Source organism: Cryptomeria japonica, chromosome 11, assembly GCF_030272615.1.
Source record: "Cryptomeria japonica chromosome 11, Sugi_1.0, whole genome shotgun sequence".
NCBI lineage: Eukaryota > Viridiplantae > Streptophyta > Pinopsida > Cupressales > Cupressaceae > Cryptomeria > Cryptomeria japonica.
In genome coordinates this window covers 714767474-714909473 of record NC_081415.1, presented here as the reverse complement: position 1 = coordinate 714909473, position 142000 = coordinate 714767474, and the positions used below count along the sequence as shown (strand labels likewise).

At 38.3% G+C, this 142000-nt stretch overlaps 1 protein-coding gene across 7 annotated transcripts; it reads right to left on the bottom strand.

Moving 5' to 3' along the window:
* Nucleotides 1-39865: 39865 nt before the first annotated feature.
* On the bottom strand, nt 39866-114783 carry LOC131061314 (glutamate receptor 3.3). Of its 7 annotated transcripts, none has more exons than XM_057994933.2 (8): nt 113999-114783; nt 113595-113769; nt 112906-113260; nt 42397-43739; nt 41936-42237; nt 41500-41531; nt 40842-41248; nt 39866-40745 (listed from the first exon to the last, which is right to left on the bottom strand). In XM_057994933.2, the coding sequence occupies exons 3-8, from the start codon at nt 113204-113206 to the stop codon at nt 40236-40238; spliced, it is 2895 nt and encodes a 964-aa protein (XP_057850916.2). In that variant the 5' UTR covers nt 113207-113260; nt 113595-113769; nt 113999-114783; the 3' UTR covers nt 39866-40235. The 7 variants fall into 7 exon arrangements, with proteins under 7 accessions (XP_057850916.2, XP_057850915.2, XP_057850920.2 ...); XM_057994932.2 differs by having other exon boundaries at nt 114015-114783; XM_057994937.2 differs by having other exon boundaries at nt 41936-42213; nt 114015-114783.
* Nucleotides 114784-142000: the final 27217 nt, after the last annotated feature.

Below are 142000 nucleotides of genomic sequence, written 5' to 3'. Positions count from 1 at the left end.
CCTGTGAGGGGATTTCAAATTGTTGTAATGGTTAGAGAACAACAGATTTTTTGACCGATCTAGAAATAACACTTCCTTGCTGAATCAGATGCTTTATCGCTCCCATCTGCCCTCACATCATTCTACTAACACACCTCCTGGTTGGACAACAATCTCTTTCACACTTTATCAAACTTTCCAACCACTCATTCAATCAATTCATCGACCTTATAAACAAATACATTAGGTCGGTAACACAACACAAACCCTAAAATTCTCATAGAGATTACAAACACATCGGTTCAATCTTGATCGTTAGATTACATGCAATCAACTTTACATTCTTCTAGGCATCTACAACCACTCCTGGATCATTGCACTTTGAATCTTGTAACACATCACACGTTTGTCACTTCATACTATGCATTTGATCATTCCCAAGATAAACGGTTATCTTTACACGTCAAAACCTTCTAGAAACTCATCATGAGCAACATGCTTTTGCGACATCTTCATCACCAATCATCGTTTGGTCATAAATCATCACAACCTATCTCCAAGCTTCATCGTTTAGGGTTCTTCTTCTCAACTAGATAGGGTTATCGGTTTATCTTCACTTCTTCATTATCGGTTGCTTTACAGCTTCATTACCAGTTGCTTTACTACTTCATTACCGGTTTATATTGAAATCAATGACAACACTTCCTAATAAACTTCTTCAATGCAATCTTCATGCAATGCCAACAGTCTCCTCTTCTCATCTATTTTCTCCTTATACTTTTTGTTCATGTCCTCCAAATGTTGTTTAACTTGAATATGTAATTCCTTTATGTGATCTACAAATTCTTTTGCTTTCTGAACTTTTCTGGTCTTCACTGCTGATATCTCTCAATTTTGATATACCTCTAGGGTGTGCTCCAGTAACAATCTCAAAAGGTATCATTCTAGTACTCCTATTTATTGAATTATTGTAGGCAAAGTCTGCTTGTGAAAGAATCAAATCCCAACTTTTGGTTTTATCTCCAACTAAACAACTTAACAAATTTCCCAAGCTTTAGTTAACTACTTGTGTATGTCCATCAATCTGTGGGTGAAAAGAAGAACTGAACTTCAAATTTGTCTTCATCTTCTTCCAAAGTGTTCTCCAAAAATAACCAACAAACTTAATATCTCTGTCTGAAACTATGCTCTTAGGCAATCCATGCAATCTGATCACTTCCTTGAAAAATAGGTCAGCCATATGCACTGCATCTGATGTCTTCTTACAAGGTATGAAATGAGACATATTTGAGAATCTATCCACCACCACAAATATATAATCATTTCATCTCTGTGTCTTAGGCAATCCAAGTATGAAATCCATGCTTATATCCTCCCAAGGTCTCTCTGGTACTATCAAAGGCTTATACAATCCCACATTCTAACTACTACCTTTTGCAACTTGATAAACTCTACAACTTTGGACATATTTCCTAACACCCTTATAAATCTAAGGCCAAAAGTAATGCTCAATCACCAATGCTACTGTTTTGTCAACACCAAAGTGTCCAACTAATCCTCCACTATGCTTCTCCTTTATCAGATTCTCCCTCATAGAACTCTTAGGTATGTACAAATGAACTTCTCTGAATAACATCCCATCCTGAATGAAGTAATTGAACCACTTGCTTCTGTCTACTGTAATCAGTTCTCTGCATGCTCTCCAAGGTTCTACAAAATCCGGGACATCATCATACAAGGTCTTGAACCCCTCAAATCCTAATAATGTCGCTCTTGTCTCTATCAGCAAATTCCTTCTTCTACTCAATGCATCAACAAATTTGTTAGATTTACCAATTCTATGCTTCAACACAAAGGTGTAACTCTACAAAAATTCTAACCATCTCATATGTCTCTGATTCAATTATATTTGGCTAGTCAAATACTACAAATCTTGATGATCCGTATACAACACAAACTCCTTAGGCGACAAGTAATGTCTCCACTTCTTCAAGGCTTGAACTATGGCATAAAATTCTTGATCATACACTAAACATCTTCTCTAGACATCATTCAACTTCTCACTAAAATAATCTATTGTTCTCCCTTCCTAACTCAATAAGGCTCCAATTGCAGTTCCACTTGCTTCACAATCTACTTGAAATACTTTGTAGAGATCTGGTAAAGCTAACACAGGATGCTCAGTCACTTTTTGCTTCAGTAATTCAAAACTTTTGTTTCTTCGGTGGTCCACTTGAACTCCTTCCTATCTCCCTTCATTGTCTCAGTCATAGGACTACAAACAAAACTAAAATTTATGATGAACTTCTGGTAGAAACTAGCTAATCCATGAAATGATCTTACCTCTCCAATTTTTTCCGATGTAGGCCATTCAACAATTGCTTTTACTTTCTCAGGGTCCATCATCAAACCATCTTCATATATCACAAATCCCAAAGACTAACTCTTCCTTCATGAAAGTACACTTCTTAAGATTTATCAGCAACTTTTCTTCTCTCAACCTTTGTAAAACTTGTCTTAAATGCAACAAATGCTCCTCTTTTGTCTTACTAAAAATTAGAATGTCCTCCAAATATACAATAACAAACTTACCCAATAATTTCTTCAATACCTCATTCATCAGCCTCATGAAAGTACTTGATGCATTGGTCAATCCAAAAGGCATCACCAACCACTCATACAGTCCTTCATTTGTCTTGAATGTTGTCTTCCACTCATCTCCTTCTCTGGTCTTGATCTGATGATATCCACTCTTCAAGTCTATCTTTGTAAATTATTTGGCTCCACTCAAATAGTCCATTGTGTCATCCATCCTAGGCAAAGGAAATCGGTATTTCACTGTGATCTTGTTTATTTCTCTGGAATCGATACAAATCCTCCATTCTCCATTCTTCTTAGGTGTTAATACTTCTAGTACTACACAGGGACTCAAACTTTCTCTGATCAAACCTTTCTTCAATAGCTCCTGCAGTTGTCTATTCAACTCTTCATTTTATGTCGGTGTCATCTAATGTGCAACTTAGTTAGGCAAACTAGCTCTAGGAACCAGGTCCATGCAATGACTGATACTTCTCACAGGTGGTAATCCATCAGGAACATTATCTGAAATGATGTCTTCATACTCTAATAGTAACTCTTTTATCTCTTTCAATTGTTCTTCTTCATGCTCCGGATTCTTAGTCTTCTTAGGAACTAAGGCAAAACACACATTCTCATGTCTCATCCCATCTAGGAATTTCCTTCCATCCACCAAACAAATTCTACCATTCATACAGACTTCACTCTTCATAGGCTCCTCCAAGGGCAACAAGGTTTTCTTCATCTGATTGGCTACAATAGTGTATGTATTCTTTCTCCCATCATGTATTGTTTGTCTATCAAACTGCCAAGGTCTACCCAACAAAAGGTGACAAATATCTATAGGCATAATATCACACAAGACTTCATCATGATAATTCCCAATTTTCAATTTCACCAAACATTGCTCACTTACCAAAAACCTATGTTAATCATGAATCCATGCTATCCTATAAGGCTTAGGGTGTTTCAATCTTTCTAAATTCAACTAGTCACCATCTCTTTTGAAACAAGGTTATTTGAACTACCACTATCAATAACAACTTTACAGCACTTATCAGATACCTTACATCTTGTCTTGAAAAAATTCCTCCTCTGCAATGGCTCTTCATCTCCTCTGGTATGCCACAAATATCTCCTCATCATCAACAGTTCTCCATCTTCTGGTTTGTTAGCTGATCTAGTGGGGCTTTCTTCCACCAATGTTGTTCTCTCGATATTTTATGCCTTCTTACACTTGAAAGCATGATGTCCTTCTCCTCCACACTTAAAGAAAGTTCCTCTAAACACTCTCTTGTCTTGTCTTCTATCATCTTTTCCAAAATTCTCATTTTGATAACCATCAAGTTCTCTTCTTTGGTAGAAATTTCTATCATCCTTCCAATATTAACCACCATCTTTGGTTACTTCCTTGTCCTTGTTCTAATCTATAAGGTTCCTTTACCCTGCTATATCCTCTTCCTCCTTGAAATCTTCCTCTAGAAAATATTCCACGTCTACCTCTTTGTTTCTACTCATGTATTTTTTTCATCTTCTCTTCTGCTTTCAAGGCATATCGATAAGCCTCTTCAACACTTTGCAACTTGATCGAACTGAGTTCATCTTGTATAGATATCTACAAAACTTTCAAATATCTTGCAAAGTGTTCAACTTCATCATCGACATGTCTAGATTTGATATTCAACTTGTAAAATGCTTCAGTGTACTCCTTCACACTAGATTCCTTTTGCTTCAAATTTTGCAACTTCCAGAATAGATTCACTTGGTAGTCAGTTGGCATAAATTTTGATTTCAACTTAGCAACCATCTGATCTCATGTCTTGATCTTATCTTTACCTTTTCTCTATCTATCAACCTGCAAATGCTCCCACCAAAGAGATGCATGACCTTTCAACCGGGTACAAACACACTTCACTTTTCTTTCTTCTGCAATGTTCTCAAAATCAAAATATTTCTCCATCTCTGAGATCCAATCCATCAATTCATTTGAATCCAACTTTTCCATCATATTTTGGTGGGGTAAAATGTGGCTTAGTATTCTCCCTACTCAAAACCCTTAAGAACCTTTCTTCATCTGGATCAATCGTCGGTAGGTTTACTTGTTCTATCGAGGCTTCTTCTCCTTCATCTTCACTCACATCTTCAATATATCATCCTCTTCTTTGGGTTGTCTCAATGGCTTCCAACCGAGTTGCAATTCCTCACAACATTTTCATCATAGTAGGGTCTACAATCCCACACGCTCCACTATTTCTATTTCCTCTTCACGTCATCTTCACGCCAGTCCTCTGCAGCTATAGGTCAAATCCATAGTCTGCCACCCTACAACAAAATTTCTCAGGACAAATCAATATCTAGAACAAATTCTTCTCTCATACCACCTGGTGCAGTCATTGGTTAGGAGGGACCTCAAAGAGATCAATCTGGACCGGTCAGCAAGAGTAAAAACAATAGAAACACAAGGATATGATGGAGGCAATGTAGAACATAATGAATTATATCATGAAAATTGATTACAATCGACCGGTAACATCCAGGTTATAGAAACTGGCTCACTAGCCTACTAAAACATGCTTAATTACAGAACAGGTCACAACCGGGACCTCAAATCTTAGATCTATCTTCTATGTTCTGTCTACCACCTTCGATTTGAATTCTAATGCTTAATTACAATGATTTATACGATCCAAGGGATCAGGTCGAACCAAAAAGGGATCAAATGCCGAAGAACAAGACCTAACGTGTAAAACCAACAAGGTCAGCCTCCGCCAAAGAGATTCCTCTAGAAAATACAAAGGATGAAGTATAGATCAAATGGAAGGTCAGCCACACACCAAGGAACATCGGAATCAACTCTCAAGGCTCTGCAAGCTACGGCAGGGATCCGATAGATCTCGAATGCAAATAGGTCAAGGCAATCAGTACTAGAAAACTGTCTCAAAAATCGATAGCGATAACTTGCCAGAAAATGATCCAAATGATCCATGGTTTGGGAATAAGGTGGATGATCAAGTCCTCAAGAAAAATCCAACTCCTCAAGATCCGGTGAGCCAATGCCTAAAACTGCAGAATGAAATGTTGAAACTGCGAAACAGAAAGTAAAACAAACAAAAAATATTTTTTGGTTGATTTAAGATGGCCAAGAACTGGGGATGCTCCTGCATCATTGAAGATTATCTCATTTTAGGTGAAAAACAAGATATCATCTCACAATTGAACACTCTTTCTTGGAGAAATCAAAGAAGTCACGTTGAATTCTAACGAATGAGAGCTATAATTGATAAAGAAAAAGAACTAGGAAATTTGCCCCCACTAATCATCATTCCTAGAGCAAGAAATACCAAGAATCCACCGGCTACCAATCTGTAGCGTCGTAAATTGTACGCACTTGCTAGGGTGGTACAATTTCACACCTAGTTTAGCACCCACCTTGGCGCATTTTGCATTTTGCATTGCATTTCCCCTTTAGCACTTAATTAATTAAATTAATTAGGTCTAAGGTTCTATTTTATCATCTCCCATATCATAAAGTTGGGCCCTTTTCATTAAAGTGTGCCCCTTTCATTTTATTCTTCCAACACATCATTTAATCAAAAACCCTAATTAGGTCCTATTTTGAACTTGGGGGCTTGATTTCGGAGGTCAAAACATCTCAAAATCACCTGTAACTTCGGGATTCTCTCTAAAATCATCATATCCGACGACCCTGAAAATTTGGTGAAAAGTTGTCGGGATCATGGCGCCCGGAGTGCACATTGTCCCGGACATTTTTCCCGAAATTTTAGGAGCACAATCCAATCATAAAATAAAGCTTAACCCCAAGAAATTGGCGGGATATTCAATCTCTAGGTCGGCCAAAAGTTGAAATTAAGACCTAGGGTTTCATACATAAGAGCTCTCTTTCTTCATGGGAAAGGATCCAGATTTTTGGTTGGAAGGACCTTCTATGCAGCGAAAGAGCAGATCTTTGAAGACTTCAACAACATTCAACATCCATCCATCAAGCATTCATCAATTTCATTCATCCATTTAGGGCTTTGAAGACATTGAAGAGCAATAAGGGATCACCGACTGAAGATTGGCTTGTACCCCTCCCTTGGGGTTGGGTATGATTTCATGTTGTTTTCATGTCTTTGCATAAGCCCCATTATATCATTTGTATTCATGCTTTAGATCACTTTGCATCTTGATTTGGAGCATTTACATTATCATTTACAAGCAATTAGGGTTTACTTTCTAGGTTGCTCTAGCTTGCTTACTTTCATTTTAGGATCTTGCACACACACAAGGTCTGCACACACATTACTTTTACAATACAACTTGGCTATTCGTGGAGGTGGAAATAACCAAAGCGGGGGTTTGACTAAGGCAAAACCCTATATAGCCGCCCACCACACCTTTTCAGATATAAGTGCAGGTTTCGGAATTCGGACGACGCCACAAGTTGCAGATCCGGAAGAAGCAGACCGAGACAGAACTACACGCCAAATTTCAGAGCAAAAGACCAGGACAGGGGCGTGGGGCGCCCTGGTCCTGCCAGGACAGGGGCACTGGGCACCTTGGTCCCTGGGACAGGGGCGCTGGGCACCCTGGTCCTTCTATCAGACAACAAGTTTCAGCATTTTGACAGCTTTTCAAGTTGCAAAACAGCAGTTTTCAGAGCGGTTTCAGGGGCAGAATCAGGACAGTGGCCCCCGCACCCCCGTCCCGAACATTTTCACTCAAATTTTAACTCCGGGTATGCATCTGCATTCTTGTCTTGCCCTTGTGTTTACAGCTTTCCATTGTTTAATCTTAATTCTGCAATCTTGTTACTAGTTCATACTTACACTTTAGGGTTAATAGTTGAACTTGCATCATTCTATCTATCATTTGCAACAAAGGAATAGAAATCCTAATAGGTAGCTCGTGGCTCTCTCTTCCACAAAAAGAAGTAGCCAATTGTGTGATACCTCTAGGCTCTTTCATATTCCACAAATGTGTGATTGAAAGTGAGATTAGGGCATGTTTGCTTAGTGTCACTTTTTCCCCCACACACAATCAACAAAGGAGAAACTGATATTTGTTCAAAGTTGGTGTTTGTAACATGAATCACTATGGTTCTACTTGCTCCTGTTAGAAGAGGTGAACCAACTAGAAAGGGCAAATTCAAGCAACCAGGCTTAGGAGACGAAAAAGATATCATAGCCAGTTTAAACAACCTTGCTTTGGAAGTGAAAACAAGTGCACCACAATACATTGGAGTTACTTTTGTGTTGGATGAAGAAGAAGAGAAAGCGGACAGAATTGAAGCTCAAGTCGAAAGAGATTTGCTCGCCCAAAGATTACAAGATCGATTTGCTCCCAGATAAGAAGTAAAACTCTATTCGAGAGGTTGTCATTTTCAATGGTATTGCCACATAGAGGATTGGATGAAGTAGTGCAACCAGACTTGGAATTAGGGAATGTGCAAGAAGACATCCTCTCAAGATTGAACGACCTAGCTTGGAGAGTGAGGAGAAGTGAAGACGAGTACACGAGAGTTTGAATCTTGTTAGACCGATAAAAAGAAAAGGCTGAAAGAATTTGAAGGGTTGTTGCAAGTGCACTTTTTAATTAAAAAAATCCACAATAAGTTTAAAAGGATAATGAATTCACACTGGAGTGTATAGGCTCTTTCTCATCTAAGAAGCACCAAAGGATATTGAGAGAGAAGGAGCTAACTGAATTGCAGTTCACTTCAAGATCAAAACGCACGAAGAAAGGATAAGCATCAAGAGAACCTGTATTGAGAATACAAGATCAAATTACTTCATCTGATCAAACTGATTCATCTCAAACTCCATCACTTCAAGAGAAAGTTCAAGTTCCAATTCAAACAAGCATTCAAGCAATCACACAATCAGTTAGTCAAGCAAGTTCTACTTCGACAAGCTCCTATTCTACTTCATCAAGTTCTTGATCAACATTGCAAGCAAGCTCTCATTCAGCCACCCAATCAATTTCACAAGGAACTGGAAGTAAAATGTCTCAATAAGCACCTCCCCCTCCTCCTCTTCTTCATGTGCTTAATGGAGCTACATGGCTGGTCAATAATCCATCCCCACTGGAATTTGAAGTATATCATGAGATGCTGAAAATTTTGGAGAATTTATGCCCTAAGTTCAATGCAAATGATTTCAATCGGACAACAGAAGATCACATCAAGATGTTTGAAGATCTCCTATGCAACAGGAAAATTGAATATGGAGATGTGGCTTGTAGACTTTTTCCATATTCGCTAGGAGAGGAAGCATACTCCCAGTTCATTCATCCACCTACATGATCAATTCAAACATGGGATGCGATGAAAGACACATTCATTGCAAATTTGGCATTTCAACTACTCCTATGGAGCTGTATAGATAATTCATGGAGATCAAAAGAAGATAACATGAGCCTATCCCCTCTTTTAATAACTGGTTTCATAGAGCTTACACGATGTTGTGAACTTTGTATCTCATCGTGGATATAAGAGATATACTACGGTGCATTAGATCATTTGACTTCCATGTTCGTAAGAGCCTTCCGCACACCAAACAATTTGAATGCAACATATACAAAGGCTATTGGAGTGCGAAATAATATGAGGAAAAACATCATTGGACCACTGCTTCACATGGGACCTATTGCAGCACCTAAACAAATGCAAGATATAAATCAATCCTTGATGCATCAAGCTATAGTCCTGAATGCAATTTTTGCAAGCAGCTTATCCTAGCATGCAACCATCCAACCAATTGATGCTTCACCTAGGAGTCACACTCTCTCAAGCTCCACCAGTGCCTCCAACATACCTACAAAATGCATCAACATCCACAAGAACACAGGAAGAAAAGGATGAAATGAAAAAATTGATTGAACAAGTCAAGAAGTTGTCAACCGAAGTAACATACTTGAGAAATCAAAATAATCAGTTGCGGAGCATGCAAAGGAGTAATCAGAATTATCAAGGAAACAATCAAAATTATCAAGTAGGTAACAACCAAGGATTTAGGAGAAAGAATCAAGGATTTCAAAGAAGAACGTGGAATACAACTCCCAAAAATGGAAATTTAGTTTCACCACTAGATAATCCATTGAGCTAACAAAATCAAGAAAAATGTCCAGCTGACAAAGTGTTATTAGCAAAAGCTGCATTATCTAGTTGGCATCGATTACAAAATACAAATCAACATTTAGAGCTCCAATGCCTTGAATTCAAGATTGTTGCTGACATATTTCAACAAGAAATGTACAACACAAATGTGCCTGAAAATCCTCCAACAATAGGCTATGAAACGGTTCCTACAACGTGATATGATCAAGCACTAGTCGTTGAAAGCTACAAGCCTACTTCAACATGCTCGGATGATCAATATCCCAAGGCTCCTATGGTGCCACCAAGTTCCCCATTTCTACCTTCTTTTACAAATGGTTGAAGACCCAAAACATGTCTTTCCACCTTTAAACAACAACGTCCTAGTTGAAGGCATAAAATAAGTACATACACTAGACCAATCATCAGGAAATCAAGGAACAAAAGTATATCAGAGGAGTTATTGAAATCAAGTTCCATTAGCAACATCGATTTATCCAAACAATTTCTCTACCCCGCCAGATCCAGATGCTAGCAATGTCCCAAGCTATCTACAAGATGCATAAAAATATAGACAAAGGAACATTCCTTCTCTTCCCAAGGATGAATTGAAGAAATTTAGCTTGTATGTGCTCGAAGAGTTCAAGAAGGTCAAAGTCATCTTGTCACTATTTGAGTTAATGAAGGTACCCAGGGTCAAAGAAACATTGATTAACAACTTGAGTGATGCTACAACAATAAGGCCGAATGGTCATAACACTTCCAATGCTTCAAGAGGAACAACCAACGCTCCTCAAGCTAACATAAATGTTATTCAAGAGGAAGTAAATGAAGAACAACAATCAAAAAGCAATGAATGTATGGTCCACATTTCATCCTTCTTTCCAAAGAAAGAAGATATGTTAGAAGGAAAGACGGTGCTTAAAAGAGATAACAAAAGGACCTCAGAGACCCTGAAAGTGCAATAAAATCCTACTTCAAGTGAGATTATTCCAAAGAAAGAGATTACCACCAAAAGAGATCCAACCAAAGGAAAAACAACAAAACAAGAAAATAATGTTGAAGGCGAGAGTTCAAAAGGAAACAACAATGATGACACAAATGAAACAAGTCAACAAATCCAAAAAGATAAATCCACAGTTCTATATCAAGGGAAAGATGAGCCAGCATCATTTCTACTTTCAATAATATTTTTTGGGAAACTCCTACATAATTGTTTGTATGACTTAGGAGCCTCAAGCAATGTAATGCCCTTAGCCATCTACCAAAGGTTGGGTATAACTCCTACACCTATTACAAAGAAGGTGACTCAACCAGACAAGACAAAAGTTCCAGTAGTAGGAGAACTCAACAATATCCACATGCAATTAGCAACAGATCCAAGAATTCGGCACTTCATTGATATTTCAGTCATAGAGATCCTCGATACCTACGGCATGTTGTTGAGTAGGGATTGGTCGCGCTACTTAAATGGTTATGTTTCAATAAAAATTTCTCACATGTGGCTACCATGGAGAGCAATTCCCAACCAAATCAAGATTGACAGTACTCCCAAGATAAAGTTGATGATAACAAAATATGATGAGAACAATGAAATTATATTCCTTGAGATAGACTTGGGAACCTACAACCCAAGGTTGAAGAAGTCCTAATGCTACAAGGTCCTAATGAAGAAAGTAATTCACAAGAGATCATAAAGTCAACTGAGGCTATTGTTGAAAGTGACCATGACTCAGATAGTGAAGGAATGTTTGAGACTTTTAGAAGATTTGTCCACAAGAACATCCTACAAGGAATTGAGTTTAGAAGTTCAACATGTATCCAAGATCTCCTATTGCCAAATCAGTGTAGGATACATAACGTCTTCCATTCTGAACTCTCGTGTGCTATGTGAAAAATTTATTTGGAGAAAGTTTACATGAAGATTCTAGACGCTAAAACATTAGAAGAGATTGAAATTACAAAGATCGATAGCTCATTCGAAGAAGATACATCATCCATCTCACTAGAAAAAGAAACAAGGAAAATCAAACCTTACCAGAAGGAGAAAAGGAAGACAAAGATCAAGCATGGAATCTAAGATTTGACGGTTCAAAATCAAAACAAGGATCAAGAGTCAGCTTTGAACTAATCAGTCCCTCGAGAGAAACATATTTAGCTACCCACATATTGCAATTTCCTTGTACAAATAATGTTGTTGAATATGAATCATTGATTCATGGGTTATTGTTAGCTATTAGGAAGAAAGAAAAGATCCTACATGTGTTTGGAGACTCAGAAATTGTCATAAGGCAGATAAAAAAGCAATATGTGTGTCATGATAAGAGGCTAACAAGATACCACAATCGAGTACAGGATCTCATTGAGAGCTTCGATGCTTTCAACATTAAATCAATATACAGGCATTAGAATCAAGTAGCTAATTCCCTTGCTCAAGCTGCCAGCTCATTAGGTCTGCTCGCCATGGAAGAATTGAAGAAATTCATAGTGGAGTTGATGCTAGTCCCTTCAGTTCCAGATAATGTTACAATTTTTTAAGTATTTGAAGACGAAAAACATATATTGGAATTCTTGACCAACACAGATGTCTTCTTAACTCAAATCATTGACGAAGAAAAAATAGCATGTGTTGAGTTTGATCCATAAGGTATCCTAAATTTGAAAAAAAACACTATTCCAAAAGGTATGATAGAATTGGAAAGAATTTTCGACCCAAATAAGTTGTAGGCAATCAAGAGTCATAATGTGGACAAAAATGCATGTGAGACCATCAACTTGGCCAATGAAGAACAAATCAATAATGTATTCATAGGTAAAGCTTGCAATCCACAAGAAAAGGAGGGTATTTTGAAAAATATGAGAGACTTCCATTTATATAACGGTAAGGACCCATCAACCCACTTTTGAAACCACTAACATATCAAGAAGTGAAGAAGTTACTATCAGCAAAAATCATTTTTCCAGTAAGACATTTGACATGGGTCACCAACTTGGTTCCTGTACGAAAGAAGAATGGAGAAATCAGATTATGCATCACAAAGTTTTACAAATAGTCAAAGGGTCACAAATGATGTCCTTCCTAGATAGATATTCAGGATACAATAAAGTGATGGTTGAACCAGAAGATAGATTGAAGACAAATTTCACCACCAAGTGGGGAACATTTTCCTACAGAAGAATGACTTTTGGGCTCATCAATGTTGGAGCCACTTTTCAAAGAGCCATGGATATTGGATTCAGAGACTTGATAGGAAAATGTATTGTCATTTACATGGATGACATCACAGTATTTTCAAGAAAAAGAGAAGAGCATATGGAAGATCTCATAAAGGTTTTTCAAAGATGCGGGAGATATGGAATCTCTTTAAACCCTAAAAAATGCATGTTTGGAGTCACATGATGGAAATTGTTAGGACACATTATTTCAGAGAAAGGTATCTCTATTGATCTTGATAGAGTTAAAGAAATCTCAACAATTAATCTTCCTGCAAGCAAGAAAGATCTCAAGTCATTCTTTGGTAAAATCAATTTTGAGAAAATTCATCACTAGTTTTGTAGAAATAATCAGGCCAATAAATGAAATATTGAAGAAGGATGCTAAGATGGAATGGATGACACTAGTCAAAAGGGTGTTCAAAGAAATTAAGCAAGCAATTGTCAAAGCTCCAGTACTAGTGAGCCCAGACTACATAAAGCCCTTCTATCTATATTCTTTCGCCTCAGAACATACATGTGCAGTTATTCTCACTCAAAGAAGCGAAGAAAAGAATGAGAATCATATATCATTCACAAGTGCTCCACTCAAAGATGCAAAATTAGGGTATCCCAACATTGAAAAGCAAGATTATGCGCTCGTGAAAGAAATAAAGAAGTTTAGACATTACATTTTAAGAAGCAAGGTCTACACAATAGTGCTTGATGCACTAGTAAAAACCCTTCTCATGCAGAACGAGTTAGGAGAAAGAAGAGAAAAGTGGGTCGCCACTATCCAAGAATATTATATTGATATTCAGCCAATGAAGCTAGTTTGAGGAAGGGCTCTTGCGCAAACTCTAGTAGAAGAAGGACCGAGATTGATTCAACAAGTGTATGAATTGGATGACCTTACACCAGATGAATGGTATAAAAATAGTGTGACTTATTTTCTCAACCATAAATGTCTCGCACACATGACTCCTACACAGAAGAGAGCACTCAAATTAAAGAGCCAACACTATATGCTCCAAGGCTCGGTTTTATACAAAAAGAATCATGAAGGACTCTATTTAAGGTGTGTTGGTAAAGATGAAGAAAAACAAATCATGGAACACTTCCACAACAAATCTGGAACAAGACATGGAGCAATCTTAGCCACAACACATCAAATATTAAGGGTAGGATATTATTGGCCTACACTGTTCAAAGATACTCATGACCACGTGAAGACATGTCACACCTGCCAAGTAGTAGCCTTTCTCAAAAAGAATCCAACAATGTCGTTGCAGCCGATAATAGAGGCCCAACCTTTCACTAAATCGGGACTAAATTTCATCGGTATGATCAATTTGCCTTCCTCGGGACAACACATGTATAATCTGATTGCTACCGACTAGTGTAGTCGGTGGACAGAAGCTCAAGATTTGAAATTTTGCAATACTGATGTTGTAATTAAGTTTGTGGAAGAAAATATCATAACTAGGTTCGGATGCCCTCATGCTTTAGTATGTGATGTTGGTCATGCTTTCACATCTTTAAGATTTTTCGATTAGGCCTTTGAATATGAAATAACGTTCAAATTTTCATCAAATTATTACCCATAGGGCAACGGTTTTTAGAAGAATCCACAAACAAGAACCTCCTAAGCATAATCAAGAAGCTGTTAGAAAGGAACCCAAAGGATTGGCACACCCAGCTAAGATTTTCTCTTTGGGTGGATCGAACTCAAACTAAGAATTCCTTAGGGACTTCCCCTTACTTTCTAGTTTATGGACAAGAACCTATCTTTCCAATACAACTGAAAATCCCAACATTGTGATTCATGCAAGAATATATGGAAGGTGAAGATAGAGTACAAGCTCACTTAACACATCTTATGAATCTAGAAGAAAAGAGAGACACAACATTGGAGAACTTTGCTAAACACCAAGGAGTGGTGAAAAGGTGGTTTGATAGACAAGCAAAAATCAAAGCCTTTCTATTTTTTGATCTCGTGCTATATTGGGATAAATCCCATGAGAAGAAGGGAGAACATGACAAGTTTGATAAACTTTGGAAAGGTCCTTATCAAATTTCAGAGATTTTGGGGGGAAATGCCTTCAAACTTAAGACCTTAACAGGAGAGAATGTCCCATTGCTTGTCAATAGACAATTCCTTAAACACTATTTTCAATCATGAATACCCTAGAGGTATACCTTGTAAATAGTTAGTTTAGGTTTCCTGCTTGGTTTGCCTTAGTTTAGTTGTTTGCGTTCTTTCACGCATCTTCATGTGTGTGTGAGTTTTGTTTTCGTCGGTTTGTCTTAGTTCTTGTTTATTTTTGGTTTGGTTTGGGTTTGAGTTTTGTTTTAGTTAGTTGTTTTGGTTTTCTTTTTTGGGGGTATCCATTGTGAAAAAGGAGAATGTGTTATGATTCTCTTTGGCATTCCACTGTTTATTGTTCAATCTTATTTCTCAAATAATAATTCAAGAAGATTGTTTGAATCTTAAGTCATTTCATCTCGATGATATCGTTTGTTCAGGATTTGTATACAACCTGGAGAAAATCCCTTATTGTATCTTCATACTGACATCTTAATGATTATTATATCTTTACACATTAATTAAACTCTAAGGTGTTATGGTTTTTAGGTGAAGCTGTGGTTAGTGAAAAATCTAAAATCTTACTTTAGCGCCACCGCAATCATCAAACCCTAGTAAGTTTTATTTCTTACAAGCCAAAGGAATTGACATAATGTGAAAGAAAAGGAAAGTTATATTCAAAAGTTATACTCAAAAAGAAGAAAAAAGATGAACGAAAAGAGAAAATCAAAAGAAAGAGAAAATGAAATGAAATTTTAAAATTGGCTAATGGGAACATGTGAGTAACTCCATTGGGGCTATGGACTATTGGCTGGAAATGGAGCAATACTCGTGAGATTGGGGCGATAACCTCATTGGGGCTATGGATGTCCAACTGGCAGCAAGGCTCTATCCAGGATACTTATGAAGTTAAGATAAACTGTGTAGCTAATCACGAGGGAACCCGGAGGTCATAACTGTCTTGTTGAGTGGAATGAACTCGAGTGCACAGACATAGATAATCAAGGATTAAGTATTTTGATACAATTTTATATTTTCCTTCTTGTTTGTGTGTGTCCTCTAACTTTTCATTCATTGGATGGAATTCTCTACAGGTTCAAAGGTATGGATTGAGTTTTATTCTTGAAATGTTTAGGAAAATTTTCTCAGTGGAGTCGCCAGATGTTGTGGCCATTTCACACATCGCCCCATCAAAATGGGGACCCCCCTTTTTTTTGAGTCCTAGCCTCTTAGTCTAGTCTCTCTCTCCTTTTCCAAGGTGAAATGAGTGAGTTTATAGGGTTTAGACATCATATCCGTTAATTCCAACTAAAGGGTCTAAGAAAGTTGCTAACACTCCAAAAGTTCAAGGTTAAAGAGTAAACTCCAATCACTTTAGATACGTTTTTTCTAGGTTGTTTCGAAGAGGCCTCATCTAACAAGCTTGAAGGGAGAAAATGAATCAAGTCGATATGTGAATAGACAATTTGGATTTTGATTCACTTCATGTTTGAGTCTAAGTAAATTGTGCTTCATGTTGAGAGGTAAATGAGTGAATTTCACTTGAGTGCCTTGTTTGAGAATAGGTATAAGTATGAATTTGAGCATTTGACTAGGTTGTTCCAAGGATTGAATTCATGAGAAATGAAATGATTGACAAGCTTATTTATCCACTTCATCTCTAGCCTTTTGAAATTAACTTCATGCTTGAGAGATTTGGAGCGAACTTCTTCATGTTGAAAGTGGAAGAATGAAGGAAATTTCGGAGCACTTACTTCACGTTCAAATGTTGAAGGGCAATAACTTCATGAGTTGATGATTTCAAGAAAACTTCATGAGTTGCACTCTTGGAGCGAACTTCATTAATGAGCACACATGAGCAAGCCTACATGAGAAAAATTGAAAGAGAAATGAAGAATGATTGATAGAATTTAGCCTTGAATGGATTAAATTCGAAATTAACTTCATGAGTTGACAAATTGGAGCAACTTCATGAGTTGACAAACTGCAGAAACTTTATGAGTTGGCAAATTGGAACGAATTGTTGGCATATGTGCAGAGTATGTTGACATGATGATATTGTATGTTGTCATTGATGTCAATATGATGAAGAGTGAACCGGTATATTGAAGCAAGCACTTGCAAGAGAATTGGTATATGTGAAAAACTAAAGCGATATGTTTGTCCAAGTGAACCGGTATGTTGAAATGTGAACCGATATATTGCCAAAATGTGAACTGATATATGGAATGTTTTGTATCAAGGTTTCATATGGTATGACTACCAGTTGATAATCTTAGCTTCAGGGTTTTCAGTTGAAGTTTCCTATGCCTATATGATTCAACCGATGACATTGTGTGATGAGTTAGCATTGTAATGAAGAATAGATTGTGTTGCCACGTCAGCCTTGTGCGCGTGAAGGATCTTGCATGAAGAAAATTGATCCTATCTACCTCGGGAATGTGCAAAGTCTCTATAAATGGTGGAGAACGTGTGATGAGTTATCGCCTCCAAGAAGTGGTGAAAAACGAAGGATGGAGAATGCCTTGAGATCTGTTCAAAACCGTTGTATTCAAAGCAAAGTGTTCAATGGTCAGGATTGAATTGACTGAATTGCTCAACCTAAATGTTTAGGGTTTAAGGTCTATGCTATCGACCTATCTATTTCCTATAAGGTCGATGTTGTGTTTCATGTTGAGATTTGATGGCAAATGTTGTGTGTGTATCTAAGTGCAGAGATACGTGATTCTTGCTAGACTAGATAAGAGAATTGATACATGCAAAGTGTGTGTGCAGAAGGAAGGAACTAAAGAAGATCTGCATTGGCATTGAGTGTTGTTTTTTATTAAGTAAAAACAAGTTTTAAGGGACCCGAAACCCGATTACAATCAAAAGATATTCAAGAAGGAAACAAAACAAAACAGCTGCAAAAGACCAGCAAAAAAACCAGCAGCAGAGAAAAGGATAGCAAGAGGCCAGCAAGAAATTGACCCCAAGCCCAGCAATACAAGAAAATTAAAAACTCTTCATAGTTTCCTCAGCATTCTATACCACGAGCATCATCGCCTTCGCCGCTTCCCTCGAGTCGTTGTTTTCCTATCCAATCTGACTCTCTTTCATTTTGGTGTCCTTCTCAATAGTGGTCTGCCTAGTTCTGCGCCTAAGGTTCTGGAAGTTGGGCTAGCATTGAGTGTTGTTACCAGATCATTGTAATACTTGTTGATCTCTAACCACTTCAATAGTTGGAAAATCCCCTAACAGGGTAGCCTTAACCGACTTGTTGTAAATCCTTTAACAAGGTGACTCAAAACCATTGAGTTCATAAAATCCTCTAACAAGGTAACCTTTAACAGGGTTTAACCCTTAACTGGATATTCTAGCCATCCCTTAACCAGGTGATCCCTAGCAGGATTGGTTCCTAACAGAACCTGTTGTAATAGTATTTAACCGGACTAGGCTCCTAACAGAGCAAACTTCTAAAGAGTTCAAGAACAACTTGTGGGTATTCATCCCCACCGCGGTTTTTCCCAGTTGGGTTTCCACATGAAAAATATGTCATGTGTGATGCCTTTTTCATGTGATTCTTTGTTATTTTCTGTTAAGTGGTGAATCATGTTGAACTAGCAAGTTATTATATTTTTTATGGTATATTATCTATTTATGCATAGGGATAAAATGGAAATGAAGGAGTAGGTTGTATGGAAAGCTAAGTGTTGCCGGTTTATGTCTCTCATAGTCTCATTGTGTTTAACCGGTAATAATCAGTTTAGACCGATGTTAGTAATTGCCAGTCAAGTTCACTGTTTGCAGTCAAACCGGTTTAGGAAAAGATTTTGTGTCTATACTGATTCACCCCCCCCCCTCTCAGTACCGGTTTGGTACTCACTGTTCATCATTGAGTTATCACGAACTTCATAAGCTAGCAAATTGGAGCGGATTTCATGTTGGAGACATTTGGAGTGAACTTCAAAAGTCAAGAAAATAGAGCGAAGGTCATACGAGTATACTTCATGAGTTGATGATTAGGGGCGAATTACATTCAAGTGAACTTTATGAGTCAAGGAGATAGAGAAAATTTCTACAATGGTGAACTTCAGGAGTTGAGGATTTGGAGTGTACTTCATGACTTCACATTTTGGAGTGAACTTCATGACTTGGAAGATCAGAGTAAATTTCATGAGTTGAGAAAGACAAGAGAACTTAATAAGCAATATTATTAAAACAAGCTTCACGTGCACACCATCTAGAGCAATCTTCATCTTCAAACCTACATGAGCAAATCTCAAATTCATGAATTAACATGCGTGAATGAATTTCATATTGAACTTCATAAACTGAATAGCATGAGAAAACTTCATGAATTCAAGGAGGGGAGAAAACTTCACCCTCTAGCATACATGAGTGAACTTCATGAATGGACAGAGAGGAGTGAACTTAATGTTTTGAGCTTCAAGAGCGAATTTCAAGTGTAAAATTTATGGAGTGAATTCTACTTCATGTGTTCCTAATTGAGGGTGAATTTGCAAGATTGACTACAAGACTACATTGGAAGAGAATTGATGATTGGAAAGAGTTATTTTGAGTTGAAAAGATGAAAGGTGAGAATTCAAATATCACTTCATGAGAAGCAAGGTCAAGGCAAACTTCATGAGTAGGGTTTTAGGAGTAAAGTTCAAGAGCTCCTCTCCACAAGAAAAAAAAACAACTTCAAGTGTCTCTTCATGAAGGCGAATTCTCTGTATATACTCTTATTAAACCTATATATCAAGTCTATTTGATACTTGTTTTTTTGTTTTGTTGGAGTTGGAGAAAGAAGTCAAGGAGTTCACAGTGGAGAAAGAATGGAACAAGTTGCTCGAGGATCAAATTTAAACATCAAGATGAAGATGCAAGGAAGATATCTAAAGGGACCTTCATAGACAAATACAAGAAGGTGATCACACAAGAAGCATTCAACTATACAAATACATGATCTACAACATCAACGACTTGAAGGGAGTCACAAGAGAAGGAATTCTGAAGGAGAGAGACAATGATGACATCAAAAGATCATCAATAATTCAAAACTAAGATCTATACCTTGCACTTCCACGATCAAGGCATTCGAGAAGATAGTTTTAGAAGAGTTAATCAAACTTAGAATATCATCACCATCATCGTTGAAGTTGGATAATGTTGAGTATCAAGAAATATTCCTTCGTGATGATCTGTCAAGCCTACAAGCACAATGATAAAGGTGGAAACCTACTCACCACTCGCCAATCAAATGATTTCTACATCAACACGTCTTGATTCAATGTACTCGAATCACCAGTGATAGCATACACTTCGAGGCACCTACCCTTGTCATCTATTGGTCATGACAAAGTGTTGTAATCATTTCATTGACCAAATTGAATTTGTTGTAACAAACCCTAATTAGGGTTTTCATTGTAAAATCTCTACCATTGATCTCAAATTGATATGAGCCATTGAATTGTATTGAGAGCACTATAAAAGGCTCAAGTCTCTCATTTGTAAAGGTTAATAGATAATAGTGAATAGCTAATGATTAGTGAATAAGAATAGAATAGAGGATATAATAGAAATAGATTAGGAGAAGGAAGAATTGTTGATATGACTTGTAAATGAGATACTCTTTTCATTGAAGTTATGGTGAAATTTGTTATTTCAACAAGCCTCGTTGTTCTACTTCTCATTTTGTTTTCATGTTGATTAGATTGGATGGAGGAGCTTGTTGAATGGATTTATGTGGAAGTCGTTTAGTCCATACCACCACTTGTTGCTTGTAAGTGTGCCTTGTGTGGTCAACTGGAGTGATATGAGCTTAACTTCAAATCGTTCTACACTCATTTCTTATGCATTAACTTGAATGGGGATCAATTTTTGATGGTATTGATACGAACATATTTGAAATGTCCTCAAAAGATTGCACTGAGCTTGTGTCAAATTGTTCAAGTTGGTGGTGAGACCTTGCCTAGTAGGATTCCATGTAGTCATTCACTCATCTTCTTACATTCTAGGCTTTAGGAGTAGTGTAGACTTCTCAAACCCCATCTCTTTTGCCTTTTTTTAATCTTCCAAGTGAGTAGATAGGACCTAAGTTCCAGCAAATCAAGCATTCATGCTTTCAAATGTAAGTCCCATTGTGATTCCAGCATAATCACATCAACCAACGAGCTTATCCACACATAGTGACCCTACATTCATGAACCTTGGAGTCTTGTCAAGTGATACTTAAGCTAATCTTCAACATTTGAGAGATTTTGTTCAAGAGAGGATAAGATACTTTTGCGTATTTTATTTTGTGTTCCCATGTGCATAAAAAACACATCAACAACTTCCCAACTCGAAATAATTTTTGGCTTCTTACCCTCTTAAATATATTTTGACCGGAGGCCCTTCTCCACCTGGTTCCCAATACAACTCTCAAAGAAACTGTCTTATGTATTCCTCTCCACCTTCCCCTCTTGTCGTCGATCATGATTATGATGTCAGTATTGATTTTGAACAAATTAACATGCTAGAGTATAATCTGAGAGACTTTGAGGGTTTCTTAAACCCGGAGAATGTCCTCCCCTGGGCTGGAAATGTTGCAAGCACTTTGAGAGATATGTTGATCTCGGATAGAAGAGGTCTGAAGATGTTGAGGGCATTATCTATGATTGTTAAGAGCCATGTGCCTTTAGTTAGTGCCTCTCCTCGGGATGGCCAGTCCGACATTTGTGGTTCTTAGCCTGGTGTGGCCATGCCTTGTTTCGTAGTACACATGGTTGACCCTAGACCCACTATCCCTAGTATTCATGCTTCATCTACTCTCTTGGGTTACAAGGGTATGTCTGGTAGCTTGACCTCTACCTCTGCTACAACTCATAGCTCTACTGTCAACACTAGCACTACATCTATTGGTATCTTTGTTTCTCTTGGAGGTGCTAGTGGAGGTGGTGGTGCATCTGACCCACCTCTGCTTCCTCCACCTGCTAATCCTATTCTAAACACCATCTTGTAGAACATGGGCCAGTTGTAGTTATAGCTAACCAACCTAGCCTCTTCTTCTGGTCAGTCATCTATGCCTGCATATTATAGGAAGAGTCCCCTCGATATCACCATCCTGAACAATATCCTTCCTACCATCGTTGAATCATTAAAGTTCAATAGGTTCAATGGTGATGGGGAGCCTTATGTGCACATCAATTCTTTCATGACCATGTGTAGCGATTACCATAACCTGGACTTCAGTCTGCTTAAGTTGTTCTTGTGATCCCTTAAGGGAGCCATGTTAGAATGGTATAGCTCCTTACCAGATCACTCTATTCATACCTTTGATCAGCTCATGGATATATTTCTTAGACGGTTTCAAGTTAACATTGGCAGTAGGGTCACTATTGCTGACCTTGTTCACTATAAATAGAAACCCAACGAAAATATCACAGATTTCATCTCAAGGTATCAATCCATCTCTACTAAGATCCCCTTTGCCCTGCCAGATAGTGATCTGTAGAGAATTTTCATCGGTAATTTGCAGTTGGCATTGAGGGAAAAACTATCTCTTAACTGTTATAATAGCTTCACCAATATGTGTTTCACACTCACAGACTATCAGCCCACCATGTCGCAATTCGAAGATTCCACTTCAAACCCTTGTGGTGGGTCCTTCACGGGCACATCCACGGAAGGGTCTCGAAAGAATAAAGTCATAGGTAATGTTGTGACTATTCCTCTAGCATCGCAGCGAAATAGTCTTCATTAAATTGAATGACTCTTACTTAACTATAATGCAATGATTGTTGAAAGACAAACTTATCACCCTTCCCGAGATTAAACTATTGTTCGATAGCAGTCCCTATCCACGCTAGTACAATGGATCCAAATTTCGTCATTACCATTGTGTTTGGTCATGACACTGAGCGATGTTATTGTCTTAGACACATTGTCCAAGACCACATCGATAATGGTGCAGTCAAATTTGATGTGCATAAACACAATTTAAACAAGTTCATTGACAAAACCAACAGTGACTTGCAAATCTATACTGATCCCTTTCCCCCGCATTTAGCAAATTTCATCTTTGCATCAAATCCTTCTTCGGATGATGCTCCATTTGTGACCATGGTTACCATAGATAATATCTACACTTTTGGGGGTTTATGATCAAGGCATTGATGGAAACATGTCAAAATTAGCCTGAAGGAGATCTAGACCGATCAGAGGTGAGAAAAATCAAAAATCCAATTTTCAGTATTTCTCCTATGTTTCAGTATTTTGCATTTTTGGAGGCCTTCAGAGCGAAATTTGGGGTCAAAACTATTCCCGGTCATTGAACTTGATAACCAGAGGCATGGTTTTAAAGGACTGAAATTAGAGCTTTTGAAGATCTTTCCAATGGTGTAAGCAACTTAAGATTTTGAGCACCGAGCGAAAAGTTATGATCCCGCCAAGTCAAGTCCAATTTTTTGTTGTTTGCAAAGAGTAGGCACGAGTGCACCACGTGTCAACATGGCGTAGTTTCTATTAGGTCCACAAATTCTTACTCTTTCGAAGGAGCATGGAACTGCCACATGTCAGCGCCGCAAGGTTTTCAAAGGCAAGAGTAAATGAAGTCTCTAAAAGCCCCACCAACATGCCATGAGTCAATAAAGCACAGGCTCATGGATGTTTTGAGCTCAGGGAGATTTTTAAATTGCACATTTGTTTCTTTCAAGGGAGGAAGTCCATAGAGGCGCCACGTGGTGAAACTAGAAAGCGTGAATTCAAAAGAAGCCCGCATGATCTAGCAGTTGCAACAGAAAAGGGAAATTTCCAGGTGGCAACCATGTCACATGCATTGAAGAAAATAGTGATGCAAAGATCAAGCTCACGACAGCTGCAATAGCCTCCGTGATGATGGTGGACACGCAATGAGTATGCAAAAAGTGGTTTAGTTACGATCACTATTTTGGATCAAGGAGGTTTTCTCCATATAAGCCTGCAGGCGTATTGTAAAAGGGATTCCCAATTGTTTTACCATTTTAGAGAAGAACGCTTAGAAAATAGCTATGATTTCAGTTCAAACCTTAGCATTGTAATTAGTCAATTGATAGAAAAAAAACATATCAGATTGTGCCCAGTTTGCCTCTGGTAAATATTTATTTATGTTTTATGGTTGAATTTACAGCTTCGTGTCATCTCAAATGAATGTGGCTATTAATTGTTATGGTTTTCGGATTTTATAATTTCATCATAGGTGCACAGGTCATTGAATCAAGTTTTTACTCTTTCAATCATCTATAATAATTTGTGATTTGAGGTTATACTATGCCATTTTGGCAAGCAAAATTCGTAGGGAATCACTGTTTTAGCAGGATAATAGGAACGCCCCCTGCAAGCCTTAGTGGGTGCATCTCCTAGAAGGATATGAATGTTTTTCCCTATGTTTGTGTCACTTTGTGCATTTTGTTCTCTTTCCAATAATTAAGAGTCATTGGCATTTTGTGCACATCCTTGGGCTCACCTATTCCTGTTATCTCTAAAGGGGATTTAAAGTGTTGTAAAATATTTGGTGTTTCTCCTTAGATTAGGTTTTCTTATGTTTATTTCCTCCTTCCCTTTTCATCCCCTTATGAAATTTGAAGAGTCAGCTTCTAAAATCCCAAAGGTCGTTTCACAGGTCGCATCTGGTCCCACGCCTGTGAACTTCTTGAACTGCCCTTGAAAGTTGGCAAACCCCAATTTTGGGGATCAACGGTTACCATCACTCCTATTTGCTCACCTCCTAGCCATAAGGGCAAGGTGTCTGACGTATCTTTATCTTTCACCCTTCTAGATGCCCTGTATTATGGAGAGCATGCTCCTCTATACATCCTTGCTAAATTGAATGGTCAAACTATCACGGGTGTGATGGCTGACCCATCATGTAGAGTCGATGTCATTACACAGGAGACTATTTGTGAACGATTGGCATAGGCCTACATATGATGAATTTCAAGCGGCCCTGAGGACGTATGATGGGTTCTCTATCCCACCTTTGGGTAGTATCACCTTGATGGTCCTCGTGGGACCTACGGTTGTATCTTCCACATTTGTGATCATTCCCGAGTTAGACCTATTCTGAGCTAAGCTAGGCATTCCCTGGCTGATTGCCATGGTGGTGATCCCTTCAGTAATTCATGTAAGGAAGTTAAGTAGCGGAAACAACTTCCTACACTAACCTTGAGAGGAGGGTAATGCAAAACTTTTTCAGATCATTACAACAGTTACAGAAAATAGAAATAGATATAATAGCAATCATACCACAACACAATGATTTACGTGGGGAAAACCCTTTCGGGAGAAAAAACCCCACCCTCCAAAAGCAGCTCAACATTTTATTCAGCAATCAAAAACAGATTACAACATACTTGCAGAGCAAGCTCTTCGCAGGAGTACCACTAATCAGAGATTCAGAGGCAACTCAATAGCCATAAGACTCTTACACACAACCTCTATCTCACACACCTCATAAATAGGAGATACAATACAAGAAACCATCAAACGGTATTACAAAACCATGGGCTAAAACCACCCAATAAGGTGTAGCCGACCTTATCTCCCTTCTAAATGCCCTAGCACACATCAACACGTGTCGCTCCCTTTTACAGCTCATTTATGTATCCGATACAAATTATTTTTCCTATTTCAGGAGTACAAACTTCCGGAGGCCATAACTTGAGAACCGGGTGTCCGATTGACGAACCGTTTGAAGCGCCGGAAAGCTCGCGAAGTTCTCTATCACCTCGTAACCCGCTTCGCCGGTTACAGCCACTTTTCAGGGCGTTTCGGAGCCTCTAAAGTCCCCAAAATTAAGTTTAAACATTTTATTGCACCCCTCCAAGACGAAAACTTTAATATCTTCAAAACTAGCTGTGACCTTGCGACGCAACTTTACCGGAATGCTTATCTAGCCAACCAGAAGCTTTAGGGAGAGTTTCGCACCATTTCGTGCTCAAATGAAAACTTACTATAAATAGTAACCTCACATAAATGCAAGGTTGAGACACCATTTTTCCCAGCAAATCTCCCACTTGTCGAACACCTTGCAAGAGCGGAAGGGAATGTCAACACAATGAATCAATTGCTAGGGGCCATAAGGCCCATAGACTCTGAACACCATCTGAACTTCTCTGTGCTCACAGCCTTAGTTAAAGCATCTACAACATTCATCAAAGTTTCCACCTTAACCAGCTTCACCCTACCATCTTCGACCATATCTCTAACAAAATGATACTGAACATCAATATGTTTGGTCCGGGCATGAAATGTCGGGTTCTTAGCTAGGCTAATTGCACTCTGACTGTCACAGTAAACTGTCACTGTACCTTGTTTTATTCCAATATCCGAACACAGTCTCTTAAGCCAAATGGCCTCTTTACAAGCATGAGTAGCTGCCATATACTCTGCTTCAGTAGTGGATAAAGCAACCACAGCCTGTCGCTTACTCATCCAACTAATTGCACCACCAAACAAAGTAAACACATAAGCACTGGTGGATCTTCTGCTATCAATATCACCTGCCCAATCTGAATCCACATAACCATGGATATCAAGGGAAGTCATGTCTCCAACTGAATTACCATGATAACACAAAGAATACTCTGAAGTACCCTTCAAATATCTGAAGACTCTTTTGACTGCATCCCAATGAACTCTACCAGGATTAGACATATATCTAGAAAGTACTCCCACTGCTTGGGCAATATCTGGTCTAGTACAGACCATAGCATACATCAAGCTTCCAACCGCACTCTGGTAAGGCACTCTGCTCATGTCTTCCATCTCCAATGGGGATGTTGGACAATCTGAAACAGATAGTTTCATTCCAACTGTAAAAGGAACACTCAATGGTCTACAATTCTGCATGTTGAACCTCTGTAACACTAAATTTACATACTTACTCTGGCCTAGCCATAGCTTTCTGTTCGCCCTATCTCTTCTAATTTTCATCCCAAGAATGTGCTTTGCTGCACCAAGATCTTTCATTTCAAATTTAGCAGCGAGCTGAGACTTCAGTTCTGAAATCATACCTTTCCCTTTGCCAATGAATAACATATCATCAACATACAATGCAATAAATAAGAAATGATCACCATAAGATTTATAATAAACACAGTGATCTGATTTAGATCGTTCAAATCCCAAACTCAACACATATGTATCAAATTTCTGGTACCACATCCTAGGACTTTGTTTGAGGCCATACAAAGATTTCTTCAATTTACAGACCAAATTACTTTTGCCTTTCACCACATAGTGCTCCGGCTGTGTCATATAAATATCTTCCTCCAAATCACCATGAAGGAAAGCAGTTTTCACATCCATTTGCTCAACCTCTAAATCATAAGCAGTAGCAATAGAAAGCAAAAATCTAATAGACGTCATTTTTGCAACAGGAGAAAATATCTCACCGTAATCAACACCCTCAACCTGAGAGTAGCCTTTTGCAACCAACCTTGCTTTATACTTCTCAATGCTTCCATCTGAACCAATCTTTTTCTTGAACACCCATTTACAACCAATAGGTTTTCGTCCTTCAGGCAATGGTACAAGATCCCATGTATCATTCTTTTTCAAAGCTGCCATTTCTTCCTCCATAGCAATCTTCCAGGATTCTGCATCATTCATACCTAATGCCTCTTCTACAGATTTCGGTTCATCCACACTAGTATTCAGAGCAAAAATACATCTCCAATCATCAGGTGAATACCTTTCAGGTGGTTGTCTATGTCTTGTAGACCTTCAAACAAGCTGAGTTGGAGGTTCTTCCTCCTCTTCTGAAGATTCAGAGCTAGACGAGCTCTCCTCAAATTCTTGCCTATCTAGGGGTCTCGATTCAACTCTTTCAGGTGTAGAAGGAAGTTGAATCACATCTTCTTTTTTAGTCTGTTCTGGCTGCAATGTAACAGAAGGAGACTTAATTTCTCTAAAAATAACACTTCTACTATGAATTACCTTTTGTGCAACAGGGTCCCAAAGCTTGTATCCTTTCACACCATAACTATATCCGATGAAGATACATTTCACAGCCTTGTTCTCCAACTTTGTTCGTTTCTCCTTTGGCACATGTGCATATGCCTCGCAACCAAAAACTCTAAGATGTCTCAATGAAGGCTTGTGACCTGACCATGCTTCCATAGGCGTTTTATCAACAAGAGCTGATGTAGGAGACCTGTTAATCAGGTAGCAAGCAGTGGCAACAGCTTCAGCCCAAAACTTTTGTTCGAGACCAGCACCACTCAACATACTCCTAGCCTTCTCCATCAGTGTCCTGTTCATTCTTTCTGCAACTCCATTCTGCTGTGGAGAATACGGAGTTGTCTTCTGCCTGTTAATTCCACAGTCTTTACAGAATCTATCAAAATCATTAGAGCAAAACTCACCGCCATTATCAGTTCTCAAACATTTTATTTTCTTTCCAGTCTGCAACTCAACCATTGCTTTAAATTCTTTAAAACGACTAAAAACTTCAGATTTACTCTTTAGAAAATATACCCATGTCCTTCTACTAAAATCATTAATAAATGAAACATAATATGTGGATTTTCCAATCGAAGAGACATCTACTAGACCAAACACATCAGAATGGATAAGATCCAAAACACCACAAGTTTTATGAGAACTCGATTAAAACTGAACGCGGTTTTGTTTTCCATAAATGCAATGCTCACAGAAATCAAAGTCAAGATTACAGTCATTCAAACCTTCAACAAGGTTTTTATTTTTCAAGGTCCTTAGACCCTTTTCTCCAATGTGGCCAAGTCTCTGGTGCCATAACATAGTCTTCTCTGCAGGTAACTTTGCTTCAGATGAAAGAGCACCCTTAGGTACCCAAAAACCATTTCCATCTGCTGAAGGTGAAACCTTCAAATCTTCCAGTGAAGTATCCGCAGATTTGCTTTTTACAGAAGTGCTATTACATTCAACAGTGTATGCTTCAAGCTTATACAAAGTGCCAAACTTGACACCTCTAGCAACTACCATAGCACCCTTAATCATCTTACATCCTGCTTCAGAAAAGACTACCTGCACACCTGCATCTATCAGTTTTCTCACAGATAACAGGTTTCGTTTTAATCCAGGGATATGCAGTACACCATTAATCTTTTTTATTCTACCATCAGAAAACCTGATTCTAACTTTACCTCGACCAACAATGTCTAGATGTGAATCATCACCCAAGTACACCATACCTTCATTAAATCCTTCATATTCAGAAAACCAATATCTATTGGAAGTCATATGAAAAGATGCACCTGAGTCAATTAGCCAGGCATCATTACCTGTATGAGTCGCCAAAGCCGCAATAAATGCATCGCCATCTTCCTTGTCGGACTCAGAATCAGAATCAAACCTTTTCTTTTTCTTCTTCTTCTTTTCTTCTTTGCAGTCCTTATGGATGTGACCCGGTTTACCGCAATTCCAGCAAATGACTTTGGACTTTCCAGGAGATTTCGATCTCCCTTTGGATTTGGACTTGTCGCGCTTCTCATTCTTCTTGCCTTTCTCCTTAGGTCTTCCACGAACGGTTAGGGCTTCCTTTGAACTGATGGATACCTTGCCTTTCTCCTTAGGTCTTCCACCAAAGGTGATCAGGCTCTGATACCACTTGTAAGGAAGTTAAGTAGCGGAAACAACTTCCTACACTAACCTTGAGAGGAGGGTAATGCAAAACTTTTTCAGATCATTACAACAGTTACAGAAAATAGAAATAGATATAATAGCAATCATACCACAACACAATGATTTACGTGGGGAAAACCCTTTCAGGAGAAAAACCCCACCCTCCAAAAGCAGCTCAATATTTTATTCAGCAATCAAAAACAGATTACAACATACTTGCAGAGCAAGCTCTTCGTAGGAGTACCACTAATCAGAGATTCAGAGGCAACTCAATAGCCATAAGACTCTTACACACAACCTCTATCTCACACACCTCATAAATAGGAGATACAATACAAGAAACCATCAAACGGTATTACAAAACCATGGGCTAAAACCACCCAATAAGGTGTAGCCGACCTTATCTCCCTTCTAAATGCCCTAGCACACATCAACACGTGTCGCTCCCTTTTACAGCTCATTTATGTATCCGATACAAATTATTTTTCCTATTTCAGGAGTACAAACTTCCGGAGGCCATAACTTGAGAACCGGGTGTCCGATTGACGAACCGTTTGAAGCGCCGGAAAGCTCGTGAAGTTCTCTATCACCTCGTAACCCGCTTTGCCAGTTACGGCCACTTTTCAGGGCGTTTCGCAGCCTCTAAAGTCCCCAAAATTAAGTTTAAACATTTTATTGCACCCCTCCAAGACGAAAACTTTAATATCTTCAAAACTAGCTGTGACCTTGCGACGCAACTTTACCGGAATGCTTATCTAGCCAACCAGAAGCTTTAGGGAGAGTTTCGCACCATTTCGTGCTCAAATGAAAACTTACTATAAATAGTAACCTCACATAAATGCAAGGTTGAGACACCATTTTTCGCAACAATTCATAAATGTCTCAAGTTTCCCCATGAGGGTTTGGTGCATGTCATCTAGGATACTGGATATTGATCGACAATTTTTGGTTTTCTCTGGTGGGGCCTATGCTTCTTTGTGGTGACTTGATATACTACACATACTATCAGTATAAGATGGGGGATTTGGCTCCTTAATCAGCGTAGCCTATCTTTCCATTGCCTCTTCCTGCAATGACCTCTACTCCATCTATTCTAGTCTTGGAGCGGGTGGTGCCTCATGTCCCTTCATCATCAGGGGTCGAGGCTAAGCTTGCTCCTTCGAATAGAACTCTGCATTCTCCTAACACTGCACAGCCTCCAGTGGTGTCCTCTACTCCCACGATTGTATATAAGGAAAAGGCACCTATGCTGTCAAAGTTTGCGGCCCACCCTCCCTTTGAGCTCCCAATCATGGTTGATATCCCTCGACCCTTTAGATATGAGAGAGGAAGGCGTTATTCACATGTTCATTTATCACTGCTTGCTCCTGCTTCAAAGCTCGCATTGGCACCCTCAGTTCCTCTCGTTGTTCCTCGAGCGAAACGAGATAAGGCACCTATTGTTGTAAATGTAGTTCCTATCTCGAATGCACCTCTTGTTCCATCAATTGTAGCAATTAGTTCTCCTTTGTTTCCTAAAATCTTGCACACTCCACTCTTAAACTCAAGATGATAACCTTTATCATTTAGTTGACCAACACTCAACAAGTTATGCTTCAATCCTTCAACCTAATAAACATCATCAGCATTACTTTTTCCATTTAAAGAAATTGAACCTTTACCTTTTACCATACATGGTGTATTGTTGCCAAATCTCACTACTCCACCATCAAATTCTTCAGGTGAGATGAACTTGTTCTTGTCACCAATCATGTGATGTGAGCAACCACTATCAATTACCCACTCATCACTAATGTCAATATGAGACACTAAAGCTTTCTTGTCAGAGAGATCTTCCTTAACTACTACAAAAACAATTCCCTCATTATCTTCATCCTTAGATTCTTGATCAATAACACCTTAATCTACTACAACATAGCATTGTTTCTTTCCTTTTCCTTTATACTTTCTGAACTTTTCCTTTTGATCACTGTTAGGACAGTTTGCAGCAATATGTCCTATTTTGTTACAAGATAAACATTTAAGAGGAAGCTTGCCTTTTTACTTACCAGTGCCTTTAGGAAGTTTCTTTGCCAATAAAGCTTCATATTCCATCAGGTTGCTTTCATCATCCATTCCTTCATTACCACCGCCATGTTGACTTGACCTATAGACATCCTTTCCTTTTCTTACCGGTGTATTAAATAATGATACTTTGAAATCAGATTCTACTTTAGCTATACACTATTGTAAAAGCTATTCAACTCAAAAGTAGTTTGCTAGCCTATCAAAGAATCAATAGTAACTATCTTTGTTGACTGACCTCAATTCTTGAATAGCAGATACTCTAATAGTTTTAGACACCTAAAACTTGCACAACTAATTAAATTAATTTATATTTGTTTAATTACCCTAATCCACCTATTGACTAAACTAAGGTTTAATCAATATCCCTTTTCTTCTAATCAACCATTAATCAAATTAAAGATTTAATTAATTCCCTCTTTCTTCTATCTAAGCCATTTTAATTAAATTCAACATTTAATTAAATATCCCCTTCTAGCCATTTTAATTAAATTCAACAGTTAATTAAAATCTCGTTTCCATTTTAATTAAATTCAACATTTAATTAAAATCCCCTTTCCCATTTAATTAAAAAACCCTATTTCCCTCACCCCACTTGCATTTTACAACATATGCAAGTTGCATCTCCTTTTAGCTAAAATAAATCTTTTATTTTATCTAAAAAATCCTATTTTCCTCCACCCACTTGCATTTTCCTACAAATACAAGTTGCACCACAATTTTAAATAAATTAATTATTTATTTTAAATCCTATTTATCCCCACCCACTTGAAACCTTTAATGGTTTCCCTTAAAGTTTTCAAGCCTCTAATGGCTTCCTTCTAGAGTCTTCTCAAACCTTTAATTGTTTCCGTTAAAGTCTTCTTAAGCCTTAAATGGGTTCCCTCAAAGTCTTCAAGCATTTAATGTTTTATCCCATTTAATCTCATTTAAATAAATTAAGATTTATTTAAATAAAATCTAAAATTCACATTCACATTTAAATAAATTAATATTTATTTAAATATCTATCCAAATGCAAGTTGCATTCATTTCTCCCACTTACATTCTCCTACATTTTCCATTAACTTTCTAAGCATTCTTCTATAACCTCTCAAAACCCACTTAATTAGTCTAATTCTTCTATCATGGTCACATCCCTAAATTTTGGGGAAGTCACTTCTAATTTTGGAAGAAAGTCTTCTAAATGCATTTAAAGTTTTATCTTTTCAACAAGCTAACTTTGTTGAGTTCCCCAAATTTGTAGGACTCTCACAAAAGTCTTGAAGGTTATCTAACTTCCAACAAGATAACCTACAAGGTCTCCAAAGAGCTTTTAATGCTCTTACAAAACTTCACATTTTTAACACATTGAGCTTTGCATGAGATTTTGTCCATTGGACAATATCTTTATTCATTGGATAAAAGCTTTATTCCATGAATTTGCCCACATGGGATTAACCATTAAGTCTTCTAAAGCATTTAATGCCGCCTCCCTCTCCTCTCAAGCAATCTCATGGTGACACTTTTCAACATGGGATTGGGTCAAAAATATCACATGGATTGATAACTTTCAATCTTGATCCTCAAGCCAATTCAATATTAGCCATCCAATTCTCCAAATCTTCTATAAATAGAGTCTATTTCTCCTTCAATTCATATATCAATCTTTTGCATCTAAATTATAGTCATTTTGCAAGTTAAGGAGCTCATCTTGTCATCTTCAAGCATTCAAGCCATCTTCAAGCATCCAAGCCATTTAGCATTAGCATTAGCGTTTTAGCTTCATTTTAGCACATCATCTAGTTAATTGCATATCATCTCATAGTATGTTATACTCATCTAGTTTAATTAACTCATCTAGCATCATCTAATCTTCAATTTGGAATATATTTAACATCTTAATCATCTAGTCTTGCATCTTGCATCCTATCTTCATCCATCATCTCATCTTAGCTAAGATCTTAGTTGCATCAATTTTGATCTTAGCACATCACTAAAATCTCGTTCTCTATGTTGTCATCTAAGAGATCAAGTGCTCTTCCAAGTGAGGGCCGCCTTGAATCTTGAAGATCTTTAGAGATAGAGGACAATGAGGCGATTTTAGGAGTTTTAAATCCACTAACTTGATTATGATTTCTAAATCTAATGCAATGCTTCATTGGTATGTTTGAAGTTTTTTTCTTCTTGCAAGTTGAAGACCACATTTTTGCCATACAATAGCATAAGCAGGCAATAAATTTCTTAGCATTTTACTTTCCACTATGTCTTTTGTTATGGTTCCACTAGCACTTTTGATTCCTCCAACTACTTTTATTCTTTGTCCATACGAGGTGATGTTCTCACCTTCCACCATCTTCATGTCATTAAACTTACCTCTTAAGCTTTCTTCCTTAGCTTTTTGCACATGCTCATCTCCACCATAAATCAACTTCAACTTTTCCCAAACTTCATAAGTTGTTTCAAGACCATGAACATCAATATACTCAAAATCAGAAAGTATACTTACAATGGCTTCCAATGTTTGAATATTCTCTTGTTGTTCATTAAGCTGATCTGCAGCTAGAGTGCCGGTAGGAGGTGTGTATTGATTAACAGCATGCTCCTAGAACTATTGCCCCATTCCTCTGGTGTAGATCTTCATTCTGTCGCTCCAGATTTTGTAATTATCCTTTGTGAGCTTAGGATCCTCCTTCTTCATCATCTCGGATCTTTACCTCGAGTGGTTAAGCTTCTGCACAAACACGACCTTGTGCTCTGATACAAATTGTTATTATGAGGATCTGGTATCTACTGAGGGGGGGGTGAATCAACAATTAAACAACTCTGATATACTTCAAAAACAGTACTAGTAACTACTCAAAAATACCAGTTAGCATATTTACCAAACCATTTACTCAAGTGTTCATCAACATGCAAACATAGTAAAGATAACAAATGCTCAAATCAATAATGCAACCAACATATGAACATATAGATTTTTCATGTGGAAACCCAAATAGGAAAAACTATGGTGGGAATTAGCACCCACAAAATATTTGCACTCTTTCGGAATGCGCCCGATTAAAGGCCTAACCCGATTAAGAGCAAACCCTATTAGGAGTCACCCAGTCAAGCGATTTCACCTTAGCCCTATTAGGAGCTCTACCCTATTAGGAGTAACCTTGTTAGAGGATTTTAAACTCAAGCTAATGAGTTACCCAGTCAAGGGATTTACAAATAAGACCTATTAAAGTCTACCCGATTAAGGGGTTTCAAACTGTTAGGGAACAACGGGGAAACTGATCTGATTACAACACTTCCTTGCTTGCTAGTACAGATCCTTTTCAGCTCAATTTTGCTTCTCACATGTAGACTCTTCAATCTAGTTTAGCACACTCTTCTTCTCAAACCACTGACACAAAATCTCTTCTCAAACTTGACCTAAATACACTTTTCAACTAGGTCAGTTACAAAACCCTAGCCACATTCAAAATACAATGAATTTGTATTTACAAGTCATTACAAATCATTTACAGATCATTACAACAAATTTCTAGACAATTTCTACCGTTGAATGATCACAGCTCATCACCGCACATCGATTTGATAAGCAATCAAACCCTTGTCACATTCTACTAAGCACTTTGTTGTTTCCCAAGAAATTTGATCCTTGTACGCGCTTAAACACCATCTTATCATTACACACAGTTTCTGACACGTCATTACTAAGTTATGAACATGATAAGATTCACTGCCAAACCATAAATCATTACCGATTAAAGATTTGTTACCGGTATACATTCTTCTTCATAGAGTTCATGAAAATAAATCACAACTCACTCAATATATTGAATTTGTTGATGCGGTGTGGAACATGGATGCATGTTCCTATCTTCAACACCCCTATAAAACCGCAACGCCTAACTCCTCACCAATCGTCTATACTGGTGTATTGATCATCGCACTATTCCTGCTTACCGATTTACAGCAACTTAGTAGTTTTGTTGTCTAACACATTCCTCTACCAGTCAAGCTTTACCAATAGGCCTAGATGACTTAGATGACTCAAAAAAACATGGTTTCCATCAATGACAACACAAATAAAGTCATCAAACAACTTACAACTATATCATCATTATCTAGCCAACAATCTCCATCAGCTTTACAAGTTATGCCAACAATAACTTCACCGGTTATCTTCATCTAATCAACATCTCCATTGGCCAACAATCTCCTCATTATTGTCTTCATTAGATATGTCAACAATATGTCAATAGTGTCCAGTGCAGTTTTATCTGTTCCCCCTGTTTCGCAGCTATTCCAACATCATAGCTTTCCTGGAATCCTTCGGCTTGCTATGATTGATAGGAGACTCGCTTCTCCTGTTCGGCCTAAACACAAGCTTGAGCAAGGCATCGTTCCAAAGTTTCGATAGCGGAAACCCTCGCAGGTATGTTCCTCCTCCTTTTCTATGTTTGTTTTAGTGCATGTTGCTTTGCTTGTCTCTATGTGTGTGATTGAGAAGGCTCCCCCTTCTCTTGAGTTTGTCACTGCCCCTCTCCCTAAGGCTGACACTCTTGTTGTTGTTTCATCATCTCCAAGTGAGTCACTTGTTTCCTCTACGAAGGCTTGCTTGTTCAACTCCTTGGACGATATCCCGACCTTGTCTACGATCTTCACGCGATGAAGCTCTTGCGGTGGTCCCTCTCCGAGCTTGTTCTCCTTCTCCCTATGATCTAGATTGGGAGGATGATGATCTCCTACGAGATGACCTTTATGATGTTTATCTCTTACCTCCATCTTTTTGTGTGTGTGCGCTTGACTGTGTTCCCCCGTGCTTGCTTTATATGTTTCTTCCGTCCTAAAGTACCCAAGTTACTCCATAGGTACTTGGATACCAGAGGTTGACTATCTTTGTCTGTTGTGCTCTCCCGAAGGACCCGAGTTACTCTGTAGGTGTTCAGATACGGGGGAATTTTTGTCGTATATCTTCTTCTATTTGTCTCCCTATTTCTTCTATCTCTCGTATCTTGCTTTTTCAATATTTGAGGATGATGCAAAGCATTGGGGGCATTTTGGGCCTTCTCCCATGTTGACCTGAATTTTTATTTTATCTTTGTCTTCATGTGCTCTTCTTCAGATCCAAGAACTTTGGCGCTATGACAATATACCCATCTCGCAATTGTATTGCATATCTCTTCTCACTGCTAAGGGTTCTGATGCCAAACTATCGGATCCCCCTGTCCTCTTGCCTTTCATTTTTTATGTTGTGGACATTTATGTGCCACCTGCTATTGGTGGCATTCCACAAAAACATCTTGCTATTTTGACATGCCACAACTACTCCTCTTTGGAATGGCATACCACAACTGCTCTTCTCCTTGGAATGACATGCCTTTCATGCATATCATTCTAAGGGGGGGCATCATATCTACATTTTGTCTTTTAGCTTCTTGTGTTTATGTTTCTTGTCAATCGCTTTTTCATGTTTTGCCTAAGTGGGGGCTAAACCACTTGATCTTTTTCTTTATCACATTTGCCTAGATGGAGGCCAAACCATTCAATCTATCTCTTTCGTTCGTCTTCGTAGGGGGCAATCTACTGCTTATCAAATCTATCTTTAATCGCACCCAATTGCATGGCTATCTAGCGTATCGCTACCCATGCAGGCAAAATCTATCTATCTTATCACCCTATCGTATGGTTATCCATACCGACATATCTCATCGCCCTATCGTATGGTTATCCATACTGGCATATCCCATCGCCCTATCATATGGCTATCTAGCATAATGCATTTTACTATCCATACTGGCATATCTCATATCACGACGGCCACTTATCTTGTATCTTTTTCGTAATAAGAGGCTTTCCTCCAAAGCAAGGTTCGTTTTTGTTACGCTATCTTATCTATCATCCATCTAAATCTATCATTTATCTTACCATCCGACATGTTAGTCTGCAGCTAGCATGTTTGTGATGTATCAGTTAACAATATCTATTTCAAAATCTCAGCTTCGTTTCGCTAGGGGCAACCTCGTCTGATCAACGAAATTTTGCCTTCACGTCATAACTCTTTATTTTCCTCTACTTTAGCTTTGCATCTCTCAACAAAGACATGCTCATTAAAGTGGAGGCAAAATGTAATCTTACTTAATTCATCGCGACAAATGGTGTCTTCCTCCACGTCATCAGAGGTCATACGGCCATCTTTGTCCTTTTGTCCACTCGAGATTGTTTTGTCAACTTCAAGCTAGTATTCCACCAACTTTATTGACTTGTCACCTTTGGGACCAAGGTGTGATGCACTAACATCCCGTGAATCTGACAATCCACAAGTGGTCGTTTGAGCATTACACCTGTGCCCAAAAGGAATCGTAGTGCTCCTGCATGCAGCCACCAACGTTAATTATCCTTCTAGGACCTATATCTCATTCATTTGAACTCATTTTTTGGATCTTTGATCACTCTCTTGAAGCAAGAGCTCTTGGCAATCTATCTGAGCATTATTTATAGGTGTTTACAAGGCATCCATTGTTGCAACCTTGGAGCATTTTACAACATTTACATATCATTTGGAGGATAATCTTGGAGTCCATAGGGGAGTCTTTCTCTTCCTTCACTCTTTTGATTTCTCTTCCCATTCGTATTTTCCTTGAATTCATTGCACTTGTTATTTCTTAAGCTTCATTTTCTCTATCTCTTATTTCCTCGTGGCTTCTATCTGGGTTATCCGTGGAGGTGGAAACACCGAAATGAGGGTCTAACTTAGGTAGGCTCCAAAACACAACACCCAATATTTTCTCTTTTGCATGTGTGCAGGTTGTTGATCGTGAGGAGCTCAATTAGCTGGAGGCTTCATATTTTGGACCTTTCATATGTTATATCTCACCTTTTATCTTGTTGATTCTTCTTATTTTGTTGGTGGTATTCACGTAATAATTGTTCGTTAGTTAGTTTTAACTTCTAGATAATTGCACAAACATCAAAGTCTTTCTATACGGTTCTCAACTTTCTGTCTGGACACAATGTTAGCGTGACACGTTAAAGCCCCTTCCGCACGCGTTCATCATGTTCACAGAGACTTGTCTAGCCCGTCTAGAAACTCGGTCGGTCTGTAATTTGATTAGTTTGGTGTCTGGTATCCCCTGCCTCACCCTTTACACCAATTCGAGTGATGTATTGGAGGATCGATTTGTTCTCTAAGAACCATCATCCTTGAGGTAGCAAATTTCCTCCGCTACACTATCTTGAGACATACACCCTACCTTATAAAAGGTGATGTGTTAAGTCTTCAAATTTCATTTTAATATATTATGAAAAAAATATAACACGTTATGTAGACTTACAATAATGTGTCTTGTGAGATATTAGAAATTTGTATAGATGGGAAGAAGAAATTTAACAAATGCCTTTATTTAAAGTTTTTTTTTAAATGAAGGCACCTTCGTTTAAAGATGACTTGAAAATAATTTTTTAATGAAAATATTAAATATATATATGTAGAGAGCCTTCTAATGAAGGTCCTTGGATTGGCCTTTGCACCTTGATTCTGAAGATTTTCTTCATTCTTTTTGTTTCAAATCTTTGATTGAACAAACAAATGCATCAACACCATAACATAGTTTTCAAGATTGTAACATTTAGAATAAACTTTTCAAAAAGTATAAGTTTAAAATAATTAATTTGATTATTTTGAAAAAAAATTAAAAGTAAATCAATTCTTAAACAAACATGTCGTACAACTCCTTATAGTCTTATTCTACTTGTAATCCGTCTCTTCGTAACTAGTCAGTCTACGCACTGGGGTATTAACTCTTCTCAATATTATGAATCACTACGCATGCTGGCCAATTGTGTATGTTGCCTCAGGTTGTTACAGTTCCTAAACAAAACTTCCCACTTCAACAAACCACTATACAGGGCATTAGAATCGTTATCTTTTTCAATATGATAAGCAATGCCCAAATTTAGAAAGAAGATGACACATTTGACTTGCGTATTAAAAAAAAATGGTATATATAAGCAGCTCCCCTACCTCTGCTAATAAGCATACACTGTCCTGTAAGCTTCCTTCTTTGGAAAGTGCTCCATATAAAGGAAATGTATATGAAGGAGCTCTTCAAAAATGAAGCATAGCTGAAAATGACAATCTGTTTCTTTCCAATAATTGGAATGTAGTAAAAAAAAGCCCGATGAATTTGTATACCAGCAGTACATACAGAATCTGAAATAATGATAGAACGAAACAAAAAACAAACACACAGTACACAATATTATACCAGGGAAAACCCTTACAGTGAAAAAACCTAGCATAGTAACCCTGTTTATTATTGCAAAAAAATCAACACAATACAATAATAAAACTCTTTTTCAACTCTTGCTCATGTGGAAATATTAAATGGCACTTCAAAAAGAAGTTTTACAATTTACATGAATCCTTTAAAACCATGTGCAAAAATAGCAAACCTAATAAAGCACCCCACCCCATCCCTGCCCACTTCCCCCCTTCCCCTCAACAATTTTCCCATCACTGTTCCCCCATTCAACTATAGAACACAAAAAGTACACAACACATTTCCATGACAATCTGCTTCCTTCCAATAACTGTGAGCTACCATTGCATTGACAAAACTTCAGCACCAAGATAGTTGTTTTGCTATTATCAAACTAAACAGGGGAAATACCATTGGAACAATCAATAGAGAAGCCCATACCAAGGGATGCCAATTGGCTTGGAGAGCTCTGAGGCTGCCTCGATTCCAATTCTGGATCCATTTTCTTGTCTGTGTGCTTTCTTTTCAGCCTATTTTTTTTGGCAGTATCCTCCCTCTCATCAACAAAAGAGGCAAATGATCTTAGAACCTTTGCACTTCTTAGGCTCAAGGAATTTGACACATCAGGAGAATCCTCAATACATGTATTGACATGACGAGTGAATTCGCAAATCATGCGAACAAAAAATACAAACAGTGCTAAAAGACACACAATTCCCATTACTAGGAAAAGGCCCCAGAAACTTTGTAGGCCAAACTGATTTGCATGGACTGCACTTCCCTCTAGACTGCATATATCATTTTTCAACCATTTATCATGAATCCTCTGAAGTTCACCATTTTCAGAAAGGGCCAGGATTGCTGTGGACATGTCAACTGCAAGATGAGAATCCTTTGGAAAAGCCTGTTCAATATCAACACAGATCCTAGTATGTTAAATCTCATAATTCTAAAACAAATAACAAAAAAGCTTTGAATAGATCATTGTAAAGCTACTTACAAATCCCCATCCGCTTTTTGTAAATTCACGGCCCACAATTGTATATCCACAATGTGTGGATAGAAATGATTGAATATAAGGAAGTTCATCTACAACTGCAGCCACACCGCCTTTGTTTGGCCCAAGAGACAATGCTTTAGCATAATTATCCTGAGTATTTAAAGGCACTAATCTGGATTTTGCTATATTATACTCTCCTGATAGATAATCTGCAACAAAGGATCCTGTTTGATATCCTATTGGTAAATTGCTTGATGCCAAGCTCTCAATTCCTTGAATTGTTGGTGAAAGCTTCTGCACTGTGAGGATTGATGTTAAGCTTGCAGTGTAACTTGAATTAATGATTAAAACAACAAATAGCCAAATGAGCAGTACTGCACGTCCAAGGCTGCTCACGGTATTTTCCCCTGCATAAACCCCATAGGTCAAAATTTTCTACACAAAACATTTTGGATATTTGAAAGGAGTGCGGTATCCTGAAAGTGCTGTGACAGAAACCTTTACATTACTGCATATCAGATGAGTCTTTGCTGCTTATTTAAAACTTGGTAATGTTTAAATAGTTTAAGATCAATAACATGAAAGCATGAACCAAACAACTGTGTTTCCAACAGAAGTTAGAAGTCATAAAATAGATCATAGAAGGCAGAGTACTTACTATGGGAAAAGAACATCGTAGAAAATGTGAACCTGCCAAAAAAGATGTTTGTTAAGACATTTTATCTTTGCACGTCTTAAAACACAGTTCTCAAAGGCAACTATAGAATTATCATGTATTCTGTTGTTAAAACAAATCATGATATAAAATTTGAATTTGTAGATTTTCTTGATATTCTCAGATATGTCTATTCTCAAGGATTTTTCTCTCCTTGGTTAATCCTTGAGAGGCTTAAAAAGTCTAATATTTCAAAGACATATTTCTTGAATCAATTCAATAGCCACAAAATTAATTGCGTATTTAAAATGATACAAACACACCAAATTGTAATCAACCACCTGAGGATTCTAACTTTACTTAAAGTTCAAACTGAAATGAGTAATATGTGAGTACTTCACATAAAAATCAATTGCACACTAAAAGGAAAGGAAATTACCAAAGAACATTCATGACTTGCTGCTTCGGATGCCCTCGAAACTCTGGGTTTAATCTATGCTCCAGAATCCACACAACAGCTCCAATAATAACAAAAAAAGCAACAGTTGTACACCACATTTCTACTGTAAATGGACGCAGGAAAGCCCATGCATTGGAATCAATACCTTTCGCAGCTACCACCACAACTAAGCCAGATTCTATATAAGGCTGTGTGAAGTCCACAATCTTCGATCGTTTTGTCACAATTGAAATATCTCCAACAGCTGCATCAAAGTTCTGCAAGGGTCCAGCTATGAATAGCTGAACTGAAGTAGTATACATATGCTACTTTCAGATTACATGACTAATTCTCCAACGCTATACAAGAATACTGGTGGGATCATCACAACGGAAATAACATTTGATAACAAAATACAGGAACAACTGTAAGAAATCATTAAATTTATAGTAGATACCAACCTTTAATGCAACCTGCTCCACGAGCTTGTCATAGCTGGGTGTAGAATTTCCTGTTCCATAAGATATAAATGTGTACGGAAGAGCATAAGAAAGCAAGTTCACTGCAGCAAGAAACACATCAATGCAAAATCCTTTTGGCGTGTGGCTATCATTTACTGTTGAAACAAACTCTTTAAAACCTATTTTTCTGGGGACACCAATCACAAGTTCCTTGCCATTGTTTGGAAATACCCAGCCCCGTGGCACAACTTTGCTTTCACCAGGCCATATGATATCATATAGTTTTGGTTTGGCATGAGATTGGTTATGGTTGACGGTAGCTAAATATTCTGGTGGGGTAACTGAGAAGCCAGTGTGATTTGACCAATAACCAATGCTGCGAAATCCCGTACCAGCTATATTAATAATCTCAAAAGTGGAGCCTATCAGATTCCTACTTTTATCTAGTTGCACGGGACCTGCAACACCATTGAAATTAGTTCCTAGTATTATCTTCCGCAACTGTGCTCCTTCTTTGAAGACCTTCAAAGCAGCTAGTTCTGACTTACTTCCACTCTTATTTGATACTGTATTCTGTTTTACAAAAGAGTAATTTCCTCCCTGATTTAGGAAGGTGTTGATAGAGTGAGCAATCATCAATATGCTATCATAAGCATACAGTCCAAACACATTCAAAGAGGTATCCGCTATGTGAGTTGTTTGTAACCTTTTCCACTTTCTTGTAAACTCATTGTGTTGTTCTGAATTTGGATTATGTCGCCGCAGACCAATCACCCCTTGAAGTGAGTTCATGTCATCTGGTGCAAGTATATTTGAATCTAAAACAGAGGATAGCCAATCTGTGACTATCCAAACATAGTCACTGCTCAACATTCCAATTTCTTTAGCTTTAGAGAAAAGATTAAGACCAGCATCTGAATTCATATGGACTACAAAAACCCGGGCCTCTACTAAAGCCAATTTTGCTAATATATTACCCATCTCACTTTGGCTGATTTCAGGAGGCATGGCTGCCTTGTTAGAAATTTTAGCTCCCAAATTTCCCAGAGCGTCTCCTAATACAGAAACTCCATTTCTGCCATAGTCATCATCTATGTACACTGCTACAACTTCTCTCCAGCCATAATAACCCACTAAAGCAGCAATTGCAGACATCTGAGAAAAATCACTGTGAGTCATCCTGATAAAATATGGGTACTCAGACGATGTAAGAGTGGGATCAGTAGCTGCAAAGGACAAAAGTGGTATTTGGAGTTCCTTTGCCAAATGTGAAACAATGTGAGCAAGCACAGATGACTGTGGACCTATTATTGCCACAACATCTTTCTTCAACAATTCCAAAGCTGCACAAAGACAGACAATTGCAACGAAAACATTAGAAAATACACTGTTCAAGTATACAAGTGCTCCAGAATACATTATCTGATGATATATCAGTGTTAAAATGAGCATCAAACTTCTATTCTGTGTTGGAAACATAAATTCTATTTCATCACAATCTCAAAGCATATGTTATGTAGACACATCTATCACATAGTGACACATATGTCTATATATATGACCTATCAAAGGATTTTTTAATCCCTAAATATAACCCAGAGAAATCTATTCAATGCTCTCCAATGTGAACAATTACAATCAGAGCCAATATCAAGAATGCTGGAATGAGGAGGAATTTTGCAGGAAGGAAGATGTTCAGGAAATTGCAGACTTGTTCTCAGAATGGTTCACTGTTCATTGGTTGTTTGAAGTGTTTGTCCATTAGCATTGCTGTTTTTTAATCTGTCTATATTTCTATTTTATGAGAGAAAGAATAATAAGGTGTTGAACTATTGTCTACACGGTTGTGTCATTCTCAATAAATTAGCTGACAACTGCTACCTGGCAAATCTGATCGATCTTACAATCTACCAGCTTTGCACTAGATGCCCAAACTATGCAATAATCTACCTCATCATCTGTGACACTTCATCTATCTCTCACAGAACTACCTAGACCCTTCTGAAGAAATATCAGTGAAACGCATTTTAATTATACAATCTTTGGGAACAATACCATACCATTTGAACAAAGCAGAATTCACAGTTTGAAAACTCCAAATAGGTATCCAATCACTTTGCAAGGAAAATTTGCAACATGCAAAAGCATATGATGTGATATTTGCAGGATCGCAATACAAGTAATGAGACACAGTTGTTGGGTCACAAAATGGCATGCAATCCAACATTCAAGAATCAAGGGTATGATTCCTCTTTTGAAAGTAGATTGGTGATGTCCCAAAGGTCTCTGTGTTTCTGGTTCTTAGCTTTGCAGGATAATTCAGGGAAGATGATGTTTTTTTGCAAGGGGCCTTGTAGGAACCTCTTCAATTTTGATTGCAGATCAAGTTAAGTTCAGTTTTAAAGGGATATTGCAAAGTCGCATGTTAGATGTACAATGAATAGCAACATATGCATAAATATTTTGCAGCAAATTACACTGTACTCTATTGTAAACCATGGATCAAAGAAATAAAGACTGAGCTTCTAAGATGGGACACTATGCTGCTAGAAGATCAAAGAATTAGTTAGCCAAGCTCCTCCTCAATCTGCAGTTGCACAATCAAGGCAAGAAATAGTGCTATCTTCGAAGTAGCATTCAATAATAGGAGCTTATAAAATAACATTCAATAATACCATCATACACCATTCACATGAAAAATATATGGGTTTAAACAACACGGACAAGATTCAACAAAAAAAATTATTGTATTAATGAAAAATAAAAGCTTGCTATATCTATAGCATAGGGAAAACCCTTGAAACAGGAGGGCTCCAATAAAATCTAGCCTACGAAGGTATAAGATTAGAGAACTAATTCTCTCTAATCTATCTGTTGTATTCCCCTATTCTAACTTCTATCCTGCTACAGAATATACACTTTTTATACCTTGAATCCCTTGTAGGAGTTGCCCTTGTTAATTGCATCACATACCAACGGAAACCTAGAGAAATAATTTTAAATCTGTGGGTCATTCTTAGCTCTTTAGTCATGAACAAGGTTCATGAGTACATCTCCTAAGCTGGCACTTTGAATCTAGCAAAGGTGAACTTGGAGAATGTAGATCCATCCTTCGAAAGTACAAACTTGGATCCCATATGTAAGAAAATTGGAACTTGATTTTTTGACTTAATATTTTGCCTACCAATCATCCATCCATGGGTTCAAGGGAATAATGTAGTGGATGATTCTCATAACTGATAGGGGGTTCTCATAACTGATAGGGGGATTCTCGAGCACCATGTCGGTTTCTCAAATGAATCATATTTCTACTATTTTAAATTTTTAAGTCTTTTGTGGACAGTTTTGGTTTTGCCATTTATTGGCTATGTCTGTTTCTGTTTTTAGTGGTGTTATTGGTGTCATGAGAAGTGTTGCAGCTTTTATTTTATGGGGGAAAAAATAAAGTTCTGTTGGGTAGGGTTGAGAAGGGGAGAATTGTAAAATTCCTTAACTAGGAACTGATTGCAAATAGAAGTATATATCCAGATTACACAGAGACGTATTATTTAACTCAGCCAGTAGATTATTGATATGCCTATGAATTTCGTTTACCAGTATAACACATACAGTCCCAATTTAACTTTCATGCTTACTGATAAACATAGCATTTATTAACAGAGAGTTAAACAGTCATCAATCAACATTCAATATCAAATGATTTAACATTTCATCGGTTCAAAGATTTCTTTCATGATGCACCTGTTAATTCGCAGTGATAGAGGGTGCCAAACTTGTCGCTGTGGTCCACCCGAAGAGTCTTCATATGTTCATTGGTAGACAAAGTAAAAGAGACATCTGCAGCCGCAAGCAATCCATCCCGAACTTCATTCCAAACTTAAACCTACGGAGTAATCAATGAAGAGCACCGGTTGTGTCACCGTCACGGTGTACTACACGTTTACAAACCCTTCCGGTTCCACTGCGTGTTGTCTACGATATCTCACGGCGGTAGGAATTAAATCCCGATATCGGGTTTCATAGCCACGGAAGACAAGTTAAATGTGCCGTCTTTCACCTGCGTCCGGAGGTCACGTCCCATCACATGCATAAGGAATGTATACAACTCTGAGTCTCACGCCATTACGGCACTCCACTGCTTATACAAACACGGCTCCACTTCCGAGCTCACGTCCAACAGACCACTCCACTGCTTATGCAAACACGGCTCCACCAATAGGTCAGTTATTAACTAACAAAAGGAGGCTTGATCCAGTCCGTGTCCTGTCACACAGGAATTCAATTCTTTTCCCCAGGCATGATCCTTCAAACTCACGCCATGATTTTATTCATTGAACGAGTTAGTTTTATGAACTACCTTAATAATTAAAGATAATTACAGAGTTTAACTTTATTCATCAACGCATTAACAATGTGTGTTAACAATATTAATTATTTATATTAATCCAAGGCTAGAATAATAATATAAAATAATTAATATTATGTCATATTTACTTTCGCAATTTTAATTATTGGGGAACATTACAATTTCCCCTACCCAATGTTGCTTGCCCACAAGCAACTGCAATCCAAGATGCTGAAGAACCTGCTCATTTTCCCAAGTAGCATCATCCAGTGGTAAATTCTTCCATTTAATGAGATATTCCCTGATTGTCCTATTCCGCAAATGCCTGTCTCGGGTTTCCAAAATCACTTCGGGTATCATCTCTAATTTCCCTTCTTCATCCAGTGGTGGCAGGTTTCCTGAAACTGTCACTTGCTGACCCAAAGCTTTTTTGAGACAAGATACATGGAATACATTATGTATTCTGCTCCCTTCAGGTAAACCCAATTCATATGCCACTGCACCAACTTTCCGAACCACCAGGTACGGCCCATAAAACCGAGGCTTCAATTTCTCAGCCCCACTACGCTTGAGGGATGACTGCCTATAGGGTTGTAGTCTGAGATACACCAATTCCCCATTTTCAAAATGTCGCTCAACACGCTTCTTGTCTGCATAAATTTTATGTTGATTCTGAGCACATTGCAAATTTTCCTTGAGTGCTTTCAATATATCTTGGCATTCCTCCAGCACGTCAAGAGATTTGGGAACATTACTTTGATCAAAAGCAAGATCAATAAAAGAAAGTGCATCATACCCATATAGTGCTCTGAAAGGAGTCATACCGATAGATATATGATATGTAGCATTGTAACAGTATTCACCCAAATATAGCTAACGAACCCAAGCTTTCTGACGTCCAGATACATAATTACGAAGGTATCCCTCAACCCACTTGTTTACTATTTATGTTTGTCCTTCGATTTGTGGATGATAACTCGTACTATGATTCAACTCCGTACCTGTCAGCCTGAACAGTTCCCCCCAAAATATGCTCAACAATCTGCTATCGCGATCACTGGTTATATTTTTTGGTAAACCATGTAAGCGGAACACCTCTCGAAAGAATAGTTCTGTGAGCTGAACAGCTGTGAATTCTGTAGTGATAGATAAGAAATGTGCAAATTTGGTTAATCTATCGACCACAACAAAAATGCAATCTTTACCTTGAGATCGCGAGAGGCTTGTAATAAAATCCATTGATATACTTTCCCATTTCTGTTCTGGTATAGGTAATGGCTGCAATAGACCCGCAAGATAAGTATGCTCTGCTTTATTTTGTTGGCAAGTGATGCATTCTTTGACATAACGAAGGACATCATTCTTTAGACCTTTCCAAGTGAATCTTTCCCTTATCTGCCGGTAAGTTTTGAAGTAGCCGGGATGCCCTGCTAAAGGAACATCATGCACTGATTGGAGGATTTTCTCTTTCAACTTTGATCTTGGAATCAAGTAAATCCTGTCTTTGTAATAGATAATATCATTTACAACCTTATATTTATCATCTTGTGTGTTACCATCTAGCAAATCACAAGAAAAAGAATCCTTAGAATATTCAACCAGCAATAAAGATTTCCAATCAGTTGTTACTACAGATAATGCATTTATTTCAGGCCTTCTAGATAGTGCATCTGCAATAACATTGTTTTTACCTTTCACATATTCAATTTCAAAATCATAAGCTTGGATCTTACTGATCCATTTTTGCTGCCTGTCATTCAAGTCTTTATGTCCCAAGAAACATCTCAAACTGTTAAGGTCAGTTCTGACTACAAATTTGCCACCAACCAAATATTGTCTAAATTTTGCCAATGCGTGCATGATTGCCAACATTTCTTTGTCATAAATAGAATACAATCTCTCTAGGTTATTAAGTTTCCTGCTTTCATATGCTATAGGATGTTTATTTTGCATTAAGACTGCTCCTATTCCTTCACCAAATGCATCACATTCCAAGACAAAAGGCTGATTAAAATCTGGAAGTGCAAGTACTGGGCAAGAACTCATTACCTCTTTTAGTTTCTCAAAAAATTGTTGTGCCTCCTCCGTCCAACGGAATGCCCCCTTTTTGGTAAGATCTGTCAACGGTGCCCCAAGCTGTGAAAAGCCTCTGACAAATCTTCTGTAATAACTGCATAATCCAAAGAATCCTAGTAAATTTGTAAGATTCTGTGGCGGTGGCCAATCCAAAATGGCTCTTATTTTTTCTTGATGAACTTGTACACCTATAGCACTGATCATATGTCCTAAATACGAAATTTTTGTCATTCCAAATTCACATTTAGAGGCCTTTGCGTAAACTGATTGAGATTCCATAATAACAAGAACAATATCAATATGTTTCAAGTGATCTTCCCAAGTTTTGCTACAAATCAATATATCATCAAAGAAAACTAGCAGATATTTCCTCAACTGTTTGTTAAAAGTATGATTCATGCAATTCTAAAATGTTGCCGGATCATTTGTTAACCCAAATGGCATAACCAAGAATTCATAACAACCATAATGACAACAGAAACAGTTTTATGGATATCTTGATCTCTTAACTTAATTTGATGATATCCTGACCTCAAATCAATTTTAGAAAAATAAACAGCACCATGTAATTCATCTAACAACCCATCAATTCGAGGAATTGGATACCTGTTTTTGATTGTCTTTTTGTTAAGAGCACGGTAATCTATACACATGCGAAGAGTCCCATCCTTCTTTTTGACTAGTACTACTAATGATGCAAAAGGACTAGAACTGGGCCTGATATGCCCCATATCCAACAATTCCTTAATTGCCTTTTCTATTTCATCTCTGAATGTTTTAGGATGTCTGTAAGGAGTTGTGATAACAGGTTTTGCACCTTCCTCTAATTCAATGGTATGTTCAAATCCTCTGTTAGGCGGAACTCCTGGAGGTATATCACTGAAAACCAAATTATGTGAATCTAATACTTTCAACAAATCATCTTGATAATTTTTAGATTCAAATCCTGATACCTTGTTGGAAATTAAACATTGTGACAACCATGCCACATCACCATGTCTGAAAATAGCCTCCATTCTTTTAGCACTAACGATCCTAGGACCACCATTAGACATGCCCCGAAGCAATACTTTCTTATCATCAATCTTAAAAGAAAATTCCAATCTTTTAAAACTCTAAGTGTACTCATCTAATGTTTCCATCCATTGAATGCCCAAAACAACATTTGTATAAGCCAAGTCAATCACATAAAAATCATCAGTAACAGTATAATTGCGAATAGTAATACTCAATTTAGGGATTTTATGAGTACTGGACAAATTAGTTCCGCCTGCTACTCTAACATCAAACCTTCATGTTTTTCAGTTTGCAATCCACGTTTTTCTACAAGAGTTGCATCTATAAAATTATGAGTAGAACCACTATCAAGTATGACAACCACACACTGCCCATTCAAAACTCCTCTTAACTCTGAAAATATTATAATGAGGTGTTCTTGTCATAGATGCTATTACCCCTTCTCCATGTTTAGTACATGTCCCTGATTCTGTGTACAGTGGTACAGATTCTATATTAGGTTCAACATTCTCTTCATTGTCACTATCTGACATAACCTCAATGTAATGAATTTTTCCCTTTCCCAAACATCTATGTCCTGGCTGCCATGACTCTCTACAACTGAAACATAGTTTTTTCCTTTTGAGTTCTTCCCTCTCTTCTTTATCTAACTTGTTTTTAGGGAAATTATCTTTATTGAGAGATTGTTTGTCATTTTCATGTTTAGATGGTGGTACTTTATTAAAAACTTTCCCTTTTGAAGATGGTTCCAATTCTCTTGCTCTTTTAATAGTTGTTTATAAAGTAGGAGGGTTCAAGGACTTTACCCAACCTTTGAGCGAATCAGACAATCCATCTATGAATATCACAATTTTGTGTCTTTCTAAAATTTCAGCTACTAAAATTGCCAATTTTTCAAATTCAGAAATGTATTGTTCAACAGTTCCAAATTGCTTAAGCTGAATTAAATCTTTAAGATGAAGTTCAGGATCTTTAGAGTCAAATCTGTCAATAAGTTTCTCAGTGAATTCAACATATGTAATAATCTGATTATGACCCAAGGTTACTTGCCCATGGTGCCACCATTCGTGTGCTACACCGTCAAGATGTAATGCTGCATATTTGACTGCTTCATCTTCCAACATAGGATTTAATTGGAAGTAGGTGTCAAGTTTCTGCACCCAAGCTCTTGCTGCTGTTTTCCCTGACCCATCAAAATAAGGGATAGACATCTTACCTATTTTCCTCTGCAATTCACTGTTATTCCCTCGATGTCCCCTTGGCCTATGTTTCATTCTGACATCCAAGTACTCTCTAAATGTCATGGTTGATCTAAAATCATCCCCTGATAATAGCCAATCTTGGTGTATCTCATCCTGTAATTCTCTAATTGTCGGTTCGTTTTCTGGTTGCACATTTCTAACAGTGAACGTTGGCGTAAAAGGTCTGGTTGTTCCTGTTCTATGCCAATGTTCACTGTTCTTTCCAGCTGATTATTATTGACAGAATGCTCATCTCTACCCCCATTGTTTGCCCCAACATTTTGGTGTTGATTATTTCCATTATTTTGATGCTTGTTAATAAATTGGGTGATTAAATTAGTCATTTTGTTGACGTTGTCCTACATATCTTGTTGGCTTCTAATTAAAGTTGTTATGAGATCCCTATTGTTTTCTGGTTCCCCCATATTGTTTGTTTCAAAAATAATCTCTTAATCAATTTCAGTATCACTGTCCTCAATTTCAAACTGAATAGAAAAACTACTTTGTGCTAAGGGAGAGTTTTGATATCTGTTTTGTCGGACCCTAGTATTCCGGAAATTATAATTTCCCTGGTGCATACTCCACTGTGCATAGATTTACATGAATTTCCACTCTAAAACACCCTACAGGCTGGCAAGAATACTAAGCTCTGATACCACTGTAAAATTCCTTAACTAGGAACTGATTGCAAATAGATGTATATATCCAGATTACACAGAGACGTATTATTTAACTCAGCCAATAGATTATTGATATGCCTATGAATTTCGTTTACTAGTATAACATGTGCAGTCCCAATTTAACTTTCATGCTTGCTAATAAACATAGCATTTATTAACAGAGAGTTGAACAGTCATTAATCAACATTCAATATCAAATGATTTAATATTTCATCGGGTCAAAGATTTCTTTCATGATGCACCTGTTAATTCGCAGTGATGGAGGGTGCCAAACTTGTCGCTGTGGTCCACCCAAAGAGTCTTCATGTGTTCATTGGTAGACAAAGTAAAGAGACATTTGCAGCCGCAAGCGATCCATCCCGAACTTCATTCCAAACTTAAACCTACGGAGTAATCAATGAACAGCACCGATTGTGTCACCGCCACGGTGTACTGCGCGTTTAGAAACGCTTTCGGTTCCACTGCGTGTTGTCTGTGATATCTCACGGCGGTAGGAATTATATCTTGATATCGGGTTTCATAGCCACAGAAGACAAGTTAAATGTGTCGTCTTTCACCTGCGTCCGGAGGTCACGTCCTGTCACATGTATAAGGAATGTATACAACTCTGAGTCTCACGCCATTACGGCACTTCACTGCTTATACAAACACGGCTCCACTTCCGAGCTCACATCCAATAGACCACTCCACTGCTTATGCAAACACGGCTCCACTAATAGGTCAGTTATTAACTGATGAAAGGAGGCTTGATCCAGTTCGTGTCCCGTCATACAGGAATTCAATTCTTTTCCCCAGGCATGATCCTTCAAACTCACGCCATGCTTTTATTCATCGAACGAGTTAGTTTTATGAACTACCTTAATAATTAAAGATAATTACAGAGTTTAACTTTATTCATCAACGCGTTAACAATGTGTTAACAATATTAATTATTTATATTAATCCAAGGCTAGAATATTAATATAAAATAATTAATATTATGTCATAATTGCTTTCGCAATTTTAATTATTGGGGAACATTACAAGAATATAGAAAATACAGTGCTGCATGTTTACTTCTTTTGCTCTCAGCTATGAAAATGGCTATAATTTATTTTTTCAATTTGAAGTCCGGAAAATTTATTTGTAATGAGATCATCATAATTTTGTGAAAGTAGATTTGCAGGAGCAGATGTTCTTTATCTGCATTAGACAAGCGCACCATTAAATCTTGCATCGAAGATAGATAAATGTTAGATTCACAAAGTCATCAATCAAATGTGTGTTTATAAATGCACTTTAAGAGCATCAAAATCCTTTTAAAATCATAAATTAGATGGCTATAGAGTCCACACCTGCCAAGAGCTAAGGCTAAACATGGGAATGGATTGAACAAGGTCCTCGAAAGGCAAGTTTGCCTTCTATGATGCCCCAGAAGGGCTTGGTATCATTATCACTTTGTTAAGTAAATTGTCAAATTTAGGCTTGTGAAAAGTAGGTTTCCTGCTTGTTTTAAGTGATTGGGATCATGATAGGACATGTGGCAAGGTGTGGTTGGCCAAGTGAAAACAACTAGTAAACAATGGGCATTCAAAGTTTTGAATTGCAGAAGGAATTGGGATTCTAGGGATTGGGATACCACGTCTCATGCTCAGCATTGGATTCATGGGGATTAAAGAATCAACCAACTCAATACCCCACTAGGATCAAGGATCCTTGCTACCCTCTACCCAAGATGAGGTCGAAAGATAAGATAAGGGGAGGAAATTTCAAAGGCTTGTGACTGAGATTTATGGTTTGAGGATACACTCCCACTTACGTTTTCGGTTAAGCCTTAGAAAATTTTGTAGTCTTGCTAAATGGTGGAGGCTAAGACTTGGAAAGAAACAAAGGACATCAAGGATCTAAGGGGTTAGGGATACAAGATGTCCCATGATATTTAAGCACTATAGCAAGAGGAAATCCAAAAGCCCAAGATTGAGTGAACATTGAAAAATGACTAGCGAGAAGTGGATAAGTGTCTAAATTAGGGAACTAATAAAATTTTAATGTGGTAACAAGGTAAGTGCAATCTTGAAGGCTTGGGACCTATGAAAGAAAATGAACGTAGGATTTGGAGATTAGCAATGCTACATGAAAAGGTACTCTAGGGATTGGAGGAAAGGTATGGCAACACACAAAAACCCAAAAGGATTGAAATGAAGAAAACAAGAAATGGGAATCAAGAATCCCACCTACCACTTACCTTTTAGGTGATGCTGTATGGAAAAGCCCATGGGCTCACTCAATAGGGAAGGCCAAGACTTGGCAAAAAGAATGAAGGCACAAAGAATTGGATAACCTAGTACCTGAACATGAAAAATCCTAAAATAACGAAATACAGTAGATTTAGATGGAGGCAAGGACTGGAGTTTTGAGGATTAGAGAGAGAACATGTTGGTTGAGATTTTTTTCAACCAAGGAAGATAATCAAGCATAACACCCTTATAAATTTTTTGGGACTTTTGCACTTCATGCACATGACTAAAGCATAAGGGGAGGCAAAGCAACACTCCAAAAACAAATTTGACCAAGGGACCTGTTGTGAGGTATTCACACATCGCCCCATTGCAAATGGGGACCCCCACTTTTTTCCTGCTTTCTAGGTCGTGTTAGGGTCCTTAGCTATTAGCCTTTGCATTAGAGAGGTATAGGTGCTCAAATGGCTAGGAATCAAGTAGATAGTCTTGCATGAGTACGAGGTAAGTTTATAAAGTCTAGATATTATGAGTTCAAAAGAAGGATTGTTAATTAGAGGGGCACTTCAAGTGCTACTCATGGGGAGCAAATTTCACTTGAAGAACACTCCTTACGTAAAGAACTAAAATTCGCTCTAAGACCTCATGATGTTCATGTCAACATATATTGAAGTCAAGAGTGTAGGTAAAAGTGAGCAAGGGAGAGTTTGGTCTTGATTTGAAATCCACCTCATAAGCACAGCCTCCAGAAGGACTTCATCTTCAAGGTCAGGTGAATTAACTTCATGAACTGGCAAATTGAAGCGAACTTCATGAACTCAGGATTTGGAGCGAACTTCATGCTTGAGAGAATTGGAGCGAACTTCTTCATGTTGAAGGTGGAAGAATGAAGGAAATTGAGAGCACTCACTTCATGTTCAAACGTTCAAGGGAAAACTTTAGGAGTTGGAAGATTGGAGCGAATTTCATGAATGAGCACACATGAATGAATTTCAACTTCATGAGTTGAGCTTTTGGAGCGAACTTCATGAGTTGAGCTTTTGGAGTGAACTTCATAAGTTGGGAATTTGGAGCGAATTTTGCCTTCAAGCCTTCATGGGCGAAATTGGAAATAAAGGAATGAAGCAAATTTGAGAACAAGAACTTCATGAGTTGATGATTTCAAGCAAACTTCATGAGTTGCACTTTTGGAGCGAACTTCATGACTTCACATTTTGGAGGGAACTTGAACTTCACGAGTTGACAAATTGGAGCAAATTTCATCTTTGAGACATTTGGAGCGAATTCCATTCAAGCGAACTTCATGAGTCAAGGAAATGGAGTGAATTTCATGCAAAAGTGAACTTCACAAGTTGACAATTTGGAGCGAACTTCATGAGTTGACAAATTGGAGCGAACTTCATGAGTTGGGAATTTGGAGAGAACTTCTATTGGCGGCAATATTGTACATAGTTAATTAAGTTGTAATTGTCTTGGTTAGTTGGCAACTGAGGGGTGGCAGTTGCAGTGCGATGGTTGGCGCTCGCACCCCCTCAGTATCTTTATATACTTCCAAATGTAACTTGTGAAAAAAGGACAATTAGGAATGGAATAATATCTCTTATATTTTATCTGATATCTATGGCATTATTATTCTGCATTACATGCTTTATCTGTGTACTTTAAGTTATTCACCCGAGAGGGTAAACATTTGGTGTTGTTGCCTAGACGCACTCGGGAACGGAAGACGCGGATGGCGTACGGACACGATGGGCCTACCCGTCAATGAGATTAACCCAGAGGCCGACGATGCGCAAACGGAACAATCGTCGTGGGACGCAGAGCGTGATGGCAAGAGGCGAAGGGGAAATTGAACCCTGTAATAATCCCGGCACAATGTTGAGATAAATTGTGGCCGAAAGGAAAAATAATAAAAGTTTTGTTTTTTTTTGTGTACATGGCGTGTGCATACTATGTACGGAAGTGATTTATGCCCAACCTATTAAATAAAGATAGAAATAAGAAAGCAGAAACAAACGAATGGGAGGCCGCGCAGAGGGCCTTGATTCTGGAACAGCAAGTAGAACGTAGACGAAGGCTGAGGCAACTTGCCGAAGGACGACCTACCGAAGGAAGGACTTTACCCCCGTGATGTCCGTAGGAGGTTCCATTTCGACTATTACCCGAATCTTGTCTGGGTCCGTTTTCAATCCCTCTTTACACACAATATGTCCCAGCAATCTTCCATGTGGTACCATGAATCTACATTTCTTCGGGTTGAGGGCCAACCGTGCCCTCCAACACCTCTCTAGGCACTCCCCGAGGGTTTTTAAGTGGGTGCCCTGTTCGCTGTAAATCGACCAATCATCCAGGAATGCTTTGAAGTTCCCCACCGACATCTTGTCGAAGATGTGCAAGATGATGCGCTGAAAGGTGGCAAGCGCATTGCATAGACCGAAGGGCATTCGGTTGTATGCATACACACCGTCCTCCACCACGAAGGTTGTTTTCAGCTTATCTTCCTCCGCGATGGATATCTGGTTGTAACCAGAGAATCCGTCCATGAAGGAATAGATTTCATGTCCAGCTACTTCCTCCAAGATGCTGTCTGTGAAGGGTATGGGAAACGGATCTTTAACAGTGACAACGTTTAGGCACCGGAAGTCTACACAGATCCGGATTTGATTGGCCTCTTTCTTGAGGGAAATCACAATGGGGGACACCCATTCGCTTGTCTGCACTCTGAAGATTATGCCCGCTACCAACATCCGCTCAATTTCGTCGTTCACTCGTACAGCATAATTTTTGTTCATTCGGTACGGCCGCTTCCTCACTGGCTGGGCTCTTGGTACCAACGTTATTCGGTGCACACATAGCTCTGGGGGCACGCCCTTCAAGTCCTTGTATGTCTATGCAAAGACATCCTTGTATTCAAGGAAAATTTTGAAGGCTGTGGCCTTCAACACTGGATTCCAATCATCTCCGACCAGGATGATCTTGGGGTCACTTGTCTCCCCGAGATTCATTTCCTTTAACATGGCTTCCTGATACTTAATAGGCTCCCCCTTCAGGAATTGGTGTGCCGGCACCTCATTCACTGCTGCCTCCCCTTCCTTATACTCGCCATATTCTGGGGGAAATATATCTGGTTCTTCTTCGATGCTCAATACGTTGCACGATGGTGTAAATAGTTCATAATCTCCCATTTGCCAATGGAAGAGGCCATTCAAGGAGTCCCCATCGTCCCCTGAGCATGCCTCCAGTTCTAACACCCCTTCATCACTGAGCTCCATGCGGCATCTATTTCCCCCCTCCGTTAAGTGGTGTCCCTCTGATTCCGAGTCAGAGGAAGAGGCTAACTCCTCGCTCACCATCTGCATACGGAGGTCGATTATGTACTTCCTCCCGACGTTTTCCAAAGAAAGGGTATTCCGCTTCCAGTTATGGTTCGCTTTTGCTGCAATGAGCCACCCCCGCCCCAGGATGGCGTCATATCCTTTCTGCTTTAAGGGGATTACCACAAAATCCAGCACGAACGGCTGCGTGCCGACCATCACCTGCTGGCCCATGAGGGTACCAAGGGGTTTAATCCCATATTGGTCTGCCCCTAGTAGGTTGAATGTAGGGGGCCACAACGTAGGCTTTCCCAATTTTTTCCATGTCGCTTCTGGGAGTACATTTACTCCTGACCCTCCGTCCACAATAGTGTCTGTTAAGGTGGTCCCTAGTATACCCATTTCTACCACCGCCGGGTGGCGTCCGCTATTGACTACCAACAACATGGGGTCGACCACGGGGCTCGCGACCTCCCTAAACGTAGGGTTGGTTGTGGGGCGCACGACCTCCTTCGTTTTTACTTGTGGGGGTACAGAGTTTTAAATAGTCGTTTTTAGCTGCGACATACTCTCCAGGAGGTCTTGAATTCTCACCGGTACCTCTACCTGTAAGATTTGCCGTAAGATTTCCTCTTCTCCCTTCGTCCGTGGTGGACTTGCTATCTGGTGACTGTTCTGTCCTTGTGCGGCCATTTCCTTTGTGATCTCGTCTCTGGCCTCTCGCACTCTCTCGATTTCTGTGTGGGGATTTGGGTAGGCAATCTTTTTAGCCTGTGCCCTTGTGATTGCCAATACTTCTGCCTTCGTAGGTTCTATGTTTAGAAGGTGTACCCCAGGCTTCGGGCAATTTGCGTCCTCGTGGTCGCCTGGCCCGCACCATTGGCAGAGGTGTTGAGTGTTGGCTTCCTTCGTACAATCGCGAGCGAAGTGTCCCCACTGATTGCAGGCCCTACATTGAATCATCGGCCGGCCCTTGGCATCGTACTGGATCCGGTTTTTGTTGTTGTTATTGTTATTATTTCTTTCGCCGCCACGTCTATTATCCCGGTATCCTCCAGATGATGCCGTTGTGTTAGTCTGCTGGCCCATACCCGCTGGTGCGGATGTTGTGGCCTGCTCTGTGAACAACACCTGGTTCGTGCTTCGGGTTTTCATATTGTATGGGCACTCCTTGGTGGAGTGTCCCATCATTTGGCAAATCTCACAGAATGCCTTCTTCGGGCAAGTACCCTTTGTGTGTCCATCACTCCTGCAGTCTGTACACCACACTTCAGTTTCTTCCGTCTTACTTGTACTCCCTTTCATGGCCTTAAATTCTCTCAGCATTCGTTCCATGTCCTTCTGGAGCGCGTGTACCTTTTTACCCGATTCGCTACTGCCACTGCTCTCTCCGTCAGAATCTTCATCATCGTCAGATGAATATCTATTACTTTTCTTCTTCCTTGATGTTTTGTATTCGCTTTCTAGATCCATCGCCCTGTTATAGGCGTCGTCGTATGATGTCGGGGGTACAATCTTCATTTTTTTCCGTAGGGAGGATTTCAATCCTTCCACAAACCATCGTTTTTTTAAGCCCTCAGCAGGCTGGCTCTCCATTTTACCCAAGAGTTCTTTCAGTCTCCTGCTGTATGCCCGTACTGTCTCCTTGGTACCTTGCTTGGTACTATATATCTCTGTTACAATTTCGTTGTCGTCACGGAGCAACCGAAACTCCTCCGTGAATTCCTTCTGTAAGTTAGCCCATGTGGCCACTTTTTGCTTATCTATATTGGAGTACCAATCTATGGCGACTCCACGTAACGTGGCTGGAAACTGCTGTACCCAGTCATCCTGGTCGGTTACTCCGTTGGCAGACCAAATGGTTTCACATGTACGGCAGAGTCGTAAGGGGTCTTCCTTGCCATCCCCTATGAACTTTGGTAATTTTTGTTTGCTCACCATCCCTAGTCGTCTTCCTGGAGGCGGTTGTGTCTGTGTCTGTGGCCCTGCGTTGCTACCTCCGGTAGTGTTGGTGGTGTGTCCTGGAGGTACGGTGTTTTGCCGGTCGCGTGTGGCACCTACACCCGTACTGTTGCCCTCCCCTTCGTTTTGACACGCTCCTATTCCTGCTTCCCGTTGGTGATCTTCACTCCGTGGCGTGAGGGATAAGTTCCTAAACTGATCCCGAGTCTCCTCGACTAGATTTCGCCGTAACCTTCTTTCTTCTAGAAATTCTTTGTGGCTCCGCGTCCTACGATGATCTGGCGACGCGTAGAAATTTTCGTCGGCCTCTGCACCTTCCGTGACACCTCCTTGGTTCCCCTCGGGCCCCCCTTCGGCAGGTCGTCCTTCGGCAAGTTGCCTCATCCTCCGTCTACGTTCTACTTGCTGCTCCAGAATCAAAGCCCTCTGCATGGCCTCCCACTCGTTCGTTTCTGGTTTTTTATTCCTATCTTTATTCAATAGGTTTGGCATTAATTGTCACACATCTCCATAACTCTCAATTTTTAAATCAAAACATATCTTTATTAATTCATCTGCTCAAGTACAACTCGTGTCAATGACACTTTTATTTGAAAATAAGAAGTTCACAGTTCAATTCCCTCTTGGCCTGGCGCCATCTCTTTCTGTTTCCTGTCGGTTGTTCTCTTCGTAGCGTTACAGGATTTTTTGTCGTCGCTCTTCCTGGGCAATCTCCTCCAAGCGGGCCTGTTGTGCCAACGATGCTTGTGCAAGCAACCGGGGGAGGTGGTTCATTAACCGGTTTACTGTCGGGCTAACCTCCAGCGCTGTCCACACGGCACTTGGTGGGATTTCTGCCTCCGCCACTTCTCGTCGAACATATGTCTGAATGGCTACCTGGAGCAAAATTGAAAATTCTCGCATTGTCGTGTCTTCTCCTGTGTAAAGTTCTATCCGCGCGTCGTCGGCCTCCGAGTTTACTTCACCAACAGGTAGGCCCATTGTGTCTGTGCGCCATCCGTGTCTTCCGTTCCCGAGTTCGTCTAGGCAACGGCGCCAAATGTTTGCCCTCTCGACTGAATAACTTAAGACATAAAGGACATAACGCAGAATAATGCCGTAAATATCAAACAAAGTGTATCAAATGTTCTATTCATAATAAGTGTGTTTTACAAGTTACATTCCGGAGTATAAAAGGGTACCGAGGGGGTGCGAGCGCCAACCGTCGCACCGCAACTTCCACCCCTCGATTGCCAACTAACCAAAACAATTACACACATTTAACTAATGTTATTACCGTGTACAATAATGCCGCCAACATACTCCGGTGACACGTGATGAGTTGATTGAATTGATTCAGCAGATTCAGTTGGTGTTACAAGAGCTCTTTGGTGATAAGTGATAACAGGGACATTACACATATTTTCCCTTGGGATCCAGGTGGAGTAGAGTTTTTCTTGCAGCTAAGATTGCTTGGGGACAAGCAATTTCAAGAGGGGTGGATTGTATTGTCACCATTTTTGGAGTAAGAGTAATTAATTAATTTAATTAGTTTTTGATTAAGGAAAAACAAGTTTTTAAGGGACCAGAAACCCTATACAAGACAGGTTTTAGAAGGACCTGCAACCCGAACCGAAAGATAAACTTGAAAGTCCACTCAAAGAAACAGAACACAAAAGAGACTTGGCACAACCAATCAAAAGAAGGGGAACAACAATACCCCCACCAAAAACCAACAGGCTGCAAAAAACCAGCAGCCCTAACCCAGCCAGGAAGGATCAAGAATTTGTCCTACCCTTGTGGGATCGAAGGGTCATATCAAAAGAGGACTTAGATTTTTTACTTTTAACGGTAATCCATCCCTCCTCAACCCTAGCAGCAGCCTTTTGCCAAGAGGATGGGTCCAGAATAGAGGACCTCCCATCATCAGGAGGAACAGAGCTAACATCCAGAGAGGCAGGGACAGTAGAAGATCCAACAACAATCTGGGAAGCAGGAGGGTCATCCATCGAAGAAGAAGATCCAGCATTTTTCAAACGATCAGTCAGGATGCCACCGCAAGCATCCACACATTCCTGAAATTAGTTAAGTTGTCCAAATTATTGATATTTCTTATGGATAGCTTAATTAATTATTTTATTTAATAGTATTAAGTTAATTATTTATATCAAATAAATTAAAAAGTAAAAGATGACTTTATACTTAATTAATTTAACAAAGTGACTTAATTTAATATTTTATCATAAAGTCACTTAAGTGAAATAATATTAAATTAATATTATTTCTAGAAGCTTCTGGATGATGGATTAAGAAGTATAAAAGGAGGTTTATCTCAACTTCTACTTAGCTAGGAATTGATATTTGCTTTGTGGAGTTTGTGGAGACGAGAGTTTCTGTAGAATATAATCTTTGGGAACGAAAATTCCCATTGATAGCATAACTGAGGGAGTGAAAGATCTCTCTTTGGGGCTGCATTGAGGAGGTGATACTTCAGTCATCTCAATTGTGCTTAAATTGTGGCCAAAGGCCAACTCAGCTTAAGTTTGGTTTTGTGAAGTAAATGGAGACATTTTGGTATGAAGCCTTCATTTGTGGGTTGATTGATTTCAGTTTTGGCATCCATTTATCAAGAGCAGATAGGCTCTCCATTTAGGAGTAATTTGGAGGTGATTTTGTGAAGTTTGGAGGTGGTTCTTAGATTTATACAGGTCTGCCATGGAGGTTGATCAGACCACATGAGACTCATATTTATGCTCATGGCATTTGATAGAAGGCGCAAATCATTTTGGGTATTTGACCAATCATTTTCCTCAGACTAGACCATCATTTCCAGCATGTTTTGAAGGCTTTCCTAAGTTTGAAGGTGACATGAACAGTGGTCGTGAACTGTGTCGTCGCTACAGTGGTCATGAACAGTACCGCTACAATGGGCATGAACAGTATTGCTATAGTATCTAGGCATTTGTATTGGATATTGCTTGCGTTTTCAACTACCATTTGGGGCGATTCTGTAACCAGGTTCTTTATCATTGTTTCCATGTCAATTTGGGGCAGTTTTGCTGTTGTAGATGATATGATTTGAGCAGACATATATATGTAATTCAAATTTGAGTTTGTATAAGAAATTGCATCCACTAAAGGAGTGGGTTCTGAGCTTTATATATGCTGTCATGAAGTCTTGCTACTAATCTGAGGATGCATGACAATTGTTTGTCAAATTAACAGTCTGCTGTAGGTGCATGTTTGACATTGAAAATTCATCTCTATGCATTGTTAAGGACCCAAAGAGTTCTTATTGCAGTCAGATATCACAACAAACCATTTGTAATTGCATTGCCTATTAATAACACACTGAGTTATCAGACTGATAACTCAGTCCAGCAGGCTTAAAGAGTGTACGTGAATTGTTTGCTAATATTCCTTGAGCTATAACAGTCAAAACAGCTTAACACCCATGTTAACTTGCAGTCTAGAAACCGCACAACACGCAGGTTATACAGACTTAGACTTGGAACAACAGGCTGCCAGCTAAGTGTTTGATGATATTCCTTGCATTTTTAGTCCTATAACAGTAGGGGATATTTCATTATTCACCATTAAATTCTATTTCAAAGTGGGGACATTACAATCGCATTTTCCCTTGTGTCGAGGAGCCACCTTAATTAAGGAGGTCACAATAATCCATCTCCGACTGCTAGCACTAAGTGAACTCCATATTAGGCTGCCATAATAATTTTATAGGGGATCATTGACATCTATTGCTGCCTAGTACTCACCAGTTTTATTTATTGTGGATCTTCATTTAGTTATGATCAAAGTACATGCCGAATTACCAAGACCCATGGGAATGTTATAATGGGCATCTAGTTTTAAGTTTAAGGAGAGAGCATTACATTTGTTCTTTTTTATCTCCTTAGAGGAAGACTAGATTGTTGAGTGGATAATAAGCTTTAATTTGGCTCATCAATATCGTCTCTTTCTTCAACTGATTCAATAGTGCTTTCTATTTCTCGCTCAACCTTTTTGGAGAGTATGGTGATGTATCAGTATCATCTTTTTCTTGTCGCAAATCAACATGGGAAACACTTGGAAGGTGGCACTCTTCCTTGAAAATGACATCGCTAGAGATGTGAAGTTTGTTCACCTTGGGATCATACAATCAATAGGCTTTCCTAGATTCATTATATCCAACAAGGATGCATTTTTTCCTTTTACTATTAAATTGTCTTTTTGAATCTATATATAGGCAATACTCCCAAAGATTCTCAAATACCTAAACATGTTTCTTTTGAGGTACACTTTCCAAGCTTTAAGTCAAACTCCAATCGATCAAATAAGCCTTTGTATCAACTACTTTTCGCCATAATTTATCTCCAAGATTACTAGCTATGATCATTGATTTACCTTTTTATTAATTGTCATATCCATTCTTTCCTCTGTATCAACTACTTTTCCCCATAATTTATCTCCGAGATTACTAGCTATGATCATTGATTTTTCTTTTTTTAAATGTCATATTCATTCTTTCAGCTACTCCATTTTACTGTGGAGTATATGGAGCTGAGCGTTTCCTCTTGATTCCCATTTGTTTGCAAAAGTTGACAAAATTCTTTGAGGTTTACTCTTTCCCATTATTTGGTTTCATTTTTTTTTTTAATTATGTTCATTCTCAACTTGGTGTACAAATTCCTCAAAAAAGTTATATGCTTCAGTCTTGTTCTTTAGAAAGTAAACCGATGCCTTTCAAGCATAGTTCCATGGAGTTTCCTAATTCAGGGGCGAGTATCGGGGACAAGGGGCCTAAGTTTGGGCACGACGGCGGAGGAGTGGTGCGAATACATATGGTACTCGAAAAATTAGTTATAAAAAGATGTATAAGGAATAAGTAAACGCATTACAATAATTGCATTGAACATTAAGTTATTAACGTTTAACCAGTTTTTAATTTCATTTTAAAGTTTTAACATTGAACATTGAGCATGACAAGTGGAAATCAAAATATTGACATTGGAACAAGAGTTTTCAAAGATTCATGAGTCTATGGCTAATGGTTTGATGCCTCTAATCATCCCCAAGCTCCTTGCCAAACTCATCACTAGAATTGTTGGACTCCACATGCTCAAGCTCATCTACACCAATACCAACCAGCCCTATTTGTGTAGCATTGTCGTCAACCTATGTTGGCTCTTCTGGTGCTACATCCCATTTGGCTGTTGGACTCTCCCTGTACGTAAGTGTATTGCGGTCAACGAGGTGCAAGGCACTATGTATAGCCACAAGCTGCTCTGGCATCCTAGAAGTAAGTTTGTTCCTCTTAATGGAGTGGATGAAGCTATGAGTAGACTCATACAATGAAGACAATGAACCATTGAACAATGAAGTTGAACAAATGAAGTTTTCAAAGCCTACCTTGTAATCTTAAATCACTTAGCCTTGAATCTTGATGGCTGATGCTCTCTTCCTCTTGCAAGAATCTCCCTCTTAGGCTTCTTAGCTTGTTCCCTCTCCTTCCAATTGAAGCACTCTACTTTGCTTGTGAGTTGTGTTGTTTGGAATGAGACAATATGTCTCTTTATAAGATTTTTGGGAGGTCTTGGGGATGGGTTTCAGGCTCATTGCCAATTAGGGTTAGAGCTTCAGCTTTAAAACAATATTTTTTTCTTTTTAAAAAAAGACTTTTGGTGCTACATCCCATTTGGCTGTTGGACTCTCCTTGTACGTGAGTGTAGTGTAGTCATGAGGCGTAAGGCACTATGTATAACCACAAGCTTCTTTGCCCTGTTGAAAGTAAGGTTGTTCCTCTTAATGGAGTGGATGAAGCTATAAGTAGACTCATACAATGAAGACAATGAACCATTGAACTAATGTAGTTTTCAAAGCCTACTTCATAATCTTAAATCAGTTAGCCTTGAATCTTGATGGCTGATGCTCTCTTCCTTTTGCAAGAATCTCCCTCATAGGCTTCCTAGCTTGTTCCCTCTCCTTCCAATTGAAGCACTCTACTTCACTTGTGAGCTGTGTTATTAGGAATGAGACAATATGTCTCTTTATAAGCATTTTGGGAGGCCTTGGGGATGGAGTTGGGGCCCATTGCCAATCAGGGTTAGAGCTTCATCTTTTAAAACAATATTTTTTTCTTTTTCTTTTAAATAAAAGACTTTTGCCACTTAAGGTTGTGGGAGAGGCCTATGCATTTACTTCAAGGTCAAGGGACTCTTGGACGTCCCCTAGGTGTTTTGGGGATGTCCCAAAGTCCCCATTTTTCATATTTCAAGGGGAGACATCCTAGAGACGTGTCCTCTCAAAGGAAAGTCTCGGGGATGTCAGAGGGGTCGTGGTGATGGTGGAGGGACAATAGTGGGACATCCCCTTAGCGTCTCCAAGTCTCAAGGATGTCCTCATTTTAGAACTTGTAGTTTTTTGGGTGGACCTGTCCCCATGGAACAATGCTTTCAAGCAATTGAATGCCATGAAATATTGAGATTTATTTACAAAAATTGTTTGCATTGGTCCACAAAGATAAAAAATGAACGAACTCCAACTTCTTTGAGGCCTTCTAGGCTTTTCAATAGTCAAACTTCTCTATGTTGTTTCCCATAACTCAAGTTTCATGAAATTTTTTGTGTAGTGATAGATGGAAGACTATATAACATATCCTAATTGAGCATTTCCTCCAATGGTTCATGGCTAATATGGCCAAGCTTTTAATGCCACAACTGATTTCTTAAAGCAACACTTGGAACCAAGGCTCAAGATGAGTTTGTCCTTAACTAAAATAGTTCTTTTAAAAATTCATCACATACTAATTATCCCTTACTATCAAACACCTTACAAGTTCCCCTATTGAAAAATAACCTTCATGTTTTTCACAATGATTTGGTTGAATGAGATAAGATTTTTCTTTAGTCTTGGAACAAGTAAAACATTATCAATACATGTTTTACTTTGAGTTGGAACATCAGGAGGATCTCAACCAACTCCTTCAACATGTAGTTGTGAATCATCTCCCATTGTAATAACATCTTTTGATTGCTTTGTTACGTTTATCAAGTTATCAATATTACCAATCATGTAACAAGTAGCTCTTGAATCAATCATCCAGACATCATTTGTGATAAGTTTAAAAGCATTTGATCAAAATAGTTTGTGATGTTAAACATCTTCAATACCTACATCAACAACCAAACCTCCTTGTTTACTTTTGTTCATATATTTCTTCATTGGTGTCCAAAATCACCAATATCATTGCAATAATAGGAAACACTTCCTCTCTTCTATTCAACAAGATGCCTTTGCCTTTGTAGTTATACTTCATGCCTATTAAGCACGTTTTCATGTTATAATAGTAGATCCTCCAAATCATTAAATTTCAAGGTTGCCAATTTTCCACTTAAAAAGAGTGTTGTCTTGAAATTCTCAAACTACTTTGGCAAACTATTGATGGTTATGGAGATGATATATTTAATAGCAATAGTCTCATCTACATTAACGAGATAATTTAAATTTACCCTTGAGCTTGAAAAGATGCTTAGTTACCGATCCTTCCATTCTTTGATTGTAGGGTTGAGTTCAAAACATTTGTGCTCTCACATCATTCTTGTGCTCAAAGATTGTAGTAATTGCATCCTAAGCTTCCTTTTCTGTGGTTGCATTTTGCATATTTCCTATTAATGTACCACTAATAGACAAGTTTATCAAGATTAGTTCTTGACATTATTTCTTGTAGATGAGCATTTGTGAGATGTCTTGTTATAGTTCTATGGAGGTGAGATCTAAAAAGAGAAAAAGACTTTTCATTTGGTGATGAAACTTTTCAAAAATTTCAGCACCACTTAACTTATAGAGGTAGCAGTCAATAATTATTTGTCATTTGCAATGATCTCTATGATCAAAACTTTTTTAGATATAGCAATAATTCAACAGTACTACCTTTTAAATTTAGCAATGATCTTTGTGATCAATGCTACAGCCTTTTAAATTTAGCAATGATCATTGTGATCAATGCTACTACCTTACTTTGTTGAATAAAACTCAAAACACTTTTTATGGCTAACATCCTCTTTCTGGAAAAATATTGCCACAGTTTACATATTGCAGGCTATGCTTATTTCACACATGTGCTCCAAATACAAATCTCACACCTTTAGACATAGTACATAGATGGAATTGAATTGGGCCTTCTAGTGATAAAAAATATCCATGTTAAATAGTTTGGCTTTAGGATGATCTCTACATGTATTAGAGAATCTTGTGAGAAGTAGATTGCTTTGGTGCGGTGTCTTGCAACAACATCCTTGCTTTTTGGTGATTTGGGACCCTTTTATCCTACCTCTTTTTGATGCGTTGACCTTGTCTAGCCCATCATTGATATCCAATCAAAGATTTTATTTAATAGGTCCTGTTGATGTGTTTTTTATGCACATCGGAACACATAATAAAATACCCAAAAGTATCTTATCCTCTCTTGAACAAAATCTCTCAAATGCTGAAGATTAGCTTAAGGATCACTTGAGAAGACTCCATGGTTCATGAATGTAGGATCACTACGTGTGGATAAGCTCATTGGTTTGATGTGATTATGCTGGAATCACAAGGGGACTTACGTTTGACTGCCTAAATGCTTGATTTGTTGGAACTTAAGTCCTATCTACTCAATTGGAAGATAAAAAAGAGAAAAAGAGATAGGGTTTGAGAAATCTATGCTACTCCTAAAGCCTAGAATCTAAGAAGACGAGTGAATTACTAGATGGAATCCTACTGGGCCAGGTTTCACCTCAAATCTAAACAATGTGACACAAGCTCAATGCAATCTTCTAAGGGCATTTCAAAGATGTTCAAATCATTATCATCAAACATTGCTCACCATTCAAGTTAACGCATAAACAATGGATGCATAACAATTTGAATTTAATCTCATATCACTCCAGTTGACCACACAAGGCACGCTTACAATCAGCAAGAGGCTAGTGGTATGGACTAACGGATTCCACGCAAATATATTCAACAAATATCTCCATTCAATCTAATTTATTTATCATCTAACATGAAGATACAACAAGAAACCATGCACGTTGTAAAGAAACAACACACTTCACCATAACTTCAATGAAAATGGAGTTCATTTACAACTTAGGCAACAAGTTTTGCCTTCTCCTCCTACTCTACTCTAATTGCTATTCTATTCTCTTCCTGCTACTAACTATTTGCTATTCACTATTCTAGCACTATTAACCTTCACAAATGAGAGACTTGAGCCTTTTATAGAGCTCTCAATACAATTCGATGACTTAGATCAATTTGAGATTGATGGCCGGGATTTTACAATGAAAACCCTAATTAGGGTTTGTTACAACAAACTCAATTTGGCCAATGAAATAATTACAACACTTTGTTATGACCAATAGATGACAAGGGCAGGTGCCTCGAAGTTTGTGCCATCACTTGGTGAGTCAGATACATTGAATCAAGACATGCTGATGTGAAACTCCTTGATTGGTGAGCGGTGACTGGGATGATGACTAGGATGCCACTTCAACTCGCACTTTGTAGGCTTGATAGATCATTCATGAAGGAATATTTCTTGATACTCAACATTATCTAGCTTCAGCGATGATGACGATGATTTTCTAACTTTGATTAACTCTTCTGAAACTGTCATCTCAAAAGCCTTGATCATGGAAATGCAAGGTATAGATCTTAGTTTTGAAGTATTGATGATCTTCCGATGTCACCATTGTCTCTCTCCTTCGGAATTCCTTCTCTTGTGACTCCCTTCATGTCTTTGATGTTGTAGATCGTGTCTTTGTATAAGTGAATGCTTCTTGCGTGATCACCTTCTTGTATTTGTCTATGAAGTTCCCTTTAGGATATCTTCCTTGCATCTTAATCTTGATGTTGAAATTTGATCCTCGAGCAACTTGTTCCATTCTTTCTCCACTGTGATCTCCTTGACTTCTTTCTCCATCTCCTGCAAAACAAACAAGCAAGTATCAAATACACTTGATATATAGGTTTAATAAGAGTATATAAAAGAGAATTCGCCTTCATGAAGGGACAATTGAAGTTGTTTTTTGCTCGTGGAGAGGATCTCTTGAAGTTTACTCCTAAACCTCTGCTCATGAAGTTCGCCTTGACCTTGCTTCTCATGAAGTGATCTTTGAATTCTCACCTTTCATCTTTTTAACTCAAAATGACTCTTTCCAATCATCAAATCTCCTCCAACATAGTAGTCTTGTAGTCAACCTTGCAAATTCACCCTCAATTAGGAACACATGAAGTAGAATTCACTCTATAACTTTGACACTTGAAATTTGCTCTTGAAGCTCAGAACATGAAGTTCGCTCCTCTCTGTCCATTCATGAAGTTCACTCCTCTATGCTAGAGGGTGAAGTTCGCTCCCCTCCTTGAATTCATGAAGTTTGCTCATGTTGTTGAGTTTGTGAAGTTCAATATGAAATTCACTCATGCATGTTAATTCATGAAGTTGAGGTTTGCACATGAAGTTGAGATTTTCTTATGTATGTTTGAAGATGAAGATTGCTATAGATGGTGTGCACGTGAAGCTTGTTTCAATCATCTTGCTTATTAAGTTCTTTTGTCTTTCTCAACTCATGAAAATCGCTCCAATCTTCCAAGTCATGAAGTTCGCTCCAAATCTCTAACTCATGAAGTTCACCTTTATAGAAATTCACTCCAAATCCTCAACTCCTGAAGTTCGCTCCAAATCTTGAACTCAAGAAGTTCGCTCCAAACCTTGAACTCATGAAGTTCGCTCTTGTTTCTCAACTCACGAAGTGTATTTGAAATTTTCTCTAATTGGTGTGCACATGAAGTCTTATTTCAGTCACCTTGCTTGTCTCTTCCAAACATGAAGTTGTTTACCCTCTTGGGTGAATAATTTAAAGTACACAGATAAAGCACGTAATGCAGAATAATAATGCCATAGATATCAGATAAAATATAAGAGATGTTATTCCATTCCTAATTGTCCTTTTTTCACAAGTTACATTCGGAAGTATATAAAGATACCGAGGGGGTGCGAGAGCCAACTGTCGCACCACAACTGCCACCCCTCGATTGCCAACTAACCAAGACAATTACAACTTAATTAACTAGTTTTATTTTCATGTACAATATTGCCGCCAACATCATCCCCCCAAAAGAAAAGAAGTCGTCTCCGGACGACTTAATACAAAATAGAGATGACATTAAACAGAACTGTTGACACCAGTCGAGCCCGGAACTTATACACCTGCTGCGTCCTCACCTGAAAACCCTTTTCTGCTACCATCCGATGCTCAAGTGCGGATTTCACCATTAGTGCTTCCTTTGACATCACAATCCTCCTGTGCCTAAACCAAACTTGTCTGCAAAACATGCTTTTTAGTCTCAGCCTCCACCAACTGCTACTCAAATGATACTGTCTCCCTAGCCAATTTGTCCTCGATAGCCACCGGCGTTGCCCTCTCGGCATCCAACTCCTGGGTACGCTGAGCTAAGTCTCACGCTAGTACTGCCTCCAACTTGGTGGTCAGCTCCTCCCAAGCCTTTTGTGCATCCACCAAGGCAACCTCATGTCGAACCGAGACATACTCCAAGTTCCTCAAAACGTACCATTCCTGCCTGGAGGTGGCCACAACCCTCTGGCACATTGGCTAGGAGACGCCTCAAATCCTCCATCACACTCCCCAAAGGCTGATAACTGAACTGAATAACTCTTTGGTGTCATGTGACTTCACGTTCTTGCAATGCCTTCCCTCAAATTTTGTTCGTTCACAACCTCCAAATCCGTGTCCCTCTACGGCTTATGGCTTCCCCGCCAATGCTTAGCTACAGGCTTCTTTCTCATAGTACGGAATAACCCAACACTTACTGTGCCTTCTCTGATGCCCTTTGCCCAACTCAAAAAGTGTATTGTAGCTCAAAAATAAACTAGGGGTCTGGGGGCAGTGCCCCCAACAGGGTCGAGGGGCAGTGCCCCGCAGGGTCTGGGGCAGCGCCATGGCGCGCATCATTTTTGTGATATTTTAAGATGTCAAAACCCTTCTTCTCCACTCGAATATTTTCAGCGTCCTGGCTCCAGATGTCATCGAATGATTTTTTTGTCGTCATCGTTTTTTTTTTTTTAATTAGTTTATTCCACTGTAATGTCCTCAATGGCACCCCGGCCATACAACCTCCCTGTACGGTCAACAACAACACTGACACCTCCAATCGTACGACCACCTTCCCGTGCGGTCAACACCCCTCCACCGTACGACTATGTGTTTGTTTGTGTGGGGGTTGCGTGTTTGTTTGCGTTTTATGTCTCCGCGCTACCGTACGGTGGTTCCACCGTGGCTTTCTTTTTTTCTTTCTTCCCAGCCATATGGTCAACTGTCGTACAGACTCGTACGACCGTACGTTTTTTTTAAAAAATTTATTTATTTAGTTGTCTAGAGAGTCTTCGGCTCGGGTCCCCTGTCTTTGGGATCGCCCTTCATCCTTCTCGGTTTTCCTCACCCAAGAGTCTCCCGCGTTGGTCCCGTGCCTCTCAAGTCACCTGCCCAGCCTCTCGAGTCCCCTTCCATCCTCTCGGGTCCCCCTCCGGACTCTTGAGTGTCCTTCCGGTCTCTCGGGTCCCCCTCCGGCCTCTCGGGTGTCCTTCCGACCTCTCAGGTTCCCTGCGCGCTTCGCATGGTAGGGTTTCAATTTGGATCTGTTGGTGGCGAGTCTATTTTCAATGGCCATCCAAAGACCTGGAACCATAAAGTCTACGGCAACCACGGCCTCCTTCCCATACATAAGAAGAAGAAGAATAATAAAGATTTTGAAGTCTGCGGCCTTCTACACAGGGTTCCAATTGTTGCCAACACGAATGATCTTCGGATTATCTACGTCACCAAGGTTTGGGGCGTCTCCCTTCCAATATTCTCTATATTCTGGCAGGTACACCTCCTCTGTTGCTTTCTCTGGTTCCTCTACTTCGAGCCTATAGCTTTGGAACATTTCGTAATCCTCCATCTGCCAGTGGAAGAGCCCGTTCAATGGCCCTGTCTCATCCTCGGAGCACTCTCCTAGTTTGAGAATCCCTTCGTTGTTGGGCTACCTGCAGCCATGTCCTTCGTCCTTCAGGTTGCCTTTTCCTTCACCCTCCGATTCCGAAGATGATACCAGTTCTTCGCCGACAACCTGGGTCCTCAGATCAATGGTGTACTTCCGCCCCCCTTTCTCCATAGAAAGGGTGTTCTTTTTCCAGTCGTGGTTCACCTTTGCTGTAACCAGCCACCCTCTGCCTAAGATGGTGTCGTACCCCTTCTTCTTGAGTGGGATTACCACAAAATCTAGTATGAAGGGTTGTGTGCCGATGGTGACCGGCTGGGCCATCAGGGTGCCGAGTGGCTTGATGTCGTGCTGGTCTGCACCTACCAAGTTGAACGTGGGTGGCCATAGTGTTGGCTTCCCCAGCTTCTTCCACGTATCCTCTGGCAGTACATTCACCCTCGAACCGCCGTCCACGATGGTGTCCTTGAGGATAGCCCCGAGAATTCCCATCTCTACTACAGCAGGATGCTGACCACTATTTAAGGCCAACAACATTGGGTCAGCCGAGGGGCTGACCGGAACTTCCGCCCGTGTGGCATGTGAAGGTGCCTGCACAGTGGTTTGTATGGAACTAAAAATGGTGGTTCTTAACTATGGCATTGTTTCTAGAAGGTCCTTTACCCTTATAGGTACTTCCATTTGCAGTACTTGCCTAATGATGTTATTTTCAGCTTCCGTACGAGATGATGTACTCACCACCTTGTTGTTCCGTCGTTCGGCCGTCATCTCACGTTCAATATTGGCCTTTGCCTCCCGTAATCTCTCCTTCTCCCTACGGGGGTCGGGATAAGTGGCCTTTTTCGTCTGAGCGCGAGTGCTCGCCAGTACTTCTTTCTCACCAGTCTTCTCAGCCTTCTCAATGTTGAGGAGATTAACCCCTGCCTTTGGGCAATTTGCGTCCTCATGGTCGCCTAGCCCACACCATCGGCAGAGGTGCTGAGGGGTGGCTTCCTTCGTGCAATCACGGGCGAAGTGCCCCCACTGATTACAGACCCTACATTGGATCATTGGCCGACCCTTGGCGTCATACTGGATACGGCTTTCGTTATTGTTATTGTTGTTATTCCTTCCGCCACCGCGTTTGTTGTCCCGGTAACCTCCAGATGATGCCGTTGTGTTGGTTTGCTGGGCCGTACCCGCTGGTGCGGATGTTGTGGCCTGCTCAGTGAACAACACTTGGCTCATTTGCGTACTTCAGGTTTTCATGTTGTATGGGCATTCCTTGATGGAGTGTCCCATCACTTGGCAAATCTCACAAAAAGCCTTCTTCGGGCAGGTGCCTTTTGTGTGGCCTTCTTCCTTACAATCAATGCACCACACGTCTTTGTTTTTGCTCGTGCTTCCTTTCATGTTCTTAAATTCCTTCAACATACAGTGCATATCCTTTTGAAGAGCTTGCACCTTCTTACTTGATGATTTGTCACTGCTGCTTTCTCCCGAGGACTCCTCTTTCGCAGAGGACTTGTCCTTTTTCTTCCGTGATGTTTTGCCTTCACTTTCCAAATCCATTGCGTGGTTGTACGCGTCATCGTATGAAGTGGGCGGTACAATTTTCATCCTCCTCCGCAGGGATGACCGCAACCCTTCCACGAACCATCTCTTCTTTAGTCCGTCAGCCGGTTGGTTCTCCATCTTCCCCAGTAATTCCTTTAATCGTCGGCTGTATGTTCGCACTGTTTCATGCTTTTCCTACTTTGTGCTTAGTATCTCCGCCACGATTTCATTATCATCTCAAAGGAGTCGAAACTCCTTCTCGAAAGCTTTCTGTAGGTCATCCCATGTTCCCACCTTTGTTTTGTCCACATCAGAGTACCAATCAATGGCTACTCCTCTCAGGGTGGCAGGGAATTGCACCACCCTACCCCGTTGGTTGACCATATTGTCTCACATGTACGACAGTGCCGTACGGGGTCATCGTTGCCTTCTCCATTGTATTTAGGCAACTTCTGTTTGCTTGCCATCGAGGGGGGTCGTCTTCCTGGAGGTGGCTGTGGCTGCGGCTGCGTCTGTGCGTCGCTCCCTCCGGCGTCGGTGGTGTGTCCTGCGTGGGTAACTGGAGGTACGGTGTTTTGCCTGCCGTGTGGCACCAACAACCGTACGGTTGTCCTCCCCTCCGTTCTCACCCGCACCCACTCCTGGCTCCCTTTGGTGATCCTCACTCCGTGGCGTAAGGGATAAGTTTCTAAACTGATCCCGAGTCTCTTCGACTAGATTCCTCCGTGTTGACGTGTATTTTATACACAATCATACACAGAATAAAATACCAGATAGGTATCTTATCCTCTCTTGAGAAAATAGTCTCTAACTGCTGAAGATCTGCAAAAAGGATCAGTTAGATGGACTCAAAGGTTCTTTTAGTGGGGTCTCCACGTGTGGACAAGCCTTTTAGTGGTATGATGTGATTTGCTGGAATCACAAGGGGACTTACATTGAACTTCCGATCTGCTTTGCTGGAACACAGGCTCTTACTAGCTTAGATTAAAAAATGGAAAAAGGATGGGGGTGAAGAGAGGATCTAATCTTAATACTAAGAATGTAGGAGCAATGACTTGATTTTTGATGAAACTCTAACTAGATCTTGTTTTGACATCAATGGAACATCTACACAAGGCTAGTGCGATCTTCTAAGGGAGCTTTATGATGTTCAAATCATCACCGCAGGCATAGATACCATCCAAGTTGATGCATATCAATGAAGAGGCAACAAATTGAAATTGAGCTTAGGCTGAATGATTCCAGTTGACTACGCAAGGCAAGTCTGCAATCAACAAACTGCTAGTAGTATGGATGTACGAATTCCACCATCAATCAATAACATTTCCTCCATTCATCTAATCATCTACCATCTAAGATTGAAGACTCAACAAGGAACCATGCAAATTGCAAGAAAAACGACATATTTCACCATTACTTCAATGAAAATGGAGTTTGTTTACAATCAATGGCAACAATTTCTTGCCTTGTCCTCCTATTCTACTCTAATTGCTATTCTATCAACTATATTCTAACTTTTCCAACTATTTACAACTCTCTCTAATCATCTAAAATTCACCTTTACAAAATGAAATGTCTGGGCTTATATAGTGCCCACAATACAATTTGATGACTTAGATCAATTCAAGATCAATGGCCAAGATTTTACAATGAAAACCCTAATTAGGGTTTGTTACAACCATTACATAACATTTAATGCTTGACCAATGATAAAATTGTATTGCTTGGACACATGTCCCTTCTAGAAAAATCGACCAATGGATAGCCGGGGTAGGTACATCGGAGTTTGTGCCACCTTCCATGAGTTAAGTACATTGAATCTGGACATGCTGAGATGGACTTCACTGATTGGAGAAATGATGACTAGGACGCCACCTCATTTGACACTTGGAACTTGGTAGATATTCAACTTGATGTTGTTGAGAAGCTTGCTTTAATTAATTCATCTGGAACTATTTTGCTTCTTCAACGAGCCCTTGTTCTAACTCCTTGTGTCCTTGATGTGCAGGAAGATGATGTACCTCGCCTTGGAACGCTGGATTGAAAGAGGTCGCCCATGTCCTGGCTAAGACCGTCCCGGCGAAGACCGTCCTTGATCCGGCTTGATTTTCCTTGAAGAGACCTCCATTTGATGCCTACACAACATTTCAAAATTAGAAACATGATTTTGCAATACATAACATAAATTAGAGAGCAATTTTTAGGAAACTTAATGATAAGTCCTTTATTAATCATTTCCTAAAAAAGACTGAGCTAAGGCAAAACAAAATTCCAAAATTCAAAATTAAGGAAATGACGATCAACGTTCAAAATCAAAACAATAAATCCATATCGTCATACCTCTTTGAGAGCTTAACTCTAAAATGCAAAATAAAGGAATTCGCCTAGGCAAAATTTGAAATTCGATAGTCTTGATGTGATCTTCAAAAGAACGTTCCTCTTATCAACTTCGCCACCCTTCAAGTCTTGGACGTGATTTCCTCTTCAAGTTAGCAATTTCGCCATCTTTGATATGTCTTTGACGTCCTAGGCAACTTCGCTCAAATGGAAACTTCAAGTTCGCACCACCTTGCTTTGAAATAAAATTCGCTCCTTCAAACACACTCGCACTTCTCCCTTTGATCGCATTTGAATGATAAAATGGTGATGTGAAAATGAAGATCTTTCACCCTCCCTTTATAGCGCTCACCTCATACTTACCTTAAGCCGACTTTTTGCAAAATATAGCAATTAAAACGATTTTTAAATAAATAATAAAGGCCGACCTCTAAAATACCAAGCGCTCCCTTTTGATTTTTATTAATTAATTAATTAATTATTAATGCCTTACGTTTTTAATTTGCAAATTTCGATTTTTAATAAAGGCAAAATAATTAATAAAAGATCAACGCCACATTAAATGCCAAATTAAATAGGATTTTCAATTTTTTATCGAACTTAGCATTTAAGGAAAATTTGAATTGCTTATTTGGCGCCAAAACTATGAAAATGAGAGGGACGTACCTCATCGCCCTGGTCCCTTGGAGAGGGACAGGAGCGATCCATGATTTTGTCTTGATTTTTGCATTTTTTACGTCCAACTCCTTCATCTCCACGTTCAACATTAATCATCATGATGAGCTCTTCGAATTTGATTGCCTTGCATGCGTTCATGAGTGTCTTTGGATGTTCATCGCCCTGGTCCTTGTCCAAAGGACAGGAGCGATCTTCAAATTTCCACGTTCAATATGCATCCTTTTATCTTCGATCTTCATTGTGATGTCCTCCAAACGTCGTCTCTTGCCTCGCTTAACCTCACCTTGCTTGGATCTTGAAGGAATATGAGTGCTCTTGATAGGATCGCCCTGGTCCTTGTCCAAAGGACAGGAGCGATGTGAGCTTTTTACCTTGATTAGCAATGTTTGGACGTTCAAAACTCTTGTATGTTATCTTCAAACGATGCCTTAGACCTTGCATTACCTTATGAAATCTTGTTCTTACGTAAATCTTGCACAAAATGACCAATGCATCTAACATCGCCCTGGTCCCTTGGAGAGGGACAGGAGCGATCTATGTCCTAGGATGCGAATTTCATCATTGTGACGACCTTTTAATGTTTGTGCTTGCTAAAGACGCCTTGAAATGTCCCTCGCCACCTTGTCTTGACTTGGATCGACCTTGAACTTGCATAGGAAGTAACATCACCATTGTATCGCCCTGGTCCCTTGGAGAGGGACAGGAGCGATCCTCCTTTTGTAGCCTTTATCTCACTTTGTCAGGTTCCAAGTCTATATTCAACGGATTCGTCTTTCTTCACTCCATTCGTTCATGCCTTGAGATCGGTTGAAATTTGGCGAGAAAATCATCTACAACAAAAATCGCTCTGGTCCCTTCCTGAGGGACAGGAGCGAACTTCAGCATTTTGGTCCTTTGTTGACGTTTGATAATCTTCAATTTGTCTTCAACGGGTTCGATTGACCTCCTTTCTTGCCTTCGAACATAAAATTTGCTTGGTCTTTGTTCAGGACGTACCTTATGAAGAACTTCGCTCTAGTCCTTCAGTGAGGGACAGGAGCGAAATTGACCCTCTAGGCAAAACTTCATCATTTTATTGTTTTTGATCAAGTCTGGATGTTCTATCATGCTCATTTCGTCCTTCACCATGCCTTTGATGTCTCGATTCGTCCAAACAAGGTCAGGAATGGCTCAACTAAGCATTTTCGCTCTGGACCCTTGGTGAGGGACAGGAGCGCATTTCGCTCTGGACCCTTGGAGAAGGACACGAGCGAAATTTGACTTTTCGCACTCTCGATCAGGACAATTTTAATGGAATATAACATTTAAGTATAAGTGACATTTCCTTCTATGTTTCTTCTTTCTTATACTTTAAGTTATATTCCATATATACTTTCAGGATGTTTGAGAGTGGTTTCAGACCTCCAGGAGTTATATTGCAAAATCTAGTTTTTGGAGGTTTTTTCAGTTTCCAGACTTAGTCAAATTTCAGGGTCAGGACATTCCAGACTTAGCCAAATTTCAGGATCAGGACCTCACTCAAGCCGGACTTGCCACCCTGTTGATCTCCCCGACAGCGCTTCAAATTATATTCATTTGATAAAATGCACCTCTTTGGACCTTTTCACATCGTCAAGACGTTAAAATCTTGCAAGGACAAAGCAAAATTGGATTTGTAGCTCCGGTCCTTCACTGAGGGACAGGAGCGATTTTTCCCCTGGAGGCATTTATGTGCTCATGAAAATCTTCAATTTATATTCAATGGAAAGATCTCGCCTTTCTCCATCACTTCCAATTCGTAATTCATCTTGACCCTGCAGGAATAGTAAGATATTTGAAAACGAGCTCCCGTCCTTCACTGAGGGACAGGAGCGATTTTGCTCCTACAGGTCAAAATATCATGATTTTACACATTTTATCACTTCACAAGGCGAAAACAAATCATTTGAAATGCCTAGGATCAAAATTCAAAAAAGTCAAAATTTGGTCAAAATATTCAATTGGACAAAAAATCACATTTCATCTTCAACACTTGGACAAATTTAAGCTCTGCATTCAAAATTCCAATTGAAAATAGACCATTCTGGCGAATTCATTTCATTCAAAATTTGCATTCTAGAAAAGGAAATTCAAAAAGCTCTCAAAACTGACTAGATTCAAATCAAAACCCTAAAAAGCAAAGCGAAAACGAGCAAAACGAGCAAAAAAAATGGGTCCCCATTTGCAATGGGGCGATGTGTGAAAACGTCACAACACTCCGCAACCTTGTTTCCTCTAGAAACTCTTCATGGCTTCTCACCCTACAGTGTTCTGGCAACGCATAGAAATTTCCGTCGGCTTCTGCACCCTCCGTGACACCTCCTTGGTTCCCTTCGGGCCACCCTACCCGAATTGGGATAAGGAATTCCACGTTCACGTGGATGCCTCAAACTACGCCATCGGGGCTACATTAGCCCAAGTAGGAGGACACAGGCTAGACCACCCCATTTATTTTGCCAGCAGGTTGCTCTCTAAGGCGGAAAAGAACTACAGTACCACAGAACGTGAAGCACTCGGTATGGTCTATGCCGTACAAAAATTCCGTCATTACCTCCTGGCCACACCATTCACATTTTACGTAGACCACCAGCCACTCATGTATTTAGTGAACAAGCCCATTATCCAGGGGAGGATAAGTCGTTGGCTATTGCTACTACAGGAGTTCACATTTTTAATTGTGGTGAGACTAGGGCGAAGCCATGTCATAGCCGACCAGCTGTCGTGGATTAAGTCAGGTGAACCTCCAGAGGGAGTAAATGACGATTTTCCAGATGCACACTTGTTCCAAATAGCCGTACTCCCGTCATGGTACAGAAAGATTGGTGAGTACCTATTGACGTCCCGATTTCCGGAGGGTATGCCTCCAGGGGAACGAAGAAAGGAGCAGGACTTTTTTGCTCATCAACGGGTTACTTTACAAGATGGGGCCGGACCAGATATGAAGGCGTTGTGTCATGGAGGAAGAAGTCTCGAGTGTACTAAGGGAGGCACATGAAGGGCCCACAGGTGGACACATGGGTCTAGACACCACAACCCGAAAGGTGCTTCTCGCAGGACTATGGTGGCCAACGGTATATCACGACGCCAGGGAGTGGGTCGTGAGGTGCGACACTTGCCAACGGGCGGGCAAACCTCTGAAGCGGGACTTCATGCCCCTCAACCCGTCGCATGCACAAGAACTCTTTGAGCGATGGGGACTCGACTTTGTGGGTCCTCTTAAGGCCAGTCGCACACGACGGTGCCGATACATTATAGTTGCGACAGAATACTTGACCAAGTGGGTGGAGGCAAGGGCCCTCCAGGATAATTCGGCAGTAAGCACAGCGAAGTTTATTTATGAACAAATCATTACACAATATGGTATACCTATTCAGTTGACCAGTGACCGGGGAGGTCACTTCGTGAACCATGTCATACACCGGTTGACATCAGACTTCAAGATTTTTCACTCATTCTCAAGTCCGTACTACCCACGTGCCAATGGCCAGGCGGAGGCCACAAATAAAATAATAATGTCGGTGATATATAAGTCTTGCGGAGTGGAGAAGGATGACTGGGAGGAGCGCCTACCGTCAGTACTTTGGGCATACCGAACGACCTACAAAGTAACTACTGGACAGACTCCTTTCCAGCTAATGTATGTACAAGAAGCCGTGGTGCCAGTTGCATTCATGGTACCGAGTCTGCGGATTGCCATCGATAATCGCCTTGGCGACATGGAAAGCCTGAGGGAGAGGCTGTACGCGTTGAACAAATTGGACGAGCGAAGGATGATGGCTCAGTGGGCGACAGAAACAGCCCAGCAAAGATGGAAGGTGTGGCACGACAAGCATCTCCGGCGAATGAATTTTACTCCCGGACAGCTGGTGCTAAAATTCAACGGGAAGAACGAAATTAAGCCTGGGAAATTCAAAGTCCGATGGTTAGGGCCCTTCCGGATACGTGAGGTCAATACAAACGGGGCGATAAAGTTGTGGACGCTGAACGGGAAGGAGATACCAGATGCAGTCAACGGGTCGAAACTAAAGATCTATCACGAACAGAGGGAACCACGCCGCACACCGCCGAAGGAAGAACATAGCGAGGGGTGAAGGAAGAACATAGCGAACACCGCACAGCCAGACCACCACGCCACCACGCATAGCAAGGGTTTATGCACAGCAATCCCACGCAGCCACACCACAGGCAGACCAAATAAGGGTTAACGCAGCAGCTAAGGGAAGAATAAGAGCCACAGGTAGACCAAGCAGCCGCACGGCGGCAACCAAAATGAGAGGACCGTTACGAAGGGTGGATTTTTTTCTAAACAAATCAGTTATAGGGAAATCGATGGATTCAGCCAGGAAGAGGAGTTGGAAGAAACAGCTGCACGCTTCTTCCAGTAGCAGCCAGAAGGAGAGAGGTAGCAATATCAGGATCTTAGCTTCAGGAGTACGTGCTGCAGGCGGCACCATGGATGCCAACGCCCGGCAAAAACAAAAACAGAAAACACCACAGGTTGCCGCAAGTGCAAAAAACACAGTGACGCCACAGAATATTACTTTCGAGGGCCTGAATGGGTTGGAATGCCGAAAATGGTGGCAGGACACCCTCGATAATGACTTGGTAAAGCAAAACCTCCGGAAGGCACAAGTAGAGTGGGCTATTCGGATGCCCGTGTTCCCTATCCGGGAGTACGAGGGTTCCCTACGCTTCATGGTGGACACCTTCGACAGGCATACATGCACCAGCACGTTTGAATACCTCCGGAGGGATGTCACTATATCCTTCAAAGCAAGGGATTTCACGAGGGTATTTGGCATTCCGGGCAGCCAGGGCAAAAAAATAGACTTGAAGGCCAAGAAGATGACACAGGAGGAGAAGGAGCGGTGGATTAAATTAGTCTCCCGGAATTTGACCATAGCGGAGTTGGACAGCGTGGCTAGAGCCACGAAGAGTCGCGGAATCCGTAAGACTTTTTTTGCGGAGGGCCACTGGAGATGCATTATGGATGTCATCAAGAGCAGATTGACAGGGTCGGGTAGGGCGTCGGACATTGTCCTCCCTCAGATTATGCTGATGAATGGGCTGATGAATGGCATCGTATATGACTGGGCAGCGTTACTGGCAAAGCGTATGTATGAGTTTCTGACGCTCCAGCATCGCACATTCTACATGCCTCATTATGCTATAGGGTTATTCCTGGAGGCCACGCGGGAAGTAGTGCCGAAGGACGAGTTGGAGGTACGGCCACAGGGACCGTTAGCAGCGGGAGAGCCTCCACTACACTTGGACATTGGGCACTCTTCCGCGAAGCGAAAACGGGCGGTGGATAGGGCCTCGGCCTTAGGGGAGCCTGACAGCGGGAGGGAGTCCAGCAGCACGGAGGATTCGGAGGAGGAAGATGAGGAGGACGATAGCAGCCAAGCAACGGAGGAGCTTGTACGAGTCCGGTTTGCCCCACCTCTGTTACCGATGGGCACGACTGTGCCAGCATCTGGAGTAGGCGGCACTTGTATTCCGGCCTTCGGGCAGAGCCATACGCCTGTTACACTTGGTCCCCTCAAGCACGAGCAACAGGGAGCACCGTCGGGCCCAACCACAGCGGCACTTACCGAGGACATGGCAGAGTCAGGGACGGAGGAGTCACCGCACCAGGTAGAGGTCGTGGGTAGTGACGCTGTGGTGACTGTTTCGGCTTCGTTGTTGGAGGAGCCGACGACAGAGAACCATCCACCAGTCACGGAGATGCGTGCTGACCTCGAGGCTATGCAAAGTTGGCTCACACAGCGGTTTCAGATGACACTGGCATAGCCGGAGGGAGCTATTGTATTCTCACCGTGTCGAGAGACTGGAGCGGAGGTAGTCCACTTGGATGACTTGTCAGGGGAGGCACATGGACTCAGTTCGGAACGAGGCAGGGGAGGTCGCCTCTGCTGGGCAGGCACCAGGAGATGGTGCACCTTCGGCGGCGGAGGTGGTACCTTCACAGCAGGATACAGTGGTGACCGTTCCACCAGGGATTTCCCAGTCTTCGGCACAGACGGGGGAGGATGTTGAGACCTATCTCGCTGACATGGCTGATATGGTAACGAGGGGTAGGCGGGTGGTGGCTGCCGCCCAGACACAAGCATTGCAGCAGGTGGTAGTGGACCTGGAGCAGGTCCTACAGTTTATGCGGGTGGGCTGCCCGACAGCCTTTGCTACCTGCTTTGAGTCTCAAGGGTGGCCGACTACGGAGACAGAGGAGATGCCCAGGCTTGGAGGCTGCGTCAGCCCGTTGTGGAGAGTCGGGTGATGGCAGTTGTCCGCGAGATCGAGCAGGTCTACCGAGATGCCTATCATACATTGAGGCGTACACAGCAGGAGTCTGCAGTCAGGGAGGCTTCCCGAGTAGCGTTGGAGAGAGAGGTGGCCAGTCAGCAGGCCTCATGGGTAGCCGAGAGGGCACAGTTGTTGGCACAGCTAGAGGTGGCCTGCACAGAGACGGCTGAGATCTGGACAGCGAAGGCCGAGGTAGAGACCCGCCTGGCAGTCGAGCAGACACGGTTGGCCTGCGCGACGGAGGCAGTGGATACAAAAGAGGAGTTACTGGAGGCAACACACATGGTGAAGACAGCTCTAGAGAAGGTCCTCGTAGCGGAACGAGATGTGGCTGCACGCACTCAGCAGGTGTATGAGCTTCGTGCCCGCTTGGCGACCCAGACACCGCCATCTCACACTTCTACTTCAGGGACGCTTTCTCAGCCCCCTCCCTAGTCTTTCAGATATCTTGTGGCCTGCGCGACGAAGGCAGTGGATACAAAAGAGAAGGAGTTACTGGAGGCAGCACACATGGTGAAGACAGCTCTAGAGAAGGTCCTCGTAGCGGAACGGGATGTGGCTGCACGCACTCAGCAGGTGTATGAGCTTCGTGCCCGCTTGGCGACCCAAACACCGCCATCTCACACTTCTACTTCAGGGACGCTTTCTCAGCCCCCTCCCTAGTCTTTCAGATATCTTGTATAGGTTGCATTATCTCCATTTTTGTAAGTCGCTTGGAGACGACTTTTCTTTTGGGGGGGGATGATGTTGGCGGCATTATTGTACACGGTAATAACATTAGTTAAATGTGTGTAATTGTTTTGGTTAGTTGGCAACCGAGGGGTGGAAGTTGCGGTGCGACGGTTGGCGCTCGCACCCCCTCGGTACCCTTTTATACTCCGGAATGTAACTTGTAAAACACACTTATTATGAATAGAACATCTGATACACTTTGTCTAATATTTATGGCATTATTCTGCGTTATGTCCTTTATGTCTTAAGTTATTCACCCGAGAGGGCAAACAAAGTATAAGCCTCATGAGGAAGCAAGTCAACTAACTGACCATACTTGCTACCAACCTTTGCACAAAGTGAGCCATCAAATAGACTATCCATCACATACTCACTACCCATCAAGTAGGTATGTCCCCACACACTCTCGTGCCACTGAATAGCTGATGTAGACTATGCCAAATCTAAAAGTGCATTGGAAATCAAAATAAGACAGCCACTAACCCATGCAAAATCAAGGAAAATTGAATCACCAATCAACAAGTGGATAGCTACCATATCATAAGAAATAGGTGCCCAAATCAAATTTGTAATGTAGGTGTCTTTCTTAACACCCCAAAGTAATTCATGTGTGGCTAGTCCCCTAAAAGTAAAACCCATGAAGTCACTATGCTCATCCGTGATTGCATATCCTTCAACTTCTTGATCATCATGAAAACCCAATGAAGCAACATGTGACTTCTCTAAAGTTGATTTGTAATCATACTTACCTTGCTCATGCTCCATCTCTATGTCTTCTTTCATTGGAATAAAGAGTGATCAAAGATATGCTTCTCTTTGTTGTATTACTTGATCTATATGATTGCAGCGCTCCTTGACCTTTTGCAACTATTGCCTTGTTTGGGCAGCTAGCAACTTAGCTTGCCTAGCTTTCCTTAACCACTCGTCACACATGCTTTGAGTCCTCTTTACATCTTCTATGTTATCATGCACAAAATCAGACCTTTTACTAGATGCATCATTGACCGATGACTCATGTTCATCTTCCAAAACCTGAATGCCAACATTAGGTGACTCCATATCATTGTCTTCTCCATGATTAAAGGCTGCATCACCTTGAGGATGAAGAGATATAGCACTGCTGTTATAACAATCAGCACTACTATCATGCATTTGTGTCACGCCTTCAACTCTTACAAGCACCTCCTTATTGGAAACTTCATTCTCAACACTTGCACTATGAAAGCCAGCATTTGTAGACTTCTCTTTATTTGTCATTCCATGAGTAAAAGTTGCAAACTCGTGAGAATGAGGAGGTAAACAACTGCTGTCCAAAAACAAATCAGTGATGATATCATGCCATTGCAAAATGTTTCCTTCATCATGAGTAATTAAAACATTAGTGACTACTTCATCTTTCACTTTTCCACCCAAGTCTGATGTGTACAATCAAAATGCTCATGATTTGAATTCACCCCTCCAAGCTCATCTTTATCACCCAATTCTTGAGGGCCATCTAAAGATGATTCCAAGGTATCATCATGATGAAGTGAAGAAATGTGTATGTTGCCATCAGTATACCTATCATATTTTCAAGCTTCACAAGTGCATCTCTATTGGAATTTCCATCCCCAACACTAGCACTTGGTGAACCAACATTTGGATTCTCGTCTTCACAAGTTCTCTCATGTATAAGAGCAACAACATCATAACAATGAGAAGGGTTATCACTATCCCAATTCAGATCTTTGGAATCTTTCTTTTCGCTGCAGTCATCCATTACTATCAAATCTTGTTTTGTCTCATCTCCTTCTCTAGAGGTAGCTCCTACAAGGGACTGATTTTCCGGCTGTCCTTCACCGCCATAGTTTGATTTTTTATCAAGTGAAGGTGAAGAAGCAACATGATCATTCAACAAATCCATAGCATTGCTACCCATATCATTAACATGCTCTATGCTAGCCTCCACAATAGGAGTCTCAAGTGAAATTTCTTGCAAAGATGATGTAGACAACTCATTCCCCATGGTTGTCCTTGAATCAGAATGTCTAGCAAAGTCTTCATATAAATTTCTGCCTATCATGGGTGAAGTAACTCCATTCCTTTTTTATTTCCGAAACATTCTTCGAATTCCCTGTTGTGTTTCCGGATCACTCAATAATTCATACAAGTTCTACATCAAATCAATAGTGAATTTGTTGAAGGCCATCTTTCCCTCTGTTCTGATTGTAAAAGACTTCTCCAACAGGATGGTAGGATCTTGGCTCTAATACCACTGAAATATCCCCTGTTGTTATAGGACTAAAAATGCAAGGAATATCATCAAACACTTAGCTGGCAACCTGTTGTTCCAAGGCTCAGTCTGTATAACCTGCGTGTTATGCGGTTTCTAGACTGCAAGTTAATATGCGCATTATGTTGTGTTGACTGTTATAGCTCAAGGAATATTAGAAAACAATTCGCATACACTCTTTAAGCCTCATGGACTGAGTTGTCAGTCTGATAACTTGGTGTGTTATTAATAGGCAATGCATAGAGATCAATTTTCAATGTCAAACATGCACCTACAGCAGACTGTTATTTTGACAAACAATTGTCATGCATCCTCAGATTAGTAGCAAGACTTCATGACAGCATATATAAAGCTCAAAACCCACTCCTTTATTGGATACAACATCTTATACAAACTCAGATTTGAATTACATATATATGTCTTCTCAAATCATATCATCTATAGCAACACAACTGACCCAAATTGACATGGAAACAATGAAAAAGAACTTGGTTGCAGAATCACCCCAAATGGTAGCTGAAGAAGCAAGCAATATCCAATGCAAATGCCATGATACTGTAGCGGTACTGTTGTAATGTCCCCATTTTTGGAGTAAGAGTAATTTATTAATTTAATTAGTTAAGTTGTCCAAATTATTCTTATTTTTCATGGATAGATTAATTAATTATTTTATTTAATAGTATTAAGTTAATTATTTATAAAGTTATCAAATTGATTAAAAATAAAGTGAATTAATTAAAAATTATATCTTAAAGTCACTTAAGTGAAATAATATCATTTTAATATTATTTCTAGAAGCTTCTAGAGATGCGCTGAAAAAAGTATAAATGGAGATCTAGTTGAGCTTCAAGGCAGCTTTGGATTGGTTATTAACTTATTGATGTTGAATTGAGTTTTGTAGAACCACGGGGTGTCTGCAGACTATTGTCTTTGGAAACGAAAACTCCCATTGATAGCATAACTAAGGGAGTGAAAGACCTTATGGGGGGTTGCAGTTGAGAGTGGGAGATAACTCAGTCTTCCATATTGTGCTTGATGAGTTTGTGCATCTACATGGTAGTGACGGTCATGGTGTCTTCAGCAAATCATATTGGGTCTCCTTAATGCATCGATTCTTATTGGAGGAGATACACAATTTATGTGAAGATCAACTGAAGGTGGAAAATTAGGAGGTGGCTGCCCTAATTGCAGGTCTAAGGGAAAATTGGGTTCATCATCCATACCCACGACTTTGCTAATATTTCCTTGTTGAAGCATCATAACAAACAATGAAGGACAACAATAGCCTTGGAAGCATAAGGCGATTCTATTAGGAGTATTTGGGAGGTGCAATAAGGAGAATTCAGTTGACAAATCAGTTCTGAGAACAAATCGTATCAGTCAACCATATTCCACGATTTTGTTCCTATTTATTCATTGAAACGTCAAATCATATATTATAGGATAGCGCTGGCATAAGGAGTGAAGCACAATAGCATTAGGAGCATTAGAAGGGAGTAATAAGAAGAATTCAGTATCTATATCAAATCTGAAGATAAGTCGAATCAGACTGTTAGTCCCCATGATTTTGCTCCTGGACATTCATTCATGCATCAGATATGGCATTTGGCAAGGGTGATTTGATTGAGAGAAGGAGGCAATCATTTTAAGAGAAGAGATTGAAGATTAGCAGCTGATTATTATTAATTATCAGACCATCAATATTGCAGCAAGGGCGAATCTTGGACAAGTTCGATTTGGCAGGTTGAAGACTTCATAATTCATGAAATTGCTTGCCTCTTCATCTATCCAGCTGGGCGATTCCAAATCAGGTTCGTTTGTCATCATTCTATGTACCTTTTTCAGACAGTTGTAATATTCACGGCTGCCATGTGTTCTCAGAAATTCTGAGTAATGAATGTCAAGAGTTTTGGTCATTAGTAGGAATATTGTATGAACTTGTTGGATTATTATCTTTTGAAATGAAGGAGAAATAAGGTTGCAATCTCAGTTGAATGTTGTCTAAGGATTTATGCCAATTGTTAGATGAAATGTCAGCTAGCTGAATGTATATGTCTATGTGTCCAAATGTATGCAATGACATCTTGCATTAGTTCATAATCATCCTTGGTGATCATTCTATCAATTAGAAGTTGTTGATAGTCATTCTATGGTGCATATGTATGGTTTATATCTTTGAATAATTCTGAAAAGACAGCAGAACAGCATAACACGCAAATTTTTTAAACCGCATAACATGCAGTCAGTCAGCCAAATATTCCTTGTTTTCAGTCTATACACTGCAAGGGATATTGCAGTGGTATCAAAGCCAAGATCCTAACATCCTGTTGGGGAAGTCTCTTACAATCAGAATAGAGGGAAAGATGGGCTTCGACAAATCCACTATTGATTTGATGAAGAACTTGTATGAATTATTGAGTGATCCAGAAACGCAACAGGGAATTCGAAGAATATTTGGGAAATCAAAAAAGAATAGAGTTACTTCACCCATGATATTCAAGAATTTATATGATGACTTTGTTAGACATGCTGATTCAACTCAAGTGGTCATGAAGACAGCCATAGAGAATGAGTTGTCTACATCATCTGTGCAAGAAATTTCACTTGAGATTTCTACATTGGAGGCTAGTAGAGAGCATGTTAATGACATGGGTGGCAATGACTTGGATGATCATATTTCTTCCTCACCTTCACATGATGAAAAATCAAACTATGGCAGCCAAGGACAGTTGGAAAATCAGTCCCTTGTAGCAGCTACTTCTAGAGAAGAAGATGACACAAATCAAGACTTGATAGTAATTGATGACTACAATAAAAAAGAAGGTTCCAGAAATCAGAATTGGGACAATGATATTCCTTCTCATTCTTATGAGACTACTACTCTTATACATGAGAGAACTTGTGAAGACAAGTCTCCAAGTGTTGGATCACCAAGTTCAAGTGTTGAGGGTGAAAATGCCAATAGAAATGCACTTGTGGAGCTGGAAGAATATGACAGGTATACTGATGACAGCAGACACACTTCTTCACTTCTTCATGAGAATGATGATAACTTGGAATCATCTCTAGATGGCACTCAAGCATTGAGTGCTAAAGATGGGTTTGGTGGGACGAATTCAAATCATGAGCATTTTGATTGTTCACATCAAACTTGGGTGGATGTGAGAGATGAAGTAGTCACTAATGTTACTCATGATGAGGGTAACATTTTGCAATGGCATGATATCATCACTGATTTGTTTTTGGACAGCAGTTGTTTACCTCCTCATTCTCATGAGTTTGCAGCTTTTACTCATGGAATGACAAATGAAGAGAAGTCTACAAATGCTGGCATTCATAGTGCAGGTTTTGAGAATGAAGTTTCCAATAAGAAGGTGCATGTAAGAATTGAAGGCATGACACAAATGCATGACAATGGTGCTGATTGTTGTAACAGCAGTGATACATCTCTTCATCCTCAAGGTGATGCAGCCTTTAATCATGGAGAAGACAATGTTATGGAGTCACCTAAGAGCCATTGGTTGATGATGCATCTAGTAAAAGGTCTGAATTTGTGCCTCATAACATAGAAGATGTAAAGAGGACTCAAAGCATGTGTGATGAGTGGTTAAGGAAAGCTAGGTAAGCTAAGTTGCTAGCTACCCAAACAAGGAAACACTTACAAAAGGTCAAGGAGCACTGCAATCATATAGATCAAGCAATACAGCAAAGAGAAGCATATCTTCTATCACTCTTTCTTCCAATGAAAGAAGACATAGATATGGAGCATGAGCAAGGTAAGTATGATTACAAATCAACTTTAGAAGAGTCACATATTGCTTCATTGGGTTTTCATGATGATCAAGAAGTTGAAGAATATGCAATCACGGATGAGCATAGTGACCTTATGGGTTTTACTCTTAGGGGATTAGCCACACATGAATTACTTTGGGGTGTTAAGAAAGACACCTACATTAAAAATTTGGTGTCGGCACCTATTTCTTATGATATGGCAGCTATCCATTTGTTGATTGGTGACACAATTTTCCTTGATTCTACATGGGCTAGTGGCTGTCTTATTTTGATTTCCAATGCACTTTCAGATTTGGCATGGTCTACATCAGCTATTCAGTGGCACGAGAGTGTGTGGGGCCATACCTACTTGATGGGTAGTGAGTATGTGATGGATGGTTTACTTGATGACTCACTTTGTACAGAGGTTGGGAGCAAGTATGATCAGTTACTTGACTTGCTTCCTCGTGAGGCTTATACTCCTGGGACATGTGATGAGGTGATTGAGTTGGTTCAGTAGATTCAGTTGATAGTACAGGAGTTGTGTGGTGATCTTAGGGACATTACACGGATTTTCCCTTGGCATCTAGGTGGAGTAGAGTTTTTCTTGCAACTGAGATTGCTTGGGGACAAGCAATTTCAGGAAGGGTAATGTCCCCATTTTTGGAGTAAGAGTAATTAATTAATTTAATTAGTTAAGTTGTCCAAATTATTATTATTTTTTTGATGGATAGCTTAATTAATTATTTTATTTAATGGTATTAAGTAAATTATGTTTACCTCACTGGGTAAACAGGAAGAATACAGAAATCGAACAGCAATGTATAATGCAAATATAAAAGAAGTACCAGAATAAGCTTTCCATTAATGTCAAAGGATGTTCATATTATATCCGTCGTCAACATTACATGTCACACGACTAACATTACATGTCTCAACACCCGAAGGTGGTACAATATATGACTGCCGAAGGGGTGCGACCCAACCGTCGCGACTCCAACTACCTACCCGTCGACTAACTAACTATTGATAATTAACATTACTAACTATACACTTTTTCTCGATAACATCATCCCCCCCAAAAAAGAAGTCGTCTCCGACGACTAACAACAAAATGGAGACAATGTAATATAAATATACAACCAAGTGAAAGTCAAGGAGGGGGCTGAGGAAGCGTCCCTGAAGTCGAAGGGTGAGATGCGGGTGGCTGGGCCGCCAGGCAGGCACGGAGCTCATAGACCTGCTGGGTGCGTGCTGCCACATCCCGCTCTGCTACCAACACCTTCTCTAAGGCAGTCTTCACCATAAGCGCAGCCTCCAGTAGCTCCCTCTCCTTGGTATCGGCGGACTCCGTCATGCGAACCAACTGAGCCTGAACAACATCTAACTCCTGCTGGATGAGACTCCGCGCACCCTGTTCCTCTGAAAGACGGGCGTCCACCGCAACCTTCTCTGCGCGGGCTGTCTCAAGCTGTGCGACCAACTCTGATCTCTCGGCTGCCCACGAGGCTTGTTGCCTAGCCATGTCCTGCTCTAACTCCACTCGAGCAGCCTCGCGAACTACGGACTCATGCTGTGTCTGGCGTAAGGTATAGTAGGCCTCCCTATAAACCTGCTCAATCTCCCGGACGAGAGTCGTCACCCTACTCTCCACGACGGGCTGAGGCACACACCAAGCCTCCAACATCGCCTCCGTCTGGGTAACTGGCCACCCTCGTGCCTCAAAACATGAGGTGAAAGCTGCGGGACAGCCCTCTCGCATAAACTGGAGGACCTGCTCTAATTCCTCCACAACCTGCTGTAGAGACCGTGTCTGGGCCGCGGCCACCACTCGCTGACCCCTCGTCACCATATCTGCCAGATAAACCTCAATGTCCTCTCCCTCTAGCCCCGATGTAGGTACAGGAAGCCCACGTGGTAACTCAAAAGTCTCCTCAACCACACCAACTGCATCCTGCTGGCCCAGAACACCCTCTCCAAGGACCTGTCCCTCTGCTGGTGCCTGCGTCTCCGCCGAGGAATCCTCCAGATCCACCACCTCAGTGGGAGGCTCTCGCCGAGGTGAGAGTACAGCTGCTCCTACAGGTGGCGTCACTGTCATCTGGAATCTCCGGGTTAGCCAACTCCCCATAGCCGCCACCGATGGAACTGCACTTAACACCTCTGACCCTCTCTCCCCCTCGGAAACATGTCCCGCGACGGGCTCCTCCAACAAGGAGGCCGCAACCGTCACCACTGCATCGGATCCTACGACATCCAGTCGCACCTGAGGCTCCGTCTCAACTATCTCCTCTGCCATGCCTCCCTGCGGTGGACCACACAACTCTGCCGTGCTGTCGGTACATGCCTCGGCTGGTATGGTGGAAGGTGCTGCGGCCGGCTGCATGGGCCTGAGTGTAACGGGCGTGCGGCTCTGTCCAAATGCCGGAATCGAAGTACTGCCCGCGGACGACCCCACAAGTGTGCCAAGTGGGAGTGTGGGTGGTGCAAACAACACTCGCTCTCCGACGGGCTCCATCCTCCCCTCGTCTGTGGCCCGACTGCTACTGTCATCCTCGTCCTCCGAATCCTCAGAATCCTCTGCACTGCTGGAAGTTTCACCCATTGTGCCATCGTCCGTCTTTCATCCAACTTATTTAAGGCGTATAGTCTCTCTCGAAGGCTTTCCATGTCGCCTAGTTTGTTGTCAATGGCGATTCTGAGACTTGGCACCATGAATTCGATCGGTACCACAGCCTCCTGGCCATACATCAATTGGAAAGGTGTCTGCCCGGTGGTTACTTTGTAAGTTGTGCGGTACGCCCAAAGTACCGAAGGCAGACGCTCTTCCCAGTCTTCCTTTTCCACCCCACAGGACTTATAAATTACCGACACGATGATTTTGTTGGTTGCCTCGGCCTGACCGTTTGCCCTGGGATAGTACGGACTCGATAGAGAATGAAAAATTTTGAACTCGGTTGTCAGTAGTCGAACAATATGATTTACAAAGTGCCCCCCTCTATCACTTGTCAGTTGAATCGGTATTCCGTACCGGGTGATAATCTGTTCATAAATGAATTTCGCCGTGCTGACAGCGAAGTTGTCTGCCAACGCCTTGGCTTCGACCCATTTGGTCAAATATTCTGTCGCCACGACAATGTATCTACATCGTCGGGCACGACTCGGTTTTAATGGACCAACGAAGTCTAACCCCCATCTTTCGAACAATTCTTGAGCATGCGCCGGGTTAAGTGGCATGAAATCTCTTTTTAATGGTCGCCCAGCACGCTGACATGTATCACAACTTGTCACCCATTCTCTGGCGTCATTATGCAGTGTCGGCCACCACAAGCCAGCTAGTAGGACCTTCCTTGCTGTCGTATCCGGTCCCATGTGCCCTCCAGCAGCCCCTTCATGGGCTTCCCTCAATACTCCTGGGATTTCCTCTTCCAAGACGCATCGTCGTAGGATCTGGTCAGGTCCCATTTTGTAGAGAAGACCATTTATAAGTTGGAATGTTCGGCTTCTTAATACAAGTTTCCGTCTTTCACCTGGTGGCATTTCCTTCGGAAATGTTGATGTTGACAGATATTCCCCCACACTCGTGTACCAATGAGGAAGGATGGCAATGCGGAAAAGATGGGTGTCCGGAAAATCCTCGCTAATGCCTTCGGCCGGCTCTCCCGACTTGATCCGTGATAGCTGGTCGGCTATGACGTGGCTCCTGCCCGATCTGACAATGATGTTGAATGTAAATTCTTGTAACAGCAACAGCCATCGACTAATCCGCCCCTGGATGATTGGCTTGTTCACCAAATACATCAACGCCTGGTGATCCACATAAAATGTGAATGGTGTCGCCAATAAATAATGTCGGAATTTTTGGACGGAGTATACCATGCCGAGGGCTTCTCTCTCCGTCGTGCTGTAGTTCCTCTCCGCGTTTGACAAGAGTCGACTTGCAAAATATACTGGGTGGTCCAGCCCGTGGCTGCCGACCTGTGCCAGGGTGGCCCCTATGGCGAAGTTGGATGCGTCGACATGTACATGGAACTCTTTGTCCCAGTCTGGGTATGTCAAGATTGGCGCACCCACCAATCGTGATTTTAACTCTTGAAAAGCCTCTTCCTGGGCCGTCCCCCAGACGTACGGCTCCCCCCTTCATGTCAGCTTATCAAGTGGGTATGATACTTGGGCAAAGTTCTTAATAAACCGCCTATAATACCCGATGTGTCCAAGAAATGACTTGACGCCGGTGACATCGTCGGGCGCCTCCATCTCTACAATGACTCGTATTTTGTCAGGGTCCGTCTTCAGTCCAGCCTTACAGACGATGTGCCCTAGTAACTTGCCCTGAGGCACCATGAATCTGCATTTCTTGGGGTTTAGGGCGAGGCGGGCTCGTCGGCATCTCTCCATGCATTCGCCAAGTGCGGCCAGATGTGCCTCCTCCGTGCTGTAAATGGACCAATCATCCAAGAATGCTTTGAAGTTTCCTACGGACATTTTATCGAAGATATGGAGGATTATCCGTTGAAAGGTAGCTGGCGCATTGCACAACCCGAATGGCATCCGGTTGTATGCATAGACGCCATCTTCTACGACAAAGGTGGTCTTCAATTTGTCCTCCTCTGCAATGGAAATTTGATTGTATCCGGAGAATCCATCCATAAACGAATAAATTTCATGACCCGCGACTTCCTCGAGAATGGTGTCTGTGAATGGTATGGGAAACGGATCTTTAATTGTGACAGCATTCAAACACCTGAAGTCTACACAGATTCTTATCTGATCGGCCTCCTTTTTCAAAGATATCACAATGGGTGATACCCATTCACTCGTCTGGACCTTGAAGATAATCCCTGATTCCAGCATGCGGTCAATTTCATTATTTACCCTGGCCGCATAATTTTTGTTCATTCTATATGGCCTCTTCCGTACGGGCACGGCTCCGGGAACCAAAGGGATCCGATGTACACAAAGTTCTTGTGGTACCCCCTTGAGGTCCTTATATGTCCAAGCGAACACGTCTTTGTATTCTGTAAAGATTTTGAACGCCGCCGTCTTTAAGACAGGATTCCAGTCGTCGCCGACTAGAATATTTTTCTGTTCTGAAGTTTCTCCAAGGTTTGTAACTTGAAGTGCGGATTCTTCATACCTTATGGGCTTACTTTTGTCAAACTTGTGCGCTGGTGCGTCATCCACAGGGACATCCCCTTCCTTGTATTGTCCGTACTCTGGCGGAAACTCGTTCATGTCAGGTCCTTCAATCCCCAACATATTGCACCCGTACAATAATTCATAGTCTTCCATTTGCCAATGGAAGAGCCCTCTCAAAGAATCCGTCTCATCCTCAGAACAGGCTTGAATTCCTAAGATGCCTTCATCATTTGGTTCCCTGCCCTCCTTCCCTTCGTCGGTATCGTCTCTGTCGGACTCTGACTCCGACGCCAACTCTTCACTGACCTGTTGAGTTTTGAGGTCAATGGTATACCTTCGGCCAGCCTTTTCCAAGGACAAGGTGTTTTTCTTCCAATTGTGATTTGCTTTGGCCGCCACCAACCAGCCTCTGCCGAGGATGGCGTCGTACCCCTTCTTCTTCAATGGGATGACCACAAAATTCAGGACGAATGGCTGTGTTCCGATCGTCACCTGTTGCGCCATGAGTGTGCCCAGCGGCTTGATGCCGTGTTGGTCTGCTCCCAATAAATTAAAGGTGGACGGCCAGAGAGTAGGTTTACCCAATTTTTTCCATGTTTCCTCTGGCAAGACATTTACTCCCGACCCGCCGTCGACAATTGTGTCGGTCAGGATGGTGCCCAATATACCCATTTCCACCACTGCTGGGTGTCTACCATTGTTGATCGTCAGGGTTAATGGGTCTGCTGCTGTCTCGCCAAGGTTGTCCTCCAGGCACAATCTTGACATACCCAGACTGGGACAAAGAGTTCCATGTACATGTCGACGCATCCAACTTCGCCATAGGGGCCACCCTGGCACAGGTCGGCAGCCACGGGCTAGACCACCCAGTATATTTTGCAAGTCGACTCTTGTCAAACGCGGAGAGGAACTACAGCACGACGGAGTATACCATGCCGAGGGCTTCTCTCTCCGTCGTGCTGTAGTTCCTCTCCGCGTTTGACAAGAGTCGACTTGCAAAATATACTGGGTGGTCCAGCCCGTGGCTGCCGACCTGTGCCAGGGTGGCCCCTATGGCGAAGTTGGATGCGTCGACATGTACATGGAACTCTTTGTCCCAGTCTGGGTATGTCAAGATTGGCGCACCCACCAATCGTGATTTTAACTCTTGAAAAGCCTCTTCCTGGGCCGTCCCCCAGACGTACGGCTCCCCCCTTCATGTCAGCTTATCAAGTGGGTATGATACTTGGGCAAAGTTCTTAATAAACCGCCTATAATACCCGATGTGTCCAAGAAATGACTTGACGCCGGTGACATCGTCGGGCGCGACTCGGTTTTAATGGACCAACGAAGTCTAACCCCCATCTTTCGAACAATTCTTGAGCGACACCACTGAGAAATGTTGCAAAACATTTAGGAATCAATCCTTCTAAAGGAAAACTCAGAAAACTTCCCTCAACAAATCCAGGAGTTAAGAAACACTTACAAGAAGAGACCATCATATTGAGACAAAGTATCAAGTCCACAGTTACCCATGTGTGTGCAAATGCGTTAATTCCCCTCAACAAGACAATCATGATCTTCAGGTTCCCCTGTGATAAGCTACGTAGTTTGTCTAAACTCCAAAAGCATCCTGGATAGAGCCTCGCTGCCAGTCAGACGTCCATAGTCCCGACGAGGTTATCGCCGCAAGCTCACGAACATTGCTCCATTGCCAGTCAGGCGTCTATAGCCCCGATGGAGTTATTCGAAAATTCCCTTTAGCCAATTTGATATTCCTCTTTAGCTCATTTCTTTTCTTTTGATTTTCTTTATTTTTTCATCTTTTCTTTTGATACTGCTTTTCAGTTCTGTCAATTCTTTGGCTTGTGAGTAAAAAACTCACTAGGGTTTGAGGATTGCGGTGGCGCTGAAGCTAGACTTTAGATTTTCACTGATCACAGCTTCGCCTGTAAACCATAATGACTCAGAGATTATAAGTGTGTGAAAATATAATAACTGGAGGACAAAAATACGTGAGTTCAATAAGCTAATCTACTTCAATGCAAATACGTCCTGACTCAAAGCTTCATTAAAAGAAACTCCCTTTGTAATTCCAAAAGACCTCATGATTTTCCAAATGCATCCAACAATCCAGCAGGAAGTCGGAGCGTTACATAACAAAATCACCCCATGTCAAATGGATACCCCTCAGGACAAAACAACTAACCTAAAACAAAAGCACCTAAACTAAAACAAAACGGAAACAAAACAAAACAAACGAAAAAACAACGAAAGCAAACTAAACTAACTATGTACAAGGGAAGGCCTTGGCATTTTAGGATTGGAAATAATGTTTGAGATATCTCCCATTGACAGGCAACGGGATGTCCTCTCCAGTTAAAGTCTGCAACCTAAATGCATTTTCTCCCAATATCTCTGAAATTTGATAAGGGCCTTTCCAAAGCTTATCAAACTTATCATGTTCTCCTCTTTTCTCATGTGCTTTGTCCCAATACAGGACGAGATCTGAAATTCGGAACGCCTTGACTCTTGCTTGTCGATCAAACCATCTCTTCACCACTCCTTGGTGTTTAGCAAAGGTTTCTAGTGCTTGATCTCGTTTCTCTTCTAAATTCATCAACTGTGTCAACCTGGCCTGCACTGCATCAGTGTCTTCCATGTACTCCTGAATGAATCTCAAGGTTGGAATCCTGAGTTGCATGGGGAAGACTGGGTCTTGGCCATAAACTAGAAAATAAGGCGAAATGCCTAATGCGTTCTTTGTTCTGATTCTGTCTGCCCATAAAGCAAATCTCAACTGGGTGTGCCATTCTCTTGGACTTCTCTCTAATAATTTCTTGATAACACTGAGCAAATTTTTGTTGGTGGATTCTGCTAATCCATTACCCTGAGGATAATAATTTGATGAAAACTTGAGGGTTATCCCGTACTCAAAAGCCCAATTTGAGAATCTCAATGATGTGAATGCCGATCCATTGTCGCAAACCAACGCATAGGGGCATCCAAACCTTGTGATTATGTTCTCCTCTAGAAACTTGATTACAACTTCAGTAGAACAAACCTTAAGTGCCTGTGCCTCTGACCATCTGGTACAATAATCTGTAGCTGTAATGATGTACTTGTGTTGTGCTGAGGATGCGGGGTTGATGACACCAATAAAGTCCATTCCCCATTTAGCAAATGGTCTGGCCTCAATCACCGGATTCAGTGGCATGGCAGGATTTCTTTCTCTAATAGCTGCGACTTGACGTGTGGCAAGTCTTAATGTGATTGAATGTATCTTTAAAAAGCGTAGGCCAGTAATATCCTGCTCTTAGGATCTGGTGAGCTGTGGCGAGGTTGGCTCCATGTCCGGTTCCAAACTTGGAATGGAAATGTTCAGTTATCTGCTTTGCTTCATCTTTGCCAACACATCTCAGGTATACTCCTTCATAGTTTTTACGGTATAAAACAGATCCTTGAAGCATGTAATGTTGACACTTTAATCTTAATGCTCTTTTCTGTGTAGGTGTCATATGAGCAGGACATCTGTGATTAAGCAAATATGTCACAATGTCTTTGTACCATTCATCAGGCGTGACATCCTCTAATTCATAAATTTGTTGGACTAATCCTGGCCCATCTATTGCCAATGTCTGCGCCAAAGCTTGTCCTCGGACCAGTTTCATGGGCTGTATCTCAATATCAAATTCTTGGATAATGGCGACCCACTTTCCTCTTCTCTCACCTAATTCATTTTGCATGAGAAGAGTCTTGACTGCCGCATCAGGCACTATTGCATAAATCTTGGCTCTCAGGAGGCAATGTCTGAATTTCTTCACTGCCTTTACTAATGCGTATGCTTGCTTTTCAACGTTTGGATATCTCAATTCTGCATCTTTCAACGGGGTGCTCATGAAAGCAATTGGGTTTTCGTCCCTCTCTTCACTTCTTTGGGTGAGAATGGCGGCACAAGTGTATTCGGAAGCGAAGGAATATAAATAAAATGGTTTGAGATAATCTGGACTAATCAAAACTGGCGCTTCCATGATTGCGGTCTTTATTTCTTCAAATGCCCTTCTAGCTTGTGGAGTCCACTCAACCTTTGCATCTTTCTTTAACATTTCATTCAATGGTCTGACAATCTCGGCAAATCCGGTAATGAACTTTCGGACGAAGTTGATCTTGCCGAAAAATGATTTGAGCTCTTTCTTGCTTGCTGGCAAATTGATAGTAGATATGGCCCTCACCCTTTCAGGATCAATAGATATTCCTTTCTCTGAAATGACATGTCCTAAAAGCTTTCCTTCTGTGACTCCAAATATGCATTTCTTTGGATTAAGGGAGACACCGTATCTTCTACATCTTTGGAAGACTCTTCTCAAATCGTCCACATGATCTTCTCTCTGCCTAGAGAAAACTGTGATATCATCCATATATATAATAATGCTTTTACCAATTAAATCTCTGAAAGCGATATCCATAGCTCTCTGGAATGTGGCCCCGGCGTTTATGAGTCCAAAAGGCATTCTCTTATAGGCAAATGTTCCCCATTTGGTAGTGAAAGCAGTCTTTAGTCGATCTTCAGGTTCGACTAGGACTTGATTGTATCCTGAATATCCGTCTAGGAAGGACATCATCTGTGATCCATTAACGATCTGCAATACTTCATCTAATGATGGGAGCGGATAGTTATCTTTCTCTGATGCTCTGTTAAGATTTCTAAAATCCACACACAATCTGATCTCTCCATTTTTCTTTCTAACAGGTACCAGGTTGGCGACCCACGTCGAGTGTCTTACTGGGAAGATGATTTTAGCTGTGAGTAACTTCCTCACTTCTTGGTATATCAATGGTTCCAACAAAGGATTGACGGGTCTTTGTCTTTGCCTAAATGGCCTACTTCCTGGCTTCAACGGGATTGTGTGAGTGATAATTGCAGTGTCGTAGGTCTTAAGATCTTCATAGCTCCATGCGATGACATCTGGGAAGTCCCTCATGCTCTTTAGGATTCCATCTTTTTCAGTCGCTGTGCAGGACTTTCCAATGAAAACATTTTTAACTTGTGTCTCGTCACCTAGATTGATTGCGTCACACATATTGCCTTCTACGCTGTGATTCTTCTTTTCTTTCAACTTGTCAGGATCAAAAATCCTTTCTAATTCAACCATTCCTTTCGGAATAGTGTTTGTCTTTAAGTTCAGGACCCCTTCGGCATCGAACTCAGCTTCACCTACTTCATCTTCATCTATGATCTGTGTTAAGAAGACGTCCGTGCTGGTTAGGAAGTCTAGAATGTGCTTGTCGTCTTCGAAAACTTGGAAATTGGTAATGTTGTCTGGGACTGAAGGAACTGATATTAACTCAATTGTAAACTTCTTTAGTCCTTCCATTGCTAATGGAATTAATGAGCTCGCGGCCTGTGCAAGTGAATTGGCCACTTGATTCTGATGTCTATAAATTGAATTGATATTGAAAGCTTCAAAACTTTCAATTAGATCCCAGACTCGATTCCTATACTTAGTTAGCCTTTTGTCATGGCAAACATATTGCTTCCTGATTTGCCTTACTGCGATTTCTGAGTCTCCATATACTTGCAGTATCTTTGCCCCCTTTTGGATGGCTAATAATAATCCATGAACCAAAGATTCATATTCTGCTACGTTGTTGGTGCAAGGGAACTGCAATCTGTGAGCGGCAAGGTATGTTTCTCCCTTAGGACCAATTAATTCATATCCGGCTCCGGATCCTTGTTTGGACTTAGATCCGTCGAATCTTAATGTCCATATCTGATTTTCTTGATTGTCTGCTTCTAGACTTTCATGACTTTCATCTGTTGTATCGGACGAAACTTCATCTTCCACAGAACTCTCGGTCTCTGTAGAGCTTTCATCTTCTGAATCTTGAGCTTCTTCTATAATTAGTGTCTGCGGGACTCTTTTATATACTTGTTCCAATGCGGTCTGGCATAAAGCACAAGATAATTCTGAGTGGACGGCATTGTGAATTCTACACCAATTCGGAAGGAGCAAATCTCGGACAGATGTTAGATTGCCAAGTTGTACACTTTGCTGGATGTTTCTTTGTACAAACCTTCTGAAGTTTTCAAACATGCCTTCGTCCTCTTGATCGGATCCTTGATCACTTTCAATGACTATCTCCGTCGATTCCATGACCTCCTGCTGGGTATTTTCATCTCGCACATCTTGTATCATCAAGATCTCCTCCACTTTTGGCTTGTATGTTCCTAGGTCGGACTCTAAAAATAGGACTTCATTGTCTTCCCCATATTCAGTTATCATCAATCTCAACCTTGGGGTGCTATCAATTTTAATCTGGTTCGGGACTCCTCTCCATGGTAGCCACATGTGTGCGAAATCGGTCGATACATATCCATTCAATTTTCGGGACCAATCTCGACTCAGGAGCATTCCATATGAATCTGGAATATCCACCACTGATATATCTATAAAATTCTGGACTCTTGGGTCCGCGGCCAATTGCATATGAATATTGTTCAACTCTCCCATGACTGGAACTTCTGTTTTGTCAAGCTGAGTGACCTTCCTCTTGGTAGGTGCGGGAGTTATTCCAAGTCTTTGACAAACAGCCAGGGGCATGACATTGCTTGAGGCTCCGGAATCATAAAGGCAATTGTGTAATAATTTTCCAAATATTCTGACTGATAGCAGAAACGGGGCCGGTTCGTCCTTTCCTTGAGAAGGAGCTGAATTTTCTTCACTTGATTCTTGATGTTTAACTTGATTAATCTTCGAGTGATCTTCCTTCGCTGGGCTCTCCTCTTTCGAGTGACTGGCTTCGCTTGTAGATTTATCCCTCTTTACAACATCTTTCTTGCTTCCGACTTCCTTTTCGGGAAGAACCAAGTTAGTAGTGAGATTCTCTTTGACTATAGGCTGAGCTTTCTTTGTTTCGCCTCTTTTAAGTAATACTTTTCCTTCCAACATATCTTCCTTTTTAGCTGGGAAGGTTATAGTTTGGACCATGCACTCATTTTGTTCGGGTTGTTCTTGAGAATCGGCCTCCTCTTGAGTCATATTGATAGTGGCTTGAACATTTGACCTTGTTGCACTAGGTTCACTCAAACTATTGATCACTGCCTCTTTAATTTCAGACACTTTGAGCAACTCGTAGAGTGGTAAACTTACCTTGACTTTCTTGAGTTCATCTAACACCAAGGCGGCCAATCTTTTCATTTCATTTCCCGCGGGAGGTGAAATATTCCTTTGTCTGTATTCTTGAGTGTTTTGTGGATATTCAGGGACGTTGCTGGCTTGGGGATCTGGCGGAGTTGAAAAATTGTTTGGAGGAATCGACGTTGTTAAAGGTTCAGGATTTCTCTGATTCCTGTGATAAACTCTTTGGTTTGCACCTCCTGACGATTGGTGGAACACTTCCTTGATTCCTTCTACTAAAACACTGTCGTTCAATGGTGGGAAATAGTATTCTGAATCCTCTACAGGTCCATTTGCAGATGCTGGCGGAAACTGAGATCCTGGTGGCACCATCGGTCCATTGGCCGATTCTGGAGGAAATCTCCCATTTTGTACTTGACTAATTTCCTCTTGTGAATATCTGCAGGTTTCAACGATCATGGCTTGACCATACTGCGTGGTTGGAACAATTTCGTACCCTGTGGTGGGAGGATTTTCAGGCGGATTGGTAGTACGCATCTCTTGTTGGAAAATGTCGGCCGCAATTTTGAACTCAGGACACTACAACTCGGAATGTTGGTTCGTGTTGTGGAGTCTGCACCAACTGGACAAGGCTGCTTCGGCTAAAAACACTTTGCTCGAAGAGGGGTTCTCTTGACTTTGCGCATTTGGTGGATTGTCCAAGGGCGTCACCACATTTCCATTGTTCGGAGCTGTATTCCATGGTCTTCTTTGGAAACCTTGATTATTATTTCCTTGATAATTGTTTCTGAATCCTTGATTATTATTCCCTTGGAAATTCTGGTTGTTCGTGTGTTGGCCATGGTTGGCCCTCTGCATGCTCTGGAGTTGATTATTCTGGTTCCTCAGGTGAGTTACCTCAGTTGACAGCCTCTTGACTTGTTCAATTAGCTCTTTCATTTCGTCTTTCTCTTCTTGTGTCCTTGACGAATTTGTAGCGTTTTGCAGGTACACAGGTTGAGCGGGTGGGGCTTGAGAAATTGGAGCTCCTGGGTGAAGGACCAACTGATTCGCCGGCTGTATGCTGGGATATGTCGCTTGCGGGATTGGATTCATGACTGGAGTTTGGTTGGCCAAAGCCGTGCCAACTGCCTGCATCTGGTTAGGTGCTGCGACGGGTCCCATATGTAGTAGTGGTCCAGTGATGTTTTGTCCCATGTGCTTACTTACTTCAATGGCCCTTGTATAGGCCGCATTTAGATCATTCGGAGTTGGATGTGTCCTTACGAACATAGCTGTGAGATGATCTAAGGCTCCATAGTAAATTTCCCTTGGATCTGCAATAAGATAAGGACGACGTAACATTGTGTATGCTCGGTGAAATCTGTCGTTGAAGGAAGTAATAGGTTCATGTTCTCTCCTTCGAACCTCAACAAACTGTCTGTATAACTCTGCTGGTGTAGTTGGGATGCCAAATTTAGCAATGAATGCGTCTTTCATCGCGTCCCAAGTCCTGATGGACCCTGTAGGCAAATGAATAAACCAAAAGTATGCCTCTTCTCCCAATGAGTAGGGAAAAAGCCTACATGCCACATCTCCATATTCAATTTGTCTGTTACGAAGAAGGTCCTCGAACATCTTGATGTGATCTTCTGCTGTGCGATGGAAATCACTAACATTGAACTTGGAACAAAAGTGTTCTGGATTCTTCGGCATATCATGGTAAACTGCAAATTCCAATGGTGATGGATTGTTGACTAGCCACGTCGCACCATTAAGTACATGAGGAGGAGGAGGTGGAGGTGGAGCACGATGAGCCATTGTATTCCTTGAAACTGAACTTGACGAACTAGCTTGGCTCTTTGTTTGTGAAATTGCTTGGATACTAGATTGGATTGCCGCTTGCACTTGTTCTTGAAGAACTTGTGATGACTCAGGAGATCCTTCCAATCTTAGTTCGAACTCCTTGGGAGTGTCCTCTCTCTTAACTCGCTTTGCTTTGGAAGTAAACTGAAGTTCACTTAGATCCTTGATGCCTGGTGTGGACCTCAACAACCTTTGATGTTTCTCCGGCGAGAATGAACCAATGCGATCCAGCGTGAAGTCTTGCAAGGATTATTGTGGGTTCCTTTGATTGCGAAGATTCCTAGCTATGACCCTTTGATGTTCTTCGGCTATATCTTCCTCTTGCTCCAAGATGATTCTGACTCTGTTATATTCGACTTGACTTCTCCTTGCGTTCCAAGCTACTTGATTCAATTGGGAAATGATGTCTTCTTGGGTATTGCCTACTTGCAAATTGGGTTGCACCACTTGATTCAGTCCTTCATTCGGCAACACCATCATACTTCATGATCATGTTTGCAATGTTTTTCTCTTTTCAAAATCTTCGGACTTCGAACTTTGAAACTAAAGAGCCCTCCTTCTAGCGCCAATTCTGTTGACGTGTATTTCATACACAATCATACACAGAATAAAATACCGACAGGCATCTTATCCTCTCTTGAGAAAATAGTCTCTAACTGCTGAAGATCTGCGAAAAGGATCAGTTAGATAGACTCCAAGGTTCTTTTAGTGGGGTCTCCACGTGTGGACAAGCTTTTTAGTGGTATGATGTGATTTGCTGTTTCCTTCAAGGCGTCTTACGGATTCAATGGCTCGAAGATTTTACTAATCTAAAAAGGAACTTTTCAAAAAAATGGAAAAAGGATAGGGTTTAAGTAAGTCTAATCTAGCCTAACCCTATGAACGACTTAGCATGAATGAGATTTGGCAAGACTCAACCAACTTCAATTTTGCCATAAGATAACAACTCAACTGAAATTAGTGCGATCTTCTAAGGTAATAATGGTGTTCAATACATCAAAGACCAAGGACACTACTACGAAGGTACATATCCAAGATACGAAAATGCTTGAAGGTTAAGGACTCAAAATGTTTTCCAGTCGACCACGCAAGGCGTTCCTACAATCAGCAAGAAGCTAGTGGTTTGGATTGCGAATCCTACCAAATATCAAATCTCACACTTAGTCTTTCAAATTAACAAACTACTTTGATTGAGCGTGATTCAAGTACATCCAACAACCATGAAGATAACTCAAGAAACTTGCAACAAAACACCATAACTTCAATATTTTATTGATTTCCAAGTCATCATATACAACAATTGCTTGAACTTCTCTCTTCAAGACTCAATCTTGCTACAAAATAAAATTGCTTACAACTCTAATCTCTCTATTTCACTCTTATCTGACTATTCGACTATTAACTATTTTTCTATTTTTTAAATGAAATGAAAAATGGGGGTATAAATAGCATCCCCAGTTACAATGAAAGGTCCAGATTGAAAGCAAATCAATGGACAAGATCATGACACCTAAACCCTAATTAGGGTTTGTTACAAATGACCTCCTTTTTACTGAACAACATTAAATACATAGCCAAATATTAAATTTGGCACAAAAATCTAGGAGGTATCAACCAATGAGAAATAAGATGTCATGCCATCTGTAACAACCTTTCATCTAGAATCTTATTCCCTTTCCAATTCTCTTTCTTAGCATATGCAATGAATTTAGTCACGATTCCTTCGATTTCTGTGCTTGGAATCTCGGGAAGATTCTTGATACTCTCTTCTAAGTGGATGACCTGATCAAATGCATCTAGAAGAGTTGCGTCCCAAGTAGGTTCAAGTTCCTTTGTTCTATCAATCAGGAGCATGGTGGCATACATCTGATCATACTGCTCATCTGTAACATCTGCGTCCTTGCGAAAGATGATCGTGATTCTATCCTCAAACTCTTGTAAATCCACATCTGTCTCGACCTCGATCCTTCTGCCAAGAATGGTACGAAGTACCTCAAATACTCTGTCCTGGATCGGATTGATCACCTCCTCAACTTGACCACATCTAACACTGATGTCCTCAAAGAGAACACTCTTTATATGGAGTAAGGTTGACCACTGAAACAAACTGTGAGAATCACCTTCCAAGATCCTCTCTTGTGCTAAAATTCTCCTGGATGTGTGTCTTATAACTTTCAAGACAGGGATGACAACGTCCTTGGTATGGGCAAATGCAGCTACTGTTGCCATCAATCTGTGAATAATCTCAAGAACTTGGATAGCCTGATGGGTGATCTTCGACATCCTTGTAACAAACTCAATGGCCACCGTGTGAGATCTATCCATCCAACCACATGTACGCTGGACCAGGTTCCTGAATCTTTCTGCTTCATTGATTGATTGAAGGGGCAATGCCTGCAATGGTGATCTAACTGGATCCTGACGTCCCAAAGGTTCATTGATGTGACTGAAATATGTCCTCCATGCACCGACCTCTCTCTCAAGCTTTCTATTCTTTTCTACTTCTTCTCTAAGCTTGTCCTTCAATGCCTCAAATGTGTCGGTGGCATCATCTAAAGTCTGCTCTGCTGTGGATGGTCCTAACTCAATAGTCTGTATATGATAGTCTTCTGCTAGGATCTCACCCTCATATTTGTCTGCTGCCGGTGTAGCTATCTGCAGTTTTCTAGATCCAGTCTCATCTCGAATCATCTTGGACATCTTTGTAGCCTTCTTCTTCTCTGTTGTCATATGTGAGCGTCCAACAAGGCTCTCTAAATCAATTGCACTGTCCTCGTCCTCAATTACGATCACCTTAGTCAATCTTTCCTTCAACCAATCTGGGATATTTGATCTTGTCTCTTGAACTTGAATTTCTTTGTGTACTATTTCTTCTTGTCTGGGAGATGATGTTACTTCGTTATCATTATCTAAATCATAGTCTTGGAGAGATCCATCGGATGAAACATGCTGTGCCTGTTCTTCCTCCTGTCTATCATTCTGTACCATCGATTCCCTGGATTCTTCCACTCGAACTGTTCTATCCTCTGGTCTGGAAGAAGTACCTGGTGTTTGATCTTTGTTGGCACCTTGCTTTTTCTTGGAAGGCTCTTTCTTTTCTGATCTTTCCTTTCTCTTCGAACCTCTCGGATGGAGATTGCCCTCACTGGCACATCGAAGGTTACCTTCTCTTGAATTCCTAGGATTAGGATTGCCTTCACTAACACTGGCTCCACCTTCGGCTGGCTTCTCTTCCAAAGTAAAAGACATAGCTATGCCCTGTTCTCTCAACTTCTGATGTTGAACGTCTACCCATCTGCGAGTACAAGACAAGACTGGTGCCATCAAATCATCTAAATCCACGGCCTCGGGCTCATTCCAATTCAAACTTATTGTTTTGCTTTCTCTATCATATGAAGATTGGATGTGCCTGCCGTTGTCCTGAGCTTGGTCGGCCACTCTGTAAATCTTACATTTCCTGATGAAATCCAAAGGCAACCTAGAATGTATCTTTCGTTTCACTTCGAGATCATCTAGGAGGTTCATCATAAAATCTTCAATCTGGTACTCATGTCTAAATCTTCTACCGACCGTCTCCTCTAAGTGTCCATGTGGATCAAAACTATTCCTCCAAGCAAAAGATGAAAAAGGATACAAGGCTAACTCCCTCTCTGCGTCATCCATGGCTGAGACATTGGGACATACCTCAACTGAATTACCCAAAATAATTCCACGATTTTGTTCCTATTTATTCATTGAAACGTCAAATCATATATTATACAATAGCGCTGGCATAAGGAGTGAAGCGCAATACCATTAGGAGCATTAGAAGGGAGTAATAAGAAGAATTCAGTAAGTCGAATCAGACTGTTAGTCCCCGTGATTTTGCTCCTGGACATTCATTCATGCATCAGATATGGCATTTGGCAAGGGCAATTTGATTGAGAGAAGGAGGCAATCATTTTAAGAGAAGAGATTGAAGATTAGCAGCTGATTATTATTAATTATTAGACCATCAATATTGCAGCAAGGGCGAATCTTGGACAAGTTCGATTTGGCAGGTTGAAGACTTCATAATTCATAAAATTGCTTGCCTCTTCATCTATCCAGCTGGGCGATTCCAAATCAGGTTCATTTGTCATCATTCTATGTACCTTTTTCAGACAGTTGTAATATTCACGGCTGCCATGTGTTCTCAGAAATTCTGAGTAATGAATGTCAAGAGTTTTGGTCATTAGTAGGAATATTGTATGAACTTGTTGGATTATGATCTTTTGAAATGAAGGGGAAATAAGGTTGCAATCTCAGTTGAATGTTGTCTTAGGATTTATGCCAATTGTTCGATGAAATGTCAGCTAGCTGAATGTATATGTCTATGTGTCCAGATGAATGCAATGACATCTCGCATTAGTTCATAATCATCCTAGGTGATCATTCTATTAATTAGAAGTTGTTGATAGTCATTCTATGGTGCATATGTATGGTTTATATCTTTGAATAAGTTTGAAAACTCTGAGACAGCAGAACAGCACAACACGCAAAATACATAAACCACATAACACGCAGTCAGTCAGCCAAATGTTTAACAATATTCCTTGCATTCTTAGTCCTACAACTGCAGGGGATATTTCAACTGTTCACGACCACTGTAGCGACGGTATTGGTCACAACCGTTGTTCATGTCACCTTCAAACTTAGGTAAGCCTTCAAAACATGCTGGAAATGATGGTCTAGTCTGAGGAAAATGATTGGTCAAATACCCAAAATGATTTGCCCCTTCTATCAAATGCCATGAACATAAATGTGAGTCTCATGTGGTCTGATCAACATCCATGGCAGACCTGTATAAATCTGAGAACCACCTCCAAACTTCACAAAATCACCTCCAAATTACTCCTAAATGGAGCGCCTATCTGCCCTCAATAAATGGATGCCAAAACTGAAACCAATCAACCCACAAATGAAGGCTCCATAACAAAATGTCTCTATTTACTTCACAAAACCAAACTTAAGCTGAGTTGACCTTTGGCCACAATTTAAGCACAATTGAGATGACTGAAGTACCACCTCCTCAATGCAACCCCTCGAGAGATCTTTCACTCCCTCACTTATGCTATCAATGGGAGTTTTCGTTCCCAAAGATAATATTCTGCAGAAACTCTCGTCTCCACAAACTCCACAAAGCAAATGTCAATTCCTGGCTAAACCTCCTTTTATACTTTTTAATCCATCTCCAGAAGCTTCTAGAAATAATATTAATATTATTTCACTCAAGTGACTTTATGATAAATTATTAAATTAATTGAATATAAAGTCATCTTTTAATCTTTAATTTATTTGATAACTTTATAAATAATTAACTTAATACTATTAATTAATCTATCCATAAGAAATATCAATAATTTGGACAACTTAACTAATTACTCTTACTCCAAAAATGGGGACATTACAAATAATAATAATAAAATTAAAATTAAAATATAAAAAAATATAATTAAATTTTAATTAAGTTAATGAATGGGCAAAAGCAATGAAATGAAAAGTTGGATCTCCCTCAAACATGAGATATAAAGGGGAGAAGAGAATCTCATTTGAGGGGGATAATTTTGGGAATCAGAAGTGAAGATCTGATTTAAATAAAAAGTGCAGATCTGATTGTGAAAGGTTGTGTCCCTCTCAAAGGGCAGAAGTGATAAAGAGTTGCACTCTTTCAAAGGGTGCTAATGGTGAAAGGGTGTGTCTCTTGCCAAAGGGCATCCATAATGAAGAGGTGTAACCTGTCCCTCACATTGAGAGATATAAAGGAAAGGAATCAAAAGCGTCCAGTGTCAGGATCTAAGTCATAAGGTTCGAATTCGAAATCGACAGCCATGAAATTCGGATGAAACTCGACAAGGGAAAAATTTGAAAAAAAATTCGGATAAAATTCGCCTTCTATAATTTTGTTTATTTTTAAATATATGTATACCTCTAATAAATTATCAGAATAGCGACCCTTGTTGGAGAAAATCCGAGGGCGACCCAGTAGTTGCAAACACCCATGACCCAATAGATACAAAGCATATACAAAGAATACCCACGACCAGCTGAGTTGTGTTTAGAGGCGGATTGCAGTGCTTTATAGAGGAAATTCGATCAAATTCGATTTTTTTTATAGAAGTTTGAAATTCGATTAAATTCAAACCTCATCCATGAAAATCGCCATATCCTATGACTTAGGTCAGGACCATCAATTAGATCAGATCAGAACTGTTATTAAGTTACAAGCAAGAAATGGATCACTATCAAAGAAGGGAATAAACAGGTCAATTCTAGGCACGGATAATCTCACACATAACCCCTGTCAAAGAAGACACTACAGATCGCATGAACAAGTAAATAGTCTTCCACATTATCACTGTTAAGGAAGTAATATAGATCGACCCCCAAACAAGAGATTATCCTCTACCTTATCGCTGTTAAAAAGGGAGAATTCAGATCTCCTTTGGTTAATTAACTAATAACAAATTAAGTGAAGAACAATAAGATTGATCAAAGGATGATTAGTTAAGTTAATAATCTGGACAATAAACAAAAGATCCAAACTGTTAGAAGTTTGATTAGTTTAAGTTGTTGAAAAGACATGACTGAGGAGATACAACTCCTCACATCATGACAGCTGGAAGAGATATTAAAGGAGGATCATATTGTAGACAAGGAGCATGCATATTTGTTATTTTTACTGATTCATAGCAGAGTACTAAGTCAGCCAAGTGAAGGTGGTGCATCCACCAGTTTGCAAGGCCATAGACACATGTCAAAAGAGATTTAAAAAGCAGAAACAGTGTCAAGATGGCATGCTTACAAGGAGACATAACGGATAGAGTGATCAGGGATCAGAATCCCGATTCAGAGACATTCAAATCGCATGATATAGAGGAACCAACCAGACACGGCGATCTTATTATTAGAGGGTCAAAGGACATATTTTGTATCAATAATGAAGATGGTGAACATAGCAATCACGGATAATTCTGCATACATCTATAATTATCAGACCTCTTATTTGATCTCATAACAGATTTCTTTTGGAACATTATATTAGAATCTACATCAGATTTGAAAGGTTGTATTATTGTCAAGAAGAACATCTAATATTCATATAAGGTCTGCTGATTGAATCTTGTCTAGAGTCATTATGCAATTTCAATAGAGTCCATAAGCATCATGAGTATAATTATCTCATTAAATAGCAAAGTTAGTGGAAAGCCCAATAGGGGACATTACAACGATTTCCAGCATGATTAATATAAAATAAAATTATAACTAAGTTTATTTCCAATCAAGGGACATTTGAAGAGGTGGGTCCACTGGAGGGAAATTCTATTTGAAGGAAACCAAGCAAGGAGAAAGGACGCCATGGAAAATATATTTTATATCTGATTTTCATTCCTTGTGGAATGTAGAACATGGTTCTGCAAATAGAGGACAAAACCCCTCAAAGACTAGAGATTTAACAACAAAAACCTTAATTTATCTTGCCAAGTTAGTGGACGAAAACTTCTAACTTTAGATAGGAATTTAAGAAACATTTGAAGGCATTTTGGATTTTCAAAATCTTATGAAAACTTCAAATCTGAAATTTATTATTATCAAAATTATAAGTTTAAAATTAAATTAATATTTATAATTCATTATGCAAGTATTATTACTAGTGTGGAACATTTATTTAAGGCAAAAACAAGGAAATCTTAGAAAGGGACATTACGGCAAGGAGAACACCCATCAAATAAAGAGACTATGAGGCCACTTACGTGTTGATGACAATTGTTCAAAGCGCTCATGAACCAGGCACTATTGAGGAAGCAATAAAAGAAGAAAACTGCAAGGTAATATGAATCATGAGTATGATTGAATTTGTCAAAACTAGACATTGGAGGAAGCAATAAAAAAGCCATTGATTGCAAATGTGTGTTCAAATCCAAATTAAAATTTGATGACTCAATTGAGAAGCAAAAAGCAAGACTTGTAGCTAAAGGCTACAGACGTAATCAAGTCCAAGTTCAAATTATCCAAGAATTGAAATGATCCATGCTTGCAAAAGTATATTGAAATACACCATTCCACTGTTTCATGTGATGACATAAAACTTATGGGGAATATTGTAAACTATATTTCATCACAATCTCTAAGCATATGTTATGTAGAGACACATTCGTCTATATATCTAGCCTCTTTAAAAGATCTTTAGACATCTAAATAGTAGATAGAGAAATCTATTCAAAGCTCTCCTATTTCAACATTTTGGAACCCAAACACTCCCAGACACTCTAAGGTTTTTTGAGTTCCATTAATGAATTGACATGAAAAATATTTTAGAATATTTAAACAAACGAGATAAGAAAAATCCAGCAATTGGAACTGTCTTCTAGTAAATGCATAACATTGAAAAACTATTATAGACTCGAGCAATTGCTAGTGTACAGAACATTCACAAATAATTGTTTTGAGTATGTATTGAAAGAGCATGGCATCGCCAATACTCCGTTTTCTTGCTGAAGCCTAGGTCTGTGACTGTCTTGAACCCCTGTCAGAAAAATTTATTTGCCCACAAGTGCGAAAGTTGATTAATTGTAGTTTGTTCAAGCAAGTTGGCCCCTGATTGAGAGACCAAGGTCCGATTTGCATGCACGGTAAAGTCAATTTCCACAAATTATGCATCTCGGACCTTGCACAGGAAAATAACGATGTTGAATGCCATGTGAATCAGTCCATAGTGGAAGTAAAAGAGCTAAACATTCAAACATCCACCAGAGCTACTTTTACATTTAAAGCAAAGGGGCCTCTTAGAACCTCAAACTTTCTAAAGTAGCATAACCTATAAATAAATTTAATTTTGCAAGCATAACCTTGAAAATTTAATTTGCTAACCTGCTGCTGTGCCTATGAAAGCACTGCAATTAGAATCCACCATACTAAGCTCCAGCTTTGTCCCACTAAGCAGACTGTGATTGTTGTTCACATCCTTCACTGCCAATTCCATGGCTGCCTTAGCCACTCTTCCAATTGTAGAATCAAATGCGAAAAGAGCACCAACATTTGCGACAAGTGGCCTCGAATTTCCAAACGAGCTTCGATTTTTGCCAGCAGTTGAGCCATTACATGGTATCAAGACAAAGACTACCAATAGGAGAACAACTACATGACACTGGCAATTGGGCAAATGGCACATCTTGAATTTCCCTGTTCAGCGCGCCATCTTTCGTAGGAGCTCTTCTGCAACCTTCTAAAACACAGAACAACAAAAAGCATATAAATGAACGGAAACTTCTATCCTGCTGACTCCCAATCATGGACGGAGCCAATCTAGAATTGAAAGGAAATTTTATCTCGATGAATTTTCAGACTTTGGGGTTTCGACAAGAACAACTACAAGTACTTGCAATAAACATTAGAAAAAGGTTCCGTGGCTTGGAAACTGGCTTTGGACCCGACAAATTCAATCGAAGAAACATTTTCTACAACATAATGGCATTAGAGACCAGCTTCCTAATCAGAGAAACCAAATATTTTGAAGGCGAGACAGACATGTAGCATTAAGAAAAAGAAAAAGCGATTACCTAAAACCGTAGAAATATCTTCCAGGTTTGATATCGTAATGGGAAACAGAGAAAGATATTTAGCTCCGTAAACAAATAAAGATGGAATTAGAGCTTCAAAATCTATCAATCCGAGCATTCCTGTGTATCAGACAATAGAAAAGGATGCTCCGCCTTCCATTGATAGCCTCGAAACCTGCAGATGTTGAATTGAATGAGGTGCTCAAAATACAACATTACTTATAGTAGAAAATTGATAGCGCACAATTAAAATAAGTTAAAATTTGGTTTGAAAAAGCCAGTGCTTAACAGCTCAGAAAGCAGATGATAGGCATTTTGCTTACAGCTAACAGGAGAATTTTGAAAACAAAGCCTAAATCTTCAGATTCAAAAGCAAAAAGACTTCTATTAAAGATAACATAGACCTGAAGAATGTCTTACAAAACATTCTGGTCACTAAAACAGCTGTAAAAGCGCCATGACAATTAAAACTTTGCAAACCCTTCTTTGACGTCGAGAGTTCGAATCTGACACGGCTCAAAATTCGGGCGCACGGCATCCTCTCTGTACTTTTGATAAGTTCCTTCAATACAAATCCATCAAGCCAAACGAAGTAATTCTCCCGAGATGCCAAATTAAAGCAAAATTTAAATATGAGAAATGGGAATGGATTTATTCAGTAAGATCTTGTACATAATTCGTCCACTTGTTAAAAATTGAAAACGCCTTTTAGTGGCATATATTATAATTTTCCAGGCAAATTTCACTGGTGTGTTTTGTCTTTCTGTTTATTTTGTTCACTGGACGGTCAGCCAGCCTTGAGGATTTGTTTATGGCCGTCCAATTAAATTACCGAGGGAGCCTTTTCTCTTTGTCCAGTATGTTGAAAAAGGCAGAGGTGGGTACCTATTTGTATGAATAAACAAATTATTTTGCAACGAACCTGTGGAGATAGAAAACAAGTTTGCTGGTTCCATGACAAAGACCATAAATTCTGGTGTTGACAGTTCCGGAAAAAAAGGAGGAGCTGTAATAAAGGCTCAATTAGAACGCGTTCGTCTGTGTAGGGCCAGGCGTCATTCAATAAAGACTTTTGGCTGCTGATAGGATCTTTGTGTTTTCTTTTCACCATTGCAGTCGACATTAAGTGGAAAACTAAAAGCAGTCGCCTGTAATAAAGATTTTGGCTGTCTCATTAGAATTAGTTCACACCATCTTAGTTGCAAAAAGGAAATGGAAAATATCTATATAAGGATTGAAAGGGTATGGAAAATATCTACATGAGGAATGGGCTAGAAGGGTTTGTTGTATGTCTCCATCAGTAGAAACGGAATGATATTATATCATAGATTGCTCAGTTTTTTATGGTATCAAAAAATAAATAGGTAAATATTCTAAAAGTTGAGTCCGTAAATATCTTGCTTGAGGAACAGATTGTTCAGGTAGCAGATTACTCGGTTAAAATTCACAGCAGAATAAATCCGATCAGCAAGGAGTAGTGTCCGCCCTTAGAATGCTTCCTAGGTTGGTGGGTTGGTTGGTTCTTTTAAGATCTTTGTGTTGGTCACAGACTATTTCGATCACATAGACAGTCTGATCTCATGGATGTCATTAAAAATCTTCATTCATTCATTAAGAGTTTAAATGGGACAATTAATAGAGGGGCCTCCTAATTCTTACATGGTTGGTGATGATGTCATGTGCCTTCTTTTCTTTTTCTTTTTTTTAATTGAATATTTTTAAGATAACAATCTATTGGTCATCATTGTCATTGTGATTCCATGATGGTTTCTAGGATTAGTGAATGGTTTAGGGTGAGAAAATGGTTACATTTAGACGGATAATGACATATGAAAGTAGATAAGTGTAATAAATGTGAGATATATCAACATAAATATATTTGAGTGTATGTGTGTTGTGATAAATGAAAATTTATTCTCACCAATAAAAACCAACTTTTCTTGAGAATAAATTACTTATTGTATTGGGATGGCTTGACAACTTTAAAACTGCTTTAATTATCCTTTTTACAAATTTCTATAATTGGATTGAAAATTATGAATTACAATAAAAAGTGTTCATCTATAACAAATTGTTGAAAATATCTCTCTACGGGAGATAAATTATAGTCTTTTCTCAATAGAAATAAAAAGTACCAACTCCAAGGAACATATAATAATATTTTGGAAGTCTTTGCCTCAAATATCAACATGTCATCTAGACATCCTTGTGTTGCACTATCATTTGAGCTAGACACACAACAAAGAGTACAACCAAGTCCTTAATAAATCCTTGTATACATAGAATGAAAAATAGCAAGCTCACAAAGTACCTAGGATATTTAAAATAATGAAAATGATGGTAAGTCTAGTTATATAAATACTTAGATGAAAAAGTAAAATGAGAAAGGAGGAAATTCAGAAAAATATCACCAAATAATGCTTCCACATCTAAGATAGACCTAGACATGAGAAAAAGTAGAAAAAAATGTTTTGGGTGGTTGTTTAAGGGACTTGCCTCAATCAGACCCTCATTTTAATATTTTGTCTTCCATGACAACCAAGATAATTATAATAATTGATAAGTAAAAATGTAAATGCCTTGAAATGAAAATATGATTGATTATGATATAGAAAACGCCAACTACATTATGATAACACTTAAAAAATTAAATTGAAAGCATGAAACTATAGAATGATGAGAAAGGGAACAATAATTGTTGGTTGAAAATTTTGTACACTTGGGGAAATATACAAATTGCAGCACAAAGACTGCAAGTCAAATTTGATTAAGTTCTTTGAAGAAACACTTGCAAGAAAGATAATATAGAACACAAACTCAAGAATGTAGCACAAAGACTCAAAGCTTGAGCAATTTCCTTATATTTCTTTCAATTCTCTAATTTACACATGAAAGTTAAAAGACTTTTTTTTTGTAAATTTGGCAGAGTTTTTGCTTGATTTCCAAAAGATAAAGATTACAATAGACCCCTCAAGTATTTATAGAAGGGGAATCTTGAGAAAAAGGTGGGAGGATATCAACTAACTTGATAAATTCTCTCAACCACCAAGACTTATTCAATAACTAACTATGACTTATTCCAACTACAGTCCTAACTGAACTCAAACTGTAATTGTCTTACATGTAATTACAAAAGTGCAAGTGATGACTTATCTTGCATTTTACAAAAAGGCATTTACATGTAGTTTGTCAAAAGAAAAACTACAACTAAAAGATTACAAATCTAAAAAAATACAACTTCAAACTTCAAACTTCTGGATGATCATTCGTAGTTCATCAGGATCCGGTTCATGGGTGTTCTTGGCAACAACCATGGTCTTCAAAATGGTATCATGGCATTGGAGGAGCATAGAGTTGTTCTTCTCCAAGATGGACTAAATTTCATGCAAAAAGATTTGGTGTTTCATCAAAATTTGAATTGAAGCAACTGAGAATTGTTCGCTCCTCCATTCATTATGAATCCTCATTTGTAAATCTGCAAGAACTTCTTCTTCTAGTATCAGTTCTCCATCCTAACTTATTATGTTGCAAGAGGCCTTTTCACAATGAGAAACAATATCTTGGAAAACTTCACCCCGTAATCTCATTGCATCACCAATCTCCTCAATGGGGGATTTAAGAACAAGGGCCTTATTTTCCAGAAGCTCTTCAAATTCTAAGTACATGACCTTGGAAGGGATAATGGCATGCTCATGTAGAACACTCAACTATTGTTGGGGCATGGTGCGCCAAATTGTCAAACTACCTTTAACACTTTCCAGATTCTTTTTAAAAGCGTCAAAGGTATGACTCAATTTCTCTTCAATAGTCTCCAACTTAGACATCATCTGAAAAATGTCTTTCAGCACTTGTGCACATAGATCGTGAAGCTGATCAACCCAAGAATCTAATGCTTGTACTTTCTTAGCAGCCCTTTCAACTCCATGAATTGATTCTCGTACCTCGGTAGAACTTGAAGGATTACTCACTTCACCAGTATGTTTTGTGATTTTATGAACAACTGCAACAAGTTGTCGATTGTCCTCTTCTAGCTTGTCTTTCTTAGCTAAAATTTCATCACACTGTTGTACTAGTGAAGCTACAGAAAATTGGGCATCATGTTTAATCACCTCATGTGTTTGCTTACCCAATTCTATCCTTGTAACTTTGTAATCAACAGCTGACATCTCTTCAAGTGGCTTATCTGCAAGGGGTTCAACAATTTATGGTAATCATTAAGAAAAGATATCAAAAATATTGAACATGACATCATATCAAAAGTAGTAATAAAGAATATAACATTTACATCAACAAGTTTTATTGAAAAATATTATAATTTAAGCATTATGTGTATGTGTCTCTTTTGAGTCTTCAGATCTTGTGAAACCAACAAAGGGTCGATTAGGAGCTAATACGGTTTTCTACTTTAACCCTCTTATAGTGGATTCTCCAATATGCTTCTTAGTACTAGTAGGTCCTAGAAGTAGATATATTTGTAGGTGCATAGGTTATATAAATTTACAATAACAAAGGAATATTAATTTTAAGGAATACATGATCACTCTAAACCAAGTCCAAAACTAGGGCATGTGTCCACAAACAAACTATATATCAAGATAAAATAATTAAAAAATTTGTATCATTCAAAATTTGATATCAAAATTCTACATCTAGTCATCAAGTGCATCTTAAAGTCAAACTAGCAACATCAACAAAGGGCTAACATTTAAATTATAACTTCTCACTATGTCAAGAGGTGTCTAAAATAGTAGTAAGGTACTATTAGCAAACAAACTTACCACTTTAGTTTTTATATAAATTAAGATGATTCGCCCAATGAATATAAAAATATGTTTGTAATAGTTAGATAGATTATCATTGTGAGGGTGATTATCCTCTACATCCAAGAGGAGTTTCTCCTTCATATGATGTGGTTATTTTGTAGATTTCAATTAATTCTAAATAGAAAGTACAAAAGGGAAGAAAATGAAAACAAAAAAAGTGATGAAAAAGGAAACCCTTGATGGGTCACCTAAGGAAAACTACCTAGGATTATTCAACACAAATGAAAAAAGAAATAAAAAAAGAAAATGCAAAATTGAATAAATACCAAATACAATTTCTAGATACAAAAATAACAAAAGATAGAATATTTAATAATTTACTACCAAAACACACAAAATAAAATAAAGATAGATTATAAATCAAACATATGAATAAACTACAATCCACAAAAAATGAATTGAAACAAAATTCAACAATTCTTCCTTTTATTCTATTTTGAAAGAAACACACATTCTTTTTCATATTTTTGCACATAACTACAACAAAACACCCTTTTCCTTTTCCTTCAAATTGTCGAAGAAAAAAAAACCCTAATTACAATGATCTAAAATATTTTAAACTCTTTCTCCCTCACTTAATTGTTATAAACTATTTGAAAAACTCTATCACCCAAAAGTACCTACTTTCCATTATTTTGTCTACCTTTTTCTTTATTCTTTGCATTAGAATTTTATCAAATAATAAGAATTAAGAGTTGGAAAAAGTCACCTATGACACATGTAACTCAATTTTACCGAACTTTCCACACCTTACCTTCACTAACATTTGTGTACTTTACATAATAACTATAGTACAATATTTGGTTGCTTTGCAGATTAGAATAATAGACTTTAATCTTTAAAAGATTAAACAACAAAAATTTGGTATATATAGATCATTTATCATTATTTTCATTGGCATAATTAATTTATTCCTATAATGAAATTGAAATAAGTTCAATTAATTTAATTTAAAAGGAACTAATATGTTTTTTCCTCTATGTCTACCTTGTCAAGTGGATTATAAGATTAGTAACCTTTATGTGGGTGATCACATTCATTCACTTGATTTGATTATAAGATCATCTTTCAAATTAAACTAACATGTTAATTTCTCATAAAGTGCAATGAAAAAAGATTCAATATTTAGCAAAATCGAGGGATAATAATGGCTCTAACTAGAGATTGCATTTCTTACATTCAAAATATTTGCATAGTGGGATAGTCCCTCATCCATCAAGCCTCTTCTAATCTTTAAAAGTTGTTGTGAATTAGAACACTATCATTTATAGAAGGAACATTCAATTCAACAATAAGTTTTTAAAATTCATAATATCACATGTGTAATATGTCCTAGAAAACATCCTCTAAGTGCAAAATCATAACATAGTCAAATCTAAATCTCAAAACCATTAACCTCTATTTAAAACTATATTTCAAATATTTTTATTGTTACAAATACTTTTAGATGGAATTGAAAGTGTATCTTATTTAGATGTTCAACAAAAATAAATTGGTTCTTTTGATATCTTGATATTATGAATTATTCTACATGGCATGGACATAGAATGTCCTTAACTAATATAACTCCTTGACAACTTATAGATACAACAAAAGTTTTTTAAATACCTTGAATAAAAAAATAATGCAAAAGTTTGAATTATGTATTATCAGTTTGTGATGAGAAAGAAAGAACATCTATGTTGTAGCCCATTTTATTCTTGTTTGAGATAATAAATCTACTTCCCCAAAAATTCCAAACTTATTATTTCAATATTGCAAAGTAAAGAGTTCTAAGTATATATTTATTCACTAATAGATCTTACATTACCATACATTTGATGCTCTATAGAAACTAGAATAGGGAGCATCAGATTATGTGAGTCTTTGTTTTAACTTCGAAATGATCCATTCCTTAGAATAATTAAAGATACCTTGTTAGAAGAGGTATGTTCCTCTAACAATTTTTTCCAATAAGCCATATCAATATTAAAATTTCTAGACTCGATCCTTAAAATAGTCTTGGATACTTTTCTCCCCAAGAAAACATTAGGCTTCCTACAATCTCAATCACAATTTAATTTTAAAAATTCATCATCAAATGTCATTAGTATTTTCTGTTATCAAATTAAATTTATCTTTATGAGACACTTTCTCACTTCAAGATGAACCATTACTATTTGTTGACAACCTGAAAAGGTTCCTTATTAACTTTTCATTAGGAATATTTTAAACAATATTCTACATCTATTAGGGCCTACAAGTATGTATTATTGTTGTTGTTGAAGCCTTTTTACTTTCTCCTAAAATGTTAGAATCTTGGCCATTTGGGAAGCATTACTTATTGTGAACTTTCCAAGTATATTTCCTTTCATTTAGCTTGTAATTTTTTGCATTAATCTATTGGCATGATCCAAGTTACCCTCATCTTTATTATTAGTTGGTGATTATTTTTGAATTGGCATTCATATTTAATTTACATCATTGAGTCACATTCTGAACTCTTTTTCTAAAGGTGACGTACATATCCTACCCTCTTGTGTGATTTGAACTTATGACCTCTCTTTCAAGAGTACAAGTTCTCCACCACTAGGCCAATTCGAATTGTACAAGGTGTTGTACATCTTGCAAAAGAAAATAATTGATATTTAAATTTGCGATGCATCTTTAAAAATATGTTTAGTCATATTATATATTTATTTGGGTTCACATGTAAAATTGCATTATAACATTGGTTAGATATTTTGTGTGGGTTGCACATTCGAAAAACTTAGTACCAAATAGTAATTGTTGAGATGGATGTTTTTTTCTCTCATGATTTAGCCAATGCCACTTAATGGTTTTAAGTGATGTGGAATCTATAAAAGAAAACACATGTTTGTTGGTTGAGGCGAATTGTCATCTATATTGATCTCTCTTGTAGAGTGCATATGGGAAACATGACATGTTATGAAACTTTTTTTCCAAAGTAAAAGAAAGTTATCTTTTCATGAAATAACACTTTAAAATTAAAAGGGAGATAAAAAATAAAAAGTATTATATTTCTTTAGTTAAAATTAACATTAATAAAGAGTATTTATATAACTCTTTTGAAAAAGGGAGAACTAAATGTATCTATTAAATAATTATTAAAGTGACATTTCCAAGTGATGTGATTCAAATAAGTATTGAACTTATTGTTATTTGTAGATATTTTTAACTATAAACGAGATGGAGTTGATTTGAATAAATTATTTAAATATGTTACTTGTTCCCTTTTTATCATATTCATATTGTTGGATTCTAATTTATATATTAATAATGATGTTCTTAATTAGTTGAAGTATTAAGCTAGTTAATATTGATAAACATGCTTTTTTTTTATTGTATATAAATTATAATATAGGTTATAATAATTAAACTTCAATAATAATGTCAATAAGCGTATTGTGATATATAATTAACTTTGATATATTAAAATAATAGCATTACAATTTGATATCAAATTCATGTTCAGATTTAAGGAAAGATAAATGTGTTATTTTGCAATATAAGATTGTAGTCTATTTAAAACATTGAGCAAGCAAAAATAGGTCTCTACTAAAGAGAGAAATAAAGAGGCAAAAAGTGATTATAAATAAAATATATACTACCTAAACACAACTTAGTCCCCTCTAATGATATTGTGTTTGGTAACTAAACAATTTTCCAATAACATTTAATAGATTGTAGCATAGAAAAATTTAATTATAAATTTGCAAAAAGAAAAAGAAAAAAATGAAAAAAAGAGGTTCTCAAGTTGATAATAATTAAACTTAATTACATGTTTTAAAAACAAAAAATCTTCACATCCTCTATTCAAAAAATTAAGCATGGTTAACTTTTTCAATATTTGAACTTTATAAAAAAACAAATTTTAAAAAATATATACAAAAATCTAATAGAAAATGAAATGTAAGAGACCATTCTATATTTTCTTTGGCCTACTTTTGGATATAGATCTATCTATTTAAGTTGACACCCACAACTCACAAATAGGTGAGTTTATTACTCAAAGACTTCAATGTCTTAATCTATGAAGAATACCAAGCACTTAAACATTCATCAACTCAAAAAATTTCAATCATGAAGGTGTTACCTAAGATTTATGAACTCAAGTCTCTAAAGTCATTATTAAAATATGTTTAGTATTTCTTCACAGCTTTCTATAAGGATTGTGATAAGAGAGGTGTTCTCTACCATGTAAATAGCTTCTTTCTCTCACTTTCTTATTAAGAAGCTTCTCTTTCTTATTTACTTACAGCTAAATTTCCCTCTAGTGGATCACCTTTGGCTACCTCTTTCTACCATTCCCTCCTCCATGCCTTATCATTCCATCAATCATGAAGGTGTTACCTAAGATTTATGAACTCAAGTCTCTAAAGTCATTATTAAAATATGTTTAGTATTTCTTCACAGCTTTCTATAAGGATTGTGATAAGAGAGGTGTTCTCTACCATGTAAATAGCTTCTTTCTCTCACTTTCTTATTAAGAAGCTTCTCTTTCTTATTTACTTACAGCTAAATTTCCCTCTAGTGGATCACCTTTGGCTACCTCTTTCTACCATTCCCTCCTCCATGCCTTATCATTCCATGCTTTGGATAGCTCTTCTACAAGTATAATTTGCTTTGGATTTCATTCTTTTAGAGCACTAAGGCATATGTTTCATTCCTAATATGATGTAGTAGATCACTCAAAATAAGGGCATGGTTTAATTATACTTTAGTTATGTTGGTCATTAGTGTTGGAATATGTATTCTCTTCTGTTTTCAATCATTAGTGAAAGAAAAATTGTAAATAGAGTAGTTTAGAAGGACACTAGTAAGTTTCATGATAAGAATAAAAGAAGAAAAATATTAAACATTTGTTATTTTGAGCAAGTCGGCCTAGGTTCTAGAATTGTCTCAAAGACCTCTATATATTGAGACATTTGTAATTGTTTAATCATCAATGTGTTTGTATGATCAAGTGATCATTTAACCAGCCCAACAAGGACCTCAATAGGGGACCACAAGCCTATAGGTAGGACCTCTTAGGCTAAGAGTCAAAGACTTAAGGGTTATCCATTCCGTCAAATTCGTCCAAGGCACGATCCCCGCCTCATCCCTTATGATGTCAGAGCCTTGCACTCAATAAGACTTGATCCCTGATGTGCGGTCTCATTTGAAACCATGTTGACAACAATTAGAACTTTGACTTAAACGTTTTTCATAAAACCAAAAATCATTATCTTTAAAAAGTTGTTTGTATCATTAACAATGTTAAAGATCTTTCATTTTCTTACTTAGAAAATGTCTTCCCTTTTGGCCCTACAATTTTGCATTTAGTTTTCATGCAAAAGAAGTTAGTTAGTGGTGTAGACACTTGATGGAGACGTATTTGGCAAGTCATTTGTAGTTGTGACACAAGGCCTGAATAAGATTTAACATGTGTTTTTCAAACCAATATAATTTTATATCATGGAAACACTCAATTTGACTTAATGGGAAAATAAACATGATGCAGTCAATTTTGATAGTGGGTCATACCAAACAACCAAGTGTTAGGAAAAGGTGCTTTTTTTCTTTCAATATATCAGATATTTTGCAAGTTAAATATGCTCATATGAGATGCTAAGTCTAAGTCTTTCGTTATTTCAATCCACATCAAAATTGCTTCAATATGGAAATGCATTTCAAAGTAATTTGAAGATGATTATCTACATTATTAATTATTAATTTATGTATTATAGTTTTTTTATATATTATGAAAATTTTAATTTATAAATCATAAAATCCTAAACATTGATTTTTATAGAGGTTTGGATGATTCACAAAAAATTTAAAGATTGGTTTATCTATCATAAATTTTAAATAAGAGATGACATCTTAAGGATTTGAATTTGGATTTTTATAATAAAAATTTATTTCTTAAATCAATTGAGCTCAATCCTTTAACAATACCAATAACATTGTCTAAGACTTATAAGGTCTTCTATATTTCAAGATTAATAGAATTCATATTCCTCTATTTGAAGTTGTTGTTTACTATTGGAAAGTAATTTAAATATTTATTTTGATGGTACAACTATATTTCCATGATTATCTATAAAATTTTACCATTACCTTAATTGTATGTAAGCGTTTAGACTTTCTTAAAGATCTACTAATAGCTTGGCAAGTTCCTAAAGTACTTCTTAAATATCTCTTTTGATATGTATAACTGGTCTAATATTCTCAAGATAAATTAACTCTAATCAACTACATAAATATGGGATCCGACTTGAACCCTTCACTTATGAGTTTTGAAAGACTTTAATATACATATAAGGATAACATTGATGATTCACTCATGTAAGAGTTGAGTTATACACAAAATCTCCCAGAAGGTGAAATTTAAATAGATGTGATAAATCCTACTCTCTATTGAAACTCAATAAAAGTATTAGTTTGTAGAAGGATAACTCCCCAATCAAAATGACTTAATACTTGTGTTATACTTCCACCCTCACAAGCTTTCATTCTAAGAAAATTGAAGTAATTAAATTTCATATTTATAATATATGTAGATTGGATGAAGGTAACAGGAACTATTTAGTAACATGTTATGATTAAAATTGATTTAATAAAAAATACTTTTTTATTGGATGCTTGTATAATTTAAGAATTATGGACATGGTTCCATTTAAAATTCATCATTTATGATGATTTAATTATACATGTATATTAAATCTATTATGATGAAATCTTAAAAGAATTCAGTGGAAATTAGTTATGATTAACTCTAATTAAAATCAGATGTAAAAAAATCACCAATAAATTAATTAGGAATATGTGAAACACTGTGAATAGGAGAAACCTATAAACAAAAAAATAAATTATTAAAATGAAAAATGAAACAATGTAATGCATGATTGTTATATGTGTTTTCCTTGAGCTATGTAAATTTAATTGATTAGTTACTTGCAAGGTAGTGATAATGCACTTTCTATTAGAAAAACAACATGTATAATTTTCACCTAACTCTAACCTAGGTTACATTGTGAATCCATAACTCATAGGTCCTATCTACTCATTTTCACATTTTAAACTTAAGATAATATGATACTATTGTTAAAATGAGTTCACTACTACAAAATATTTTTATGGGATGTGAAATTAAATAGTTTGTCTTAGGTCCAAACATGAGACGTGTCAAATTTATAGGGAGAGGAAACCTCTAAAAAATTCAAATGAGAATTACATATTAGTGTAAGATTTTTATGTATAGATTTTAAAGTGTTTTAAAAACTATCTATGAGCGATAATAGTTTATTGTTGTTCTATTATTGTTAATATGTCTAGCAAGACTATAATATTTTATTGTAGTTTTTTGTATTGGACTTGATCAACTCAATAACTTTGTACATGTATTTTATAAAGTATTGTATTAAAAAGATGTCTTTCTAATATTATAACATGTCTTCAACTTTAGTTGCGGCAACTAAAGTTGAAGAAGGATGGATTACTGTAAAGGGGAAGCATTCAAAGACATCCAAGCCTTCTTTTGATATGACTCTTCGTTCCCACAAGGCCAATTGCAAATCTTGAGGGCCCTTGTAGCTGGTTGTTTGGGCTGGTTTTATTGGCTCTATCTTTGTATGGGTTGCCTGCTGTCTTTTGGGGCAGTCCCTATTTTTTTTTTGTGACTCTCTCCTCTTGGTTGAGCGGTCAAGTTCTTTCCCTTGTTTGTTTTGTAAAGGGTTTTGGGTCCCTTCAAAACTTGTTTTTCACTTAATCAAAAACATGTCATTAATTATCTACGAGTCTATGATGAAATGATATATGTTGAAAGATGTTTTGATTAGATTAGGTGTTATAAACACTCTATTGATAGTAATAAGTTGATTTGCACATTACATCCTTGTTGGATTAAAAAATTGTCTCAATTTTTGTCTGAGTGGTTGTATATGAACTATGTTTAAGGAAAATTAGTGATTTCCATTCAATCGTATTTGGTATAGAAAAATACGATATTCATATATTCTAAAATACATGATTATAATCTTAAAATATACTTCAATATATAGACTAAATGGTGTTTAATTAGATAAGTGTTATATACAAATATTAAAACATATATATGGAGGGTTACATAAATGCACAAAATGATATTTAATTAAAAGGATAGGAGACTAAACATAGAGACTAGCATTAGCTTTTCAGTTGCATATTCATGATATGTTTCATAAGAAATATATATGTCTATGTATGCATGTATGTATGTATGTATATGTATGTGTGCACAATTGCATATGTGTGTGTTTACACACACATACACATGTCATAACCCTCTTTTTGGACCTTGATATGACTTGCTATTATTATTATTACTATTAATATTATTACTACTACTACTACTATTATAATATTAATTTTATGAGTAATGTTAGAAAGAAAAGATAAATTGAAATGAGGTTGAAGTTTTTAAATAAAAAGGAATTTAAGTGGTGACACACACATGAGGTCATAATTTATTTGAAAATTGCTTATTTTCTCAATATCCTAATTGAGCACATGGTGTAGGAGAAATAAGAAGATTCTAGAAAAGTAATTTTATATTCAAAATATTAAGGAATAAATATTATATTTAGCAAATATATGACATAGGAGTTACAAAATTATTCTATGACAATAATAATTCTATTCATGTCATTTTTATGACAAATGAGTTACAAAATGCATTTTTATAAAAAGGAGGAGAATTCAAATTTGAATTTTGAATGCATGGTCAAATGTAACCCACACTATAACAACAATCATTTTTGCATGAAATTAATTTAGAAATTGTTTATTTTCTCAATATGTTATTTATCACATGTTGTAGGAGGAAATGAGAAGGTTCTAAAAGAGAATTTCAAATTCAATTTTTGCATGTAACCCCCTCTATGACAATTAATCATTTTGCATGAAATTATTTTGGGAAAAGAATATGGAAATCAATTAATTTATTTTATAGTGGGAAAATGACTCTCTTTTCTATATATTGATTTCTAGATTTTTGAAAAAGGGGAGTTCATTGTTTTTGGATGATAAAGTAGTCTTGAAATTCTTATGAATTTATTTTCAATATCATGTTAGTTGTAGGAGAAATTTTGTAGATGTGTTGTAGGATTTCGAAGAAGATCATTACCAAGCTTCAAGGAGGAATTGAAGGAGGTCAGCAAGGTTCTTCATTCAAATCCAGGTTCCCCTCTTGCATATTCATTGCTTGCTTTTTCTTTTCAAAGAAAATCTTCCTCTTGTCTCTTTCAAAATTTTGCACATAAGAAATTTTGTATTTTTCTTTTCAAAAGAAATCTCTTTTTATCCATTTTAGATTTTTGCAAAGGAATCTTTTTCAATTTATGTTGATGGATTTAATCAAATACATGTAACAAAATTGCTTTTCTATAAAAATAAAAAACAAAAAAAACTGTAGACGTATAAAAATGACTATATTCCTAAATGAATATTTTATGCTCATTTCTTATTTAATTAAATTATCCACATTCCTCTATTTAATTAAGTAAATTACTCAATTTATTTAACTAAATTCAATTACCCCCCTTTTAGGTCATTTAATTGAATAAATCATTTTATTTAATTAAATCTATTCTTCTAAACCTTTTAATTAAATTTACATTTAATTAAATAGGGAATCCCAACCAAATTGAATTAAATTAACTTTATTTCAATTAAATCCTATTATTTCTCCATCCACTTGCATTTTCCTACATCTCCCACTTGCATCCTAATCCCCTTCCTAAATTCTTCTAAACCTAATCAATTAGCCTAAACTCATCCATCATCCCCTTTCCCTAAATTTAAGGAGGTCACTTCTCAAATTTGGAGGAAAGTCTTCCAAATGCATTAAAGCCCCAAATTTGGAAGGACTCTTACAAATTTGTCCCCAAAGTCTTCAAACCATTAATGATTAACTCAACCCTCTTGCATGATTAGAGACTTTCTCTAAACTCAACCTCCATGTAACCCAAGGGTCTCATCAAGCATTTATTGCTTTGACCATGGTTAATCCTCAATCCTTTGCACAAGAGTTTATCCTTTGGATAAAACCTTTATCCATTGGATAACCTTAACCTAACCTTAACCCTTACCTCTTAAGGTAACCATGAGGTTTTCTCAAGCATTTAATGCTTCCTAACTCTCTTCTCAACCCAACCTTATGTTGACAATTGTCACCATTTCATTGGTGCAAATTGCAAACATGGATTGAACAACTTTCAAACTTGACCCTTGATTAAATCTTTCAATCCTGGCCATCCATTGCCCTATTTTTACTATAAATAGAGCTCTCCATCCTCCATTTTAATAGATCCAAGTCTTTAGCATCATACTTATACTAAAATCCATCCAAGCTTTAATATATCATTTGTACTCATCATTTAGCCTCTCTTTTAAATAGGAATTAATCTAAATATACATGTTTAGAGTATTTTCCTTATCATTTAGCTTAATCATAGACTAATATATCATGCTAGGATAGTCTTGCTACTAATCTTGTCATCTTATAATCTAGTTTATTGCATTTGTAGGATCATACATAGCTTAGGATGCATTTCATGTTAAAATCAACCAAAGCATCCCTCGTTCTTGCATTTGTCATCCCTAAACCACTGTGCTCAGTGATCTGAGAGCAAAGACATTGGTTTGAGGGACCTTGTGAGATAGAGAACCATGGAACCAACCTTGGGAAGTTGAGTCGTTCTTCATGACTCCATAACTTGCACCAAGAAGTTATGTGGGTGTGTGAGCAAGGCTCCTTAGGCTTCATTTTTCACATTTTAAGCTCTATTGACCCGCTTTTCCCACATACAAAAACAAATCTTCTTCTTTATTCTGCATGTAGGAAATAAATTGGTTAATAGATTTCTTTCAAAATATGCATATACAAATTCCAATATTGTTTAATCTGTTCTTCAATCAACTTTCTTTATTTTACAAAAATCAAATTTTTTTTAGAATGGAATATATATATTAGAATAACTTGAACAAAAATAAATTTGTTGCGAAAGTAATCTAAAATCAGAATAAAGAAAGTAATCTCTGTGCATTATAGAAAAAAAATCATCTTGTACTTTAAATTAGTAAATTTCCCTTCAAATATATATATAATTAGTAATTATATATATATATATATAGAGAGAGAGAGAGAGAGAGAGAGAGAGAGAGAGAGAGAGAGAGAGAGAGAGAGAGAGAGAGAGAGAGAGAGAGAGAGGAATTATTTTTATTAAAATTGAATTATACTTTAGAGTTTGTAATAAAATTTTATATGTTATTCAAATAATTGAAAAACTTATTTATATTCTAAGTTGTTTGAGTAATTGAAATTTATTTGTATAATTAAAATAAGTAGTTCAAATTTATTTATTTATTTTTATTTATTTTTAATTTAAAATTAAAAATGTTTTAGAATATTGAAAATTATTTTGAATGATTAAAATTAATAAGCTTATAGTTCTTTGAAATTTAATTATGCACTTGGTGATTAAAAAAATCATTTAGGATTAGTTTAAAATTATAAATTTTAATACTTGAAAATTAATCGAATTTAGTGAGAAATGGATTTATTTTTTGAGGTCTATTTAATGAAAAATGGTTTTATTGAGATCTGTTTAAAAAGGATTGATGAGACCTATTTATAATTTAACCTTATTAAAATTAATGGAAATATATTTAAAATATCATCTCTAGTTTTAGGAATTAGATTATTAAAATATTAAAGGAAAATTTAAGCGAAAATGATCTAACTCATATTAATGGATACCTTATTGGATACCTTATGGAAATTAAGTTGCAAATTTGAACTGTTTTTTCAAATCTAAAGAGTTAGTATCTTCGCAATGATAGGAAAAGAGTCCCTTGGGTTTTGAAAAGATAAATATTGCACATAAGGCAAAAGGGTCAATTAACACTTGAGAATTTTAATAGATAGTAGAGCATTAAGAGATCTATCATCTTGAATTAATCCTGCTTAGGATGTAGATATAATAGTTAAATCTCCTTATTAAACAAATTAGTTTGACTTAGGAAAAACAAAGTAAAGGAAAATTTTATTGTGCCAATGATACACTTATTCCATACTTTTGGATCTTTTCATCAAATAAATAAATCCTAATAGTAAGGAGGTTCCCTCAAGACATTCAATACATTTCAAATATTTAAGTTCTTTAATTAATGGATTTCAAAAGTACCTTTTGTATATTTCAATCAGTACAAGTATCAAAGGTTAAAGGAATTTACCTAACAAGTAAATGTGTCTAGATTCATAGTAACCATTTTAGGTATTTCAAGCAATATGAGTTAATGTTAGACAAAGATTTGCCTCAATTCAAAAAGTTGATTATTTGATTTGTTTCCTTGTTAGATTCCAAGATATGAGTATACAAGGAATTGAGAATAGTCAAATATTTTAATAGTTAAAAATATTTACCTTCTAGCTAAAAAGAAACATAAGACTAGTAAAAAGGAAAAGTTACACTTAATAATACAAGTAATTAGTAAGGATAAATTTAATTAACGTTAAATTTAGAGGTAAATTGCATAGTTAAATATTCATATGGTAATAGTATTAATTAGGATGCAAAGAGGGTTTATTCAAAACCGAAATTGTTTTAGCAAATGAGTTTCAAGAAACCTATTCCGTGATCACTTAGAAAATTAAATAACAATTCTAATTGAGGGTAATTTAAGGAGAAAACATTAGCTCTCTTCGAAGTATTTGAAATTGATAAAGTTATTGTTTGTAGAATGTATCCAACGATAAAGTTAACTTTACTTCAAGTGGAAGGAGTAATTAGTTATCACTTTATAATCTTGCGAAGATATTAGTTCAAAAGCAATTAGAAGTTTATTGATTATAATTGTTTATTAGGAGACTTAGTATTATTTACTTGGTTAACTAGCAAGTGTTTAGACTCTTTTCTAAACTCTTTTTCAAACAATTAGTAATTAAGAATAATGTGGTTAATTTGAAGCTTATTGTTGAATAGTTGTTTTTTTCTTTTCCCTTCAACAAGTGAGTATTAAATTCATTTCCAAAGTATAATTATTTGATAATTTAAATTTTATTTCAAGCAATTTAGTACCTTTAAAGTATTAGGATTCACATTTAAAGTATTGTTATCATTTGTAGATGAAATTTATGTTACTTCATATGGAAGAATTAGTCGGGCTTATTATTAAATACTTTTCACTTAAAACAAGTAGGTGTTAAAATTCATTTCCAAAGTCTTGCTATTCAATCATTTAATTTTCTTTCAAGCAAATCAGTACTCGGATTCATACTTATTGTATAATGGTTTGTCCAAAACAATTATATCTTGCAAGCAATTCAAATCATTTTCATAAGTTATCTTTGAAAGTATCATGGTTTCCAAGCAATTAGTAATTTCATGTATTTAGTTCAACTTTTCAAAATTTTAATTATTATCGTAATTTTCCTTCAGAGAAAATACTATTCCCAAGTAGTCAATTTGTTTATGTTCCTTTCAATTACGTAAAATTTATACTTTAGTTTTTAAATTCAAGCGATAATTCCTTGTACATAATAGTTTCTTTTTCATAATTGTATTGGTATATTGCTTCATTTAAGATTCATGAATTCAAAGTTAAATTCCCAGTTAGATAACTAAACAAGAGGAGTTGAAACCAAAAATTAGCAAGATTCGGTATCTATGGTGCCTCTGGGTCACACTTACGGGTAATGTCGTTGTGTTGAACTGTTGCACTTAACGCCTAATAAAGCTGCAATAACGACCTTTGTGGCATCGTCCCTTTAAATCGTCGGGGAGAAATAAGGGTCATTTGGAAGTTAAAATCCAAGGGGCGGGTAATCCCCCTTGGATTGATAATCTAAAAAGATAAATATTAAATGAATTTACATCTGCTCAGTTAAACCTTAGAAAACCTCAATATGGTTTGGTTGTGTGTTATGAATTTGAAATTTTATTTTATCTTGATGATTTAAATGAATGATAATGGATTAAGGGTGACGTATTTAATAGGAAATAAGACTTAGTTATTTTAGGCCACAAGCAAAAGGCCATCTTGAGCCTTTTTCTATGGAGCTACCATCCTGGGTAGCAACCGCGGAAAAATTGTCTGGGACATTGACCCTAGAAAGGGTTGCATACCCACCAAACAATTTACATTAAACCATAGTTAGAAACCAAAACTACATACTTTACGCATTGATCCCATGCCGAAACGGGTATGTAGGCAATCTAGGGACGGGCTTGTCCCTTGTACTCAGGCGTTCAGGGATGGTTATTAGGATTTGGTTATGAGTGAGTAGTTGGTTCTTAAAGCTCCTTGGTCTTTTAATCAAATAGTGCAAATAATAATTGAAAGGTTAAAACTAATTCAATGCATACTCAGAAGGAATCCCCTATGGATTTGCTTGACTTCCTGAGGCTTTAGGTCGAATTCCAAGGCGGAACTCAATCTTGTTTATGTAATTATTATACTCCTAAGGACGGCGACCTTGGTGCACTCATAGTAGGGGAGTGTAGTCTTTAGAGAGTGGCTCAGGACCCAAATGGTCCCGATGAATCTAAAGTCTCTGGCTAGAGCATATCCTATTCTTATGAATAGATGCCTACCTCGTTTGGGTAGATGCCTATCCTGGATTGGATAGATGAAACCTCTTGTCCCGTATGGACAGATGACTAACCCGTATGGTTAGATGCCTAGTCCCGTATGGATAGATGCCCAACCCGTATGGTTAAATGTACCTGAGTATGTGATTGAATCAAACATAATTAAGAATAAGTAAGAATAAGAAATCAATATTTTATATATATAAAAAAAATCAGTTGAGTTTTTGGACTAAGCTAAGTGGGTTATTACAACACATATATGTATGTGTGTGCATGTGCATGTGCGTGTGTATGTGTATGTGTATGTGTATGTATGTTATTGACTAACAACATGTTTTGGTTGAAATTACTAATGAATTTAAATTTAAACTAGAAAGAATTATTGAAAAAAGACACAAAATTTATAAATTAAAATTATGGATGTTCAAAGTGAAATAGATTCACTATGATATTGATAGTGCTACATCTAAATTTATTTGACTAATTATTTTTTGGTGAGTTATGTTGTACATTTATTGAGGTGTTGAGGACAACAAATAATTTATAGGGGGAGAAATGTTATGAAATTTTTTTCTTGAAATGAAAAAAGTTATTTTTCTATGAAATAAGCATTTAATATTAAAAGGGAGATATAAAAAAGAAAGGATGTTATGATTATTCGATTATAATGGGTGTTAATAAAGAGTATTTATATATAAAATATTATAAAAAAGGGGGGAATAAATATATTTATTAAATAATTATTAACGACAACCATTACAAAAGGGTGTGATGGTTTGAAAAGCACCCCTTAAAGCTTATATAGAGCATTCATGTGAGATGTGGAAAGGGGCATGAAGATCACTCAAGGAAGAAGATGGTGGTTTGGCGAGATATGAACATTAGAAAAGGGGGCACACTGAGGGTGTTCAACATGGGGTACATATTACACTTGAGATTATTTTGGGTAGGTCTTTGATGCGAGTAGGCACATTTTTCAATGCAAGTAGGCATAGTGTGAGTAGGTAGATATATGTTTTCAAACAAGTTATCTAGAGTGTGTCATGTCTATGCGAGCTAATATTACTAAAATCTTCCTAGAGTGAAAGTGATCTTTCCGAGTGTTGTGACGCAAATAAGTACTAATTATTCATAAATATTTATAATTACAAATTAGATGGATCTAATATAATTAAAATATTTAAAGATGTTATTTGTTGCCTTTTAATTATATTCATATTATTGAATGCTAATTTATATATTAATGATGGTGTTTTTAATATGATTGAGTATTAAACTAGTTAACATGGATTAATAAACAATTTGTAACAGGATATATACAAAATGTGGAGACAGAGACGGGTTGTGTGAATTGTGTGACAAAAAGCCTCAAAGAAAAGTGAGCTCATGGATTGCAATGATGAACAAAATGGATTTGTTGACAGCATGCAAAATGTGGTAGCATAGATAGAGCGATGAACTGTTGACAAAATTCTTTCAAAGAAATGTGTTTCAGATTTCAATAATTACGGGATATTTACAAAATGAATTTGTTGGCAGGTTTTAAAAACTTTCAAACTAATGCTATTGACAGGTGTATGCGGTGGCAAAAGGACATCGATTTGGAAAGAAGGTGAAGGGTCGATCAAATGCAAAGAAGTTGAAACAGTTTTAAACGAATTGCGAGAAGTTGAAAAGGTTTTAAGAGGAAATTGAGCAATATAAAGGAGGAGGCTGCGTAACAGTACTGAAAAGATCAGCCTGAAGTTGAATCTCTTGTATTATCAGCCTGAAGTTGAATCTCTTGAATCTCTTGTATTATTATGTAAGATTGCAGGCATATTTCTCTCCCACAATATTATGTAAGGAATGATTTGATCATGCTAGTAATTTTCTAATAATTGGTATCAAAGCCGTGGTATGATTAAGAGAGGTGAGAGATCTCTAGTTTTGTTTAACTTCTATTTGTGAAAAATTTGTGTTAGTCAATGCGCCCTTGGTCTACTGGTGAAGTTGAATGGTTCCAAATCAGCCCACCAGAGATCAAGTCTTGTTGAGTGCAAGGCTTTGACATCATAAGGGATAAGGTAATTTTGTAGGTTATGAGAATTGGAAATTTTAAGGTATAAGGTAATTTTGTAGGTCATGAGAATTGTTTTACCTTTACAAATTTGTGCTTATCATTGTAGATATAGGTTTTTTTTGGTTATTAGAATTTTTATTGGGCGTTCACCAAGGGAGTTTTGAGGAGAAAGTTACATAAAAGGTCTCTGAGTGAAAAATTGACTTTATCATTGGATCCAAAAGGCCCAAAATAGTATATATATTATGAGATTTGACCATCAAGGCTTGAAGAATTAAAAAAAAACCTAATATGGTATTATGGTTGTACTATACATATTGTAGAATATTTTTAATAAAAATTCAAGTTAAAAAATTGTGAAGAAAAAAATGAAATTGGGGTGATACAAGGTTTGTAGATTCATATACCAACAATCCTCGTTGACCACCATGACAAGGTGTGCATGTGTGTCATCCTTAGTTACCGTCAAACAGATGGTTACCATGGTTAACATTCTTTTCCCCTAGTTTGGGCCCTTAGTTGGGGTAGGTTATACACAACTATTGCATGCATAAAATAGGATTTCAAAATTTTAAAAAAATAAATTATATTATAAGACCCTATCAAGTTTACCATTGACCCCCATCCTACATGTTATCCTCATTTCATTGTTGATAAACACATTACTAGCATACCATTAGAGTGCCATTAGTAATGTAAGATAATGTCAACATTGTATAGATTGTACATAAAGAATTTAGCCCCCCCACCTTCTAGTCCCTATATGTTATTTTATTTGATGGGGCATGAATTTCACATAACATGTCAAATTTTTGACTTATTATAAGTACCAAAGAGATCTCTCCAAGAACTATGCAATGGTATTGGTTTAGACTTCCTATTTTTCTATTTTTGTCAAATTTTGGCTTTTAAAGTGAATATTACTCTTGAACTATTAACAAGTGATTTTTGAGCATACACAATTAGATTGTGAACTTCAAATAGGCAATGAAGAGAATTTGTAGTGTACTACATAGTGGATCAAGTGGTGTTTCACTTGGATGAGTGTTTAAGCACTTGTAGTAGCCCGAGATGCAAGGTGTGACCATGTGAGCATCTAGATTAATTTATGGGTGAAAACTAGTGGGGATACACATTTTTATGAGACCAATATGATGGTACAATAGGTTGTTAGATTTGGTGTTTCTTGATACAAGTTTATAGGTACTTACAAAGTGTGGAATTTCATAGAGATAGGTATTAAATTGTCTTCTAATTTAAGTACATGGAATTGATATTCGAGTGATATTTAAACTCTTATTATAGTGAGAGTTGAGGCTAGGTATAGAGATGATTATGATTATGGTGTCAAAAATATTCATGTATGCTTGAGCATTGAGCATTGAAACAACATGATTATGCATGTGGTTGAATGGAATGGGCTATGATATTGGATTAATTGGTCCATGATTATAGGTGGTGGTCTGATTCAATTTGATGAGATTATTATTATCTCTTGGATGCTTGTTAGTTCCTTGACTATGGTAACTTGATTATGATTTTTTGTGCAAAATATTCAATTTTAGGACCCACAAGAGATCTATATGTTATCTTCTTTGTTATATTGGTTTGTAAGTTATTAAGTGGTGGTGAGTTTGCATGTTACATTAGTTTGGATCTATGAGATACATTTTTTTGGGTTGGCCACCCTTTTGTTGTAGTGATGACTTGGATGTGGACTATCTATATCCACAATCCTTGCCATGATGATTTAGATTGAATTATTTGTCCTTGTTTGTGATCACTATACAAATTGGTATGTTGCATTAGAATGAGAGAATGGATTATTTTATTCATTGAATAATCAATTATTGGGGTTAGAGAATGGTTGGTTATAATATTGTATGGATATCTAGGTTACATGGTTCGATGGGAGCTTTTGACAAGTGATGTTTTGGTGGTAGTTTATATTCTTAGCCTGAATATCTTGGTTCTACTATTTCTTTGGAGCCATTGGTATTGTAGTTGAGTGTTTATGAACCAAGAGTAATATTCATTTAAGATATGGTTATCATGATGCAATGGATAACTTGGTATCATAGTTTATTGGGAGCTTTGGCACTAATGTGATTCATAACTCGGTGATGGATGATCTTCTATAATGGTTGGGGGTGTCATGGAAAAACTCTTAGACCATGATTCTTATATATAGTCAAAGAACTTTGACATCTTGAGTTCCATTGAAAGATATGGTTAGCTTGATGTGATAAAAAAAATTTACATCTTTGCTAGGAATGGAGAACTCTTGGAGTCTTTGGTTGATGTGTCAATTTATGACTTGTTAATTTTGAAAGGGGACCTTGGTTGAGAGGAAATTTGGTATTGTGCCATGATGGACTCTTTATCATGTGTTAGAGTTTTGGTATGATATGTTTATTAGAGCATGCAATCTCTTAAGAGGAGATTTTAGATTATGATGTCAAGAAGTGCTTCTATATTTTGTAGATGTAAACATGATATTTGATAATGATCTAGTTATTTGTTTTTATATTGAGCAAATTCATCTTTTAATTGGGAACTTCATGATAGTGTGGTGTTATATATGGATTTTAGTGTAGTTCGATTGGTTGTATGTGCTCATGGATACTTGGAGACTAAAGTAAGCGTAGTGTTCTCTTCAATTTAGAGACATTTTTTTGAAATGGTTACTCTTTGGAGGTGTCAATAGGAAGTTCAAGGAGCCTTCACCTAGATATAGATGTGAGTTTATAATGGACATGAGATAATTCTTGTTGTTAGAGAGAGCTATTGTGGCTTGGTGTGTTCTAGAATACCAATATCCTTCCCTACTCTTGGTTTACTTGATTAAAATTTATTTGATGGGTATTGCCCATTTTGTTTTCATGTGCATTATGTTTTATACTTTATCTTCTCATAGATATGGATCTTGATCTATCATTATTAATTCTAGATGGTTTATTTGAGGAGCGTTTTTCATATTCATCTCCTAGTGCATATGAGTTTGATCTTATTTGGTTACAAAGTATTATATGTACATGTTGGTTATATGAGATACATATATTTATTTGATTTGTAAAAGTATAATACTATGTCACGTTTCAAGCCAACTTATCAGCAAAGTGTACCAGTGTAGGTTTTTTTATTATTTAAGCTTGCTTAGGTTATTAGGAGTGGTTTATATGAGGACACGTGGCAAAATACTTCAGCTACATGTGTAACTCTCCACCTCAAATGGGTAGTTGAGTTACACACCCTCTTTTGGCTTGTTGTGCCTCCTCTCATAACCACTATTTTGTCATTTCCTAAACGGGTTATGGGGTAGTTGGGTTTCTCACCCTCTTTTGGCCTTATGTGCCAACATTCTCAACTCCTTTCTTGTCTTCATGTAAGGAGGTTATGCCACATGTTTTGGCATTTACCAAGAAGGTAAAAGCTCCCACTTTTTATGGGGAATAGGATTTAATGTACCCCTTGGATGTATATGCTATTATTTTCCTATATAATAAGCACTATACTTTCACCTTCACTAGTTCAGTGATAGTTCGGTGAGAGTCTTCTCCAAATTCTCTTCTCTATCTCTATTTTTCTCTCATATCAGATTTATCTTCATTCGGCTATTTTGATCTGCAATGATTTGTTGCTTGGAGTTGCATGTGATCTATGATCGACATCAGATCCTAGCTTGGTTCTCGCTTCTTGCAAAATCTAACATGGTATCACAGTCATGTTGTCTGGTATAGCTCATTGTTTTTCTGATTTATTTGAGATATTTGAGACTATTAGATAGCTAATATTTTCCTTAAAAACCAAGTATGTTCTTCTCCTGCATTCTTATGTGAGCTGGAGAATCAAAACAGTTTAAAGGAAAATAAGCTTCTAGTTAAATCTGGTTTTATATATATATATATATATATATATATATATATATATGTTCTTGTAAGATCTGGGTGATTGCAACTTTCTGGTAATATTGAAAGCTTATTAAGAATTTCCAGAAGGCTTGAGAAAGTCGAAAGTGACTTTTATATCACCAAAATCAGAGTTTGGAGGATACGTAAAAAAAATGAGTGAATTATTTTTTACTAGAGTTTTTTACATTTTAGCTTTATAATTCCAACTTCCGCTCATTTCCAGAAAAAAAAGATTTATGGGTTCTCTTCCCAACATTAAAAAACTTCTGGGATTTTGGTGTTGTTCTCAAAAAATTAATACTTTTTGTAGAAATCGAGTTTGAACAGGGCCTAAGCCGTTTTTCTAGCAGGCAAATTTAGCAACCTTTCTTAAAAGTTGCATAACTTTTGCCTCAGGTGTCAGATTTTTGCAAACGAGTACTTGACGGAAAGCTGGAAACAAGTACTTTCCATCCACGTAGGTTTCATTGAAAAATTATTCCTTTTCTCATTAGATATTGTAGGTTGAATCAGCTACATATTTTTCTTTGAACATGTCATATCTTTCACCTCACAATTTTGTTTTTTCAAAACTAATAGTTGTTGGAAAGGTATTGAGATGCCCTGAGTAGCTATAAGGCTATTTTTTTCAAATCTTGTATTAAATTAATTTTTCTTAAGACTTTCTATTTTTGGCCATTGGAGCCTTGGAAAGCATTATATTATGATAAAAAGTCTTGTAAACGCACTAATTATAAAGTGTCAACCTTGTAATATTTGTCGGGGGGGCGGGGTGGGGGTGATTTATGAGACTAGTGGAAAGGGGGGGTGTCTCGTGTGTCTTCTATCTTACACTTTTATGTATTCATTGCAATCTTCTTTTATGCTATCATGGATGCATCTATGGTTCCTCTTTTAACACAATATAATTATTTTGAATGGAAATCTAAGATGAAAAGGCATGGATATCATCGTGTTACTATGGGACTTGAAATTGAACCTCATGATGCTACAGAAAAGATTAAATGGTTTAATAAATGTGATGAAGCTCTTGGTACTCTGTGTATGTCAATCTCTCCTGACCTTCTTTTTCACATTGAATCTATCACTACACCAAATGTAGTTTGGACCACTTTGGAAAACCTCTTTGGTAAGCATGATGAGCTAAGAGGTCATCAGTTGGAGAATGAACTCATAGGGTTAAATCCAACCAATTTTGACACTATACAAGACTTCTTCACAAAACTCAAGTCTATAAGATTGTAGTTAGAACAGTGTGGAACTAAGAAAGATGATAAGCAATTGATCTTGAGTATTCTTTCTAAGCTTAGTCCTAACTATTCAATATTTGTTTCTACATACTATGCTACAAAATGTGCCCTAGGTACCACATTCAAAATGCCTTCTCTAGATGAATTTGTTGCAAAACTCACTAGGGAGCAAGATAAATTAGTTCAAATGGGTACAATAAAACCCTCTAAGTCACATGTCTTAGTTGTAAATCAAGGCACAAAATAACAGAAAGAGAAGAAGAAAGATAAAAAATCGGTTACTTCAAAGCAGAGAATCAGACCTCTTCATCAAAAGGTGAACAACCTAAAAAGGAGAAAGTCGAGTGTTATTATTGTAAGAGGTTTGGTCATGATGAACATAAGTGTTTAAAGAAACAAATTGATCACCTTTCACATCTTCTTGAAAAGAATAATATCAAGGTGCATGATTCAGTCAAATAGAGTTCATAAGTATTGTTGCATTAAAATTTAGAATTTTCACTAAATTAATTTACTTTTTTCTATAAAAAAACTAATAGCCTACAAACTACATTCAGTTTGCTACAACTTCTATTCCTACACATTTTGCAAATTTTATTAATAACTTATTCAATTTCTTAAGTGAAGTTGCTTAACTTCGTTTTTATGTATTTTCATTGTCACTTAGAAGAAAAGTTTAACACATTATGATTTTCCACTCACCCAATAAGAGGTTTTATGTAACTAGCTTTTCTTGAGCTAGTGACAAAGAATGGAGGACAAATATACATTGAGTATAATATTGATTGTTGCAATCATGCTACATTTTAATGGGTTGAAAACCTATTAAGAATACCTTGGAAAATACCCTCCTAAGTTTAGCTGAGCTTAAAGTGTAAGAGATACTATCCAACATCATCAATTGACCTTTAGCTCTCGTCAATTTGTTGATGAACTCATGTTTTACCTTTTTTACAATAAATCCTTTGCATTGAAGATAAGAAGTTATAGGATTGTGGACCAACAATTTTGGAAACCAACAAATAGATTACTCATATTCTAATTGGGTGGGTGTTCTAGATGATAGAAAATCCCTCACTAGATATGCATTCAATATAGAATCAAGCATTTTGTCTTACAATAGCTAGAAGCAACTACTAATTCCTTGTTCTATTGAAGTTGATGATAAAACATATACAATACTACTTTTGAAACTATATGGCTAAGGCATATTCTGGAAGATATGAGACACAAATAAAATGACCAAGAACTATTAAGTGTGACAATCAAAGTTCAATCAAATTGACAAAAATCCAAGTTATTATGCCAAATTAAAATATATTGAAGTTTGACATCATTTCTTAAGAGAAAAAAATCAATCACGAGGTATAGTTGAAATATTTTAACACAAATGAAAACATGAGTAATATATTTACTAATCCTTTGGGTAAGATAAAAGTTTGTACAATCTAGAGATGTGCTAGGAGTCCAAGAAGATTCACTATTCATTGAGTGTGAATAATAAATAATTAATTTCTCCACATGTAGATGTCTCATCTAGAGTTGTAGATGTGTGACTAAGTGTCGTACATGTGTCAATAAGTCTACATTGTGTTGTGAATCAACTCTAATTACTTGTCATGTTAGTTAGTATGATTGTAGGGAGTTGTTGAGCTTCATTAAGGCTATAAAGAGTAGTCTTCATTTATTGAAAAGATATGTGCAGCAGTTCCATTTTCTATTTCATATAGATGGAAAAGGCATGG

Excerpts from the sequence above, each read along its gene's own strand:
- LOC131061314 (XM_057994933.2), bottom strand. The coding sequence starts at position 113,206 with ATGTGCCATTTGCCCAATTGCCAGTGTCATGTAGTTGTTCTCCTATTG. Across the intron at positions 42,238-42,396 it reads TGGAGCAGGTTGCATTAAAG|CTATTCATAGCTGGACCCTT; the intron begins GTTGGTATCTAC and ends ACTTCAGTTCAG. Across the intron at positions 41,532-41,935 it reads CAAGTCATGAATGTTCTTTG|GTTCACATTTTCTACGATGT; the intron begins GTAATTTCCTTT and ends CTTTTTTGGCAG.